This window comes from Nelumbo nucifera, chromosome 1 (assembly GCF_055504915.1).
Source record: "Nelumbo nucifera cultivar China Antique chromosome 1, China Antique-T2T, whole genome shotgun sequence".
Taxonomy (NCBI): domain Eukaryota; kingdom Viridiplantae; phylum Streptophyta; class Magnoliopsida; order Proteales; family Nelumbonaceae; genus Nelumbo; species Nelumbo nucifera.
The window spans coordinates 64,092,027-64,199,817 of NC_142649.1; the positions used below are offsets into that span (position 1 = coordinate 64,092,027).

At 38.0% G+C, this 107,791-nt stretch overlaps 4 protein-coding genes and 1 non-coding gene across 7 annotated transcripts; 3 read left to right on the forward strand and 2 right to left on the reverse strand.

Moving 5' to 3' along the window:
* Positions 1–12,896: 12,896 nt before the first annotated feature.
* Positions 12,897–19,601, forward strand: TRM10 (tRNA (guanine(9)-N1)-methyltransferase-like protein). Its single transcript, XM_010254480.3, has 3 exons — positions 12,897–13,406; positions 18,026–18,385; positions 19,097–19,601. Exons 1-3 carry the CDS (start codon positions 12,984–12,986, stop codon positions 19,304–19,306), a joined length of 993 nt encoding a protein of 330 aa, XP_010252782.1. The 5' UTR covers positions 12,897–12,983; the 3' UTR covers positions 19,307–19,601.
* An 8,118-nt stretch (positions 19,602–27,719) lies between these two features.
* On the reverse strand, positions 27,720–30,940 carry LOC104594259 (Concanavalin A-like lectin protein kinase family protein). The gene is made up of 2 exons (XM_010254479.3): positions 28,609–30,940; positions 27,720–28,202 (listed from the first exon to the last, which is right to left on the reverse strand). The coding sequence occupies exon 1, from the start codon at positions 30,635–30,637 to the stop codon at positions 28,610–28,612; it is 2,028 nt and encodes a 675-aa protein (XP_010252781.1). The 5' UTR covers positions 30,638–30,940; the 3' UTR covers positions 27,720–28,202; position 28,609.
* Positions 30,941–34,916: 3,976 nt separating this feature from the next.
* On the forward strand, positions 34,917–34,988 carry TRNAT-CGU (transfer RNA threonine (anticodon CGU)). The gene has a single exon. It is a non-coding gene; the product is annotated as a tRNA-Thr (tRNA).
* A 30-nt stretch (positions 34,989–35,018) lies between these two features.
* On the forward strand, positions 35,019–78,390 carry NMNAT (nicotinate/nicotinamide mononucleotide adenyltransferase). 3 transcript variants are annotated; one of them, XR_734704.3, is made up of 11 exons: positions 35,022–35,316; positions 35,420–35,501; positions 40,441–40,514; positions 40,864–40,949; positions 52,401–52,484; positions 74,091–74,175; positions 76,731–76,810; positions 77,096–77,197; positions 77,603–77,661; positions 77,740–77,953; positions 78,097–78,390. XR_734704.3 is itself a non-coding variant. In XM_010254476.3 (10 exons), the coding sequence occupies exons 2-10, from the start codon at positions 35,425–35,427 to the stop codon at positions 77,840–77,842; spliced, it is 750 nt and encodes a 249-aa protein (XP_010252778.1). In that variant the 5' UTR covers positions 35,022–35,316; positions 35,420–35,424; the 3' UTR covers positions 77,843–78,390. The 3 variants fall into 3 exon arrangements, 2 of the variants coding, with proteins under 2 accessions (XP_010252780.1, XP_010252778.1); XM_010254476.3 differs by having other exon boundaries at positions 77,740–78,390; XM_010254478.3 differs by lacking the exon at positions 52,401–52,484 and having other exon boundaries at positions 35,019–35,316; positions 77,740–78,390.
* Positions 78,391–86,951: 8,561 nt separating this feature from the next.
* Positions 86,952–90,287, reverse strand: LOC104594257 (nuclear transcription factor Y subunit B-6-like). The gene is made up of 2 exons (XM_019197186.2): positions 90,133–90,287; positions 86,952–87,942 (listed from the first exon to the last, which is right to left on the reverse strand). Exons 1-2 carry the CDS (start codon positions 90,185–90,187, stop codon positions 87,353–87,355), a joined length of 645 nt encoding a protein of 214 aa, XP_019052731.2. The 5' UTR covers positions 90,188–90,287; the 3' UTR covers positions 86,952–87,352.
* Between the last annotated feature and the right edge of the window lie 17,504 nt (positions 90,288–107,791).

Here is a 107,791-nt window from a genome sequence, read left to right on the forward strand (position 1 = left end):
AGTGAGTTTATTATTTGAAATGTTAAGTTTATATGAAACTGAAGTAATAGGAAATAATTCTATAAGTTCTATAACTGCATCTTCTATTCTGAATTTGAGCGTAGTAGTAGAAGAGAAAAACTTTTTTATTTAATAAGTAGAAGGCAAAACTTTCCTACCTTAACAACAAGTTCATTTACTGAACTTAATTTTTATTTACAAGTAAATTTTTCTAGTTTAGGTGAGAGAACAAATCATTTTGATATTTTAGCCTGGTGGAGTGAACATTCAAAAAATTTTCCAATTCTCACCACTATGGCACGTGATCTACTAACCCCTCTAGTGTCTACAGTTCCATTAGAGCCTTGTTTTAGTGCAGGTACTAGGGTGTCGGACGACAAGAAAAGTATGAATGGTGAAAGTATAGAGATGTGCATTTGCTTTAAAGATTGGTTGGATGCTGAAAACAAATTACAAGACAAAGGGCATGACACTATACTCGATATTTCACCTGAAGCAGATGATGAAAGTCATGAACAATAATTGTATAGCATTTTTTAATTATTATAAATTCTGTTTTAATTTTATTTAATTATTTGGCTATTTTGTTAACAATGGAACTTTGTATTTTCAATTTATAACTATATTATATTTTTATATTTTATTAATTTATTCCATTTTCCAATTTTCATATTTCATTCATCCAAGTATCTAACCATTGTATTCTTTGTAATTTGTATCATTCAAATTTAAATGAAATAAAATTCCAATTTGTTATTCCATTCTTATTTGGTTAAGTATTGTATTTTTCATTTATTTGTTAGATTTCTTATTTCTTATTTTTTTCAAATAGTTCCCAAAGCCCAAAGGAAAGTTAAATATTTTGCTTTTACACTTTTACTTAACAAAGAAAAAAATCAAAATTTTCAAAAAAACAAAAGAAAAACAAAAAAAAGGTAAAAAAACAGTCTTACCCTTTTTGGTCTACGCCCAAGGCCTAGCTCAACACGGCCCAGGCCCAAGGCACAACACGGGCCCGCACAAGCTTGGGTCGTGGGTCGTGTCAGGCCGACCCCCTAAGTTATCCCTGTGGAGGGCGGAACGATCCGTTTTACACCTCTATAGGGGGCATTTGTTGTCCAATAAAAATTTTGTAAGTCAATAACACCTATTCACATATAGATAGGGTAACACTTGTTTGATGTAAAAGCCTTGTACGAGGCTACTATTTTGACCTATTTTTGCTTAACACTAAATCAATTCATTTTAGGTTTTTATTTGAATTAAGAGATCAAATTAGGTTTTATTTATAAACAATAACTTACTTTATTTGATATGCACTATTATATGAAATATATAAACCGAGTCTCTTATTTACTTTAAAAAATTAAATTAGGCTTAATTTATAATTAGCAATCTATTTCATATAGAAGAATGGAATATACGCTATTGGAAATCTTTATAATGAGACTTTTATTTGAATTAGGAAATTGAATAAAAAAATACAAGTCCTACTAGGCCTATCAATGATACATGAAAATATGAGGCCCGGTCTTGCGTCCAATTCAATTATCTTGGAATTAAATTATGCATTTACATAATCGGGTCAGATTTGAATGTTACAATCTACATTCGATTAATAATCGGACTAGATTCGAATTTGACCCATCGGATCTGATTAAAAGTCGGATATGATTATATTATAATATTTATTGAATTTAATACATAATTTTTATATAATTATATCTAAAATAATAAAAGATATCATATTTATTATGTTATATATATATAATAAATTTAGTATGTTATAATTACATTAGTTTATTATATATAAAAGTTGGGAAGCAATTAATTTTTTTTGTTGATATTTTAACAAATTAAAGAAAAAGCGGATTAAATCTGAATCCAATATGAGTCTATTAGGATTTGAATTTGAATCCAAGGTCTTCAAATCTGATTGGATTTTGAATCAAATTCGGATGCAAAATTTCAGTAGTTGGATTGGATTCAGATTTTGTTGAATTTGATTCGATTATAGCCGTGTGCATAAAGTTAACACCTTTTTTTTCCCTAATAGTTGAGTTAACTATTCTCACTTTTGTTTAGTATTGGGTAGATACATGTTTAAGGGGCCATATGGGAGTGAAAAGGCAGGTTGTCACTGTTGGCATTTGATAACGCTTTTAAGAGGTTTGGTGTCCGATAACGCTTTTCAGACACCAATTCGTTTGATGTTGCATCTAAAGAGTGGTTTAAAATTTGTTTTCAAATCTAAAATTTTAGGTTCACGGCATGTCTCTTAATGCATTTTAAAGCTAGCACAAAGTTGGAAATACCCTTTCAAAATTTTGAAATGATGCGATTTGCCCATGTTTAACCCCAAACCTAAAAGCCTAACTCATTTGCGTTTTCTCTCTCGAACGAATGAGAAAGAAGATTGCTGCTTGCGGGTCTGAAGATTGCTCCAGGTTTCATGGCCGCAATTCTTTATTTTCTCTCCATATGCTTCTTTGGGCCTGTTCGTTTGTTCTGAAGTTTGGCATTTGAAAGTGTAATAATTACATTAAGAGCTATATTGGTATTGGTGAATTTTTCTTTCCTCTGAACTCTAAATGCAGAGAATGTTGTTCTAAGTTCTGAACTCTGAATTCTGAAAAGTATCAAATATCTATTTTGACCCATATATGAGAGTTTTTTTATATCTTTTTGGAGGTATCATTGAACAACAAAAAGTTGTATAATTGCACTTTAAGAGATAAGAGATAAGAAGAAACAAACAACCAATTTTCTCTTAAAGTTAAAATATTCCTTTTAAGAAATAAGAGTTAAGAGGAAACGAGCAGGCCCTTCATTGTCACACATCTTATTTCTCACGTTGCTTCTTACTGTATATGTAGCCACTTCAAGATTGCAGATGGTTGCATGATAGCCGATACATATTAATGGAGGGGAAAATGGCCATGTTTCTTTTGTGTTTGAGTCATAATGAAAAGTTATCTATTCTGAAGAGATGATTCAATCACTTTACACAAACAGCGCAAAGATACTTCCATAAAGTGTTAGCTGCTATTATGGAATTTGCATGAGAGATGATCCGCCCAACTACATTTGACTCAAACACAAACATCCCAAGGCACCACAAACGACTCCAACAAGTATTCAAGGTAAATAACTAATAATGTCACATAGGGTTCATAATTTTGATTAGGATAGGGGTTGCGCTCAGAACGAGTTTTATTTATTTGTTTTCATTTATTTTTGAAGGGTGTTATTGGTGTTTTAGATGGAACACTTGTTCGTGTTGTGGTGCCACTAGAGAAACAACTAGCATATCGAGGAAGAGGAGGGAAAGAATGTTTCCAAAATGTGCTAGTTGTTTGTGATTTTAACATGTTGTTTAAATATTGTTTATGCTAGTTGGGAAGGAACATATCATGACGTCTAGGCTTTACATGGGGTTGCACACAACCATAACAACAACTTTCCATTTCCACTTGCTAGTAGAATGGTGTTCTAGCGGTGTTCATTATTTTTTGGTAAATTCATTTTTTTTATAGATAAACTTGATTGACACATACAAGTACCCCCTATGCGATGCTACACACACTAATACAAGACACTTGATAGCACCCTATCGAAATGTACGATAATGGCAGTAGACTTTCAACATGTACATGCTAGGATTAAAGAAGAACGATTCAACAAGCACATGCAAAGCTAAGAAATGTAATTGAGAGATCGTTTGGTATCCTGAAAGCTCAGTTTCCAATTCTTAAATGGATGGCACCATTCAATCTCCATGTCTAACAGCACATAGTTATTTCATGCTTCTCTATTCACAACTATCTAAGAAGGGAATCAACAAAAAATGACAACAATGGAGAGACACCTCATGGGCAAGTTGATGCATAGTTTATGGCCACGTTGTGAAAGGAAATTGCACAAGACTTATTAGATAGGAATATGCATTGAACTATTTGTTTTTTATTAGTTGTGTACTTGAACCATTACTATAACTTCTTGTTTGTTTGTAGTGTACTGTTATGGTTATATACATGAACACACTTTTTTTAGGTAGGGAAAAATGGTTTAGGTATTTTCTAATCATGTATGCATGCATGGCTGGCTATATGAAACTCTGCAAGGTTGGGACAGATGAAAATCGGGAAGAGTTTTCTTACGTTGCCCACTACAGGAAAATCATACACTCTTTTTATTGGGTTGATGAATTGATTGCCGACCTAGTGGTTGAGCTAAGGGGGTTCAATCAACCCACTTCATGGCCTATAGAAACCCCGAATTGCAACCACTCGATGAGGAGATGGCACTTGAATGCCAGATGCATCTCTTATATGCAATGTTATTCAGTTTGTCATTATTGTCATTTTATTTATTATTGTTGTGAAAATTGCATAGGGTACTTATGAGACAGTTAGGATAATTATATGTACGACATACAAACATATAGAACATAACAATCACTTTAATATGTACTTATGGACAACCATATTATATTGCTTAGCTATGTAAGTACTTTACTTCGGGAATAATAGAATCTTCTGAAACTTATTTGTATTTTCAACATTATTTTTTTAATAATTTATTTTCATTTTTTTTTAATTTTTCAAGTGAAATTAATTGAAAGTATACATATTTTTTATTTTAATCAATTATTTGAATTGAATAAATTACTTTTTATGATTTTTTTATTATTTATTTATTATTTAAATTTTTATTAATATTGATTATTTTAATACTTTTTAACTATTTTAACTTAATTATTAATTTTTAATCACTGGCATTATTAATTATTAATTAGTAATTAATAATAAGTGTTATTTATATTTTTATTACTTGTTAATTGGTTTGTTTAAGTTTTTTTAATTATTAATTATTAATTATTAATTTCACTAAATTTTATTAATTATTTTAATTTTTATTGTTGTTAATTATTTCAATATTTTAATTAGTTATTAACTATTTTTATTAGTTTTTATTTGTGTTATTTATGAATTAGTAATTATTATTTTTAATTATTAAAATTTTATTTATATTAATTATTAAATATTATTTTGAATTTGATATTTATTTTATATGAAATAGTACAAATTAAACTCAAAATTACCAAATAGTCTATTATAGGGATAAAATAGTAAAATCGGGGAATTTCATATGTTAATGGTTTGATCCAACACAAACAACCTTATCTATGTAGAAAAACGCTAAAAAGTAGAAAAACATCTATGCCCTTTTTTCATATTTCAGACACTTTTAATATCTTTTTTAACTTTTCAGACTTTATATTTCAGATTTATCAAACACCACCTATGCATATCCGATTCAAATTGTAATAAAACATTGATGGTATAATGTAAATAATATATTGTATTTTTTTCATAATACAATAATGTACTATAATATAATAATATAGAATTATATAAGTAATATATATATATATTATTATATTTCATAATTAATGGATTGGATAAGGTTATGACAAATCAGATCGGTGTATATTTGAAACCAATCCATTAACTAAATAGATCGACTTTTCCAATTTGATACAATTTATTAGGATATGGGAGGTATCCAAATCTGACTCCTGCCAAATTGAATTTAGATTCAAATCGGGCTTGATCCAACTTATTTGCAACACCACATGTTGGGACTGGATTGCTTGAGATCTCAATTAACCCCAACACAACGAAAGTTAGGTAAATTAGGTACTTTTCAACCCAAACACTATGGGCATATTCATTTTTCGATAAAAGAAAATTGATCAATCTACTCATGTTTGTGTATTGACAGTGATGAATCAAATGATAAAATAATTTTTCCATGGATTTAAAAAACTTTTCCACGTGCAAAAAAGTTGTCAAAATATTACCAAACAAATTTGTTCATTTTAATAATGAAATTTATGGTAAAAATGATAATTGTTTAATTTATGTGGATAAAATTTATCATTAGGACAATTTGTTTTGGGTTGATCACCAACCTACTTGACTGGGGGATGTTCTTTTTTTTTTTTACGCGATCTCTTTCGATGGATAATATATACTATATTATCTACAAAAAAAAATTATGATAATTATGTGATAAAAATGAACATCTATATATATACATAATAAAATTGGACGATGCACGTATCTCTTTTAAGAGAAGCTATTTATCTATTTTCTCCATTTTTTGCAATTTTCCTATTTTCTTTTGTCTTAAAAATATAAAAAGTAATCATTGTCTATTTTGATTGGATTAATAAAGATGTATACTATTAGAGAGAAAGAAAGAGACCTTTGGTTTTCCAAGGTCTCTTATTTTAATGCATGTTATTATTACATTTAAGAGAGGGTGTATGTGTGTGAGAGAGAGAGAGAGAATAGTAATACAACATAATAAAATAAAGGGTAAATTACAACCCCCCCCCGGTACTATGGGGTGATGAGAACTATTGTCCTCTATTTTTCAAAGTTCAAACTTTTGGGCCACGAGAACTACTTGCTTTTTAGTGATCATATTCCATTGTAATAATTTGGACAATTACTACCCATAAAATGACTGACCTGGATCTCTCAAATCCTATAAATTCATATTCTTCCATTCACATTTTCACACTTATAGACTCAAAGATCAGCTAGAACTTGTATCAAGTGTGAAGAATGTACTCCATTCCATCATCTACCCATTCACCTTAAGTTGATCTTTCCACATGTAATTCTGTTCTGCAGGTTTTCTATTTGCATTTCCATGATCATCAACAACAAAATTACAACAAACCAATGGCATGAAGTAATTGATGGCCCAGAAGATTTACTGTAGAACCGGTCCAAGGTTTGTCCATGAATCATGACCATCAACAACAAAGCTACAATGACGAATACTCAAATCACGACGAATACTCACCGGGAAAATAGCTTCTTCCACTTGTGATGGTGGTGGTAACCACAGTCCTGCTTCAACGACATCTTCGCTCGCCGATTTTTGTCTCAGATTGCAGCAAAATTGCCTTGAGTCAATCGGAGTCTGTGAGCTAGTTATAGAAATTCATATCTCGCGCTGATAGATTTATAGAGGGAATGAAAGAAAGGGAAAATAATAGTTAAATAGGTTTTAAGAGAAAAAAACAAAAAAAAAAGAAAATAAAAAAAGTTTAGTGGGGTATTTTGGTAATTTAACGCATTTCGTCATCTAACTTAACGATCAAGGGGGGTCTTTGTCTCATGGTCATAGTACAGGGGGGTCTTTGTTGGAAAACAAAGTACATGGGAGGTCTTTGTCACAGACTCCATAGTACAGGAAGGTCTTTGTAATTTACTATTAATAAATCAAATAATATAGATAAGTTGAGGTTAAACAATCAAACATAAAACAACAAAAATAAATAACATTATTTCAAAAAATTATTAATTTAAAAATCTAAGTAAACTTCCACTTAAAATCGTTTCAATTCCACTTAAAAAACACTAATAAAAATAAAAAAAATTAAATACAAAAATTATTAGTTGATAGTTTTAATAATATTATTATTTAAACATGGGTTTGATATACTGCAAACAGAACATGTGTTCTAAGTTGCATTTTATTTTGTTTATTATTTTTATTTTATTGGATTACTTTATATTAATGCATTTTAATTAATAATATTGTTAAAATTAATCATTTTATGAGTTAAAATTAACCCTAATGGCTGTATAGTTATCCCATTATTATCAAAGAAAATAACTATTGATGTGATGTTGTACTGTTCACTTAAAAGAGTTACAACACCTAAGGGGGTGTCAGGCAATGATTAATAACCAAAAAAAATATGGGATAATTGAATCCAAAGTCTAATTGAGCATCGAACTTTTGGAGTCCAATGAGGATCCTATTGGATAGAGCCCAAGCTAAGCAATTCCTAATAAGCTCAACTTAGAAGTTATATGCATATATGGTAAATGTTATTATATAATATTTAGATAAAAAAATTATATTAATATATAGCAATGGTATGTATATTTTTATCCTAAACTAGGATTAAATAAAAATTTTAAATTGTAAAAAAAAAACCATAGTTTTATAATTAACACAGGCAAGCCTATAGGCCCAAGCAAATCTTATTACACTTAAGTTGTTGGGCTGGGCTAAGCCAAGTGACGCTAAATTTTTAATTTTTTGGTTTATTAGGCTACACAATGGGTTATCCCATCCCTCATAGATCATTTGTCTTCTATATTATCTAAATAGTTTAAAAAATAAAAAATAAGGCATGCATGGGTTGCACTCGGTTTAGTTTAGCCCAATTACGAATGTTAATTATAATGCGTGCAAATTGTGTGGGTTAGGTCAGGATGGGAATCAATGCATGCTTAATCCAAAGTCTTAAACCTTGACTTTGAGATTAGATTAATTTAAATATGATTATAGCCTAAATTTTCATATTTACTAAAATTTAAGTGATATTTGCAAAAAATCGAAACATTAATCATTAATAAGGTAAAATAAATAAAATAGAACACTGAGAAATAATATGGATAAAATAATTATTTTATTAATAAATTAACAATAAATTATTATTTTTGTTAGAAAAATATCAATATAATTAATCAAAATACTAGATTACTAAATTAGTAAAACCTTTTTTATAACAAATTATGAAAATAAAGATTTAATTATTTTAAACAACATTGCATTCTTTCCTTACTTATATGTTTTGGTTATTTTACTTCCCTTGATAAATCTTGTGCATTGCATGGGTCCATACTAGTACAATAAAATAAACTAAATATTAATAAGTCAAATAATATAAATTGGTTGAGGTTAAACAATCAAACATAAAACAATAAAAATAAAAATACTATTTTAAAAAATAGTAATTTAAAAATCTACTAAACTTCCACTTAAATGTAACAATGTTAACAAAAATTAGTAAAAATTAAAAACATCAGTTCTACATAAAAATCAAACTTAATAAACACTAATAAAATAAGAAATTTAAATACAAAAAAATATTAATTGATAGTTTTAATAATATTATGATTTTAAGATGGGTTTGATATATTGCAAATAGAACCCATGTTCTAGTGTTGTATTTTGTTTTGTTTGTTCTTTTTATTTTATTAGATAACTTTATATTAATGCATTTTAATTAATTTGTGTAATATTGTTAAAATTTATAATTTGTATGAGTCTAGACCTTTATTGTGCATAGCTCCCATGATATAAAAATAAAAAAAATTAATGAAAATTTAAAATGTAAAACCTGTTTTATCATTTGTGTTGACCCATTTTCGAAAATAGTTCAATTCGACTAGAAACCCATAATGTGTGCTCAAAATGGAATATGTTCCAAACATATATGCCATGGTTCCTTACTTCGACAGGGTGCAAATATCTAAATTTCACCCTTTTAGATACTTTTTTAGACCTATTGCCGATACTAAGTAGTAGTCACAAATTTGTATCCATTTTTCATGATATTATGCATGGATCAGATATATCATGGCCAATTCCTCAGAAAAAATGGTATCTTCCACAATGGAATCTAATAAGTGAGATTTCGAGTAAGTGTTTACATAATCTTCTTCTGTCTGAAGATTATGCTGAGGAATTGGATAGAGAAAAATACGGAATTCACAATTTTAGATTCTGTAGAGAAAGAAAGGCAAAAGAAAAAAGAAAGAAAGAGAAAAAAGAGGAGAACAAATGGATAAGAATAGCAGAAGCCTGCAATACTTTTATGTTTACGTAAGCAATAAGAGGTTTTATGTTAATAACCCAATTAACTCTTAGAAAATATATTGTATTGTTTTCATTGATAATAGCTAAAAATCTCAGTCGTATGTTATTATTTCAATTCCCCGAGTGGAATGAGGATTTGAAGGAATTGAATAGAGAAATACATATTAAATGCACCTATAATGGTATTCAATTATCATAAAAAGAATTTCCAAATAACTGGTTAACAGACGGTATTCAGATAAAGATCCTATTTCTTTCCGTTTGAAACCTTGGCATAGATCTAAACTGCGATCCCATCATAAAAATACATTAACAATAAAAAATAAAGGAAAAAAATAAAATTTTTGTTTTTAAACAGTTTTTGGAATGGAAGCGAAACTCCTTTTTGGTTCTCCCCGCAAACGACTGTCTTTTTTTGAACCCATTTGGAAAGAACTCAACAAAAAAATTTGAAACGTGAAGAATAAAAGTTTTTTAGTTCTAAGATTTTTAAAAGAAGAAAAAAATGGTTTCTAAAGGTCTCAAAAGAACAAAAATAATGGATTATTAATTGGGTCATTTTACTTTTGTGAGATCCAATACGTGAATAAAAAAAACAATGTTTTACAAAACACTTCTTTTACTTTTAGAAACTATCACAGGCATCAATTGATTCAGCAATTGGATCATTGGAGTTATCGAGTCATTAGTCTAGGGTTTATCGGCTAATGAGGCATGGGGGTCGTATTGGAATTGAGACCCGAAGGAAACTTGGGCATTTATTACTTGGACCATATTCGCGATTTATTTACATATACACGACATATAATAATAATAATAATAATAATAATAATAATAATAATAATAATAATTTGAAACCTAATAGCTATAATTAATAAAAAATACTAAAGTTAATAAAAATATTAAAATTTAGCAACTTTTTATCTAGCAACTATCAAACGTTAAAAAATTAATAAAAATGAGTAATACATAAATAAAAAGCTAAAATACAATTCAATTCTATTTAAATATAATTAATATTAATAGGATAATTAAAATTAAGCATAGAAAGTAGAAAATTATGAAAAATTAATTAAAACAATGTCATTAGGTTCCTTCTACTTAGGAATGACAATTTATAACTTAGTCCAACCTTGTGCTCAAGCAAATATTTTCTTCTAAGTCAGGTCTAGCTAAGATCTACACTATGCCTACACATATTGTAGGTAATAGGGCTGTAAAATTAATAAAAAATTACTAAATTTAATAAAAAACATTATTTTTTTTTGCAGCTTCTATCTAGAAACTATTATAAACTAGGAAATTAATAAGAATTAGTATTTATAAGATAACTAAAAATAATAAACTGTTTTCCATCGACGCCCCTTCCCACTGATGTGTGATGGAGAACGAATAGGAACATTGGTTCGAGCTTGCACATGGTCACGACCCAGATGAAGCATCTTGAACAGGGGATGCAACAACTATGTTTCTGCAATAGGATGTACAAGGGAGTGGGGACTTGAAGAAAGTTGGTGCTAAAAGCCCACTGGCAATAGAGGAGGAGAAAGAGGGCATTGGGCATAGCCGTGCTCACCGATAATATGTGGAGGAGGACGAGGATGAGAGAGAGAGAGAGAGAGAGAGAGAGAGAGAGAGAAAGAGAGCAGAGAGCAGATTAGTTTTATTTTTTATAATATTATTAACATTTTATAAATATTATTTTATATTAACATTAATATTAAAATTATTTTACAATGTTAATATTTGAAGGCAAATATTAATATTTTGAAGACAAATTAAAATAATAAATGTTACTTTATAATATTATTAATGAATACTATTTTGATAATTTCAATATTTTTATTAATATTGTAAATCTCTATAGAAAAATATATTGTAAATCTTATTTATTATTTATTATTTTTATAATTTTATAATTTTATAATTTTATAATATTATCAAATTTTAATAATTTCTATCATTGTTATTTAATAATTTAAGTGACATTTGAGGGGTAAATTTGTAAAATGCACATTTTGTTCAGATGTTAGATCATTCAGATTGTCGAATAACTCTGTCACATTCAGATATCTGCAAAAGTAGAAAAACAAATTTTATTTGGAATGCCTTCAGAGCTTTCTCAAAGATTTTTTTTGCTCTTTAGATTTCAGACTTCAGATTTACCGGGCGCTACCTATGTGTTAAATTGGATGGGGTTAAATCCACATCGAATCGAATTATTAATCAAATGGTTAATCGAATTTGAAATCTAATTGGGTGTGGAATTCTTTGAGTTCAATGATGGTAGGGCTCAAGCTAAGCAACTCCTAATAAGCTCAACTTGGAAGTTATATGCATATATGGTAAATATTATTATATAATATTTAGATAACAAATTTTATATTAATATATCTAGAAATGCTATATACTTTTTATACCAAACTAGGATTAAATACAAATTTTAATTTAAAAAAATACCATAGTTTTATAATTAACACAAGCAAGTTTGTAGGCCCAGACAAATATTATTACACTTAAGGTGTAGGCTAGGTTGCACTCAATTTGGTTTAGTCCAATTTGAATGTTACGATGCATGCAACTTGGTTGGATTGGGTTAGGATGAGGATCAATCAAAACTTAATCCAAATTCTTAAACCTTAAGTTTGAACTTAGATTAATTTAATTATGACTAAAAAAGTTAACTATAGGTTAATTTAATTGTGACTATAGCATAATTTTGTATATTTATTAATCTTTAAATGTTTTAAATATTTAAGTGGTATTTACAAAAAAATTGGAACATTTAATCATTAATAAAGTAAAATAAATAAAATAGAATACTAACAAATAATATGGAAAAATAATTATTTTATCAAGTAATTAGCAATAATTTATTATTTTGATTAAAAAATTAATATAATTAATCAAAATTACTAAATTACTAAAATATTTTTATAACAAATTGCTAAAATAAAGATTTAATTATTTTAACCAATATTGCATTCTTTTTTAATTATAGGTTTTGATTATTTCACTTTCCTTGATAAATCTCGTACATCACACGGATCCCCGCTAATGCTCTAACACAAACTCCAGCCCAACCCACATGTACCTACCAGAAAAAGCCAACCCACATTTCGGGTTGGAATCGGGCTAACCCGGCCCAAGTTCACCCGTGAGGCCGTGATAACCTGATAGGTTTCTCCGTTATCCCCCTTGACTCCCTCCATTCCTCAGTTTTGATAACATAGGCGAACACCTTTTCCCTTTCGCAGAATCCTGTTATTACACTGCATAAGCAAATGCTGGAACCAGTCGAAAATGAACAAAACACCCTTGACGGTCAATCGGACGACAACCCTCCTCAGTCTTCTGTTCCTCCACATCTGTCGAAAAATGCTCGGAAAAAGCTTTTGAAGCAGCAGAGGTTTGAAGCAAAGAAGGCAGAGAAGAAAGCCGCTATTAAAGAGCATAAGCAGAGGGAAGCGGAACGCAAGCGTCGGGAATGGGAGGAGAAGCTTGCGACCCTATCCGAAGAGGAGAAAACAAAGCTAATAGAGTCTCGAAGAGAGCTCAGAAAAGAGAGGATAGAGAAAGTATCGGGAGAGAGGGAGATGAAGATCGAGAGATTGAGGAGAGCCAAAGAAGAAGGTCAGAAGATTGTCGTTGATCTTGAGTTTTCCGATCTAATGGCGCCTAATGAAATTCACAGTCTTGTTCAACAGGTGTGGTTGTTTGCCCTAATTCTGCTATTTTTAGATTTAGTTCTCGATGGAATTATAGGATTGTATCAGAGTTTATGCTATTTCTACATCTTAGTACGGATGATTTATCCGCAGGATAAGAATTCAATTGAACTCGTGACTTCTTTAATGCTAAAGTTTATCACCCATTGTTGTTCGGTGTGTCACTGCATGCATATTATATATCACATTTCAAACGCATACTTCCCATAGTTTTTTATGTGGTTGTGTTTTTGCACGTATCACTGCAGTTCCCTTTGTTGCCTGTTACTGTCTCTCTACGAGGACATAACACTAACATGTGCATTTCCACGCATATGCGGATGTACATTTTTTTGTGCATCTGTGGTTGAAAATATGTTGATAGTGGAAGCATATACATGCAAAACTGTCTATGTGGGTGGTATGCCAATAGCACTACAAGTCGCAGGATAATGATATTGCGAAGGTTAGCTGTATCCACTATTGTATTTTTTTTTTTTATGTGATGTGGAAGATATGATCAATTAGGCCATCTTTTTCAGGCCAGTGAAGTCTCAAAAGCAATACATTACGTGTACTGGTCTGCTCTCACCCCTCATCCTCATCCAAAACCAATTTTTGATTGGTCATTGTTCCAAAACCATTTTTATACCCAAAATATGCATTCTAGATGCATGGGGATCCTTTGAATGTAGTAGTTTTGCTGGGGATATATGTATCTTTTTTTTGTTTGATAAATAACGAAAAATTTCAAGTTCAGACCTTAGAGCTATGGTTTCTAGATGTTTAAACTTTTCATCTAATCTATGGGGTTTGTGTTCTGTTTTCTGGAACGAGTCAGCCACTCTTCGTGTCCTCAAACTTATATTAAAAAAATCTATGAACCAACTCTCTTAGAGTTGGAACATTATTTGCAAGCCCAAGGAGGCTGGCTAGGGGCTGGGACATATATTTCATAGGAAAACAACTCTCTTAGGAAAGTGGTTGTGGAGGTTCTCTCTAAAATAAAGAAATCCTCTTGACTGTGATCATAACCAACAAGCATGGAGACACACCAATAGTTGGAACTACAATCTTAATCCAATAGATAGCTGATTAAAAAAAATCTTAATCCAGTAGATATTCCTTAAAAGAGTCTGGAGAGGCATTGCAAAATCTGTTTTTAGTCTTCCATTTCCTTTTATTATATGCGATTCAGATAATGGAAACTACATTAAATTGTTGATTTGTTTCTCAATGTGTGTTGGGGTAAACAGACCCCTTAGTGTTGCTTTTTTTTTTTGATGAATAACAGAAACTGAGCACCTCCCCTTGGTGTGAATAGGATACCAGCCACTGTCACCTACCTTTGCCTTATCTTAACTATGTATACATCTCCCCTCCCTGACACCTAAGATACTGCATCTGGTCCCCCAATTCAACTGCTCTCTTTCCCTCCAAATCCTTCTTTAATGCTGTAGTATCCAAACCCTCTAGCCAGACCTTCTTAGAAAAGAAGCTTCAGTTTTCTGGGTTCCCCCTATGGTATACATACATACATATATTATCTGCTTACCTGCTTCGGCAAGATACCTATAAGGTTTATCAAGAAAAATCAACCACAGATTTTTCAAAAAAAGAAAAAAAAATCCACCACCGATGCATATCTCCTCAGATCTGCAGAATGTGTTCTTTGTTCATGGTCAATGGTCATCAAAAGTTTTGCAACTTTTTTTTTTAGAACAGGTCAAGTAAAATATCATTAAAATAAGAAAACATGTACAACAAGAAGCTGTACACAGGGATTTACAGCACACTGCCGAAGCAGCCCTATACCTTCTAACCCTGATTTACAAAAAAGATTATCATAATAATTAAAATGAGAACTGAAATTTCTATCCCTAAACACCTTTTTTACAGAAAGCCAAGAAAAAATTTTGCCCACTATTTTCTGAAAAACTGAATCTGAAGAACTTTTTTTAAGCTTGCAGATTCTTGTGTTTCTCTCCTGCCAGATGCACCAAATAACTGCTGCAGGAGTCATTTTCCATGCCAGTCTTCTTTTCTTGGATAGCTCCCCTATATACCAGCCTTTCACAAAATCAGTTATCGATTCTGGACAGAAGCTTTTCACCTCAAAAAGATTCCAGGCTTCAGACTAAACCTCAAAAGAAAATCTACTATGTAGCAGCAAGTGACTCACAGACTCCTAGTGCTCATCACAGAGGACACAGTTAGTGGAGTTCAACTGCATACCTTTCCTCACCAAATTATCCCTGGTTAAGGTTTTATTCAAGTAGGAAGTCCACATGAAGGAGACCTTTGTGGACACATTTTTGCGCCAAACAATCTTGATTGGAATTTTCTGCTCCTCTGTCTGGATAAAAAATTGAAGGACTTAACTGAAAAAATTCCAGAATTGTCCCCAACCCATAATCTTCTATCATCTCTTCCAAGTCCACTTGAATGCTATACAGCCTCTGCAGCAATTCCACCATTGCCTCTACTTCCCAGTCATTCAAATGCCTTCTGAATTAAGGAACCCTAACCACTCTTCCATTTTGCACCTGCTTCTTTGTTTGATGCTACCTCATAAAGGAAATTGTAGATCTCCTTCAATGGTCTGTCTCCACACCACATGTTCTTCCCGGAATTTTAGTCTAAGTCCATCTCCGGTTTTGGACCTTGCCCCTTTTGAGAAAATATGATGCGCTTTCTCAACCCCTTTCCACACCGAGCACCCATAATTTTGATTTGAAGCACCCGGCTCCCACCTTGAGCTGCTAATGCCATACTTTTGCCACCACCACTCTTCTCCAAAGACCTCCCTGGTTATTACCAAACCTCCAAAACCATTTGCCCAAGAGGGCAATGTTGACATCTCTCACCCTTCACACAACTAAACCTCCTTGAAATTTGGATTTGCATACCTTAATCCGGTTGACCAGGTTGTACTTTTTTTTCTCATCCTTCCACCCTCTCCACAAAAAATCTCTCATCTATAACATTTGCCACACCAGCCGGAGTTGGATACAGAGACAATAAGTAAAGTGGTAAGGAGGAAAGAACACTTTTCTGCAGAGTTATTTTACCTCCATATGAGAGGTATTTTGCTTTCCAAGATGCCAACCTCTTTTCTATTCTCTCCACAATGGGCTCCCATATTGCCTTGTAATTACACCTTTCTCCTAGCGGCATCCCAAATACTTTTAGGAAGCTTCCCCATTTTGCAACCCCACTCCTCCACCCAATGCTCTAGCTCTGGTACTTCTCCCACAGCCACCAGCTCACTTTTATGAATGTTCACATGTAAACCTGATACTACCTCAAATCATCCAAGGACTACCAAAATGTAACCAATCTGCTCATGAGACGCATCACCAAAAATCAAAGTATCATCAGCAAACTGTAATAAAGGAACCTCCACGGCTCCACCCGTTCACCCCCACCGCAAAATCTTCAACAAAACCCCCGGAGACAGCCCTTCTCATCATTCAATTAAGGGCTTCTGTTACTTACACAAATGAACAAAAAAGGGGAGAGAGGGCCCCCCCCCTTGCCTTAATCCCCTTGAACTCTTATCTCCCACAATAAGTTCCATTCACCAAGATTGAAAAGGTTGGGGTGGAGGTACATACCTTCATCCAGTTTCTCCATCTACCTCAAATCATCCAAGGACTACCAAAATGTAACCAATCTGCTCATGAGACGCATCACCAAAAATCAAAGTATCATCAGCAAACTGTAATAAAGGAACCTCCACGGCTCCACCCGTTCACCCCCACCGCAAAATCTTCAACAAAACCCCCGGAGACAGCCCTTCTCATCATTCAATTAAGGGCTTCTGTTACTTACACAAATGAACAAAAAAGGGGAGAGAGGGCCCCCCCCTTGCCTTAATCCCCTTGAACTCTTATCTCCCACAATAAGTTCCATTCACCAAGATTGAAAAGGTTGGGGTGGAGGTACATACCTTCATCCAGTTTCTCCATTTTGAACCAAAATTCATTCTTTTTCAGTACATAGCAAAGGAACTGCTAGTTAACATGATCGTAAGCTTTCTCAAAGTCAACTTTGCACAATAAGGCAGCCTTTCCACTTCTTAGTCTAGAGTCAATTAGCTTGTCTGCAAAACCAAAACCCCATCCACTATAATTGTTCTTCCACAAAATCTCCTTGATTATCTGAAATTATGCTCTGCAACACTGACTCTGGTCTTTTCATGTTCTGAAACCATGCTTTGATCACAACACTGCTCATTTTCTCATGTCATGCTTGAGATAGGTTACTTTACCTGATATAGCTTTTCTATCTATGATTGGTGAACCTTATCACTTTGGATGTGTTTCATATGCTGGTTTGCATTGAATAGGCAGGGATTAATGTGTTTCTTATATTGCATTACCATGCCTTCTTTTTTTTCCCCCTTTAATGGATAGACATTGGTATCACTGGTATATGCCATCAGTAGGAATCTGTGGTCCCATATCCTATTTGTGGACTAGTTATCATGGATGTTATCAACTTTTCTTTTGTTGACTAAACTAGTAAATAAAATATCTATCATTAGTTAACCAATTGTTGTAAGCATCTACTCTAATTATTTTTAGACATAATTAATTGACTGAAGAAACTTGCAGATCATGTATTGTTATGCAGTGAATGGAAAATGTCCTTTGCCATGTCATCTCTGGCTGACTGGATGTAGAGGAGAAATGGAGACCCAACTACAAAGGCTCCCAGGATTCGATAAGTGGGTAATTGAGAAGGAGACTAGGTCATATATTGAAGCCCTGCAAGATCAGAAAGAAAATCTTATCTATCTCACTGCAGATGCAGAAACTGTGCTGGATGAACTTGATCCAAAGAAAATATACATTATTGGTGGTTTGGTGGATCGAAACAGATGGAAAGGCATTACCCTGAAAAAAGCACAGGAGCAGGGAATTCAGACTGCAAAACTTCCTATTGGGAGTTACTTGAAGATGTCAAGTTCCCAGGTACTGATCCAGTCAGTCCTTTCCCTCATAGAAGTTGACTATTTTAAAATCTCATATATATTTCTTTTTTTGGTTGTTGAGGACACTTTTATTGGATAGATCTACCTAAGGTTTCTTGTTAATTTATTGAATGATAGTTATTTAGAGTTTTAATGAACACAATAAAAGCTACATTGGCCTTTCTTTATATTCTTTCTTAATTTTAAAATATCCATGAAAAGGTTGTTAAGCTTTCTATTTGCTAACCTATGCTAAATAGAAAAACTTTTCCTGGTGGTCATCCATGTTCCTTTGCTAAGGCAACCTCATTGTAATTTTGGCAGAATGGCATACCCAATGTGGTCGTCCATCAGATAGTTGACCTTCCTGGATTGGTTGCTTTGTTTGACCTTCCATGTCAGCTGTATAATACACAACATCGGATTTCTTTTTAATTGCAAGCTATTGAATTTTAAAATTTCCATTACAAGCAAGTCCAGAAAGTTCTTTGGGGTGAGTAAATTTGCTTCCTAGGCTCAATCTCTTTGTACATGATTCCACTACCAAATCCATCCAAACAAATAGCCCACGAATTTTTATCTTGTTAAAACTTAAAAATTGTGTTATTTAACCGGGGTTCTATACTTGGCTGTTGCCAGACTAGGAATTTGTTTGCTGTTATCTCAATATAGTTTCATCAGTAATTTTTTCCCATTTATGTGGATGAAGCAGGTGCTTACTGTGAACCAAGTGGTTGAGATACTGCTCAAATTCTTGGAAACGAGAGATTGGAAGATGTCATTCTTTCAGGTAGTTCCCCAGAGGAAAAGATGTGAAGCTGAAGCAGAAGTTTGGGTAAAAGAAGACACTGGCAAAGATGGGTGCAGTGAGAGAAAAAAGAAGTGTATAGAACAATCCTCTCATGGAGAGGAAATTTGCTAACATGATCCTTTGCTTACGTTGTGCAATGAAACATATTTCCTAACTATCATTTGGTCCTCTCAACTTGGTGCAACATGTATACAGGAAGTTGATCCCCCCAAAAGTGAAAATGTAAGAGGAATACTTTCATTGGTGGGAGAAAGTAGAATTTGGTTAGAAGTAGGGTTATTTTCAGAGTAGTCAATACATTTTTGTTTAATGGGTTAACTGTGCGTGAACTTTAACAGGAAAAAGTTGTTTTTCATATCAATTCCCAGTAAGACTTCGTTCGAGTTGATAGTGATGGTTCGTTATAGGTGTTTGTGTGCTACATATTTGTATTTTACTATTATATATATATATTTTTTGAAATGGAAACGGTGCTGTGCGTCACTGCGTTGTTACGTAGTGGTACAAGTACAACCAACCTTCAGCATACATGGAAGGAACCTCGATCATGTTCTTTTGGGTATATTTGGACGCTTCAAGTCCAAATCCTGTTGAGACAAACCTCGATCTGGTTTGTCTTGGTCCGTATCAGGCAATCAGGACTCAGGAGAATTTCTCACATTTCAATTCCCATGTGTGGCTTTTAATGCTGCCGAAGTTTAATGAATTTTTTTGTGAAATTTCAGTTTCGTTCAGGTAAACATAAGAAAAAAATCAGATATTTCTAATAGTTTTAGCTAATTTTTCTAAGAGAAGAATTAGCTGAAACTTCGGTGTACGTTGGGAGGAAGTTTGGAAAACTAAAGGTGTAAATGGGGTCGTATCGCCCGTGGCCCGGCATGACGGTCTGTGAGCCGTGTCAGGCTTGGCACGACCAAGCGGGCCGTGTTGGGCCTGGGGTTTTAAGTCCACGGGTCAGAACGACACGGCATGATTGAGCGGGCCGTGCCGCCCGTGGCCTGCAGGCCGGTATGGTTCAGCCCAGCACAACCCGCGACATGGCCCATATATATATATATATATATTATAATTATATAATAATATATAGTATATAATATACTAACAAAATAAATATTTTTTAATTTTATTATATTAATTTATTTAATTATTGCATATATAAGCAATTTTATACACAAAATTTATATAAAATTAAAATTTTAAGTATTTTGTTAATTTTTTTAAAATAAATAGCTATGGCCCGATGCACGGCCCGACCTGGCCCAAGGCTCAGCCCACGGGCCAGTCCGGCCTGTGGCACGGCACGAGCCTGGGTCGTGTGGCATACTGGGCTGATTCCCAAAATTTTCATCGGGGAGGGAGGCACGGCCCGTGATGACCTGCGACGGCACGACTTGCACTTTGCATGGGCCTGCCCACGGGCCGTGCGATGCCGGCCCAACACGGCCCACTTTACACCTCTACGGAAAACTACACACACAAAGATATATGCATCAATGATGAAATAAAAGGTTCCGAGAGATTTAACTTGTAGCTAGGTTATGAATGAAATACTTCACTAGGAGTGGCTCTATTGTGAAGCAATTATTTGTTATACTAGTAGGGACCCGTGCCATGCATGGATTTTATTAAGTGAAAGTTTAATAAAAATACATGAGTAGACATTGAAGACGTGGAGGAGAGCTTGTCTTCAAAAGAAAATGAAAGAGAAGCAGTGACCAGCCATCCCACACCACAACAGGGGAAGCCGTAGAGGCCTCGGCTGTCGGAGACCGGTGAAAGGGAAGAGGAAGAAGACGAAGAGGTGGGGAATACAAACCGTCAGATCTGTAAGCAGATGGACGATAGAGATGGTGCCTTGGGAAATCCAAAAGAGGGGGAGATTCAAATTTTAAACTTTTCACATGAGAGGGGAGTTTTGGCGGTGGACCAATTGAAGATTTTAATGCATAGAGGAAATTCAAAGAGGTAAGGTAGCAAGGGACAGTCTTACAGCCACAGAGGAGAGGAGAAAGGTGTTGATGGAGAACCTCTGAGTTCACTCGGTCCCAATGGAGCAGATCCAAACCCGAAACCCACATCAAAACGGTCCAGTTTCTCAGCCGAAGCGGGTTAATGAAAACATTCAAGCTAGGAAAGCCCTAAGTGAGCCCAGACCACCTTGGCAAGAGCAAGTCAAGAGCAACCAGGTTCATCTCGGGCCCCAGTGGCTTAGCCAACCCCAGAGTAGGTCAGGCTTTCACTCTTCTCCACTTGAGCGAAGGTCCAACCCTCTCTCCTTCACTTTGGAGAACACAGATGAAGACTATGGGTTAGCCTCGACTCCTAACCAACCGTTGCGGCAAGACTCAGTGGATTCAAGGTCAACTCCAAATTAATTTTCTATTATTTAGGTGGAAGAGGAACCAATGGAGGTGAGGCTGATAGCAGTGGTCGAGTCATCAATCCAGAAGATGAACCAACCTGCTGTGCAAGAGAGGATGGCTAATCTGGGATTTAACCATAAGAAACTTTGCACGTGAATGGAAATACCTCACCCATCGTCAACAAAGGAAAATGTGTAGTTTTGGCGACACAGGAAGACAAGTTCTCTAAAACTTCTTCTTCTTCCTCTTGGGTTTCCTCAAAATTATTGGGGTTAAGGAAATTTCTGGGAGTTTCGTTAGAATGGCTGGAGGAAGAAACAACAAAATATATGGAGGGAGCTGAGCATAGAATTCTCATGGAAAGGGGAAAATTAGCAGCAAAAAAAGGGGGCACTACTTCAAAAAAGAACAGGGAACTGATGAGATTAAACTGGGGTTTGAACGATAGGGTGGGGAGCTACAAAAGGGGTGAGAGGAAGTAAGAAGTAGAAAGGGAGGTGGTTGGTTGGTTTTTCTATCTCTCAAGTAGTTAATGGATTTGAAAATAATGTCTTGGAATGTTAGAGGGTTGGGGTTGGGCAGAAGGAGGTTAGTCGTGTGTGAGGTTGTTAGAAAAGCCAAAATTTAGATTCTTATGCTTCAGGAGACTAAGCTGGAATCTATGGATGTAGGGATTGTCCGGAGCATTTGGGGGGAGGGTCAGGTGAGATGGAGAGCTAAGTCGATAAGGGGCAGTGCTGGGGGCTTGGTCATCCTTTGGGACTGTATGTAGAATGATTTCATACAGGGTGGGTTCTTTTTCCACCTCTTTTATAATGGAACTTGCTAATGGAAGCCTTTGTCAAGTGACTAATGTGTATGTTCCTACTGAAGCAAACCTTAGGCACTCTTTTTTTGAAGAATTAGAAGTGATGAGAGGCTGTATTTCTCACCCGTGGGTAATTGGAGGGGATTTCAATATCACTCTGCCAGTTGAAGAAAAAAATGTTAGAGGCAAGAGATCAAGGGGGATGAGTTTATTTGTTGATTTTGTAAACAAATTGGAGCTCATTGACCTACCTCTAGTGGGAGGAAGTTTTACTTGGACAAATAATCAGGATAATCCAACTCTTGTCAGGCTAGTAGATTTCTGGTTTCTGAAAATTGGGATGAGCTCTTCCCTGGTTTCAAGCAAGTGATACTTCCGAGACTTGTCTTAGACCACGCTCCAATCCAGCTGATCTGTGGTAGTAGGAATAGAATCAAAGCTCCTTTTAAGTTCGAGAATGCATGGTTTGAAGAGGTTGACTTCCTGCCGTTATTAAGATCATTTTGGTGTGAAGTGTAGGTGGATGGTCTAGTTCATTTGTTTTAGCGAAAAAGTTGGGGGCAGTAAAGGAAAAATTAAAAATATGGAAAACGGAAAATAATTTGAACTCAAAAATAGAAAAGAGAGCTTTTCTTAGCCTAATTGATGAAATTGGCAGAGTAGAGGAAACATGCCCAATTTCAGAAGAGTTAAATTGAAAAGAATTCAAGCAAAGGCAGTATTTGACAAATTGGCAGTCAAAGAGGAATTAAAGTGGAGACAGAGGGCCAAATTAGAATGGCTGAAAGCAGGGGATAGGAATAGTCACTATTTCCATAAGTTGGCAAATGAAAAAAGTAGAATTTCTACAATTAGCAAGCTTATTTGGGATGATAAGGTGGGTGAATCGGTTGCAAAAATCAAAGCAATTGCAACGTCTTTCTATAAAAACCTTTATAAGGAAAATTGGAAATGCAGACCTTTCCCCATAAACCTTCCTTTTAAAAGGTTGAGTGAAGATCAAAGATATTTCCTTGAAAAACCTTTCTCTGAGTAATGGATTTTGTGAAGCAAGATATTCTAAATGATTTTCATACCTTCCATTCAAGTGCTTCTCTACAAAGGAGTTTGAACAATGTATTTATCACTCTCATTTCCAAGATCGAAGGGGCCGTACATTTAAAAGATTTTAGGCCAATAAGCCTTTTGAACAACTTCTACAAGATTTTGGCCAAGGTCTTAGCTGAGAGGATGAAGGGGGTGTTAGATTGTGTGATCTCAAACAATCAAAATGCCTTTGTGTCGGGTAGGCAAATGAGTTGATAGACTCTAGGAAGAGAGAGGGGATTCTTGGTTTGGTGTATAAGTTGGATATAGAAAAAGCTTACGATCATGTTAACTGGAGATGCTTAGATAGAGTTTTGGGCAAAAATGGAGAAACTAGATGAAAGTTTGTGTGCCCTCTCCTAAATTTTCCATTCTGATAAATGGCCAATCAGCAGGTTTCTTTGTTCTAGAGGGCTCAGGCAGGGAGACCCCCTCTCTCAACTTCTTTTTATTTGTATTACTGAAATTCTAATTCTCTTTAGTTAGAAGGCAACTGACTCGGGCTTGTGGAAAGGGTTTGCAATCTCCCCAAAGGGGAAAAAGTTAATATCCTTCAGTTTGCAGATGATACCTTATGTTTCATTGATGCCACTCAGGAGCAATTGGAAAATCTTCTTGGGATTCTCAACTGGTTTGAAGTAGTGACAGGTTTGAAAGTAAACCTCAATAAAAGCCAAATCATCCCAGTGGGTTAGGTTCCTAACCTGGGAGGGTGTGCCAATATTATGGCTTGTCGGGTGGAACAGTTTCCTGTGAAATATCTAGGCCTTCCATTGGGGGCTAAATTCTCTTCTTCAGCCAATTTAGCCATTTGGGATCCAATAATTGAAAGATTGGAAAAGAAACTGTCTTCATGGAAGGCAAAATACCTTTCCTTTGAAGGTAGGGTGATTCTTCTAAAAAAGTACTCTCTCCAACCTTCCTACTTATTTTCTCTCCCTTTTCCCTATCCCATCAAAAGTGGCAAAAAGAATAGAGACTCTCCAATAGAATTTCTTGTGGAGGGGTTGGGAGGAAGAAAAGAAGATCCACCTTGTGAATTGGAATCAAATTTGTCTCCCTAGGGAGAAAGGGGACCTAGGCTTAAGAAGACTTAAGGTGACTAGTTTGGCTCTGCTTAGCAATGGATCTAGAGATTTGCCATTGAAAAGGGGAGCCTGGTGGAGAAGCCTAATAGCTTCTAAATTCGGGGTTGATTGGGGAAACTAGAGAACAAGAGATCATCCTCCTAATTGGGGCTGCTCTTTATGGAAAAGCATCATGAAGCTCTTCCCCTTGTTTGAGGGGGGAATCAATCTCAAAGTTGGTAAAGGGGATAGGGTTAGATTCTGAAAAGATCATTGGTGCTTGGATCATCCCTTGGTTGAAGAGTTTCCCCTTATCTATCAGTGTGCCTCCAATTAGAATGCTTCGGTGGCTAATTTATATAGTCTCTAGTAATGAGGTGACATGGGTTCCCCAATTTAGAATAGGCCTTTTTGATTGGGAAGTTCAAGAAGCTATGAGTTTGTTGGAAACTTTATAGGTTTAGAACCTTGACTATAATCAAGATGATCAATGGATTTGGACTTGGTTCAAAGAGGGTAATTTCTCCATAAAATCTATGGCCAGTAGACTCAGTAGTAGAGTGGTAGTGGGGGACTTTCCTTCTAAGTTGGTTTGGAATTCAGTTAGTCCATCAAAAGTAAATTTCCTTGTCTGGATGATGGCCTTAAATAAATGCCTGTCTAGAACTAATCTAGAAAGAAGAGGCTTGTAGATCCCAGATAAGTCTTGTGCCCTTTGTGATGCACATCTTGAGTCTATGGATCATATTTGCATTCACTACCCGTTTGCTGCCCAGGTGTGGTGCCACTTATTGAAGGCTGTGGGGATATGTTGGGTCATGCCAAAATCCGTTAAGGATATGCTCTGTAGCTGGAAGATCAGTAATATGAAGAAAAGAGGGAAGTTGGTCTATACTTCCATCCCAGCAGCAGTGCTCTGGGCTATTTGATCTGAGAGAAACAACAGAATTTTTATTCAAAGAGTGAGAGGGCCAGAGGAAATATGTCAAATGGCTGTTTGTAAACTGATATCCTGGATTTCAGTCACCCCAGAATTCAAACATGTAAATGCAGCTCAGTTACTGAGAAATCAGTCAATTTGGTGTTTGCTCAGGCTTGCCTTGTTGTTGGCAGGTTCCTGTTTTGTACTAAAGTTTTAATCTAATAAATTTACCTTACCTTTACAAAAAAGAAATTTAATATTTTTTATAATACAAAAATAACAATAATTAATTTTAGTTAAGGATGTTCATTAAACTGATTAAACTAACCAAATTGACCTGGGCATTGTGAAACAACTATTTTAGTTGTTATATATGGCTTGCAAGTGGTGTTTTTCTAATGGAAGATTGTTAAGTAGACTGTTCTCCACCTCAGAAATATGAAATTGCAGCCCCCTCCTAGTCTACTAGTAGCCCCCCTATAAACCACATCCTACCCCTGGATTTGGCATCGATCCACAGTCAGGATTCATCCCACCTGTAGGGTGGAGTTAAGATTTGTTGAGGCGGACTGAACAATAAAACCCCCATTTTTTTAATCGTGTTGATAGGGTAGGATAGGATATATTTTGAACTTAAGTTGGTGACTTGGTATGGAGTATGGAGCAGTTTGTATCTATCCCAATGCAACAATAGCTAATGGGAATGGGGATGGGGTGATCTGAAAACTGACTCCGTCAACGAAAGCCTCGTTAAATCTACCTGGGAGTTCTGAAGACCGTGGAGGAATCTCTTTGGTGTATGCTGGTGTGGAGTCAGTTTTTATGGGAGGCATAGTTGAAATAAATTAGACTACTTTTTGTAGCTATTTTTTGTATTAAGAGTTTGGCAGGAACCAAAAAGGCAAATATTCAAATAATTAGTTCCTTCTGGTGGTCATATGTCCTATCATAGATGACACAGTGCATGAAGGAATTCCTAAGGTCATTGGAGATTAGCTTGCCAACTGTTTGTCCTCAACCCCAAGTTCTTTGCATGTGAACTCCACCTGAGGTAGGTAAGGACCTTTATGCTCAACTTGACAGGGCCCTGAGGAGAGTGAAGGTTAAGGTGAGCTGGTTTGAGGCCTTCTTGGAGAAGTATTTATGTGCTTGAGACCTTCAGAAGCTAAACACGTATAAGCCCAAGGTTTGGACTATGGAACTTGGTAAGGCCTTAAGGGTAGTTGGGTATCCAAATTCTTCTTGCTGCCAAGGACTTGAGTCTTGCTAGACATTACATCATTCGGAGGATCTGCTGTGGAAGTTGCAAGATATTTCTCTACGTGCACATGTTTGGAAGAGAGATCAATGGGGCTGCAGGCATTTTAGCTTCTTAAGGAGACCCCATTGCTTTACTGATTATAGGGATTGGATTCTCTACCAATTAATAGAAAGCTAGTGGTTTTCATGATGATCCAACATCTAAAGAGATGGTGATGCTGTATGTATTAAATGCCTTGAAATGTTGGTGACATTTTTGCAAATTTGAAAATAGTATCTGCAATTATAGGGATTGAAAGATCTACAATGTCATAGGAAGATCATGATTTCCATGATGATGCAAAGAAATCCCGAACATTTAAAGGGTGGTGATGTGTACGGACTGAACTTCAGTAGACAATTCAACCATCAAATAATAGAGGGAGGAAATCCAAAATATTTGAAGTGGATGTTTATTGAAAGTATTAACGTGAGAACACCTGATGAAAAAGGCAGACACTGCAATGCCAATGGCTGCTAGATAATCTATCTTTCATTGTTTATAATTTTTAGTAGTTCTACACCATTTTAATCAACTAAGGTAATGTTTCAATCTATTTAATCGGTCTGCTTCAGTATTTGGGTTCTACAAACTTACTCTCTTTAGTTAGATTATCTGAAATTTTAAGCCTCCAAGCAAGCCAGCCTAATTTGAAATCTCTTCCCATATATGAAATAAAGGTGAAATTAGCCTCGAAAAAAAAGAAGAAATAACATCATAGGCATTACAACCGTGCTATTAACCATTGTGATGGAGCTTTACTGAATATGCCACAATAGGCACCAGTCATGAAATGCTGTCTCATTATAGTAGTAAGCAGACAATAATAGCACAGTTGCATTTGCAGTGCAATCAAGGTTAATTTTTCTAATGTTGATTGATGAAACACTATCACTAACCAGGAAATACATTGATTTCTCATCTGTTACACACACACACACAAAAAATAAAAAAAGAAAAAAGAAAGAAAGAAAGAAAGAAAGAAAGAAAGAAACATTGATTTCTCATCAAGTTATTCACCCTGCAAATGATACTAATTACATGTGGGATATCACTGTATTTCCATGTGTCATTGCTAAAGAAGCAACATACCAATCTACTCACTACAGAAAGAATCAGTTATCCAGAAAGAGAAAAAAAATCAGAGAAACAATCATTGCAAGTGCTTTGATTACCACACTTGTGTTGATATACATTTAAAGCTAAATGAAAGAACTAAACATAAGATAAAAGAAAAAGGAAAAAAGAACAGTGCACTCCTCATCTCTTTTGCTCAGTTTATTCAAAATTCCTTTGATGACGGCAGTAGGTTCAGTAGATTAAATTGGACACCAACAGATTACTCCCTTAGACATTCTGCCAAGTCAATTGGCTCTAAGAATTTTCCATCTTCTCAACTATAATACAAATACTTCTCTTCAATACAAAGTCACCATGGTCTGCAAATTCTTTTCTGTTTTCCTGTAAATTAAAAAACAAGTAACTAATCACTTTTCTGTGACAAATGTACAATATTTAATTTTTATCTATATTCTGGTGTGTTTACAGGAAATATGTTAAATCTGAACTTGTATTAATGGTTAACCTTTGCTAATTACTGGTCATGAATCAGGGAACCACCTAAATTGGAAACTGAGACTCAATAAACATGTCAAAATAATTGTTTGATCAACAAAGATTATGATAGTTCAACAAAATAGAAGACAGGGAGTTCTCTTGTAGCAAGGACACTGGCTTCGGACTTGGACCATAAATTTAATCGAACAGTAAAGAAATAAATAGATTTACTAGAATCCCCCCTTCAAAAAAAAGGATAAATAAATAAATAGAACACCCCCACATACACACAGAGGCAACTGGAACTTACCTCAGTTGGGTTTGATCTCATAGAAAGGGCTGGGTGCCTTAGAGTCTTCACAGTCAAAGACAATATCCTCGAGACTCAACGGCAAGCTGTTAGAGAATGTTAGACTAGGTTTTGTCTTTGGTACAATTGGAAGCTCTGCTTCATTGTTTAGGATCTGGAGGACCCTCCTCATTGAAGGTCTTTCAGTGCAATCTGGGTTTGCACAGCTCAGGCCCACAAGCAACAACTTTCTCATTTCCTCCTTCTCAAACTCCCCATTCAACCTACTGTCTGCCGCTTCAGTGAGTTTGCCCCTGGAGTACAAACTCCAAACCCAATCCACCAAATTAACCATCTTCTGGCTATTTGTTTCTTTCTCTATAGGCCTCCTTCCACAAGCCACTTCGAGAATAACCACACCATAGCTGAAAACATCGGTCTTTTCAGTTGCTTTCCCATATTGGAGATACTCAGGGGCGAGATACCCCATTGTTCCGGCAGTTAAGGTTGAAACAGGGCTCTTATCATGCTCCGTGAGCCTCGCCAAACCAAAATCCCCCAGCCTTGGATTAACATTCCTGTCCAACATTATATTACTGGCCTTTATGTCTCTGTGGATAACTTGCTGTTCACATTCTTGGTGTAGATAACAAAGAACAGAGGCTATCCCCAAAGCAATGTTGTACCTCTGAGGCCATTTTAGTGAGATCCCCTCAGTTTCTTGGTAGAGGACTTTATCAAGGCTTCCATTGGGCATAAATTCATACACGAGCAGTAACTCACCCTTCTCAGCACACCAACCTTGAAGTTGGACTAGATTTTTGTGTCTCAGACAAGCTATTATGGACAGTTCAGCAAGAAATTCAGTTTGGCCTTCGTGGGTATGTTTCGATCGTTTAACTGCACAAATGACGCCGGACTCAGGAAAAATGGCTTTGTAAACAGTCCCAAACGCTCCGTGACCTAGGATTCGGCTGGAATGAAACCCTTTTGTGGCAGATCTTAGCTCTTTATAACTAAATTCTCTTGGGCCTTTCAGAAGCTCTGATTTGAAGCTCTTATCTGTTCTAATTTCCTTCCATTTCTTAAGAGAAATCCAACCAAATACCAAAAGAACCACGCAGAAGAAGGCCGGCCCAGCAATTCCAAAGCCTAAACCAAGTTTCTTACGTCTTTTGCTGGTAGAATTAGAGGCGGGAATTAGTGGCGTTACAGTGACAGAGTTATCAGACACATTGTGTGGCTGATACCATGGTTTCACAGGTTGAAACCCAAACGTCTGAAAGGTCCAATCTTGAATCAGGTGGAGCTCGGTGCTCCCTTCAGTGGACGCAGAGAACCCCGCATATATAACTCCTTTGAGATAGTCCGAGAGGTCCGTATCAGCTGACAAAACTGGCTTCTCTGGCTTGGAATTTGAGTAACTCATCCAAACGTTCAATTTCTTCTGATCGTCTTTGTAATCAATCCACGTTGTTATCAGGTTGCCGCTCTTGAGATCTATGCCCAGCAACGTGGGGTCTGCCGTCTTGATTGAATTCAAAGTATCAATATCCAACCCAATGTGGTTATCATTAGGATCGTTGAAATGGGAGTCTAAACGGGTATCAAATTCAACCGCGACAAATCTGTTCTTGGTCAGTTGGGACGAATTAACAAGACCCAAAAACCCTCCTGAACTTCCGAGGGTCCGGTTATTTGGGGACAAAAAGAACGTCAACCCATCACCATATGAGCCTGAACTGACGTTGGTAATTGAGAAGGAGAACCTCGTCGAAAAAGAAGCTGTGATGTTCGTTACAGGATCGAAGAAAGAAACGGGGGAATTGCAGATGACGCTACCAGAGCTCGACGAGGGGACACCAATCTCCCGTGTAAGACCGAGGACACCGTTCCTGAGGTAAGAGTCGCCGAGGAGAGTGAGATTCCGGAGAGTGAAAGAACGGAAATCAAACTTCAAATTCTCCGCAGACGCCATCGCAACAATTGAAAACTCAAAGAAAACGAAGAGAGAGAATAAAACAAGAAACTTTCTTGGAAGAAAATTCATGGTGGGAGCTTAAGTTAGCACGAGATTGCTAAGAATAGATGAACAGGAAAAAGAAGAAATAAACAATATAGGTAAGGGGAGGGGCAGCAGAAGATGACAATATGCTCTCTTGGAGGTGATTCATGGCGCAGATAAGCGAGGTTCTTTTTCAAGGAATGTATTCATGTTGGTGGAGTTTGAGAAGTCAAGAAGAACAACTGAAAGAAGAAGAGGGAAAACGTTATCTTCAGAGTTTAGAGTATGAAATGGGGTTTAAACGGTTAGAAATGGGCGCGTGGTTTGGTTTGAAAATTAGGGTTTGTAAATTGTAACGGTCATAAGAATATTTTTTTTGGTGAGAAAGCGAGTACTGTGTAGGACTGGGGTATATTCTTGATTCATCAATGATGAGGAAGCCACAGAATTTAGAGTATCGCGACAATTATGCACAACTACGAAGCACGTGAACAACCTCCAATGTCTGATCCTTTGGGAGCAATCCCTATTGTTTTGACGCGCGCCACGTGGATGCTTATGGGTCTGTATTGGAATTGGACCCTACTTGTTCTTATGTCTGCCTAGTGTGACAAACCCACCTATGCTACAAACGGTATCCGACTATCCAAATTCGAATTCGATGCTATTAAGGGTTATCCGGATTCGATCCCTTGGATCAAATATGTATCTATCCCGATTGGATCCTATATATTTTGATTTAATTTCATTTAGGTATATGTAAAATTTATATATTTTTATGAAAACAAAATGGGGTACACAAGACGGGGTAGCACGTCCCCACAATTCACTGAGACAGATAAAATCTAAAGACCACGGGACTTACAAAGACTAAAGAAATAGATCCATACGTAGGGGTGAGCATTATTCGGTTAAAATCAAATTATCGAATTGAAAATTTCGGTTTTGATTACTTTTTATTCGGTTTTTTGTTTTTTATGTAATTTGGTTTTCAGTTTTGGCTTTTAGATTTAGAAATTTGGTTTCGGTTTTGATTACTTTTTATTCGGTTTTTTGGTTTTTATGTAATTCGGTTTTTAGATTTAGAAATTTGGTTAATTGAAAAAAATCAAATTAACTACGATTTATTATATAATATATAATATGTTATATATTTATATATTAATATATTATATATAATGTATTATAATGAAATTAAATTTCATAATATATATATATATTATAGGTTATAATATATAATATTATGTATATATTAATTAAATTCGGTTTTAACTGAAATAACAAAAATCGAACCAAAAATTTCAATTCGATTATTTCGGTTTTATTATAATTCAGTTTTCAATTCAATTTTCATTTTTTAATTTTGGTTTTAAAAAATTTAATTCATTCAATTCTGTTTTTAATTGAATAAACCAAATGCTCACCCCTATCCACAAGGGGATCAAAGAGCTCCATTTGCATTCCAATCAGCAGCTTGGTTGGCTTCCCTGAGAACATGCCTGTACCACAAGCCATTCTCAAACTAACCTTTCATCTCTACATTCCTTGATGATATTCTTTAATCAATAGCCGTAATAGAGCACAAACCATTTTTAGAGCATGAAACATCAAAATCGATCTTAATAGTTCCGGGGTTGGAGAGTACAAACCATATTTATATTATGTCTAGCACTGAAGTCGATTTGAATGTTAGTGTTTTTACTAAATTATCATAAGTTCAAGTTTTATATAAATAAATTTCAATTCATTTTGTTCATAAAATATATAACATTTTAATCATGTTTAATCTAATTTATTAAAATATTTAATATTCGATTATAATCTGAATTCAATTCGAATCTGTTAAATATTTGATGAACATGATCTGATTCGAATTCAAATACAAATTAATCAAGTTTGGATGTACCTATATCCGATTCGATCTGATCCGATCCGTTTGGAGCCATATAATAACCCACCCCCATCATCGGGCTGTGTTTGAATAAAAGATTCAGCTTTCTATGATGATGGGCCCGGGCTTTGGAAATTGAAGCAACATAAAGTGTGAACCAACGACACCACGTGATGACTGATGATAAGTTGATAACAGGGTTAAAATCCTCGAATATCAAAGCTCTGGTATAGAAAATAATTAATTTCAATCTCGAGTGGTGGTGATAGAATCTGGCTTAATTAATGTTTTAATAAATCTGATTTGCAGACAGAAATCGTTTCCATAAGCCTAATTAATGTGTGAATAATGAATATTATTACCAAAAATACAGAAATCAGATGGATATGAAATATGATATGAACTATTGCTTGAGAGATTTCCAAGCAGGATAAATGGATTGGTCTCATTCTACCAGAGAAATGGATTCGTCATCCACGTGAATCATCGAAAAACAAAACCTGAAAGAATTGTTTTAACCTGCTTTAAACTTTTCCCCTGATTTAGAGGAATTGTTTTAATATGAAAGAATAGAAAATTCGAAATGACATTGGTACAATCTCCATTTTGTGAACAGGGAATCTTAGTGAAAAGATAAATTAGCCCCTCTAGTCTTATAATCTTTTATAATGATAAAAGGGAAAATTATAGTATGAGCCAATTCAATATTTAAAATTAAGCTGTACGTTAATTTAGAAATCAATAAAAGTCTGACAATTAGTTCTACATTTCAAATTATGAAAACCTCTACCATGTCATCAGAAGCTTATGTGGTTGTTAACTTGTTGCTAATATGGGACTTTTAACCCATATTGGACATAACAAAAAGCCTATACCGAAATTGCCCTTAATACTGGGTTATTTGAAATAATAAAAAATAGGATTCTTAGTTTCTCTCCCACTCCTATATTTCGATCTCCCTCCCACTCTTTCACTCTCCTAGTCATCTCTCTCCATTCAACGATTGTATGATTTGAAAATAAACAAAAATAGTTTTCAACTTCTATGTTTATGTCCCCTTTCTCTCTCTCTCTCTCTCTCTCTCTCTCTCTGCATGTGTGTCAATCTATTGTTCTCCCTCGATCTCTCCCAGTTTATTTCTTCGTCAACTTCTCATTCTCTCTATCACTTGGTTGATTTTTCATTCTCTTAATCTCTACCATTCTTTCTTGGTCTTTCTCATTCTTTTTTTTTTCTTACACACTTATATGTATTAATGAGACTATATAACAACCAATCACTTGTACAATCAAGTTATAAACACCTATCAAATTGGTGTAAATTTTATAACCAAGAGTTTCCTGTGAATTTTTATCAAATTGGACTGAGTAAGTTAGAACCATATCAAATCTCTACCATTCTTTCTTATGTTCTTTAATACGGTCTGGTTAATATTGTATAAGTGTGTAAGAAAAATAATAAAAAAAAAGAACGAGAGAAAGAGCGGAGAGAGAAACTGAGAGAGAACAATAGAGATTGAGGGAGAAGGAGATATTGACTAAGAGAGAGAGAGAGAGAGAGAGAGAGGTGGAGAGATTAACCGAAAAACATAATGAGAGAGATTAAGGTTGTGTTTGGTTTGAAGGAAAAAGTAAGGAAAGGAAAGGAAACCTATACAAGGTTTGTAAAGGTTTTCCTACATTTCCCTTCCTTTCCCTACATTTTCCTTCGAACCAAACATAGCCTAAGGGAGAACGGTAGTTTGATAAAGAAAGAGAGAACAAGAGAATGTAAAATCATTTTTCATACAGTCATTGAGCAAAGAGCGACGTCTATGAGAATGAGAGAGTGGAAGGGAGATCTAGAGATAGGAGTGGGAGAGAAACTAAACCCCCCTTTTTTTTTTAATTTTCAAATAACCTAGCATTAAGGGCAATTTTAGTATAGGCTTTTTGTGTTGTATCCAACATAAATTAAGAGCCCCATGTTGGCAACAACCACATAAGCCTCTGATGATATGATGGGGGGGGGGGGGGGTTATAATTTGAAATGTATAACTGGTTGTTAGATTTTTGTTGGTTTTTGAACTAACTTGTAGCATCATTTTAAATGTTGCGCTAGTTCATACTATAACTAAAAAAATAGTAAATTGAGGCATTTTTTTCCAGAAAAGTATGGATAGGCCTAATGTAGATTTTTGATTCCCAATGCAAAGCTATAAACATTCAGAAGGTCCAAAAACCACACTCTATGCACTCATATCCGCCTGTAAATTGGTAACAATTTCGAGCACCTACCCCAAATGTACTTTGAGCCTGTAAATTCTAACCCTGGGGTTATCGGTCATTCTTCCTTGTACTTTTTTTTTTATTATAGAGTAGGAAAGTGGGCGGCGTGGGCAGCATAATTATAAAACTCTACATGTTAGTTAATATATCTAACGTTCAATTGAAAGCTTCCATAGCATAGTGGTAGTGCGTTCGCTTCGTAAGCGAAAGGTCGCGAGTTCGATCCTCGCTGGGAGCTTACCTCCGTTTTATATTTTCATCGGCATTCGGCAAGTGGCAACATTAACGAGTTCGATCCTCGCGAGTTCGCTTCTCTGTTCCGTCGTCTTTTTTTGGGTAAAAGTCTCTCATCTCTTTCCACTGAACTTAGTGGTCTTGAAATCAAATCCAAGTTGAGGTATGTGAAATGAGTTCCCATGAACATTAACGAGAACATCCCAGTGACCCACTACCAACAGGCCATCGTTTATTCACCAGCGATGAGGTAGCCGTATAATAGGAAACCCATCACCACCACTGCCGCCCATCTTTTGCCACCACCCACCCATATATAAGAAGAAAAGCAGGTCAGCGCTTTTAGTTCTCTTCTTCCTTTTTGTTAAGAAGTAACTATAATTATCTGCATCCTGCATCTTCTAAGAAATTTATATTCCCCCTTTCCTCTTCCAGGGATAATGGATATTCCATTACCATTGGATAAATTATCTTTGGGATCTTTGGATCAAGGTGTCTCACCAAATTCTGTAACCAAGTGAGTTTATTTTGTTTTTTTGGTTTGATTATTATCATTTCCTCTTCTCTGCTACTGCTAATTGATTAGTGACCAAAAATGTTATGTTAATTGATTGAAGCATTATTCTGTTATTGCCGCAAATACATGCTTTGACAATATGTTAAGTTTATGTGCCAATACCACATAAGATGTAATATAGTTCAGCACAATGCTATGATTTTGGTGAACTTCTGGCTTTCCTTTGTACATCGTTACGCTTAATGAAATACTTCTGATTACTCACTAAAAGAAAAAGGAATCACCATAACATTACTACGTTTTTTTAAAGCATTACTGGGAACACATGTTATAAACAATGACAACTCTTATATATCTTGGTATATTTGCCTCTCTAGGTACAGTCAATATACATGAATATGTGGACTGTGGAGTGATTTCCTCAGTTTAGATTGAGAAAAAAAGTACAAGTCATTAACCCACTATCTACACAAAACACATGGCAGGAGATCCTACTTTGGAATGTTAAAGGGATGGGAAAAGTTTTCAACCTCTTGCTCATTATTCCTATCCTTCAAATTTCCATCTAAATGAGGTACATCAATATTCAAGGTCAAGTTTCCAAAAGCTTACCATCTTTCTTCCTCATTTTTTGTCTAGTTGTTCGTTCATCTTCATGTGCTCATCCATATTGAATCTCGACCCTCTAACTCTCTCCATTAATAGTAAAAAACTGTCCAACTATTTTATTTTATTTTTTGACATACTATATACAATTCTACTTTTACTCACTGATGGAAGTTGAAGACAAGAGAGTGATGGATGTTTCAGTGAGCAATAAAAGGACAAAAATACCAATTAAAGTGACTACTTTAACAATGACTGCAAAAGGGTTTCGGTCCAATATGGACTGCTTTAGTAGTAGTAGAAAAAGAGAGATTTGGGTGTCTTAGTTGGCTGTTGACAAAAGGAAGAAAATCCAGTCAAAAGGATTAGTTTGAAAGCAACTACTCAAGGGTTTTTAGGGGATTAGTTTCATGGGCAAGATGGGTAAGTGCAGAGTAGTTTGACAAAGGAAAAGGAGGCCAGTGGTTTGATTAAATGGAGATGATATGTGATCTTACCAGCTGGAAGGGATCTACGATTATGGAAGGTTTGGTTGCAAGTGAAGCAAATTCTGGAGTTGAGACATGAAGAAGCACCTGTATTTATTTTTTAAATGGAAGCCTTTCCAAAAATATCAATGAAAAAAGATGGGGTCAACTCCACTTTTTTGTCCTTGATACCTAAAAGGGGAGATACAATTCAACCGAGAGATTTTAGACTCATCAGCCTAGTGACCAGTATTTATAAGATTTTGGATAAAATTTATCCTTAAGGCTGAAACTAGTTCTACCCAATCTAATTAGCCAGTTGCAAGGAGCATTCATTCAAAGAAGACAAATCATAGATCAAATTTTGGTAGCAAATGAATGTGTTGAGGACTTCAAGAGAAGGGGAGAGAAAGGTTTTGTGTGTAAATTGGATTTGAAAAAAGCTTATGATATGGTAGATTGTCCTTCTTGTCGGATTCTTTGAAAGGTTACGGGTATGGAGAGAGGTGGTGTGGTTGGATTGAAGGTTGCTTGCAAACCTGCTATTACTCGATTATAGTTAATGGAGTTGTTAGGGATTTCTTTCCAACCTCTAGAGGTTTGAGGCAGGGGAACCCCTCTCTCCCTTCCTCTTTACTTTGATAGTAGATTTGTTTAGTTAATAGGCTTATTTTGAGAGCTGATAGACTGGGCTTGATTAGAGGTTGGAGGGTAGGTAGAGGGGGTACAGTGGTAATACATTTGCAATTTGCAGATGACACGATCATCTTCTGTGAGACTGGAGATCCTTAGGTTGCCCTACCTCTAGGCTCTAGCTAGCCTTTGACTTACTTGAGAATGCCATTAGGAGATAATCCAAGGGAAGGTAGATTTTGGATTCTGATTGTAGAAAAGTGTACAAAGAAGTTGACAATCTGGAAGAGAAGCTATATCTCCCTTGGAGGTTGTATTACCTAAATAAAGGCTTCTTTAGAAAATCTTCTAGTCTACTTTCTCTCGGTCTTTAGAATGCCCCAAAGGGATGTTTTAAAGGTAGAGAAAATTATGAGGGATTTCTTGTGGGAGCTGGGAGACGAAAGGATCATGTGGTTAGGTGGGAACTAGTATGCAAAAGTAAGGAACAAAGGGGTTTGGGTTTAGGTAATTTAAGGAAGAATAACACAACTTTGCTGGGTAAATGGTTGTGGAGGTGGCCTCTGGAGAGGAAAAGACTCTGGCCCAAAGTCATAAGAAGTGTTCATGGTGTGGTAGGTAATAGTTGAGATGCTGGTGTGTCTTGGCGGGCTACGATCAACTCCCCTTGGAAGGCTATTCATAATATTCTTCTTCTTTTCTTGAACATGATCATGTATGATGCTTGTACTAGAGATAAGGTTTTGTTTTGGGCGAACGTTTGGGTTGGTAACTCTACCCTTAAGGACCTTTTTCCTTCTTTTTATTCCCTTTCGTGTTTTAGAAATGAGTCAATTCAGAGGTTCACATCCTTCTCTGTTTCGTTCAGTCTAAATTGGAATTTGGGCTTTAGGAGAGATCTTTTGAGCTTGACCAGGTTTCCTTGCTCCTTAAAACTATTGAACCTATTTGTTTTGACTCCTCCTTTCTTGATAGTCGCATTTGGTTGCCTAATTCCTTGGGTTCCTTGTCTTGTGCCTCTTTTTTCTTGTCTCTGTTCTCAAATCCTAATCCTCAGCCATTTCATAGCAAGGAGGTTTGGTCCAAGCCTATCCCTTCGAAAGTGGGAGCCCTTTGTTGGGAAGTGTCTCTTGGGAAAATAAACACTTTTGTCTTGCAAAAAATAAGACCTGGTCTTTGCATCTCCCTAAACTGATGTACCTTTTGCAAAGCAAATGAACAAAGTTGTTACCACTTACTCATCTCTTGCCCTTTGCTGTAGGCCTCTGGAAGAAGCTTGTTAATCTTTTTGGGTGCAGGTGGATAGAACCAATGCAGATCTGCAATCTCTTTGACCTGACAACCTTAAGGTGGCCAAAGAAAAGAGGTAGAGTTTTGTAGAGGTGTGTGAGAGCTGCTTTGGTGAGGACTGTTTGGGAGGAAAGGAATGCCAAAATCTTCAATGATAAGGAGAGTGATGAGACTAGTATATGGGAAAGCATCCTAAATAAGGCCATAAGTTGGGCAAAGTCACTGGACTTGTTTCAACCTTTTTCCTTTGATGATATATGGAGGAATTGGGAGCAAATTACTAGAAGTTCCATTGTTATAATTAAGCCTTTGGTGGAGTGGAAGCCTCCTGGAGAAGGTATTTTTAAATTAAATTTTGATGGCAGCAGCCTAGGTAACCCAAGGGCTGTCCGGAATTGGAGGAGTATTCAAAAATGCTGAGGTCCAGATCATAGTTTTATATTCTGCTCCTATTGGTGTGGGAGATTCAGTTAATGCAGAACTCCAAGCTGTTCTAAAAGGAGTAGAGATTGCTAAGGAGCTGGGATGGAACACTTAATCATTGAAGGCAACTCTAAATTGGTTATTGGGTGGTTAAAAGAGCTGGAGACTGTAGCCTGGTTCTATAGAGGGGCTTTGAGAAGGTTCAGATGGTTAACATCAAATATATCAGTCACAGCTCATTGGGAAAGAAGATCGGAAAATGGGTTGGCAGATTCTTTAGCTAAACAAGGGGTACATTGGAATCAGCTTTTTTGGGCTCGGTTCTAAGCTTTATGATATAGTTTAGAGTTTTACCAAAAAAAAGATGTAGTTTAGAAGCGGCACCTCACTCCTCTTTGTGGGGTTTTGTAATATGTATCCTTTATGTTCTTATTAATAAAATCATTATTATCTATCAAAAGAAAAAAGATGGGGTTATCCTGCAACACATACCACTTTGCTACATGGACCAATCAGATTGGGTGGGGAACCTATCTTGGTTGCTATGGGTGAACTAATCATTGATCTTTATTCTTTAATGAAACTTAAAGAAAGAATGTGGAGAATCCCCGATGAGATCAAACATCATTTATTCAGAAAAACATCAAGAGCTACAAGTTGCTTTGACTTATGTAGAGAAAAATACAAAGCCTCTTTGTATCCTGGGTCAGCATTCTTTTTGTAATTAGGGTGGCTGTTTTAATATGTATTTCTTTGGTAGTTTACATTTAATTTCTATAGAACTACTTGTAACTTATACTTCTATAATATGTATATAATCTCTTTCACCATGATTGGCTTTCTATGCTCGGAAATGAGTTATAACTTATAACTAATAATGTATATCTAGTATCCTTCTTATTGAGGGCCAATTGGGTTTAGTAATTCCTTGAAGGCTGAGATATTGGCAGTTCTGCAAGGGCTGAAACAAGTCATCCTTAACTAGATTAGGCATGAGGAGGAAATTCCCTGGAGATATAGAAGCCTGCTCAGAAAAGTGCAAGCTATGGGACACAACCTGAATGGGCTCATTCAGATGGGTTCCCAGAGCAGCAAATTCACAAGATGATGTAATAGCCAAGTTAGGGGTAAACAGGGAAAGATTGGTTTGGTGAACAGCAAGGTTGGAATTTTCTTTGTAATTATGGATGTGCTGTAATGTTTATGGAGGTTTTCTGATTGTCCTTTAACCTTTCCCTATTGTTCAGATTTTTAGACAATAGAATGATGAAATGAAATTTATTGCTGTTGCTTATAAAAAAATCCTGGTGCTTCAGGCTTCTCCTTTAATTTACCATTACACGTCTTAGTTATTCTGATTTCTGACTCTGACAAATTGAGTTTCTTTCAAACAGACCTTAATGGATAACATTTTTGATCCAACATATCTATTATGGGTCTTTGACATTGCAGCTTCCCTCCATGATTGAAATTTCTTTGTTCAAGTCATGCTAACTTGGTTTCTTTGTTCATATTACTAGGGATCGAATTTATGTTGTTCTTGTATCAACTGGAAGTTTCAACCCTCCTACTTATATGCACCTACGCATGTTTGGTGAACTCTTTTGTACCTTTTCCTATTCTTTAATTGGTGGCAGCATTGTGTTCCTGATTAATATTTTGAAACACCAACTACTTATCCTCTTTTCTGTAAATCATCCTTTCTTTGTGTTGAAATATGTTGTTTTCTTTTATTGGAATTGAGAAGTATTTGAATTTGAATAGGAGTGTGCTTTTATTTATTTATATGACAACAACTAACAATGTTGTCATTATTTGAATCTCTGAATGACTATATATCTAATCTGCTTTTTCATAGACAACTGTGTATGTATACATGGTTTAACATTTTGTTTGAACCTATTTCTAATGTCCTTTTTTTTCCAATTCTATTTCATGTTTAGAGTTGGCAAGAGATGCATTGAATTCAGAAGGTTATTGTGTTATTGGAGGTTACATGTCACCTGTCAATGATACATACAAGAAAAGGGTATGTACGTCTATGTAGACCTCGTTGCTACATGGCAATGTTTAAAGAGAATCAGATACATTAACATGTATATCATATTACACAGTTAACTTTTCTTTCTCCTAATGAGTAACATTATAGTGCCATCAAATTCATTTCATGTTCTAAGTTCTGCTGGACATGTTGATTTAAATTAAATGTTTTGTATTGGTAGCATGCAAGAATTTTATTAATTTGTTAAAAAGAATGATGCAGACTAAGAGTAGCTCCAATAGGTGATCAAATGAAGGAAAGTAGACTGATGGTTTGGGCATGTGCAGAGATCATCTACAGCACCGGTAAGAAGAAATGATCTATTACAAGTTGAAGGGGCTAGAAGAGCTGGGCAGGCCAAAAAGGACATGGATTGAAGTAGCCAGAAATGATTTAAGGGCCCGTGATTTTACAATGGATATGATATCTGGATAGAATGGTGGAATAGGATTCATATAGCCAACCCCATGCAGTTGAGTTGAGACAAGGCTTACATGATGATGTCAAAAAGAATGATGTACAGTGATGAATGTTCCAAGCACTCCTTCATGTATAGGAGGCAATCAAAGGTTATTCCTTGGTACCTTAGTTGATTAGGATGACAACAATGATCTGCCAACCTCTGATGATGTCTGTTTGCTGAAGTACAGCAGTAGAAGAAGAAGAAGGAGAAGAGGAGAGAAGAGAAGAAGCTTGTGAATGGGCGGCAATGTATTCTCAGCCAGCCCTAGAACCTATTATATATATTAAGTTATTAACAATAAGATATTATAGGAATAGACTAGAATGCCCCTGATTAGTGATGTGACACCTAGACATAATAAAATAAAACAGGTTTAGGCCCAATAACTAAAGGCCCATAACAAACTATAGAACTGGAACATAAAAGATAAATAAGCCCACCAACACTTAACCACTTGATCCAACACTCCCCCTCAAGCTAAGTATGGATGCCAGTCATGTTTAGCTTGCCAAGTAAGCCTAGGAACTTCACTGAAGACAATCCTTTTGTCAAAACATCAGCAATTTGCATATCAGAGTGTGTATAAGGAATGCAAAGTTCACCCGAGACAATTCTCTCTCTTACAAAGTGTAGGTCAATCTCAATATGCTTAGTCTTATCATGTTGTACTAGGTTATTTGCAACGTTGATGGCACCCTTGTTGTCACAATACAGCTTGGGAGGACCATCATCATCCCGAGCTCACCAAGGAGGGTCCTAAGCCACAATAGTTCTACAACACCATGTGCCATAGCCCGATGTTTAGCTTCTGCACTTGATCTTGCAACCACATTTTGCTTTTTACTTCTCCAAGTAACCAAATTCCCTCTAACAAATGTGCAATATCCGAAAGTAGACTTCCTATCTCCAATTAATCCATCCCAATGCATCAGTATATGCCTCAGTTTCAATTTTATTGTGCTTTTTGAACAAAATTCCTTTCCCTAGACATGTCTTCAAATACCTAAGGATCCTTTCAACTGCTTTCATATGAGGAATCTTGGGAGAGTGCATGAACTGGCTGACAACATGCACTGCATAAGCTATATCAGGTCGGGTAAGAGATAGATATATCAATTTTCCCACAAGCTATATCAGGTGGCTAGAAGCATTATGTTTAACTCTAATGTGCCTATACGATTATGGGGAGATGCCATTCATACAACTGTATATCTCATCAACCGAGTTCCTTCATGGGTTCTAGACATGAAAGTTCCATTCACCCTCTTATATCCTGATAAAGAGTTGTTCACTATTCCCCTTAAGACCTTTGGATGTACTTGCTTTGTTCAGACCCTTGGACCTCATCGTTCCAAATTTGATCCTAAAGCCTCAAAATGCATTTTCCTTAGTTATGCATAAACTCAAAAGGGATATTGCTGTTATGAACCTACTTCTGGGAGGAGGTTTGTCTCTATGGATGTCACTTTCTTTGAGGATGTACCTTATTTTCCTAGGGTTTCTTCTCAGGGGGAGAGTAGTGAGGTGGGGGTTCATTCATCAGAAATTCCATTATCTGTCCCAATCACTGAAGGGGAGTGTAGTGAGGAGGGTTGTTAGAGGTGTCAAGATTTGAGTGTTTATCACGGACAGTGGAGGCAGATTTATTTTGGTCATCAGCAGTCCAGGCCAGCTCCAGTTCCTTCTACGGGTCCAGATCTAGGTACTACAGTTCCTTTATCTTCCATTACAGATGAGATACCTTCCATTGTTGAGCCTTCACCTCCATTAGATGACCTTGATCTTCCCATTGCAATCCGTAAAGGGAAACATCGTTGTACGTCATCTATGACTTATTGTATTTCCCAGTTCTTGTCTTATGATCATTTGTCTCTCTCTTACAAGTCCTTTTTGGCATACATTGCTGCTATTCCCATTCCCATAACAGTGGAGGAAGCCTTGTCAGTCCCTGAGTGGAAGGATGCAATGAAGGTAGAAATGAAGGCACATGGTGTTTCAGAGCTCCTCTGGATCCATTGTCAGGGGAGATTGGAATTGAGGCCGAAGAATATGATGCTATGTTGTGACAATCAGGCAACAATTCACATTGCCCACAACCCAGTTAAGCATGATAGGACGAAGCATATAGAATTGGACAAACACTTTATAAGGGAAAATGTGACATTTGGAGAAGTTTGCTTGCCATATTTTGCATCTGACTTGCAGCTTGCTGATGTTCTTACAAAAGGAGTTGCAAGAAACAAGCTGGAACATGATCTACGCAAGTTGGGAATGTGTGACATTTATTCCCAACTTGAGGGGCAATGTTGAGTTTTGGGCTGATATAACATGTTTTTTATTTGCATAGCATAGTTAGAGAGTTATTGGGCCTTAGGCCCATTAGTTTATGCTTTAAGTTAAGAGTGTTTTTAAATTCTCACAAGTAGCCGACTTACTAAGGGCATACTTGTCTTTATACTCTCTTTTATTTATGAGTATAAATAAATAATTCTGAGCGGCCAAACCTAATTCTAAAGGGGCGACCAAACCTAATTCTGAGCTTCTACCATTCTCATCTATTTCTCATCTCTCTCTTTCTTAGCTGAAACCTTTTCTCCTCTTTCTTTTCTTCTTTCTTTTACAGTTTTTATATCAAAACAGGTTATCCAAACCTTTCTACTATTAGTAACTGTGAACTTTTATTAGATATCAGAAAATAATGAAATATGTTAAAGTATGCCAGACAATTCACATTTATAGGCTAGCATTATCTATGTACATTACATCCTTCAATAATTGCCCCCAAAATAGCTGATCCCCTCTAATCCCTTGTTTAGATAAGGCATCAGCTACATTGTTTGCTGATCTATTGGTTGAAGAAAAGCTAATATTTGATTCCTTTTGCCATGGTTTTTATCTCCCTTGTTATGCTCTGATTTTGCCATGATTTTTGTATAGAGCAAACCCCTACCACTTTAGAGCCCTCTTCCACCTTCAGTGATCTATAATATTGAGTGATCTTCCCAGCCACAAGGCTTGTAACAGGATAGCATCTTAGTCCTTGTAGATCCTCATGATCTATGGACCTGGAGTAGATGGCTAACATGGAATCCTTACAGTCTGAATCCCAGCTTAGGACTGCAAAAAATTGGACTTAATCTAATTTGAATTCAAATCTGACTCATTCAAGTTGGACTTGGATATCTGTCAAGTCATAATTGGATTGAATTGGATTTGAGTATTGAAGTTCTTTAGAATTTAGAAGAAAAAGAAGAAGAAGTTTAGGCCCGATAACTAAGGCCCAATAATTAAGAACTTAAAACATAAATAAGACTAACATAAACACTAAACCAATTGAACCAACACTCCTCCTCAAGCTAAGCATGGATGTCAGTCATGTTTAGCTTGCCAAGTAAGTCTAAGAATTTCGTTGAAGCTAGTCCTTTTGTTAGCACATCTGCAATCTTCAGAAGGAGTATAAGGAATGCAGAGTTCCCCTGAGACTATCCTTTCTCTAACGAAGTGTTGGTCAATCTCAATATGCTTCGTCCTATCATGTTGCACTGGGTTATTTGCAATGTTGATGGAAGCCTTGTTGTCACAGTACAGCCTGAGAGGACACTCGACCTTTATCCCGAGCTCACCAAGAAGGGTCCTAAGCCACAATAGTACAGCAACACCATGAGCCATAGCTCGATATTCAGCCTCTGCACTTGATCTAGCAACCACATTTTGCTTTTTACTTCGCCATGTAACTAAATTCCCTCCAACGAACGTGCAATACCCAGAAGTAGACTTCCTGTCTCCAACAGAACCAGCCCAATCTGCATCAGTATACGCTTCAATTTCAATTTTATTGTGTTTTTTGAACAGAATTCCTTTTCCTGGGCAAGTATTCAAATACCTAAGAATCCTTTCCGCTGCTCTCATATGAGGAATCTTTGGAGAGTGCATGAACTGGCTGACAACATGTACAACATAAGCAATATCTAGTTGAGTGAGAGACAAATATATCAATTTCCCTACCAGTTTTTGGTATCTCTCTTTATGAAGGTAGTCTCTCCTACTGATTCCTGTAGACCATGATTCTATTCTATTGGAGTAACTGCTAGTCTACTCCCCATCATACTTGTCTCCTCTAGAAGATCAAGGACGTACTTCTGTTGACATATATAGATGCCCTCTTGTGACCTAGCAACTTCAATTCCAAGGAAGTATCTCAGATGGCCCAAGTCTTTGATCTCAAACTTAGATGCTAAGAACTCCTTCAATCCTTTTATCTCTTCTAGATCATTCCCTATAATCACCATATCATCCACATAGACGATGAGTGTCGTAAGTCTGCTATCCTGTTTCCTTATGAACAAAGTATGATCTGCACCACTTTGAGTGTATCCCACTCTCTTCATGACCCCACAGAGCTTCTCAAACCAAGCTCGAGGAGACTGCTTAAGACCATATAATGCTTTCCTCAGTCTACACACTTTCCCATCAAAACCATAACTTGGTGGAGGATCCATGAATACCACCTTCATGTAGATCGCCATTTAGGAAAGTGTTCTTCACATCCAACTGATGTAGCTTCCATGAGAAGTTTGCAGCTAATGACAATAGAACCCGGATTGTGTTGAGCTTTGCGACTGGAGCAAAGGTCTCTTTGTAGTCAATCCCTTCCTTTTGAGTAAACCCCTTCGCCACTAGTCTGGCCTTGTATCTTTCAATGGACCCGTCCTCCCTATGCTTCACAGTGAACACCCACTTACATCCCACAGTGCTCTTCCCTTCTGGTAGATCCACTAATTCCCATGTCCTGGCTTTCATTTCTTCATTCATAGCCTCTCTCCATCTTGGATCAGACACTGCCTCTGAGTACCTAGTAGGGACATGCACGGAAGAGAGAGCAGACACAAAGGAATAATAACGAGGAGATAAACGTGAGTAAGAAACATATTCAACAATGGGGTGTCGGATAGTACAAGAACGGGTAGACTTACGAAGAGCAATAGGGAGATCCAAATCAGAAGTATGAGTGATAAGATTACCTGGAGTTGTTGAGACAGATTGATCCAAGTCCGATTGGTTGCTGCCATGAGTTAGAGGGTCTTTTTTTCTTCTGTTGTAGGTGTTTCTTATATCTTTTTGTTGCCTACTAGTGTCCTCAGTTACATCTACAAGCATCAAGACTGGTAACAGGTTCAATGGGAGCCTCACTAGATTCACCTGGGATGCTACAACTAGGAGGATCAGGAGGAGAAGATGGAAGGCCCGAGGCTGAAAGAGGCACAAAAAAAGAGGGAGAAGAAGAATCCTCTTCCATCCCACTAGTCTCCCCCTGAAGAGGATTCTGGGAAGAATGAAAATAGGATTGAGACTCAAAAAGTACCATATATTTTGTGACGTATTTCTTCTTGGTAACGGGATCATAACACTTGTAACCCTTCTGTGTAGGAGAGTACTCTAGAAAGATTCCTTTCATAGCCCTAGGATCCAACTTGGTCTTCTTTGGATCCTTTACATGAATAAAACATACACAACCAAAGACTCTAGGTGGAAGAGGAAAGTCTGGAAGATTAGGGCAAAGGACAGAGAAAGGAGTTTTCATACCCATCACCTTGGATGGCACCCGATTTATCAGATATGATGCGGTAAGAACTGCTTGAGACCAATAGTGCTTGGGAACCTTGTGCTGAAATAGTAAAGCTCGAGCGGTCTCCAATAAGTGTCTATTTTTGCGCTTAGCAACCCCATTCTGTTGAGGGGTACTAGCACAAGATGACTGGTGTAGCATGCCTGCATCCTCCATGAACATGTTCAAGGATCTTTCAAAATATTCAGCAACATTGTCTGAACGGAATTGCTAATCTTGTCAAATTGAGTTTCAATTATTTTACAAAATGCCATGGTTATCCGTGGCACTTCATCACGTCCTTTTAACAAGTAGATCCATGTGCATCGTGAATAGTGATCAATAAAACTGATAAAGTAACGAAAGCCATCTACAGAAACAAGAGGTGAAGGGCCCCAAACATCAGAATGGACCAAATCAAAAGGAGCTTGAATTTCATTACTAGAACTTGGATAAAGAGTTCTACATTGTTTTGACAACCGACACACTTCACAAACTAAACTTTGACTTGAAATACCCTTGACTAATTCAGGAAACAATCCTTGCAATCACGAAAAAGGTAAATGACCTAGCCTAGCATGCCACAAGTGTAACCTAGCTATTGACTCCTCATTATTCTAACTACTAGCAGCAGATGATTGTAAGGCCGAACTGATGTCTGCATCAAAATAGTAGAGACCTCCACACTCATGATCGCTCCCAGTCGTTATCTTTGTCAATCTGTCCTGAAAGACACAATGAGTAGGAAAGAAAGTTATGCTACAATTTAAATTCTTGGTAAACTTTGAAACAGATAAGAGATTGGAAGTAAGATTGGGAACATGTAGAACAGATTTAAGAGAGAGGTCCTTGCTTAGGTCAACCTCCCCCCCCTTCCCAGAGATGGTGGAGAGAGAACCATCAGCAACTCTCATCTTATCTTGGCCAGACATCAAATGATAAGAAGAAAATAAAGAGGACATGTGTGTCATGTGGTCAGTTGCACCGGAATCAATAATCCAAGAAGTAGACTCTATAGAACTAGTTGCACTATAAGCAGAGACAATACCTGATCTGGCAAGAGAGGTGGAAGCAAGGAAATTAGTCCTTAGACGGGTTAAGGCCCGACTAAGGACCTCTACCTCATCAGCAGTGAAATCCAAGGACCCGGATGTCTGGGAATTAGCAGTCTGTCCCATGGGAGGAGGTGTAACTGTAGATGTGTTCTTTGGGCTCTCACCATTGTGACTAGTAACGAGGTTCCCACTTGCTGTTTGATTCCTCTGAGGCTTCTTGTCTTTCCTTAACACAGCTGGTTCAGATGAGGATAAAGAACCCAACAAGTCTCTTTTACATGCCTTTCACCTCCACAATGAGTGCACTGAAGATGCCTCTTGTCCGAGTGCTTGCTCCCTTTTTTGTTTGAAGAAATCAAGGCTGAATGTTCAACATGCTGTATTTGAGTTTCAACTTGCATCTCTTTCCTCCTAACCTCTTCATTCCTTACTAGATAGTAGACATGGTGTAAATCTGGCATTTCATCCCTTCCCAAAATTTGAGACCTTCTGCTTGAAGGGATGAGAGATCCATCATATGGACGCCCAAATCTTGCGGAATAAAGGGGCGAATTTCAAAAAAATTTCTCCCTTCAACTAGGAATCGCATTCCCTATTTAGAAAATCATATTTTCAAGGATCAATCTTGAACCATAAACTGAACCAGATCTGAACCAAAAGGAGTAGGAGAGGATTATACCTGATACGGAGAAATAATATCTCCCAACGAAGGTGTTCACGCCCAAGGAAGGATCCAAAGACTACTCCCACTAAAGATGGCGCAGTGCAGGATGGAGCAGAATCAGCAGTGTTCTTCTCCAAGAACTCTGTCCTTCGCAAGAAACAACAGGATGGCACGTGAGCACAGCTTCCTGTCAATTCTTTCTCAAAGAACTGATGTCAAGATCGAATCTTGACTTCTTCCACAACTGGAGATTGAACTGGATGTCTGGCGGCTGCAGGAAGGAGGCGGCAAGAAAGATCTTTGCAGGGATTGCAAAAATCTTTCTTTTTGTTTTTTCAGCTCTGAAGAGGATCTGATTATGTCATTCTTCTAAAGGCTGCCGCCCCCTCCTTTTGTTAACCTAAAAGATCAGCTCCTAATCCAATTAGGAGCTGCTGATCCAAATCATATTTGGATCAGACCTCTCTTTAGGTGATAAGGATAAACCTTTATCTTATCTGCAGATTAGATCAGCCTTCTCCTAATCTCATTAGGAGGTTTCCAGATCTGAATCACATTTAGATCTGGACTCTCTGAGTTTATCTGCAAATTAGATCAACCTTCTCCTAATCTCATTAGGAGGTTTCTAGATCTGAATCACATTTAGATCTGGACTCTCTGAGTGGATAGGGTTAAGACCCTATCCTATCTGCTAATCCATCTCAGAATTCGCCCCATAATTAACTAATTAAATAGCCCAGTTCGAAATGGGCTTTAGGCCCATTAATCTTATGTGCTCACTTAACCTTCCTAATTGCTGCCCAGTTGGGCTTCCTTTTATGGCGTGGGACCCAAGCATTGATCTACACATCAGCCACATGGGTTCGGCCCAGCCTTTGTTACAAGGCCTAGCCGAATACACTGTTATGGACAGTGCACCCCTTGAAGCCCATCAAATGGGCTCTATGGGCCCAACACTTACCCTAAGTGGTCCCTGGGCCAAGCCACCTTGTAACACCCAGGGACTGTGGGCAGATGCAAGATTAGCCCATCAGGTATTACCTTCAATGGTCTTACACATAACCTCTCAGCCCATAATGATCATACACTGCCCGACAAGAGAGGACCTCTCCCTCGGCTGCAAGGAACAGTGTTGCACTCTCTACTTCTATGGATCTCGGGAATTAAAACCTTCTTGCAAACATTTTGGAAACCATAATATATATACTTTTATATCTCATATAAAATATACTTTGCAAAACAAATCTCAACGGTTGAAATCGGCTGCCGGCAGTCTTGGTTTCCATCAGTGAGAGTGCATCCCCGATCATTACCTTTGTCCAACAAAGGGGCTGATCCTGTCACTATGATCACCCACTCAGATGAATTCTCAGACTGTCCCAACATACCCAGGTTTTGACCCCCGCTAAAGATCTCACTGATTGGTACATCAAAGACAGCCCAATTCGACACCTAGTGCAGTGTCATAATCGAGTCTAGGGGTTGGGTGTAACTTTCCAGTTTTGCCCATCAATCTCCAAGGTCCAGGGCAATACTGGAAATCTGGTCCAGTTCAAAGATTCAATTAATCCTACACTGTATGTGCCTAGGGTCTCACCCTAGTAGCTGAGATAGGCCACCCCAACTGACTTGGTGGCACCACAGTGTCAGCCTTATCAGGATAGATCTCCCCAGACCGACTCACTGGCTGTGAACATTCTAAACTAACACGAGTCTCATTAAGTGTCCAGTTTAAGGGTATTACACAGAAACATACCAAGGGAACATGAATCAAATATGCACTTTTAATCATTTACAATAAACTCATAAAGTACATCAGTCTGATTGAAGCTAAGGGCATATAAAACTGTCTAGCACTGCTCTCATACATTGGGTTTAAGCCAGCCAAGAACTTAAAGGCTCTACCTTTTTCAATTTGTTTATCATGCCTCTCCTTGTCTCTTACATTCTCCCAACCAAGAATAAGATGATGATCAAGTTCTTCCCATAGTCCTTCTAGGATTGCAAAATAAGTTGCAACTGTCATATCTCCTTGTCTCAATGCAGCAATGTCTTGGTTTAGCCTATAGATTCTTGCATTGTTCTTTCTCTGTCCATAAGTTTTAGACACTTTCTCCCAAATCTTAGCAGCAATGGGAAAGTGTTGAACAGTCATGGCCACTCTTGGAGTCATTGAAGCAAGTAGCCAAGACATAACAATAGCATTTTCCTTACGCCATATTGCGTACTCCACACTACCCACTTCAGGTTCCTGCTTCTGTCCATCTAAATAACCTGTAAGTTCCCCGGAAATAATGAAGAGCATGGCTGAAACAGACCATTCCCTGAAGTTATATTCATCCAACAATACACTGGTGATCTGCAAGTTGTGCAGATTTGGGTTTTCCAGATTAGAAGACCTCCCACCAGTTCTATTATCCCTAGAAGACACTTCTCCTGATATTGAAGACATCTCCTTCCTCTTACAGTGATCACAATTGAAAACTCAGTACAAAGAACACGATTTCAGACTTACCAAAGCTGTTACAAGTCTGAGAACCCCTTGTAACAGGTCTGAAACCAAGAACAATCCACCCCTGTACTGTGCTGAACACTTCTGGACTGGGTTTTGACTTCTGCTGTCGTAGACTGTGACCACCCTTACGATCTGTACTAGGACTGTCTAACTCAGTCCTTCCACTTAGATCTGTTCCACACAGATCTCTCTTAGCAGCCGAATGGCTACTACCTGCTGCAGGGTTTCTAGTAGGGCATCAGCTTCTGGAACAAACTCCCCTTGGGCCCTACAACCAAGGGAAACCCTAGATACAGACCTTGCTGTGTTCTACGGTCAGCCCTAGGGTTTCTTCACAGTGGCCGAGATAGGAGAGAGAGAAAAAAAAAAGAAGGAATAGAGAAGTGGAGAAAAGAGGTGGCTGTAACCAGTCAGACCGATTAGTGCTCTGATACCATGTTTGCTGGAGAACAGCAGCCGAAGAAGAAGAAGAAGAAGAAGAAGAAGAAGAAGAAGAAGAATTGAGAATGGCGGCATTCACACTTCAGCCAGCCCTATAACCTTATATAGATGTTTACAAAGTAATGTTACAAGAATGGACTAGAATGCCCCTGATTAGTGATAGGACACCTAGACATAAAAAAAGAATAAAACAAGTTTAGGCCCGATAACTAAGGCCCAATAACTAAGAACTTAAAACATAAATAAGACTAATATAAACACTAAACCAATTGAACCAACAAAATCTATGTTTTACATATCCATTGGATATTGGACTGAATTTGGATCTTTCTGATTGGATATTCAATCGATCACGAATGTTGACTTTGTTGGGTCCAACAAGAATGGCCTCCCTTATCAAAACCAGATAAGGGTAATGTTCATAGTTTTCCTAGATTCTTGGAGAGTTTGTGTTGGGGGAGTTTGGGTATTGGTTTGTCCCATAAAACAGATGTATCTAGTTATGATGTAACACCTGCAATATAAGCTCCTTGTGTGTCTTTTTTGCTTACTTTAATAGTATAGATAGCACTTTGCCCCCAAAAGAAAAATTTAGGGGCTTAGAGCTAGGGTCTGTTAGATATTCATGATTTTTCCCTCTTCATGATGTTTTTGTGGCATAACAAAACAATAATATAAGTGGATGTCCTTTTCCAGGGCCTTATACCTGCTGAACACCGTATTCAGTTGTGTGATCTAGCTTGCAGAAGCTCTTCATTCATAATGGTGGATCCATGGGAGGTAAGCCTCCGTGTGTGCCATTTGTCTACAAACAAAGTTTTATGTCTTAAATTGTTCATTTTTTTTAATTATCCTAGCTTTTGTATATGGATCTCCATTCATTGACGGATATTATTATCTTGTGGTGGCAGTTAGTTATGGTACATAATTCATGCTAGGCTGCTAGGGCACAAGTTAGGTGAGGCCTAATCTGAAGTATACTGATCTAACCTGACCTTCATGTGGCCTTGGGCTGGAGAGTTTCTTTGGATTGATAATAAATACTTCATTAGTAATAAGAAAACACGTGAATAAAAGAAACTAGAAAGAATAAGAGTGGAAATGAACATATTTTTAGTTACTCAGGAGTAGCCCCAGTAGGTGATAAAATGAGGGAAAGTAGACTAAAATCGTTTGGTTACTGCAAAGAAGACCGTCTATAACACCAATGAGAAGAAGTGATATTTTTCTAGTTCTTTCTTGAAATGGTAAAGTATTGCTTTAATATCAAAAAAGGGATACAACTATTGGCAATGTACACCCATTTTGTGTTAAGGATTATAATGCACCCCTATCAAAAAGTCTATTATAATCTAACCCTCTAAGCTCCTTGTGCACTAGCATCCATGAACATATTATTCACTTAACCTTTCTCAATATTACTTGATTTGATGCACTTGAATTCTCAAAAATCTGAGCATTCCTCTCTCCCCAAAGACGCTAGAGCACAGCCATATGAATCAATCCCCATACAATTCTCTTGCTTTTGCTATTACCCTCAATCTGCCAGCTCAATAAAAGAATGGGGGAAAACATGTTAACCTAGCAGTTCGAACAAGGAGAGCAAGCACAACTTTAGGGGTGTCAATAGAATGAATCGACCCCCACCCCCCAAAGAATCCTATATATATTAATTATATGTACAATTACAATAGAACCCTTTTGAAAGAAAGAAATAAAAGAATATGTAGAGTACAACATGGACTATAATAGTACAATACATCAAAATTTTCCACACTCCCCCTCAAACTGATGTGAGGAAGCATCAGTTTGCTTACAAGAAAGAGATGTTTGTATCTTGCCATAGCCTTAGTAAAAGGCTCAACAATCTGCATATTTGAGGTTACATGTGGAAGAGAGATAGAACCAACAAGAAACATGTTTCTAATAAAGTTGCAATCCACCTCAATGTGTTTAGTTTTCTTATGGAAAACTGGATTAGAAGCAATCTTGATAGCACTAGTGTTATTTGCATAGAGAGGAATAGGTGTAGGAAGATGGACACCATGATCTGCAAAGAGGGATTGTAGCAAGACTATCTTGCTACAAACAGATGACATGGCTCTATACTCTGCTTCAGTAGATGACTTGGGATGAACACCACGATTTGCGGAAAGGGATTGTAGCAAGACTATCTTGCTACAAACAGATGACATGGCTCTATACTCTGCTTTAGTAGATGACTTGGAGGCTGTTTTTTGTTTCTTGCACTCCCAAGCGATGAGGGGATCACCCATAAAGACACACAACTCAATAGTAGAATGACGGGTGTTGAGGCAACCTTCCCGATCTGCATCAACATGGGCCCATAATTGAATAGGAGAGGAGGAAGATAAGAATAACCCCTGTGATAAAGTGCCATGAACAAAATGAATAATCCAATGAACAACAATCATATGAGTTTGATGAGGGGCAGAAACAAATTGACTAACAACCTGAACCGCATGAGAGATGCCATGATGAGTCATGGTAAGATAAATGAGAGACCCCACAAGTTGTTGATATAGAGTAGCATATGAAAACAATGAATCTTTTGACTTAGATAACTTAACATTTCAGCTCTAAAGGAGTATCAACTTGCTTGTCATCAGTAAGACCAACAAGTTTGACAAGATCAGGAGCACACTGTCTCCTTTAGCTAACCATGAAGGAAAGCATTCTTCACATCCAACTGGAATATAGACCAAGAATGCACAACATACAGAGCCAAGAAAATATGAATTGTAGTAATCTTGGCAACTAGGGCAAACGTCTCTTCATAGTCAATACCATATTTCTATGTGTACCCCTAAGCAACAAGTAGGGATGGCAACTGGGCGGGTTCGGGGAGGGTTTTGTAAATTATAGACCTTACCCGCCTCCCTAAACCTCCCAACCCATACCCACCCCAAAACCCGTAGAGGGTTGGATTTTGAGAATCCAAACCCTACCCGCACATGAAAATGCAAAACCCTCCTCGATCCTACCCTCCCCGTGTTCAAGGGTAGGGCAGGTTGGATTTAGATCCCGTATCTAATTTCCTATTATTTCTTGTTATATATAAGTAATAAATAAGTAAATTTACACAAATAAACAACAAAATTTCCAATTATTTGATTAAGACATGTAGAAAACACATGAACTATCAATTATCTTTCATGTAAAATTCAAAATATTATCAAATTCAACACTTGGTACATAAAGTTTATATGCTTTCCAACAATATGCGGGTCAGGGAGGGTCGGGTTTAGCCTAATACCGTACCCTACCTGTACCCGTATGGGTTGTAGAATACTAAAACCCGTACCCACCCCAAAACCCCGTCCTTCAAGCAAAAAAACCCACCCCATCGAGTAGGGTAGGGGTGGGTACCCACCGGGTAGGGTAGAAATTGCCATCCCTAGCAACAAGATGAGCTTTGTATCTATCTAGGAAACCACTAGAATTCAACTTGATAGTGTAAACCCATTGGCTCTCAATGATATAAGCATCCAAGGGTGTAGGCACAAGATCCCAAGTGTCATTCTCATGTAAAGCATGAATCTCTGCATCCATGGCTTCTTTCCAGTGTGGATTTCTATGGCTTGCTGGTTTGAGCAAGGAATATATGTGGAGGATAAAACAACAGACAATGAGCTATGGTTTTTAGGAAAACCATAGCGGTTAGGAAGCCTAGAGATACAAGTAAAACAATGAAAAGAAAAAAAAGGAACTAATGTGGGATCTAGAGGAGGGGTATCTGAAGAGGGAGAACCACTTATAAAGCAGTAGTAGGGTGATGGTCTGAATCGAGAAGAAGGGGGGTCGTAGGTGCAGGATCTAGAGCACGTAGCCATTTTCGAGTGAAGACGAGGAAATCCTTCATAGCAGTTGGAGGAAAAACATCCTATGAATTAAAGTTTTGTAAAATGGAAACAGATGGTGGATGCAATCTAGCAACTCCAGCAAAGGAGATATGATTAAGGAAAACACCATTATGAGAGACACAGATACGGCGAATAGATGGATCATAACAAAGAAATCCCTAGGCTTGTAGTTAGGAATTTATCCCACAAAGGCATACATAGTAATATGAGCAAATAACTTAGGGTGTTCATGAGGAAGGTGAACAAAACAGAAAAATCCAAATAAATGGAGACTAGACAAATCTAGAGAACAACCAAACATTTTCTGATAGGGAGATATATTACCAAGAACAAAAGAAGGAACATAGTTGATAAAAACATAGCCGTACTTGTTGCCTCTACCCAGAAAGAAGACAGAGGATGAGACTCCTATAGTAAGGTGATGTAGGAGCATGTGGGGCCTACATGTAACCCCACTAACAGCTGGTTATTGGGGCAGCCAAGATAGTTATTCATCTTGTTTTCTTATTTTCTCGAGTTATGTATCTTGTATGAACTTTATAGTTGGTTGTTAGTGTCATAGACATATTTTAAGTTGGTCATGTGATTGTCATATAAGTCACTTAAGTTGGGGTATTTTGGTCAAATTGTGTGTTATTTTTTGATAGATTTGGCCAAATTGTGTTAGGGCGTTGCTTTGCTGGGAGGTAGTTATATAAGTCATATATCATGTTTGTAGAAGGATCTTTTTGCTGTTTTCAAACCCCAAATGCATAAACTATCCATTGAAGTGGTGATTTCAGCCCTAAAGGTGGGTTCTTTATTCCAACTTCAAGTGTATTGTTTCACCTCAAGATTTATCACTTGCTGCCATTTTCTGCTGGTTTTATAACTTTTGTTACATCTCCTCATAACACTAAGTATGTGTCCGTTCTTTCACTCAGCCACTATTTTACTAGGACTATCTGGATAGCTTCGTTAAGCTTGTATTCCATGGCTCTCTATATATACTAGAAAATCTTCACCAATGTATTCTCTCATTGAATCTGAACGGAGAATACACATATGTGATAAATAGCCAAAATGTTGGAAAAACTTTTGAGTTGTACAAGAGAAAGTAAATCCATGTGTGCCTGGTGTAATCATCAATGGATAGTACAAAATACTTGTATCCCATCCGAGAAAATAATAGATGAAGTCCAAACGTCATTATGAATAATTTCAAATTGAGAGGTAGCATGTTTAGATGAGTGAGGAAATGGCAAATTACGACCCTTGTTCAAACAACAAGATACTAATGATGTATCAAAAGTCTATAAAGAAGGGATTTTATTTTTAACAAGATCAAAGTCAAACAAAAACTTTAATTTGTTAGAATGCGGATGACTTAAGCATTTATGCCAGAAATCCCAAACATTGTTTCTTTGACTGAAAACAAAATTAGAAGAACTAAAATAAGCTAATGATGTTGTCGTTTGAGACTTTTCGAACTCTAATTCAAATAGATGGCCCTGCCTATGCCCCTTATCTTTCACCTTTCTAGTATACCAGTCCTGAAGCAAAAAACCATCATGAGATAATGTGAGAATATGACCTTCATCAACAAGTTGACCAACTGAAATCAGGTTAGTGGTAAGGTTAAAAACAAAGAAGGTCTTGGTAAGAGGGAAGGAAGTAGTAGGGGAAAGCTTAAGGGACAAATTATTACTACCAATGATTTTCAGTTTTTCACCATTTGCAGTAGCGATGTGTTTATGATGGGTTTCAGTGGATTCTTGGCCTTCTTAGTTCTCTTCTTCCATCGGCTCTTCTTTCATCTGGAGGAATTGGTCCTCTCCTGTTGGCGAATCCCCTTGCTATTGTTGTTTCAAAAATAGTTATCCCATTCCTGCCTGTCTTGCGGCACATGTGGTACCAGCTCTTGTTCTTGATGTGGCTCTTTCGGAAGTTGCGGAAGATAGTATAGATGCTCCTATTCTTTCTGCGGCAGTTGTGGATGCGCTTTACTTAAGCTATTTGAAGGTTCAGAGTAGGCTCTTATCATATGATTGATAGCTCCAGAATGAATGATCAAAATAGGAGAAGAACAATAATTCGAGAACTCATCAAATAAGCCAATAGCAGAGAAAGAATGAGAAATAGCAAAAGATACCCGTTGCTGGATCCTTTCCTCATCTATTGGTGCAAAATATTCACCTTTAGCAGAAGAATCATATTTGGTAGAAGAGATATCAATGATCTGTTCCTCAGTTGCTTGATATGCGCGTGGTTGACAGTCTACAATAATGTGACCATGCTGTATGCAATAAGTGCAAACATTCTTCTTGTTGTAGTGGGAATGTGGGATGCAATGTGTTCAATCCCCTTGGACTCATAGCATTGTTTTTTAGAGAAGTTATTACTAGTTGATTTCCTATTCCTTTGTGCTATAAAAGCAATGTCAGCTACAGAATCTATTTATTTCCCATCAATATTTGCTACAGTTTAGAAGTCTCGTCTCCTCTCTCGTAGGGGGTGAGCATTATTTGGTTAAAACCAAAAAACCGAACCAAAAATTTTGGTTTTGGTTTCAGTTTTTAGAATTAGAAATTCGGTTAACCAAAAACCCAAATTAACCAAACTTTACTATATAACATGTAATGTATAATATATAATATATTTATATATTAAAATACAATATAATGAAATTTGATTTCATTATATATATATATATTATATGTTATAATATGTATATATAATATAATATAGTATATATTATTGAAATTCGGTTTTAATCGAAATAACTGAAAACTGAACCGGAAATTTTGGTTTCGGTTATATTGGTTTTTCTATAATTCAGTTTCGGTTTGGTTTTCATTTTTTTAATTTGGTTTTTAACCGAATAAACAGAATGCTCACCCTACTCTCTCAACAGTTCTCCCATCACTGAATCCAAATTAAGAACCTCTACTCAAAATATTAGATCTTATTATCTCATACTTAGGCCTAAGCTTCATAAGAAATTGGTTCACTTCTCTCTTTGGAGATACCTAACACACTCTGAAGAATCTGAAGGATCAATATGAACTAATTCATATTCAACCCACAAGTCAAGAAACTTGGCATATCCCCCTAACAATAAGCAAATATTTCAGAATCCATTTGGTACTATCTTGACATGTTGGGTTGATAGTAAACCTTCTTCAAATAAGCTTACATCTCATAAGTTATTTGCATTCTCCTCATAGATATGGCAATATGAGACATTATTGAACTGAGAATCCAAGGAACTAGTTTCCCATTATCAAGCTTCCATTGTGCAAAAGCCTTGGCCTTAGATTTATCTGGTTTGGTAACTGTCCCATTCAAATAAATCTCCAGGCCTTTTCCGTCAACAAGGAGATCAAAATGGAACTTCCACATGCTGTAGTTGGTTTCATCAAACTTCACCGGAATAATATCAGCCTTCTCAGCCATTTTGAAGAATAAATACAGTCCAGAAACAAGATAACGGCACTGAAATGGATGCTAAAACTGAGAGAAAATGAGTAACCAATCACCAAACTTGATCAAGAACCAGTCTAGGCATGAGGGAGGATACCTCACCACTGAAAGAAAAGGGATTTTCCAAAAGAAAGGCCTGAAGGGCTAGGTTTAAGAGTTGACAGTCTCAAAAAGGAAAGTTGCAGGGCTGTCAACTCAAAGAAAGGGTCCAAGCCTTTCTAAAAACTGATTGGAACTTGAAACCAATAAAGAGAATCTCAAAAGTAGGCCAAGGCGACACAAATTCTAGAGTATTAGGCCAAACCAATCAGCCAATTAGGAGAAAACAAAAGAACACCAACCTGTTAGGCATCTTTTCCAGGAAAAACAGCAGTTCTTTGGGCTGATCGAAACATCTAGAGAGCCCTCAAACCAGCAATCAATGGTAGAGGGAATAACTCTTGAACCACTCTTCTATATCAAGGATTCAAACTGGTTCCACTGCAGATCAACACACTTGTTCTGATACTTTGTTAACCTAGAAGTTTGAACAAGGAGAGCAAACACAAGTTCATGGGTATCAATAGAATGAATCAACCTCCACCCTCAAAGAGTCCTATATAATTATATATATTAATGATATGCACAATTACAATAAAGCACTTACAGGGTTGAGGCTGAAAGAAGGAAATAAAAGAATATGTATAGAGTACAACAGGGACTATAATAGTACAATACATCAAAATGCTCCACAAAACATCCAACTCATCCCAAGGTGTCAGGACAGTACCCCACAGCTTGGCTGTATACGGGCAGTGCAAAAAAAAAAAAAAAAGATGGATTGCAGTTTCCAACTTGTCTGAACAGAAAACATACCCCACTCGGTCCCCTACCCTACAGTTTTGCAAGTTGAAGGGTCTAGAAGAGGCCCATAAATTAACAATTAATATGGCATTGAACAGAGTGGAATGGTGGAACAGGATTCATGTAGATCACCCCATATAGTTGGGACAAGGCTTGATCAAGTTGATTAACTATTAAGAAAATGCACTAATATTAGAGCTCAACAAGTTTTTGATACATGTCCAAAACTTTTTTGTTTTGAAGAGTAAAGAAGTGTTGAGTGGGCTGATTTATGTTGGGCCGATTTATGTTTAGTTTGTTTTCTTTTAAATTAAGAAGTTGTTGGGCCTTGGGCCCATTAGTCTTTTATTTTTAAAAGAATTGTAAGTACTTAGTTGAGTTGCCGCCCTACTAGGGGCATCTTTGTAATATCCCATATTTAAGTTAATTATAAATAGAATGAGGGGCTGGCGGCTAGGGTTATGAATCACTATCCTAGTCGACCTTCTTCTCATTTTCTTCCCTTTCCTCTGTCTATTGCTGAAACCCCCAACTTTCTCCTCTTCCTTTCACAAGAAGCTTGGCTTAATCAGCACATAAGGCTTTCTACTTGGTATTAGAGCAGGTTGAAGGTTCTTGAAGAGATTCACTCCTACAACCCTAGATCGGCCAACTACATGGAGATTTAAGAGGCTGATCGAAGCTCTCAGGTAAGCCCAGTTTTTGGATTTTCTTGATGGATCTGTATGCCTTGTAACTGGTCTAGGGTTTCTCATCAGAATCAGGAAAAACTGGAGAAAGGGGAAGAGTCATGATTTTGTTGGACTCTTCATTTTTGACCTAGGTAGTGACGCCCTAATTTTTTAGGGTTCCTCTGGGTTTTTTGTAAGGGGCGATTCAAGTTCCATGTGGTTTGGAGGCTTCTAGAGAGGGCGGTTGCTTTTTCTCTCTCTTCTCCCATCCCACCGAAAAGGAATCTTTCATGGGAAGAAAGTCCAGGACACCAAAGGAGTGTCGTTGGTTCCAGAAGGTATTATGTTTGTTCTTGCTGCATTTTTTGGTTGTTTTCTATACCTCTTTTGAGACACATGGAGGGACACAGAGTTGAATATAAGCCCGGGAATGAAATGGGACTAGTGGGAGGAGGTGTTGGAGACCCCTTCGGAGTTGGGACCATTACTACAGTTAGGTTGGATGGTACAAACTATTTGGAATGGTCCCAATCTGCAAAGATGGCCATTGGGGCTCGTGGAAAATTGGGGTATATTACTGGTGAAGAGGTGAAACCCGAAACTGGCAACTCCCGGTGGGTGCAGGAAAATTATATGGTAATGACATGGTTGTGTAATTCTATGTTGCCACATATAAGTAAAAGTTTTTTATGGGCAAACACTGCTAAGGAGATATGGGATGGGGTTGCAGAAACCTATTCACAAAGGGAGAATGTTGCTAGGGCTTATCAACTGAGAAATCAAATTATTGCCACAAGGCAGGGAGATAGATCTATTGCAGCCTATTTTTCAGTCCTTAAGACCTTGTGGCAGGAGATCGACCATCTAGAGACCTTTGCTTGGGAAACCACCAAGGATGCAACTACCTATCAAAGACATTTAGAGAAGTATAGGGTGTTCGAATTCCTTGCTGGCCTTAACCCTGAGTATGACATTGCACGACAACATCTTCTTTCTAGGGACAGTGTCACTATCTCCCAAGCATATGCCTTTGTGTCAGGAGAGGAGTGCAGGAGGGATGTAATGATGAACAATCTCAGTTCTGATCAGTTTGCTATGGTAAGTGTTGTGAAATCTAAACAGAATGGCAATGAAAACAAAAAGGAAGACAAAAGGGACTTGGTCTGTGACTACTGTAAGAAGCCTAAGCATACAAGAGACACTTGTTGGAAGCTTCACCCACATCTTGTGCCGACCAGATTGAAGAATAAGAAAGGAAATGCGCACATAGCAGTTACCGATGATACTCCGGCCCCTCTACTACAGCTGCTTTGGAGTCCGTTGCAGCTGCTGCAGTAAGGGCCGAGATTGAGAGGTTTGGGTTACTTCTAAATCAGAGGGATACAACTAGTTCCAGTTCAGCCATAAATGGACAACAAGGTACAGGTAGCACAGGTGGAGCTCACTCTACCTCCTTTGCCCACACAGGTAGTTCACATGTCACTGCAAACTATGTTTCTGCTTCAGGTAAGGAGAGATCTCCTTTGATTATAGACTCTGAAGCCTCAAAGCATATGACCCATTGCTTCACTATTTTCTCCTCTTATCAGCTCTGTTCTGGTAGAGATAGGGTCTCCACAGCTGATGGATCCCATGTTCCTATTGCTGGGAAGGGATCTGTCAAGATTAATGATTCTATTTGCTTACCCTCTGTCCTCCATGTTCCTAGATTGAGCACTAATTTGTTATCTATTAGTAGTTTGACTAAGAATCTGAACTGCTCAGTAATTTTTTCTCCTGGACGCTGTGTTTTGCAGGATCTGGATTCAAAAAGGACGATTGGGAGTGGTCGTGAAGTGAATGGAATCTACCTCCTGGATGCTCTCCCTCTTCACCAAAGCCATCATGTTTGCAGAGATAGTGAGTCAAAATCTGTGGGTCAGATTATGCTTTGGCACAACCGCCTGGGTCATTTATCCTTTTCTTCTTTGAGTTGTTTGTTTCCAAAACTGTTTGAGTCTGTGAGTCTGTCAAGTTTTAAGTGTGAGGGTTGTGAACTTGGAAAGCATTGTAGACACTCTTTTAAACCTAGTAATAAAAGATGTTCTTCTCCCTTTGATGTTATTCATTCGGATGTGTGGGGCCCTTATCATGTTCCCTCTATGGGCGGCTATCGCTATTTTCTCCTGTTTGTGGATGATTTCTCTCAATATTCCTGGATTTACCTGATGAAATCACGCGATGAAGTACCATCCTTGGTGAGGCAATTCCACCAGATGGTACTAACACAGTTTGGGACAAGAATAAAGATGTTCAGGTCTGACAATGCTAGGGAATATTTTGAGAGACATCTTGCCTCATATTTGTTGGAGTATGGTGTTGTCCATCAGAGCAGTTGCTCCTATAGTCCACAGCAGAATGGTGTTGCAGAGAGGAAGAACAAACACATCGTTGAGACGACAAGAAGCATGATGATCACAACCACAGTTCCGGTTCGTTTTTGGGGTGATGCAGTTCTCACGGCAGTATATCTGATTGTTGTTTCTCCCTGGAAAGTGGATATCAGCCGATTAGGTGTGGTGAACCACCACTTGTATTGTTGTTTCTACTGAGAGAACTTCATGAAAGTTGTAAAACTGTAGGTCATTCAGACCTGGTTACACTGCAAGTGCAGTGTTCGTATATTGTTCTGTGGACTCCTACAAAGTGTAGGTCATACAAACTAGTACTACAGCTGCAGTGTTTGTGCTTGGTTCTCTGTGAAACCGAAAATCAGCAAGTGCCTAGTTGTGGACTGTAGCAGCTCTGTAAGGCAGTGTGCCTTTGGTTTTGTGTATTTCTAAACCTAGAATCATGAATAGTGAAGATTCAGCTACATCCGGAATCTCCACAATGCTGAATGGAATTAGTGGGAGCAGTGACCTATCCTTCCCTATGGCTGTTGTTCCTCTTGATGGGTTAAATTACCTAGAGTGGTCAAGAGGGATCAAGTTATACATAACTGCAAGGGGAAAAATAGGCTACATAAATGGAAGAATCAAAGAACCACTTTCTGGAAATGCAGAACATGATAGATGGGATCAGGGGAATAGTATGGTTATGTCATGGCTTTTGATCTCCATGCAACCGAAAATAAGGAAGAACTTCATGTGGGCTGAAACTGCAAATGAGATCTGGGAACAGGCAAAATCCACATATTCTGAACTTCGACACTATGCCAAGATTTATCAACTGTAAGCAACCTCATCTACTTGTCAATAGGGGGAGAGAAGTTTATCAGTTTATTACTCTGACTTGACCACTGTTTGGAAGGAGTTGGACCATTACCAGAATATTGATTGGAAGTGTGATGAAGATGCAAAATTGTATAAGAAACTTGTCTCCCAGCAAAGAGTGTTTGCTTTTTTACATGGTCTCAATCCTATCTATGAATCCATAAGAGTACAAATTCTAAGTTCTAAGGATCTTCCTTCAATTCAGGAGGTCTATGCTCTTGTCTAGTCTAAAGAGATCAGGAGAAACTTGATGAACAGCACCGGAGGGGATGCAATTGTGTTGGCGGCAAAGGGGGGTACCTCTACTAGTGGTGGACCCTCTTCCAAGAGAGGGGATCTCCAGAAGAAAGTAGAAGATAAAGAAAAATTGTTGTGCACTAATTGTCAGAAGCCCCGGCACACCAAAGATACTTGTTGGGATCTCCATGGGAAACCAAAGTGGGCTTAGGATCTACCTAAGAAGCAAGGCTCAGATGTAATTAGAAGGCCCGGGCAACAAGGTACCAAGAAACACCACATGGCCAACATAGTTACTCGGGAGAATCAGCCCTCCACTTCTACTGTGACTCAAACACCACATGGCCAACATAGCTACTCTAGATCTGACCCAAGGGAACATATTGTAAACTCCTGTGACCATTTTGAGCTTTATGGTAGAGCAATTCGCCAGGTGGATGCTCCTCCCACCACCTCTTTTGCATCCACATCAGGTAATCCTACCACAGCTTTCCATGTTGCTTCTCACAACCTTGACTCTCCATGGATCATTGATTCTGGAGCGTCAAAACACATGACTGGTATGTCCTCTTACTTTCAAACTTATCACCCTCTTTCTAGAAGAGATAAAGTGAGACTAGCTAATGGATCATACATTTCCCTAGCTGGTCAAGGAACTCTCTCTCTTCCCCTCGGCCTTACTCTTTTTGATGTTCTTCATGTTCCAAAATTCCCTATGAATTTGTTCTCAGTCAGTAGTGTTATAAATTCCTTAAACTGTTCTGTGACCTTTTTCTCTTCCTATTGTGTGATTCAGGATCTGGCCTCGGGGAGGACATTTGGTAGGGGATGTATGGTTGATGGACTCTACATGCTGGAGAATACGACTGGCCTTCATGTTACAGAGTCTATGAGTCAATTCAGAAAGAGTAAAATATATTTGTGGCATTGTCATCTGGGTCATTTGTCCTTTTAGTCATTGAAAGTTGTTTCTAATTTTCCCAGAACTGTGTAAGTCAGTGTCTGTTTCTAATTTTTCTTGTCAAACGTGTCAGTTAAGCAAGCATTGTAGAACTCAATTTCCTCAAAGAAATAGTAAATCTGAGTTTCCTTTTCACATTGTGCATTCTGATGTGTGGGGCCCTGTTACTTTACCTTCTGAGAGTGGTTACAAGTACTTCATTACCTTCATTGACGATTATTCTAGATACACTTGGGTATATCCAATGCGAACCCGTGAGGAAGTACCAAAAATTATCCAAGATTTTCAGCAGATGGTCTTCACCCAATTTCAGACCGAGATTCAAATATTTCAGTCAGACAATGCAAAAGAGTTTTTTCATAGTGACCTCATGGAGTTCTTTGCTTCACATGGCCCACTTCATCGGAGTTCTTGTGCCCACACACCACAACAAAATGGTGTGGCTGAACGGAAGAACCGACACCTCCTTGAAGTGGCACGGGGTCTACTACTCCACATGAATGTTCCCAAACGATTTTGGCTTGAGGCTATTCTTTGTTCTACATACCTCATTAACCGAATGCCCTCTCGTTGGTTAGAGTACAAAGCCCCACATCAGCTTCTCTTTCCTAAGGCCCCTCTTCTTTCTATCCCTCCTCGTGTTTTTGGTTGTCGGTGCTTTGTCCAAAACCTATCTCCCACCCGAGGGAAATTGGACTCTCGTGCTATCCCGTGCATATTTCTTGGCTACTCATTCTCTCAGAAAGGGTATCGTTGTTTTGATCCTGTTTCTCGGAGATTCTGTGTCTCCATGGATGTTACCTTCTTTGAAGATGAGCCCTTCTTTCCTGTTTCTCCTCAGGGGGAGTGTAGACATGAGGAGAAACTGGTTCAGCTCCTCCTCTTCCTAATCCTTCTCCTCCTTCCCCTTCTCCTTCTGATCCTCCACCTTTCCGTGTTTTTTCTCGTCGTCGTAAAGGCCAACCAGGTTCAAGAGATGTGGAGAATCCAGAAGCTGTACCTCGAGTGCCATCAAATTCCTCGGGGGAAGATCATACTCACTCAGGTAACTTGACTCCCAATGATGGTCCTGACCTCCCTGTTGCTAATGATCTTGACCTTCCTATTGCCCACAGGAAAGGTGTTAGGTCGTGCACCACTAAACACCCCATTTCCAACTTTGTTTCCTATGAGAACATCTCACCTTCATTTCGTGCCTTCCTTACCTCCATTGACAGTATCCCTATTCCCAAGAATGTGGCAGAAGCTCTCTCAGTACCAGAATGGACAAATGCCATGAAGGAAGAAATTGATGCTCTTCACAAGAATGGCACGTGAGAACTTGTTGATCTTCCTAAAGGAAAGGATCCAGTTGGATGTAAATGGGTGTTCACTGTTAAGCATGGTGCTGATGGAACCGTGGAGAGGTATAAAGCTCGTTTAGTGGCAAAGGGTTTTACTCAAGTATATGGAGTTGATTATGCAGAAACCTTTGCCCCTGTTGCCAAAATGAACTCTATTAGAGTACTTTTCTCTCTTGCTGCCAATCTGAATTGGGATCTACATCAGCTCGACATCAAGAATGCCTTCTTGAAGAGGAAGTTTATATGGTTCAACCCCCCGGTTTTCTGGCTCAAGGAAATGAACAGAAAGTGTGCAAGTTAAAGAAGTCTTTATATGGACTGAAGCAATCACCAAGAGATTGGTTCAGCAGATTTCATACTGCAGTTCAACAGAGGGGATACAAGCAACGTCAGTCAGATCACACACTGTTTGTAAAAAGGGGAGAAGGTAAAATGGCTGCCCTAATAGTATATGTGGATGACATAATTGTTACTGGTGACTGGAAGGATGAAATTCAAAGTTTGAAGGGCTTCCTTGCCACTCAGTTCGAAGTGAAAGATCTAGGACCTGCCAAATACTTCCTTGGAATTGAGGTTGCCCAATCAAAAAAAGGGTATCTTCATCTCCCAAAGTAAATATGTCCTAGACTTGCTTAAGGACACTGGAAAGATTGGGGTTAAGCCAGCTGACTCTCCCATTGACCCCAACCATAAGTTAAGTGACAACCAAGGTGAACCTCTTAAGGATGTGAAGCAATTTCAGAGGCTTGTAGGGAGATTGTTGTACCTCTCTATGACTCGTCCAGACATAGCATATGCTGTTGGTGTCCTCAGCCAGTTCATGCATGCACCTAGGTCCACTCATCTTGAAGCAGCGGAGAGAATACTGTGCTATCTTAAGAAGTTCCTGGGTGCTGGCTTATTTTTCCAGAAACATGGACATTTGAGAGTTGAAATTTACACAAATGCGGATTGGGCTGGATATCAAAGTGATAGAAGGTCTACTAGTGGTTACTGCACCTTTGTAGGAGGGAACCTTGTTACTTGGAGGAGTAAGAAGCAAACCATGGTAGCTAGATCCAGTGCTGAAACTGAGTACCGTGCAATGGCACACGGAGTAGCCCAAGGTATGTGGATAAAGAATCTATTGGGAGAGTTGGTTTTTCCAATGGACAAACCCATGACTCTACTCTGTGACAACAAGGCAGCTATAAGTATCGTTGCTAACCCGATACTACATGATAGAACAAAGCACATTGAAGTTGACAAGCACTTTATCAGGGAGAAAATCATAACAGGCGAAGTATGAACTCCATACATCAGCTCTGAAGACTAACTAGCGAACATCTTTACAAAAGGGCTAAACCATTCCAGACACCAAGATCTCTGTGACAAGTTGGGCATGATTGATATCTATGCCCCAACTTGAGGGGGAGTGTTGACTGATGTATTGTATGTATTGTACACAGGGGTATTTTTGTAATTTCTGTAGACTTCTTGTGTTGTACGGCCAGTATAGTATAAATACAAATGTTTCACTCGCATGAAGCAGTTCTTTTGAGGCTTTAAGTCTGCAGCCTCTTCTCTTCTCCTTCTTCTTCCTTCCTTTCTTCTTCTTCTTCTTTTGCTCAACAGAGCATAAATCCAATTTACTTTCAAGCATTGAGGCTTTGGATGAGAAGGAAGCCCAAAGAACAATGAATGAACATGAGAGGAAGTCAAGATGGAAAATGAAAAAGGAATTGGAATAAGTGCTCTATAGAGAGGAAATTTCTTGAAGGCAAAAGTCATGGCATAGGTGGACCAAGGAAGGTGATGGGAATACCAAATGTTTTCATGCATTGGCCAATGGGAGATGGAGAAAGAATTTTGTGACCAAATTAGAAATCGGTGGAGAAATTTTCTCCTCTCAAGAAGGGATAGCAAGGATTTTCGTGGATCACTTCAATTCAAGGATGAGAGGACCTCTAAACATTAGAGAGAGGCTGGAAGGCTTAGAGTGGCCAAGGCTAGACAACAGCATTTTGGGTTGGCTGGAAAGGAGCTTTGAAGAAAAAGAAATCAAACAAGTGGTGTTCTCTATGGATAATTAAAGGCACAAGGTCCAGATGGTTTCTCCATCGCCTTTTACCAAGATTGTTGGGGAATAATTAAGGAGGATTTGGTTGAGGTTTTCAAGGAGTTTGAAGAGAGACATGTGATTAGCCCTGGATTAAATGCCACTTTCTTAGCTCTCATTCCGAAAAAGATTGATGCTAGACACCCAAAAGACTACATGCCCATTAGTTTGGTGACGAGCATCTATAAAATCTTGGCAAAGGTGCTATCCTTAAGGATCAAAGTGGTCTTATCATCTATCACTAGTCAAGCTCAAGGAGCCTTCATACAAGGTAGGCAGATAATCAATTAAATCCTAATAGCAAATGAGTGTGTGGAGGATATGAGGAAATCGGGGGGGCCGAGGCTTTGCTTGCAAGTTGGACCTTGAGAAGGCATATGATATGATGGACTGGAGTTTCCTCTTGGAGATACTTAGGACTTGTGGGTTTGGGGAGAGATGGTGCTTATGGATGATTGGTTGCCTCACTTCGGTTCATTACTCTGTGCTAGTGACTGGAGTGGTAAAGGATTTCTTTCTAGCCTGCAGAGGGTTGAGACAGGATGGTCCTCTTTCCCCTTTTCTTTTTACTTTGGTGGCGGATGTGCTGATTTGATTGATATCAAAAGCCGATAGGGAAGGGGTAATATATGGTTGGAAGATTGGAAGGAACAATGTCTTTGTAACTCATCTCCAGTTTGCAAACGATATTATCATTTTGTGTGAGGGAAGAGAGCCAAAAAGAGTGAGAAATCTTAAGGATCTAATATTACGCTTTGAGAGAGTTTCCAATCTAAAGATCAATTTTGAAAAGAGTTGCGTAGTAGGGGTCAATCTGGTTGACAATGAAGTTGAGTCTATTGCAAACTCCTTGGACTGCTCTATTTCTTCTTGGCTCGTGACATATTTGGGTTTACCTTTGGGTGGGAATCCTAGGGAAAGCAAATTTTGGTACCTAGTTGTTGAGAAATATGAAAGAAAGTTGGCCGCTTGGAAAAAGAATTATATCACTATGGGAGGGAGGGTAACTTTGATTAAGACTACGCTTGCCAATTTACCGGTCTATTATCTCTCTGTGTTTAAGATCCCCCATAGGGAGGCTAGGAAATTAGAAAAAATGATGAGAGATTTTCTTTGGGAACCAGGGGAGAAGAAAATGGATCACTTAGTTAGTTGAGAGACAATTTGTCGGAGTAAAGAGGCAGGGGGTCTGGGATTAAGTAATTTGGTCCTAAAAAATGAAGCTTTTTATTGGGGAAGTGGCTATGGAGATGGCCTTTGGAAAGAGAAAGTTTGTGGCACAAGGTTGTGCTTAGTATTCATGGTTGTTCTATCTCTGGTTGGGATGCTGGGGTATCTCATCGGACTACCCAAACAACACCGTGGAAGGCACTTGCTCCCCAATTTCCTTCAATTTGTAAGGTATGACACTTGCTCCAAAAATTTGGTTCTTTTTTGGGAAGACACTTGGGTGGGTAATCAACCTCTAAAAGACCTATTTCCTTCTCTGTATTCTCTTTCCCTTTATAAAAAGGAGGTTATCTCTGTTTTTCTTCCCCCTCCAGTTTTACCTTTATCCTTGAACTGGGACTTTGGTTTTCATAGGGGCTTAAGGGAGGAGGAGCTTGCTTGTGTTATTGAACTTCTATCCATTGTAGAGAGTGTTTGTTTGGATCCCTCTTCTCCTGATAAAAGGGTGTAGACTCCTATCCCAAAAGGTTATTTCACTTGTGCATCCTTCTTCAAATCCCTTTGTTTGAGTACTTCATTTGAGCCTTTCCCAGTGAAAGAAGTGTGGACAAAGCCTGTGCCTCCCAAAATTGTTTTTTTTTGCTGGGAAGTGTACCTTGGTAAGATTAATACTTTGGAGAACTTACAAAAGAAAAAGCCTTTCATTTGCTTATCCCCAAACTAGTATCTATTGCGCAATTCTCATAGTGAGGACTGTTACCACTTATTGGTTTCTTGTTCCTTTACTGCAGCTCTTTGGGACTGGATGTTTGTTTTGTTTGGATGTAGGTGGAACAACCAGTAGAGGTAAAATCATTATTCTCACCAACTACCATTGCTTGCCCAACAAAAAGAGAGAGGAGCATGTGGAGATGTTTCAGAGCAGCCACCCTATGGACAATTTGGGAAGAAAGAAACACTAGAATTTTCCAAGATAAAGAGAGGTCCTTTACAGAAGTGAAGGAATGTATCTTAACCAGGGCTATCCATTGGCTGAAATCCTTGGCTTCTTTAAGCTCTTTTTCATTTGATGACATTTGGAGGAATTGGGCCATAGTTGCACATACTTCAGTTAGAAAAACCAGAGCCACTACAATTTGGGTAACTCTTCCAAAAGGATTTTTTAAACTGAATTTTGACGGAAGCAGTCAGGGTAACCCAAGACCATCTGGCATTGGAAGAGTATTGAGGAATGACAATGGCAACATCATGTCCTTATTCTCAGGCCTGATAGGGATAGGGGACTTTACAAGAGCTGAGATATTGGCTGCAATACAAGGAATTCAGATTGCTAATCAACTAGGAGTGGAGAACCTATTAATTGAAGGGGATTCTAAGGTGATTATGGGCTGGCGGTCAAATCCAGATTCAGTTGTTTGGAGTTATAGGGATCTCATAAAAAAAGGTTAAATGCTTAACAAGGCACATAACATGTAGTTATCAGTGGGTGGGTAGGGAGGCAAATGCCTTGGCTGATTATCTTGCTAAACAGGGGTCTACTAGGGACCAGTTATTTTGGGCAGCATTTGTAATTTTATTTCTGATCTCTTGTAATGTTTAGGGGAGGCTGCATCTCATGCCTCTCCAAGGGATTCTTGTAAAATCTTATTTCTCTTGATTAATGAAATCATTTTCAATTATAAAAAAAAGATTCTCCTGTTCCTCTCTTTCCTCTCAACGTAGGGCATTGAGCAAAGATCTCTCTTGGATTCCTTGGTTCCAAGAGATCAGTTTTAAAGGGACCAAAGAAGAATCCCCAAAATCCTATTTCGAGCATCAACAACCAAAACATAGATGCATCACATTTTACTTAGCAGCTTTACATAAATAACATCTTCCTACCTTCTTAACCCCCTACTTTGAATATGGTCCAGAGTGAGATTGCTGTCCAATGCTACAAGCCAAGCAAAATCTTCCACCCTAGGTGGGATGGGTTTTCTGCATACCCATTTCACTTCCGATTTCTCCACTTTATTCTTTGCAAGACCATTGTAACAAGATTTAACAGAGAAAATTCAATTCTTGTGATTCATTCCACAATCGTAAATCTCTTCTTTCAAGTTACAACTTGCAGCTTAGATAACAAACCCACACATTCCTCAACCTCCTAATTGAATATAGGTCTCGTAAACCACAAAACTTTTCCTTGGGTCATTTCAAAAATATCCGCAATAGACACATCCTTCCTACTTAAGTTGTATATCTGCGAGCACAAATCACAAAATTTGCCAATTCCCACCCAATCATCTTCCCAAAACTTAATAGTTAAGCTCTCCGTGTAGGGATCATATGGATTTGATATGGGTCATAAATCATGGGTTTTAGTTTGTGTATGGCTAAAAATGGATTTGGCTAATCTTTTTCAAAAGTTCCATACAGCTGTGTAGAAGACCAAAAGAAAAATGAAATATGTAGGGGAGCTAGGAAGAGAAGAACCAAGGGGCTGTGTTAGTTCAGGTGGTGGGTGTTTTAACAGAGTGATAATGGAAAACGAATGGATAGTTGAAAGGGAAACTTTTCTTTGCAAGCTTTTCTTTGCAAGTGTAGTATTCCCTTGCATGTCTGGTGCTTGGTGACATTCAAGGAGATGGGGGATGCTTTGGGTGTCTTTACTAAAGTGGATGAAGGTAATAACTACCGGATATCATTTCAGATTTTGATCCGGGGAGGTCTACAATGGCTATTTTCAGATTCCTGGATCTGGTCGTCCATGGTGAGGTTTATATGGTTTGTGTGGTGGTGAGGAGCCAATCACTGTGTATTTGTTATTTTATGTTATATACTTATATTATATATAATTATTATAATATGGCACTTATAATATATGTGTATATTATATATAATATTTTATACTTTACAATGTATCAAAAAATTTTTATATGCATATTATATGCCATTTAATATAAAATATTATATATGTAATATTTTATATATAAAAGACTTAGGCCTGACCCAACCCATAATCACCCCTACAAACATCCACTAAAATGAAAAAGTTTATTTAAGGATTAAAATGAATAAAATTTAAACAACAAAATTAATTTGGGCGTAGTGGCAGACTCATGGTCATTACAAGCTAGTGACCAAGGTTCAAACCTTCTTATAGCCTACTTTAGTTTTTACACCCAAAATTATGTGTATTAGGCATTAGAATGGTGTGACAAATTTGAAATTCAAATTCAAAACTTGCCTTAAAAGATTAGAGAGAGAGTAACTAAAGTAATTAATGAGAGAGAGGGAGAGTAATTAATTAGAAGGATTAGCAATAAAAGAAAGATTAATGAGAGAAAGGGAGTAATTAAAGTAATTAATGAGAGGGAGAGTAATTAATTAGAAATATTAGCAATAAAAGAACGGGGAATCATTAATTGGTAATGTATCAGCTGATACATTAGAGTATTGACTCATATCATGTCCGTATCGGCCCGATACAGATGAACAGAAAACAGAACGGCTGCTTTGTATACATTTCGTGTATTGGGCCTTTATCAGAATGACATGTATCAACTTGTATCAGCCGATACATTGCGAAATTTTGAACGTTGTTTGGATGGAGTCTTGTGCATGATCTGGGTGATAAGGAGTTTATTGACACTATAGCCAAGAGGACAAGTGTAAGGTCGAGGAAGGAGCTCGCTTTGATTTTCATTTAGGATGGGTTGGTTGTTGGCAGAGACTAGATGCTAGGAAAGGAGAGCATGTGGCAATAAGGTAGTGGCTACCAGTAATGTGGAGGCAATCAGGGTTGTTTGACATCTAGCTTTGAGGTTATTTAACCTATAAGATGGTTATCAAATAGATGTACTGGTTCCAGGTGTTCTGTTGGAAGAAAATTCAAAATTCAAAATTCAAAATGTGCCTTTGTGTGGTATTTAATCTGGAGTTCATTTTGGTTCTTTGATAGATGAGAATTTGATTCCTAATTGTAGGCTGTTTGAGGTGGGCACAGTATGGCAGGGTGTATGAACTATCCAAACAAAGGGTAAATAGGGATGACCTATTTTTGGGACTGCTGGGACTTGAAATGAAACTTGAAAAGTTTGGTATAGGTGCAAAAGTGAGCCTAAAAATGGGCATGCTTCTAATAAACCATTCTTTGTTTCTTTTATCTAATAAAAATTACAGTTTCCCATAAAAAAAGGGGGTGGGTGAGTGGGTATTCATATTAGATATTTGCAATATTTTATGGGTGGAACTTTGGCCTCTTTTTTTTTTTATTCTCTTTGGTGCAAGAAAAACACTCTGAATTTATGGTTCATCTTGAGTGGGAGTCACTTGTATAACATGCTGCATTCTACACTGTTCTGTTTATGTTGTGTATTTTTCCCTGCCAGGCAGATTGCTCATGGTACCAAAGACTTACCTCTCCATTTAATCATGTCATCAAATTTTGAAACTAACAGAAAGATTTTAACTCCTTTCAGGCAAAGCAAAGTAGCTACCAACGCACTCTGACTGTTTTGGCTAGAATCCAAAGTTGCTTGTGCAGGACTGGAGTGATTTCCAGAGGTAAAGTCGTATAAGTTTAACTTGCATAAATATGACATTATCCTTATTGTTATTCTATACATGGAGTATATTTGAAGCATTTTATGCAACTGTAGCCATTCCACTAGAGATAATTATCCTTATGAATCAGTTTTATCTTTCTGATGTGGGATGGCTACAGAGGAAACACATAGCATTAAGACATTGATTTTGAGCTTAGGTTATATTTCTTATAAAATCTCAAGAGTTTCCATTTAGGGGTTAGACAGGCATAGATGCCCAAATTTTACTTCCAGGAGATACCTCTAGAGCTAAAATATCATTTGTAGAGTTAAGTTGCCCTATATAGGGTTGTTAGGTCCATAGGGAAATTTGAAAAACAAATGAACTAAAAAGATTCCTTCTGCTTTTATGATGGTGAATGATGCTTTTAACCCTCGTAGGTCTACATTGATGGTTTATCCGTTTTTCTTGCATCTCTAACTTGGTATGGGATATTCTGTTGTTAGTATCATTATGCCTAGGGATAGTTGAAGGGATGATAGATCCATCCTATGGACGCCCAAAGATTGCGGAATAAGGGGCGAATTTCAAAAATTTTATCTCTCCCTTCAACTGGGAATCGTATTCCCTATTTAGAAAATCATATTTTCAAGGATCAATCTTGAACCATAAACTGAACCAGATCTGAACCAAAAGGAGTGGGAGAGGATAATACCTGATACGGAGAAATACTATCTCCCAATGGAGGTGTTCACGCTCAAGGAAGGATCCAAAATCAGCTCCCACTGAAGATGGCGCAGTGAAGGATGGAGCAGAATCAGCAATGTTCTTCAAAAGAACTTGACCCTTCGCAAGAATCAACTGGACGGCTTGTGAGTACAGCTCCAATCAATCTTTTCCCAAAAGATTGAAATCAAGATCCAATCTTGATTGCTCCCAAGAACTGGATATCGAACTGAAGGAATGGCAATGGCAGGAAGGTGGCGGCAGAAGAGAATTCGCAGTATGCAGGAAATCTCTTAATCTCTCTTTCTTAAGGAGAAGAATGCTATTGATGTTATTGTGTGCTTCAAGGCTGTCGCCCCCTTCCCCTTTTATAATCTTAAAGGGATCAACTCCTAATCAGATTAGGAGTTGCTAATCCAAATCATATTTGGGTTAGAAGTCCCTTAGTGATAAGGGATAATCCTTATCTTATCTGCAGATCAGATCAGCTGTCTCCTAATCTAATTAGGAGGTTTCCAGATCTAAATCTTATTTAGATCTTGGACTCTCTGAGTGGATAGGGTCTAAGTCCAATCCTTTTAGCTGACCCACTTCAGAATTCGCCCCCTTTAAATGACTGATCAAATCAGCCCAATTCGAAATGGGCTTAAGGCCCATTAAGGTTATGTACTCAAAAAACCTTCCAAATTGCTGCCCAGTTGGGCTTCCTTGTATGGTGTGGGACCCAAGCATTGATCTACACATTAGCCACATGGGTTCAGCTCAGCCTTTGTTACAAGGCCTGGCCAAATGCACTGCTGAAGACGGTGTACCCCCTGAAACCCATAAAATGAGCCCTATGGGCCCAACACTTACACTAAGTGGTCCCTGGGCCAAGCCACCTTGTAACACCCAGGGACTGTGGGCAGATGCAAGATTAGCCCATCAGGCATTATCCTCAATGGTCTTACACTTAACCTCTCAGCCCATAATGATCATACACTGCCCGACAAGAGAGGACCTCTCCCTCGACTGCAAGGAACAGTGTTGCACTCTCCACTTATATGGATCCCGGGAATTAAAACCTTCTTGCAAACATTTTAGAAACCATATATATATACTTTTATATCTTATATAAAATATATTTTGCAAAACAAATCTCAACGGTTGAAATCGGCTACCAGCAGTCTTGGTTTCCATCAGTGAGAGTGCATCCCCGATCATTACCTTTGTCCGACAAAGGGGCTGATCCTATCACTATGATCACTCACTCAGATGAATTCTCGGACTGTCCCAACATACCCAGGTTTTGACCCCCGCTAAGGATCTCACTGATTGGTACATCAAAGACAGCCTAATCCGACACCTAGTGCAGTATCATAATCGAGTCTAGGGGTCAGGTGTAACTTTCTAGTTTTGCCCATCAATCTCCAAGGTCCAGGGCAATATTGGAAATCTGGTCCAGTTCAAAGATTCAATTAATCCTACACTGTATGTGCCTAGGGTCTCACCCTGGCAGCTGAGACAAGCCACCCCAACCGACTTGGTGGCACTACAGTGTCAGCCTTGTCAGGATAGGTCTCCCCAGTCCGACCCACTGGTTGTGAACATTCTAAACTAACACGAGTCTCATTAAGTGTCCAGTTTAAGGGTATTACACAGAAACATACCAAGGGAACATGAATCAAATATGTATCTTTATTCATTTACAATAAACTCATAAAGTACATCATTCTGATTGAAGCTAAGGGCATACAAAACTGTCTAACAATGGTTACCAATTATCCTTCTTGTGTCTTCACGTATGCTTTATCTCAAATTTTTTTTTGGGTCTATTCTGCTGTGAAGTTCTTTTCTTTTTCTCACAGAATCCCTTAAAGTCATGCTGGTCTGTGGTTCTGACCTACTCGAATCTATTTGCATTCCTGGAGTTTGGATCAGTGAGCAGGTATATTTGCTGGCACAGCATGACCCATTCCTTCTACCACTAATTTTTAGAGAAAAGGAAAGAATGATCTTGGATTCTCTTATGGATGTTCCATGTTTTGTGTACTTTGGTGATTCATTGAGATCCTGGTTCCCCGCATGCAGGTTCTGTTTGTACACCTTTCAATGAAATTGCTGCATACTTTATTTTCTATTAAAAGTACCAAGTAGATTATGGCCTGTCTTATACTTTTCTTACTTGGGTTGGCTAAGAAACCATTGCAAGTGAAGTCAATTCATTTTTCAGGTCAGGACCATCTGCAGAGATTATGGTGTTGTATGCATACGAAGGGAAGGAAAGGACATTGAGAAGATCATCTCTGAGGATGAAATATTGAATGAAAACAAGGTAATAGAAACCTTTGGATGCACCCCATAAACAAATGAACTTTCCATAATTTTTAGGCTGCATGGTGAAGGTGGCAAATCAGCGCATGGATATACAGAGCAGTTTTGTTCATAGAATTTCATACTGCTCAAGAATATATGTCCTTGATCAGTCACTTTGATTGAACAATTGAATAAAACTTTTAATTGATTGGGTGAACTCAAATTATTTTGACTTAGGAATTTTTTCACTGTCAATTTAGTTCTGGAGCTTATCTTTGACCAATCTATTGGGTTTGTCTTGGATGAGAAATTAGACCATCAATGGGTGGGCTTTTTCTTTTCTTTTTATATTTTTGGGTAAAATATGGGTTGGCTTATGCCATAGGAAGGACGACTCTTAAGTTGGTCTCTTTTGCTCTTTCAGGCCAACATTAAAATTGTAGATGAGCATGTACCTAATCAAATCAGTTCAACAAGACTAAGGTACGCATTTTTATGGTATACTGGGAAGAATACATTCCAAATAGTGGGATATTTACCTTTTCTGTTTATTCATTTCAGGGAATGCATATCGAAAGGACTTTCAGTGAAATACCTTACTGCAGATGAAGTGATTGATTATATCAGGCAACAAAATCTGTACTCAAAGTCAAGCGAAGAATGATGGTTTAGGCCTATCAGAGCTGTTCTGTGGAATAGCTTCTCGAGCTTAATATGTATAGACAAAAACTCGTTTTTGCAATTGAGCACACTATCAAGGGTGTCATAAATGTTGGTAAGATCTCTTTGCAATCTAGTAAAATGTATATCTATATACATGTCTGCACATATTATGTGTATAAATACATGCATCAATGATTTAAGCGCCCATAGTTTAACAATGAGTATGGCATTAAACAGAATAGAATGGTGAAACAGGATTCATGTAGCCGGATGACCCCATAGAGGTGGGATAATGCTTGGATGATGATGATGCATACATCCATGAAAAAGTTCATTTATCTTCAGTGTGGCCAGTAGGTTGCTTTTGCAACTTCTTGCTGGGATGAATTAGATTTAAATGGTGCTGTTTGCATTTGAAATTGTGGATTGATGAACATGCATTAGGATGTTATTGTCTTAGCTGATATTTCTCTGCATTGAGATAATGGCAAAGAATTCTTATCGTGTTCTTGTAAGGAAAAATTAGAAACAGCTTTTATCCTCTTCTAATCTGCTTCCTGAATGCCAATAAAGGCTTTGGCTTATTACTAAAACACCCTTCTCCAACTTTATGCAAACGGCTGAATATGATACTGGAAAGACATTATCGGAAAAATTTGTGACCAATCAACTGGTATCATAAATGTGTTAACCAATCAGGTGGAACTTATCAAAATTCACGGGTGGATTTTGATTGATCAAAACTCTTGTATAATATCTTTTTGGCATTATATATTTTTCTCATGGTTTTCAAAACTGGACTGGACTGGAAAAACCGGGAACCGGTCACCTGACCGGTTCCGTTTTACCCCAGAACTGTTTTTTGGCCAAAAACTGTTTATTTGGTCAGCAAACCACTGACTTGGGCGGTCGAACTGTCCAACGATTTTGGCTGTTTTTATTTTTTTGTCAGAATAGACCGTCTATTTGGTTTGAACGGTTGGACCGTTCACCTAGGAACTAGATCCTGAACGGTTTGTTGTCCGGTTCAGTTTTAAAAACCTTGATTTTCTTATGCAAAGGGTTTGAAAGACATAATATCTGAAAAATATGTAACCAATAAACTGGTATCATAAACATGATAACCAATCATAGGGAATTCATTTACTAGATAATAATAACATCAACCCATCGTTCATAAGCCCACAAATTTACCAGTGGGTTCAACTCGAGGTAGGTCCCTTATGACTTATATATGAACCATGACTCCTTAACCTGACTTGCTCCGGGTTTTTGTAGAGAATCCACATCTCCTGAATTGGACGGCTAGTCTCACGAAACCTGAACAAATCCCTTCCCCTAAAGCAACAGGAGCAGTTGTCACCAGGGGTGCTCGTGAAAAACTGAAAAACCAAACTGCAGTTAATCGAATCAATCGGTTGGGTACTTCTGAAAAATTAAAGGATGGGTTTGGTTTTTGATTAATCTAAAAAAATTTGATAGTTAACTGGTGGTATCGATTTGGTTTTGGTTTAGAGATATGAAAAAACTGGTAGGACCGGTTCGATTTTTAAAAAATCCTCATGATTCAGTTAATCAACCCGTGAACACCCCTAGTTGTCACCCACACATGGAGCCAAGGAGCAATGACCATTACACTTTTAAGCTAATGGTGTTTTTTTGTAAGTTTTAGAGTATGTTTTGGAGAGCTCCTATGGTGATTGAACTGTGGTGACAGGGCCACTTTTCAGAAGTTACTTCTGATAACTTTACCCGAAAGCCCTTGGAACACTTGCGCCACATTTGGGAGTGCTTAAGTTAAAAATAAGTATTTCAAAATAAGTGTTTATTTGAATAATCAGTTATTTACATTTGACATCCAATTTTTCAAGTGCTTATTTTAAAAAGTAGGACAAATTTTTTAAATTATCGCTACTGTTTGCAAAATTGACTAACTATACCCTTGATGTTTACGTTTTATCTTAAAAATACTCTTACTATTTCTAAAAATTGACATCACCCTTTAATACTAACGGCAAATATCCAATTTGCCCTTTGAAGACCCCCCTGACGTGCGCCCAGATACGCCGATCTGGTCACCAAGTTTACAAAAGAGTGATGAGCAGTTCCGATGATAATTTTACGAATTCAAACAATAACTAATAGGAAAAAAAAAGGCTATTCAACATTTGATTCCTCTTTTATCCCCTGCCTGATTGCCTTGCTCTCTCTTTCCTTCAATTGCTCCCCCACTCCACCTCTCCCTCTCGTCTTGTCTGTATAGAAGCTTTCATCTTTTTTTTTGTGTGATTAACTCCCCCTCTTCCTCTCGTCTCGTCTGTTTCTATCCGCCTTATCAACCCATCTGTATGGCTGCTCCATGGTAAGATTTGAGAAATGGTAGAAGCCAATTTAGCGATCAGTAAGAATTATAAAACCAAAAAGTGCTTCATTTTAGATAGAAAGCCTCGGTGTCCTCCATTGTTGCTTAGGGGGTGGCCAGTCAGTGCTCTGGCAGACATGGGAGAGGGATAATAAGCTTCGGAACTTAGGATTAATGACAGTGATGGGTAATTGGACCTGGACAACAACGAAGAAGGAGATGGTAGTACCAGTACTCGTCGTCCTCCATTGTTGCTCAGGCGGTGACCAGTTGGTGCTCTCACGGGCTCACCTTACTGAGTTGTCTTCAATTTCATCGGTACTCTGGCGGGTTCACCTTACCTGGTTGTCTTCGATTTCAGTGGAAGAAGAAGAAGAACAAGAGGTGGGAATGAAATGTTGGAAAGCGGTGCTGCTGTTGCGCTACTGGTACAGGGAAGTCATTAAATGGCGCCCATAGGCAAGTCATGAAATGTTGGAAAGCTGTCCTCGAGTTGCTCTTAACAAAATCCGTGTCAAGCACACGATACACCACTGAGATGGCCCACAGTATCAACTCTCAGCTAAATGACCAAAGAAAGCAAGCGGCTTTAGCAGACTATGTAGAGCTGATGGACTGTCCATCGATCGTTTAACCGACTCTGTCCACGCTCTAGCTGAACAGACCGCCCGATTTCTTTTGAGTGGCTGCTCCGGCAAGTGCAGAGAGAACTTATATCCCACTGTATGGTTTGTGAATGACGAATATCTTGTCAGCATTTTCGTATTGGTGGCGATGGAGGTGATCTGAGTTCATGGTAGATCTAGTAAAAATGATTTGCTTTAATTGAAACAAGGGTTCAACTTTTGTCAAAGGAGGGTAGCGGCGGATGGAGTAGAGGAGGGCAGATCCGCAATTTAACTTTGAAATAAGGGTTCTTCCTTCTTTGTGCCATAAACGCTCATGACCCAGAGCCCGTTCTTGATCATCACACTGGGAGGTCATTGAGGCTTCTGTTGAACTGACTTCCGGGAGGTCATTGAACAATAAGAGTATTTTAGAAATTTTAAAATAATTACCATTCACGTGGTCATATGTAAATGAAATGTGATAGAAAATTAATGTAAGGAAGGTTTTAGACAATTGTAAGAACACTTAAGGGTACTTTGTGATAATAGCTAAACAGTAAGGGTGGAGTTAGTCAAATAGTTAAACAGTAGGGGTAGTTTAAGGAAATTGCCCTGTTTTATATTAGGCATTTGATAATATTTTGTTCTCTGATAAGCATTTAAATAAGCATTTGTGATTATTTTATACTTCATTTTACGGAAGTATTTTTATTAAATTAGTTTTATAAAAACACTTTTATGAAAGTACTTTTATAAAAGTACTTTTATGAAAGCATTTTTATAAAAAAGTACTTTTATGAAAACATTTTCATAAAAAAAACATTTTGATGAAAGCACTTTTATAAATTATAATATGAAAGTGCTTTTATGGAGCACTTATAAAAGTACTTTTACAAAACTATTTTTATAAAATTCAAATAAGGATAATTTTAAAAGAAAATTTTGAGTAAGTGATTATTATATAAACATTTAAAAAAGCTGGAAATTTAGATTTAAAAAATAAATCCTTGTTTTTAAAATAAACACTTGTTTTGAACTTATTTCCTTAATACCAATAAATGCTTAATGCCCTAAATAAACACTTATTTTAAATAAACATTTATTTTTAGTCTCCCAAACATGGCCTAGTTCGTAACTGTGGGAACCTTGATCCTGCATAAATGTTAATGAGCCGAACGCATAGTAAAGCTTACGCCATTTCAAATAGTGTTGGAATGCAGACCTAAAAGTTTGTCGGCCTTCCATTTCATGGGCGACTCTCTCGCGCTTGCGTGTTCAACCCTGACATGAACTTCGAAATAAGAGACAAGTGCACTTTCTCCTCATCTTCTTGGATGGTATATTGTGATTTTCCTATATGCTATTTCGGAGATTTATTAGTTCTAAAAAGGAAAAAGAAAATGCTTCATTGATGCATATCACCATTGACATTTGATCAAATGTTTGTTAGATGATAACTGACTGATTTGGATGCGTCAAAAATACACAATATTGAGACTAAAACTGAAGACTTCGTTATCAAAAGTATTCATAAATTATACGGTACTTGCATGAACCGTCTCAAGTATGGTTTAAAACTGATATTTTAGAGAATATTTCTGCGTATTAATTAAGCTTTATGGCATGTGGAGGGCCTCATATTCTTTTTTTTTTCATTATAAATTTGTATATTAAGACTGTTCATTTTTTGAAAAATTATTTATTCTAATAAATACATTTATCTAGATAAGTATTTCTAGGAAATACTTATTTGGGCAAATTCATTTATTAATGTTCTTTTAGTTCTCAGTAAATAAGATATTAACCATTTTAACCATAAAAATTCATTATTAAAAGGGACAATTTTGTCCCATCCAAGTATTAATAACTTTGCCCTCTTGGGAGATGGATATCACTTATCCGGGTAAGTGATACTTAGAAAAAATAAAATTTTCATGAATCCCACATAAATCTAAGAAAAACATAAGTATCTTGATCAATGGGAACCAAAACCCAATTGACCAACTTTCTGCCCTTTCAAAATCCAAAAAATCAAGGGAGCTAAATCATAGATATCCATTTTAAAAAGGTGTATAGAATCTAAATTTTAAAGAGAAAAAGGGAATAAAAGACATTACATGTGCTATTTATTTGAAGGGCAAAATTGTATGATAACATGAAAAAAAAAAAAACAATTATTATACTATACTAATAAATAATGTGGTATGTTGTTTGTGAATTTCATAAATGGTAAAATATATTAAAAAACAAATAATTATATTATTAAATTGGATGGAGAAAGTTGTCTTTAGAAATCAGGACCACTGACTCTGGTGACTACTGTCATAGTGTAGATGGGATCTAGTCCCAACCGTCATTACAGCTGTACATTGGGAGGGCAAGGGAAGGGAGATGTTCCCAATGCACGACTGCTGATTTTCTAAGGCTGTTGTGACTGATAGTTGGGACCTAAATGAGTGGTCAATCTAGATTGTACATCTCAAAGAAAACCTTCTTGATTCTTGATTGGCCATGTTTCCGTTCCTTCACGAATTGGGATCTGTTACTCACATAGTGTGCCTCACACTTAGACTTGTTCATGGGCTGGTGGCCCGACGGGCTGGTTCGGCCCAGCCCGGCTCCCGGACGGGCTTGAACAGGTTTTTTGGCCCGTGGGCTTAAGTTCGGGCCAAAAAACCCAGCCTGCATAAAATTCGAGCTGGGTTTAGGCTTTGCCAAAATAGCCCGACCCGAGCCCGACCCGAGCCCGGCCCGGCCCGACCTAATATTAAACTTAAAATGAGTTATGTGATTTATGTCCATTTGAATAAATTTTTTGATTTAATAATGTAAAATTGTGTTTTAAAATATAAAAGAAAGGGAAAAAATACCATATTGTAGGCACATTGTTCATTTAAATAGAAAAAAAAAGTACTATATGAATTTTTAATTCTAATTTGAATAGGAAAAATTGTTTTTTTTTTTCAATTAGGTCGGGCTTCGGGCTTTTTATCAGGGCCAGGCTCGGGCTCAAGTTGTAGGCCCGTTGGTCGGGCCGGGCTCGGGCCTAGTATATTTTTATTAGTGATAAGTGAAAGCCCGACCCGAGCCCGACCCAGCCCGGCCCATGAACATGTCTACTCACACTGATCTTACAACTTCATCCTATCATGTATGAAGAACATTTTCCCATGAATAATAAATATAAATATAAGAGATATTCTCGATATATGACCAAGACATACTGCGAGATCAGTGTGAGACGCATTCTGTGAGGAGCAGATCCGGACCCATCTCCCAGACTCCTATTGCAGTTTTCTTGTCCAAAATATATCTATGGAAAATGGTTATATGGAACATGTGGGAAGGTCTATTCTGATTGACATATTTATATATTTTGTGATTATATATATGTTATATATATAACATTTACACAAATCATATAATATAATATTATTATATTAGTTTAAAACAGTTAATTAATTTGCACTAAAAAACAATCAATTAATTTAAGTAATTGCGAAAAAAAAAATTCTTTGCTGAGAAAGTTCATTATAGTTATTGTATGTTTAAAAGATAATTCTTGCCTCTTTTTCTCATTTTTTTTCTATTTCCCTTTTCCTCCAACATTTGTTAATTATAACCCTTTTCAACCGTCCAATCCTGCTCAAATTTTGGGCTACATTTGACATAATACATAATTATTTGAACAAATATAAGCAGGCTATTATCATTTTATAGTGACTCTCAGCTTATTGTTCTAAAAACAATAAGAGAGGCTTAACTGCATGAATCAAACCTGGATAGTACATAGTTTTTTTAGCTGCAACCTGTAAGTCTTTTTTAAAAGTTATTTATAATCTATACCAACTTATGAAATATCTATTTATATGTTTATTAGGATGTTGTTTGGTCTGGTTGTCAATTATTGAAAAATGGCACCAGTGCCACATTGGTGTTTCTTCTTAAATGGTGTTTGGTTAAATTGTTTATTAAATAAATATATGTCTTGGTTTGTGTGAGCCGGCTGTTGGGAAGTTTTTTTTTTCAATATTTCCCCCAACATAAAGCATTTTTTCACTATTCGGCTTATGTGGTGCCTAATGGCATCTAACTGTCAAATAATATTAAAAATGTTTTTTAATTATTTTTTTTTCATTTTTCAAGATAAATAAAATATAAAATGTTTATTAAATAAATGATAACGAAACCAAACAACCCCAAAATGTTAGTTAAGACATATACATGTGCCATGTGCAAAGCACGTGAATATACTCAATAATCAATACGTAAAAATAGGTGCTTATTTAATAAGCACTTATTTTGGACTGGGAAGTAAGTGCTTATTTTGAGAAGCCCAAATTTTGGACTTTTTTTTAACTTATTTTTAAGTGTTTATTCAATAAAAATCGATGAGGGTGGATTTGGCCCTCCAATGATATTGTGACACATGCCACCTCGCAACAAATAGGTGACACTCGGAATCACTTTGGCAACAACTTGCCTTAGTCAACTTGATGGTGTCCCACCTGGCGGCCTGGCCTAGGCGTGACCTGATGGCCTGGCCCAAGCGCGAACTGGCGGCCTAGCATAGGCACAAACTGGCGGCCTAGCCCAGGCGCCGACCTAGCGGCCTGGCCCAGGTGCGAACTGGCGGCCTGGCATAGGCGCCAACTTGGCGACCTACAAGACGTGATCGCCAATAAATTCGGCATGCATATCCAAACACTCCCACGATCATTGGAAGTTGGCCCACGTGCCGAACGATTCGGAGGGTGGTCAACGTGCATGGCGGTTACCTTAGGGAATCTCAGACCACTTAGATGACTTCTTGGAAATATCGGATGTGGTGCGTGAAGCCCACGCCAAACAATGCCTATATAAAGGCACCAACCCCAATGACATGAGGGGGCAAGTAAGCATATTCTAGCTCTCATACTTTGTGATTTTTAGCTCGCAGTCTACTATGATTTTTAGCTCGCACTCCAGGTCCTCTGACATTGATTCCTTGCAGGTCTCTAAAGAACTACGAAGCTCAACAACCAATCCATTTCGCCACCAGGCAGCTCGGCCCTCTAGTCAGCTTGTTACCTAACCTACCTAGCTCGGCCCAGTCAGCTCGTCACATAACCTGCCTAGCTCGGCCCAGTCAGTTCGGCACCTAACCTGCCCAGCTCGGCCCAGCTAACTCGGTACCTAATCTGCCCCCAGCTTGGCATCCAGGTCCTCATCCAGCAAAAGTTCACTTTGGCTTCTGAGTCATCGGCCACTTGGAAGCAGACCAAATGACGAGGTACTTAACACCAAAAATTGATACTTAACCCAAAAAATTGATTCATAAAAAATTTTAGACTTATTTTCAGGTATTTATTCAATAAGTACTTATTTCCTTTCTGGCCTATATTAACCTGCCACATCATTTTGAAAATACCTATACTATTACTATCCATATTTAAATAAGTGTTTTTTCACTAAATGCTTAGAATAGAATAATCACTTTGTTTTTAAAAAATTATTTAATAAGCACTCTCAAACTCGGCCTAAATAATAATAACAGTATTTTATTGGCATAAATATACTTAGAGGCAAGGTTTTTAAAATCTAACCGGACAACACAAATCATTCAGGGGACAGCCCGTTCTGGCAAAAAAATAAAAATGATCAAAAACCGTTGAACCCGGTTCGTGACCAGTTTCCTTTTTCTAGTCCAACCGTCCAGTCCGGGTTTGAAAACCATGCTTACAGGTTACAAACGGGCAGCTTGTCCAAATATATTTTAATTAAAAATAAAAATGAAATGTCTTTTCACCTTGTAGATTTTTATCCTTTTTTATTTTTATTTATACACTACGTTCATGGCACCTGCCTATAGATATAGGGCAGAAATCTCGTTTATACTAGCTCCTGATGATATGTATGCAAAAAAATATCAAAAATTGTGTTTGAGAGATGAGGAGTGAGGACTCAACTCACAGGGATTGGCCCAGCACTTGATATAAATTGGCCTTTCGATTGGTATAAGCAAATTACGAAATTTGCCAGTAATTCGATGAACATATATACCGTATAACATATGTATCAGTATTCAGTACGGGGAATACCTTTCTCGGCCTTTTGGCTATGATCAAGTATATATATATTCAGTACGAGGCTATTCCCTATAATATTCAAACAAATGAAATGCATAAATAAACACACTTGATCATCATCACCTCCCTTTGGAAACACTAACTACATTTCCAGACTTTCTTTCCATACACTGAGAAGAGAAGATGTTAAAAAGCAAAACCAGAAACCATTAATCCTTCCCATCTCTTACTACAGTAGATAAGCAGAGGAAACCTAAATGCCCAAACAGAGAAAGAGAGAGAGAGAGAAACAGAGAAAAAGAGAAAGAAGCACGTACGTCGGCCTAGCTCCTTATCTTCATAGTTACGTTCTTTAATCAGACCATACTAACAACAGGAAATCCATCTCTCCTCGCCACGTCATTAGTGTATATACCACCAATCTATATATACGCTTATAAGTTGGTTGCTGGGACGAGAGTGCGGAGGTGCAGTCATTTGTATTGGGCGTAAGGATCAAAGCTAGCCATTGCAGCTTGGGATGAGCTAGCGCTGGATCCGACGTCCCTGAAGAATCCTCCGATGGGTGCTCCGAAGAGTCCCTGGTGGTGGCTCATGTGAAACGCAGGTGCAAAAGCCGCCACCCCAAGCGCACCCAGGTCCATAGTCCTCTTCACCAATGGCTCTCCTCGTATGGAGCCCCGCTCACCCTCAAGCTCGCGGTAGCGCTGGAGGTACACCGTTAGCGGTTCGATGTAGTCGTCGAACCCCAGCTTGCTCATGGCCCAGAGCACGTCCTCCGCAGTTATGGTCTTGCGCTGCTCGCGCTGGCACCGGTCGTTCGCTTCGCTGGTGATGAAGCTGATGTACTCGGACACACACTCCTGGATTGTCTCCTTGGCGTCATCGGAGATCTTCGCGTGGGTTGGGAGGACCTTGCGCATGATACGGATCACGTTGGCGATGGGCATGAATCGGTCCTGCTCGCGGACCGTACACGCGGTGTCTCGCTCTGAGGTTTCGTCTCCTCCGGTCGACTGTCCCTGTCCGTTGGAGGTGTTGCTGATGTTCGACAACATCATTCCTGTCATTAATTAATTGATACAGAATTCATTAAATGTAATAGAAGGCAAGCTCACAATCATGTTTTCTTCCCCATCAACAACTACAGCAACAACAACAAAAAGTACAGAAACAAAGCTTACCAAAGAAAGTACAGAAACAAGGAATAACGAAAAACGAACTAAGAGACATGAAGGACGTCTGGTGGTCAGCTCAGATGGCGAAGATCAATTACCTATGTGATGATAATTCATAGCTGACCATGGCCAGTCGATTTTTTCTTCTATGAAATGATAAAAGTACAGATGAACCAGGCGTTACATGAGAATCTGGAGCCCCGCATGCAGAGAAAGTTTCACAACTTTTTATTAAATGCTTTCAGAAGAAAGTCTGCTTCTTTCTTCTCTAACCCCTTTCCGGCTTCCGCAACAGAAAGCAATTGCCGTTTTAGTTAATCCACGTAAGTGGTAAGGCAAGGAAAAGGATGCGCATTAAGCACTGGGCGCATTATATCGAGCAGACAAATTTAATTTAATTAACTAGTTAACTAAAAGTAAAGTAAAAAAAAAAAAAAAAAAAAAACTAGAAGAGGTTTAATGGTTTATGGTTGCTTTGCTGAATAAACAATAAAAAATTAAAAGAAAACGACAAGTCAAAACGTCAAAAGGAAACAAAAACGAACCGTTGCAGCTGTTCTCAACTTTATACATTCATAAATCATAACACCACGCGAGCGATAAATCGAGATTCTAAAAACTCGGGAACCAGAGGCTAACGGAAACGGAACGGCGACACGGAAATGGGAACAGAAGAGAAAAGAAAAGAAAAGAAAACCCTAGGACATGTACTTGGTTGGAGTACAAGAGAAGATATTCATCTCTGACTCTTGTCTGTGTCACTGTCTGCGTAGTGTGTGTGTGTGTCTATCTTAATCTTTGAAGGTCTCAACAGACATGAATAGTGACGGGGGGCCCAGGGCAGCGTTCAAACGGTCCAGATATGAAGCCCAGAAATCCTACTGCTGCCTGCTTTTGGAAGGGAGCTAAGATAGGAAACGTCGAATGGTGAGGCATCCCTGCATGGTTGCCACGTGTTCCGCCTGGTGATTATAGTATGAAAAGCTAACCACAGTCTCTAATGTTTGCAACTCTGTCCCACAACTCAGATTATAAATGAATGTGTATGTGGGGAGGTTGGACTTTGGAGTTCACACATACAGCAGATACAGCCCTTTGCAAATTGCAAATTGCTAGCCCCGAAATTTATTTATTTACTTTTTTGATTTTTCGGTGGAAGAAAAATTGTTGCAAAGAAAATAAACACTATTACATTTACATACATTGGGTCATATAAATATGCAGCCTCTGCAGGCTGCAGGCTGCATGCTGCACGCTGCAGCTATCGAAGTAAGTCATCAGATCAAAATATTAAACCTATTAAGTAGATCGTCACCCAAAACAGATGTGGATCGGGAAAGAAAGAGCGATCGATGTTAAACAACGTCTGCGGATTAGTAGAATGACTCGGTACTGATCGAGTGGTGAGGAAATAGGGAGAGAGCTAGCTAAAGATGCAGAGACCCATGATCGAAAGAAGCTTTTTTTTTTTTTTTTGAGTACAAACGCATCACGCATGCATCTCTTTCGATCAGTAAAAAGGAAAATGAGGAGGAGGGAAGACGAATATTTTCGATGTTCATGGTAGAAATCCGTCGGTGAGAGAAAAGGTGGATATAAGCACGGATCGAAGAAAGAAAACCAGACTGAAAAGCAAAGAACATGCATGGAGAAAACCCTAGATTATCAAAGGTTTAAAAAGAGAGAAACCCCCTAAAAAGTGAAAACTCCATAGGACTAGAGAGACATGGAGGTTCAAGTATGAGCTTCTTGGGAGGCACAGAGATGGCTGAAATGGACGATACGTTTGCATGCAAGAGGAAAACTCATCAAACAGATAAGAAATGCAAAATCAGTGTGACTGACAAGTAAATCGGAGGCGAAGAAATGATATTTCCAGCCTACCTAAAATGGGTTACTGCATAAAATAAATCAATGGTGAGAAGCTATGATACAAAAGGAAGCTTAAAAATCCCATATATAAAGAGAAGACAGAAATTAAAAAAACAAAAGGTGAGAGAAAGAGACGTAAACGGATAGTTGATGATATATAGTTTCATTCCATCTTTATATTTCTTGTGTTTTTTATACTTTACCGGAGCTTGATTTTGGGTGCTGCCTCTGGTAGCCATGGAAACCTCCACGTTCCATCTCTTCTCTCTAAAACCTTCTGCCTCTAAATCTCTCTCTCTCTCTCTCTCTCTCTCCCTCTCCAATTTGGTGAGAAGCTAGTCGGGCAAGTGTCTCTATTTATATTGATCAAAAGCGTTATCCACGTGGCAAACAGACGTTGTTAACGAGGAATACAGAATCCCCAGTAGAGACGTCCTTCACGCCTTCATGGTTGGATAACACCGTGTGCTCTTACCGGCAGCCACAGGTATATCTGGGTCCCCATTGTTTAATTTCCAAAATGGACTAATTGATCATCTCTAGCTAGAGCTAGGTTATATATGGACGACTGATTTATGTTTTTTTCTTTCCTTGAATAACATTTATGTTTAATTAAATGAACACAACCTTGCTCCCAAAACACTTTGGTTTTTTAATTACAAGAATGGCCTCACAATTTAGGGTTCAATTAATTAAAGATGTAGTTATTGGGCAAATGTAGATACAGTTCAAATACATTTATATAAGCGAAATTGTCTAAAATTCACTATGATTTTTTATCATTTTTTAAATTCACCACAATTTTTCAAAACGTTGAAAATTCATCATGTTAGTAAGTTTTTATTTTTTAAAACTCACATTCTGTTAGTACACCGTTAATGTTTCTTAACAGAGGTATCCACATCAGCATAAATAACAATTTTTATGACCAAATCGCCCTTGAATGGTGAATTAGAGGAAAAAGGTCTTTTTCATTTTTCAATTTTCATTTTGTTTACATTTTTAGTGTTTTGTTATAATTTCTAATGTTTTTATAATTTCTGTTTTTTATATTTTTCTATTTTCTACCATCTATAAAATTTCCTGAATTTTTTGTTATTTATTTTCAATTTCTGTGTTTTTCTATAATTTTTGGTGTTTTTTCTACAATTTTTATTTTTTGATTTTGTTTTTCAATTTCTATAGTTTCTATAATTTGAAAATAATTTTTTATTTTGTGTGCAATTTCTATAATTTTTTATATTTTTTGTAATTTCTGTGTTTTTATATGTATTTTATATTTGAAAATATTTTTTGAAAATTTTCCTTTTTTCATGTCTAAATATTAAAATATATGTATATATTTTATATTTTTCTATGAAAGTTAAAATGGTAATATATTAACATCCATTAGTCTCTTTAACGTCAAGTTAGTGACATGGTGAGTTTTAGACATTTTGAAAAGTTGTGGTGAGTTTAAGAGAAGTGCTGAAAACTCATGGTGAGCTTTTTGACAATTTCCCTTTATATAATAAACTAAAGTAGTTCCCCTAATTACCAATGCAGTGAAACCCTAAAAAAATTTTGCATTTTTGCATTATATTAAGCTAAGTTTTAGAATCATTCTTCCACAAAATACAGTAGCAAATTAACAGCCTTGGTTGCAGTGAAAATTTATTTGATTAGTACAAATGTATGAGAATAGTGCAAAATGTAAATTCTTGTTTAATTTTGTTTTGAATTTTACTTTATTCTGCTTCATGTCTTAATTTGAAACAATAATAAGTCAAATTTAAGCAAGAATTTGAAACAAAAATAGGTCAAAATTTACACTCAAATCATTTGCACTACCATAGTTTTTCATTAGTACAAATTTATTTATATTGCAATCAAACACAGCCTAAGTTGCTATTCTTGGCCACCACTAAAATATATGTCGTCAAAAAGCCTGAAAAACCTTAGTTGTAATCTTAAATGACATTAATTACTCATTACTAGTTTAAAAAATTCAATTTGACTGTTCTCTATATAAATAAATAAAAGAATCCCTTTTATTTTGAAAAAAAACACTATTTCAATTTCTAGCTTGTATAAAATAAAAGTTAATTGATTTATCTTCTTAGACAAATTTATTGTAAATTATTTGAAAAAATATGATAATTAATAGAGAAAAAGGAGGAGAAGGCTGAGTCATTATGGAGAATATTATGGTGAATGGAGGACAATAAATGGATCATTTTCCAGATTTAAGTTTTTTATAAACTCCCATTTGGACCATAAGATCTGACTAATTATGATTGTATATTTGGCTGGATTCACCTAACTTGAATTTTGACACGCGGCTAAGCACCTTGCAGGGATTGGTTTGCATTGTTAGGTAGTAGGATTAATTTGGCTATCTTAATGCTCCATATGGTTTTTTTATAGAAAAAAAGTGGTTAAAGGGTAGAATTGAGAATGTCTTGATGCAGGTAAGGTAAAATCTCAATCAAAGGTCTGAAATTCCTTAGAAAAAAATGGGAAATATAAGACAAAGTGATGGTTTAAGGTTTTAACTCTGATACTTTTAAAGCTTATTTAGATTTTATTAGGGTAAGAGTTTTTTATGTCTGAAATTTGATTAAACTATCAATTTGGAGGTTTGTTGTTGTTGATCACGGCAATGATTTCTGTTCTTTTTCTATTTAAACACGAGTATGAAGGGTATTCTTGTCATTGTAATGGTTTTAAAATGTTAAAAGAATTAGAGAGAAATACTCAGGTGCATATTAGTTTTGAACTTTGGGCTGTGAAAAGCAAATTGGAGACCCGGACCTGGTAGGCACACTCAGTGAACACACTAGTAAACACATAATAATTTTGCTGACACCTATCCCGCAAATGTGTTTAAAATGGGCTGGAAGGTATTTAAGAAACAGCTGTCAATTTTCTGTGTATGTGCTTACTCAGTGTGTTCTTTGAGTGTGCCTATCATATTAGATCTGGAACTCAATCAGATTGAGAAAAAAAAAAAAAAAAGTTTTAGACATTTGATAAAAGTTGCACACAAAATCGTTGTACTATGAAGCCGAAACGTTTTCGAATCCCAAAACAGAAAGCCTGAAATTGGGGATTCATGCTTTTGAGCTTTAAAAGCACAAATCCTCAAATGCAACCTTATTTAAAAAGCAAAATGAGGTACCTTACATTTCTCCTCTTAAAAAGCAGGTTACTACTTAGGTGTGTGTGACTGACCTTGTATCCAGTTATTTCTAGACCTAAGAGAGAGACTATGCTTGAATGGTGGAACGGAATAAAGACTAGGGGAGGCCCAGATATCGATAAATTTATTCTTAAAGGATTGTTAAGGCCTAGTTTGCTTTTTAAAAAGTTATTTATTTGGGTAAGTGTTTCTGAAGAAATATTTACCTGGGTAAGTGTATTTATTCATGTTCTTTTATTTTTTAGGAAAATACGAAAATGACCATTTTAACCATAAAAAAGGAGCAATTTTGTCTTATTAAAGTATTGAAAACTTTTCTCCTAAGTGAAAAAAGTTACTTACTTATCTAGAAAATGGGTATCATTTATTCGGGTAAGTGATACCATGAAAAATAAATTTTTCATAAATCCCATATAAATATGAAAAAAGAACATGGGTAAATTGGTCAATGAGAACCAAAATCCCATTGACCAACTTCCCCCTCTCAAAATTCAAAAAAAGAACAGGCCCTAAGAATATTAACATGTTTATATGAAATATGATATGATAAAACAGAAATAATTATGTCTTTAATTAACAATTCTTATTGATTCATCTCCCTTGATGATAATTGAAAAAGGCTAAGACGGACTTTTTGGATTTTTTTTCTTAACTTTGTGAAAAACACTTTTCAGCTGAGGTCAACATGTTAAACAAATTCATTCAAGTCTACTGTAACAATCAATTTTGATGAATCAAGAGAATGGGTAGATGAAGGCAAGTCTGTTTATCATAAGCAAGGGTGTTGGTTCATGTTCAATTAACATGGTGGAAGCATGATGCGACTCTTGAAGCTCATATGGTTTCAATTACGTTTAGGCAAAATTGCATTATTGAAGAGGATTTCAGACCAGTTATTAACAGATTAAGAGGCATCAAGGGGCTGCCTTGGAATATTAAATCTATCTTGAAGAATGCTTCACTGTGTACCAACAAATTTCACATCTCCGCCCCATAACGTCCCACCCCACAATGTCCCACACTACATCCCCGCCATGTATTGAGAGCATCTCCCGATAATAACATCATCAGTTCTGATACATCATCGGGAGATATTCCCAATACATGGCGGGGAAGTTCTGTAGGGCATTGTGAGGCGGAGATGTGGTCTTCTACCAAGACTATTTAACACTATCCTATGCACATGTTTTAGAGAAACCAATTATGTTGCAGGTTGGTTGGCTAATTTGGATTTTTTTAATAAATTTTATCTTATTTTTCAAAAAAAAAAAGACCTTTCAAATGTATAACAAAATACATATTGAGAGGAACCATTGATTTGTTTGGTTCTTGATCATTTATTTGAAAAACAGTATCAGTTCATTGCAATATAGACATTGAGAGAAACATCATTATTTGGTAAGACGATTTATTAAATAAGCGTTTTCTTGATTTATGTGATAGTTAACCTTTGGGGGAAATATCATTTTTAATGTTTCTCCCAATACCTAACCATTTATTTTTTGTTAAGCTTATGTGGTGCCTAATGACATCTAATGGTGCCTATCTATTAAATAAAAAGAGTACAAAACGTTTGCTACCTACTTTCTCGTTTTTTAAAAGCAAAAAGTACAAAACATTTAAATAAGCGGACACAGTAACTATATAGATCTAAAAATTATGTGTATATGCTGAAATTTTGCACAAGTTTTGAAATGATCCTTATTTAATCATGAACCTGCTTTTTGCATTCTACATAAGAAAAGCAATATATAGTTACAGTTTAATTAAAAGGTGAAAATCTAAATTAGATAGGCTCCATTTAGTTGGATGTAAAATGAAATAAAATAAATGATTTTCTGAAATTTGGTTTTTAGTTGCATATGCAAAAAAGCCATAACAAATAAAAGCTATCTAACAAAGAGAGTAGAAGTGAACAAAAAAAACATTCCTTTTGATTTCTATAAGTCCATCCTCTTGTTTTTAAATTGAACCAAACATCAGAAATATTAGGAAAATTTTCATTTTTTTCCTATAAAGCTCAGTTTGAAAAGAGTGAAAATACAATTATATAAAATACAAAAATATTATATTTTATATGTATTTATATTGTACATATTTATATTCGCACTTTTTCCAATTGAGCCTAAACGAATATCATTTTCCAAAGAAAATCATGCATTTAAGTTTATTGAATAGTCAGTTTTCCACAGCATTAAAAATTGGGCATCGATTATTCGTTATGGACTGAGTAACCGTACGCAATTAATAGCGAGTTTTCTTTGGTACTCACATAATCACATTTAATAGCGACACAAAACACATATAATCAGTTTTCCACAGCATTAAAAATTGTTCTTTTAATAGCACGTAATTTCTGACTAATAATTAGCGAGATGTGCCACAGTTATAAAGAATCTGATGTGAGGAGGGGCGGTTTGGCCCTCCAATGATATAAGGACACGTGGCATCAATACAATTAGTAAAGTCTTAGCACCATGCAAGTAAGTCATGAAAGCGTTCTGGACACTTTGAATCAGCGTGATGACCTCGGCATAGGGTGATTATGGCATTTATGATAAGGGTTATAGTTTAGGCTCGGGTCTGGCCCAGCCCGAGGTTCCGGGCCTGAAACATAAGTTCTAGCCCATATCTATACGGGCCCGGGTTGGGCCAGGCCTAATTTCGGGCTAATGTCACTCTATATAAAACATTGCATATCTATATATTAAATGACATAACATGCCTATAAACTTATTTTATACATTATATAATATAAAATATTACAAATAATATAAATTATATATGTCATCTTATAATATTTATATATAAAATATATAATATTATGTAAAACAACATGTATATATATGTATACATTATACACAGAATGTGTAAGTTTAAATATATGCGGACCGGGTCGGGCTTGAAGTATTAAGTCCAAGCCCGGCCCTAAATTTTGCGGGCCTGATGTGGACCCAAGCCTATACACAAAACCCAGGCCCAAGCCCGGAATTTTTGGGTCAGGCTGAAATGATCACCCCTATCTCGGCACCGTCTTGGCAGTCGAACTAAGGACCAACTCGGCAAGTCGATAGGTCGGCATGTGAGGTGACCCATTTCTGTCGACCTGACTTGAGTTCGATTAAGCAGCCCATCTAACGTGCTAGGGGACCACATTAAGCGGGTTAGCGTTTCCGACTTTACTGGGATCATGACGTCACGCTGGAAGAGTCGTTTATCATCCCACCCACCGATGGCCAAAACTAGGTTCCAATAGAAGAACTAAGCTGATCCACAACAACAATTGGGACCGAGGCCACCAGCTCAACTGAGGGATCCCGGACGAGATGCCATAGATGCACACACCGTGCCACAGGAAGGAGCCACCTCGCTTCGAATGTGAATGAGGAGGAGAAGAAATGAGAAGAGAAGAAGGAGGTCAACCAGATCGACACCTTGTCGGTGTAGCTAGTGTCCCACACATCGCCATTGGCTGCCGAGATCCTCATGGCACCGCGTCCTAAAGACTTCAAGGCCCTGGAATCCTACGATGGAACAACTAGTCCTGTTGACCACCTCAACACCTTCCAAGCCCTGATGTAGCTACACGGGGCAAACGATGCAAGCGTTGCATGGCTTTTCCGACCACCTTCCGGGGCACAACCCAGATGTGGTGCTCTGGATTGGCTGTGGGCTTGATAAGAAGTTGGAACCAGTTCGCCAACCTATTCACCACGCACTTCATGATGAGTAAGAGGTGTCTGAAGTCGGTGACCTATCCACTAAATGTCATCCAACAACTAGATGAAAAGCTCTGAGACTACATCAAAAGATTCAACCTGGGGCGGTTACAAATTCCTAACCTCAACCCAGTTGTCCAACTCATCACAGCAGTCAACGGCGTCTGGCATCTGGACTTGCATTGGGAGGTTGAGTTGAACCCTTCAACCTCGATGGAGATGTTCCTTAACCAAGCAGCCAAGTTTACGAAGGTCGAAGAGGTGCCCAGATCCCGGTTAGAGCTAAGCGGCAAGTGGAAGAGGACAAAAGATGACTCAGGAAGCAGTAAGCAACACCGGAAAAAGCAAGTCACCAAGGTGTAGTAGGTCTCCCCGGAACTAACGCAGTAGGTCGCCGCGGAGAAGCATATCCCCACAAGAACCTACACTGCACTGAATGCAAAGAGGGAGGAGATATTGATGCAGATCAAAACGACCAAGTATGTCAGATGGCCACCCCGGCTGAGAGGAAACCCTGCTAACAGAAATCCAAATAAACTGCCACTTTTGTTGAGACATCTGCCGCGATATAAAGAACTATCGTAACCTCAAGGATGAGATTGAGGAGTTGATCAACTGAGGGTATCTGAAGAAGTTCATCAAAAGGGAAGATCGAAGCCGACCTATTGAACAACCTAGAGGTGTGCCACAACCAAGTAGGGATCAAGATAGAGACCAGCCTCCCCAAGATCCACCACTAGCAGAGCGTCCCATCCGTGGTGTCATCAACATGATCACGGGTGGGTCCATAGTAGCAGGATGCATCACCTTAGTGAGCAAAAACTCAGTTCGAGAGCTCAAGCACGAGGACGAGAACCCACCAAAGCAACCCCATGTCGAGGGGGTAATTTACTTCACTGAGGAGGATGACACTCATGGGGTCCAGTATTCACTTGATGACGCCGTTGTGGTCAAATTGATAATAAATGACTTCGATGTAAAGTGAATTATGGTAAACTCCAAAAGCTCGATCGACATCATCTTTCTAGAGGCGTTTGAGCGAATGGAGCTCAAAAGGAATGACTTGTAGCTGGCCAACATCCCCTTGGTTGGCTTTAGTAGAGAGGTGGTCCGGCCCCTAGGACGGGTGAGGGTGCTAGTAATGGCGGACTCAATGCCAAACTTGGTACTATTCGATCACGGTTTTCTAGTGGTCGCGATCCCCTTGCCCTATAATGCCATTTTGGGCCGACCTATCTTGTACGCCCTCTGAATAGTGGTGTCAACCTACCATTTAGTGATGGAATTTTTGACCTCTTATGGAGTAGGAGTGGTGCAAGGCAACCAGCTCGAGTCTTGCAAGTGCTACATGGCCGCGCTAAAGGGCAAAGGAAAGTAGATTGTCAACATTGACCTGGAGCCACCCCTAGAGAACGACGATGAAAGAGCTCGCTCCACAGAGGACATTGTCTTGGTGCCATTCTCAGATACCAACCTCGAGAAGATAGTGCATATTGGAGCTCACCTCATCGAACCATTGCGCTCTAACCTGGTAAGTTTTTAAATTGAAAATTTAGATGTTTTTGCTTGGTCATAACAAAAAAATGCCCAACGTAGACCCCTCTGTCATAACTCATAAATTAAACGTTGGCCCTCTAGTCAATCCAATCCGACAGAGGAAAAGGAACCTCGCCCAAGAGCGGTGGAGGATAGTAGATGAGGAGGTTGAGAAACTCCTTGTAGCATACTTCGTTAAAGAGGTCCAATATTCAAGTTGGATTGCCAACCCAGTGCTCGTGAGGAAAGCCAACGGCAAGTGGTGCATGTGCGCCAATTACACTGACTCAATAGAGCCTAGTCAAAAGACAACTTCCCACTCCCTAGAATTGACCGTTTGGTAGACGCAACCTTGGGGTTCGAGTTGCTGAGTTTCATGGATGCATATTTTGGCTACAATCAAATCCAGATGGATCTGGTCAATGAGGAGAAAACTACCTTTGTAACCGAGATGAGCTTATTATAAATAAAATGTTTGCTGATTTGATTGGAAATAAAATTGAAGCTTATGTTGATGATATGGTAGTAAAAACTCAGTTTTTGAATTCTTTGATTTCTGACCTAGACTATGTTTTTAATGTTTTAAGGAAATATAACATGAAAGTCAACCTGAACAAGTGCATCTTCGGGGTCAGGTTGGGCAAGTTCCTTGGGTACATAGTGAACTAACGTGGTATCGAAGCTAACGCAGACAAAATCCATGCCATCCTAGACATGCGACCTCTTAAAAGAGGTACAAAGACTAACCGATCGGGTAGCCGCCTTGAACCGATTTATGTCTAAGTTAGCTGGGCGGTGCCTTCAGTTCTTCAAAGCCATAAAGAAAAATTAAGACCTTGAGTGGATTGAAGAGTGCTAGCTCACATTTGATGATCTCAAAGACATGCGACCTCTTAAAAGAGGTACAAAGACTAACCGATCGGGTAGCCGCCTTGAACCGATTTATGTCTAAGTTAGCTGGGCGGTGCCTTCAGTTCTTCAAAGCCATAAAGAAAAATTAAGACCTTGAGTGGATTGAAGAGTGCTAGCTCACATTTGATGATCTCAAGAGGTACCTCAGTTCGCCACCTATGTTAACCGAGCTAGAACCCAGAGATGAGCTCAAACTCTACCTCTCTACGAGTGATGAGGTAGTCAGCTCAGTCCTTATTCAAGAGGTAGATAAGGTGTAGTGACCTGTTTATTATGTGAACAAAGTCCTACATGCCGAAGAGGCAAAGTATCTAAACATCGAGAGGTTGGCCTTATCACTAGTGCTAGCAGCCCATAAGTTGCGACCTTATTTTTAGGCCCACACCGTTGTGGTCTTAACCGATTAACCCCTTAGGGAAGTCCTCCAAAAGCCTCAGATCTTGGGTAGACTGACAAAATGAGCAATCGAGCTCAGCAAGTACGGTATCCGGTTTGAGCTGCGCCCAACGATTAAGGCGCAAGTCCTGGATGACTTCTTCACCATCTATACATTTAGCACACCGACCCCTGAAGTTTCCAAGCTCGTGACCACTTCGGAAGCATCAACCAGTGTGGCACCCATCCTTACTTAGGATGAGGAGTCTTTGATCCTCCATGTGGACGATTCGCCCAACCAACATGGAAGCGAGGCTAGACTAATCCTCTATGGACCTAGCAAGGTGAAGCTAGAATACTCCCTTTGGTTTGCATTTTGGGCTTCGAACAATGAAACTGAATATGAGGTGCCGACAACCAGGCTATTACTAGAAAAGGAGGTCGATGTGAAGCATCTTGTGGTGTCCAATGACTCACAATTAGTGGTTAACTAGGTGAATGTGGAGTATGAGGCTCAAGAGCCCACCATGTTAGCATACCTAGCCAAGGTCAGAGAGCTCCTACCCAATTTCCACTATTGATATATCCAGTAGGTATTGACATCCGAAAACACTGAAGCTAATGCGCTCTTGAAGCTGGCCGATACAATAGACACTATGAGGAGAACAATTTACATTGAAGATCTGCATGCCCTAATATAGAAAGGGTGGTATAAGAGGTCGCTCCTATTTTCGCTGCGAAGCCGAGCTGGATGGATTCGCTTGTTGACTACTTGCGCCATGGGACCCTACCAACAGAGTGTAACGTATCTCGGGGGGCAGAGCAGTAGTCAACTCGCTATGTAATCATAGGTGAGCAACTATACCGCAGGTCATTCACGCTCCCCTACCTGTGCTACTTTCGCCGAACTGAAGTGAACCAAGTGCTACACGAGATCTATGAAGGTTTCTGTGGGGACACTTGGGGGCCAAGGCGCTTTCTCAAAAAGTGTTGTGACAAGGCTATTATTGGCCCATGATGAAGGCGAACACACTAGAGTTGGTTCAGAAGTGCGATAAGCTCCAACGACACACTAACATACCACACTAGCCCGCTATCGACCTGAGGTACCTTATCGGCTCGTGACCATTCACACAGTGGGGGGTAGATATCCTTGGTCTCTTTCCACCTGTGGCCGAGCAGAGGAGGTTCTTGGTCGTCGTGGTTGATTATTTCACAAAGTGGGTGGAGGTCGAGCCATTGGTATCCATCACAACTCAGAACGTGTACAATTTCTTCTAGAAGAGCATCACCCGCAAATTTAGGCTCCCCAAGCTATTGATTTCAGACAACAAGAAGCAGTTCGAGGATATCAAATTCTAAAACTAATGTGCCAAGATAGGAATACAATAAGCCTTCACCTCAATGGCCCATCCCCAAGCAAATGGTCAGGTCAAAGTGACGAACAGGGTGATACTCCGCAGAATCAAAGCTCGACTCTCCCAAGCTAAGGGTTTATGGGTGGACGAGCTATCCAATGTCCTATGAGCCTATCGAACTACTATCAAGATGGGAATCGAGGAAACTTCTTTCAACCTAACATATGAGACTGAGTTTGTCATTCCAACTGAGATCAAGGTGCCGACCTTGTGGTCCGAGACATATGATGAGGCTAATGACGATGAGTGCGGACTAACCTCGACTTGGTAAAAGAAGTCCATGAATTGGCCTATATTAAGACCACAAAATACCAACAACGGGTAGCTCGGTACTATAACGCCTGAGTTAAGAGATGCCAGTTTTGAGTTGGTGACCTGGTACTCAAGAAGGTTATGATACCCGAGCTTGGCATAGGAAAACTAGGTCCAAACTGGGAAGGCCCCTATAGAGTTCTCAAAGTGATTGGTGAAGGTACGTACGAGCTCGAAACATTGGAATGGAGGCAGGTACCCCGTGCGTGGAACACTGATAACCTAAGGAAGTATTACTTGTGAAGAGTTCAGAATTTTTGAGCTGCATCCACTAAAGCTACAAAATTTCTCTAAGTGTGAAAATAAGACCACCTGCCTTGGCAAACTAGTTTAGTTGACCTATGAGCACTTCGGCTAAAATGTACACTAGGGGAAGACAAATTGCTTTTAGCTTTAAGGCCCCCTAGGCAGTTCATGCACCTCATCACCTCGACAACACCGGATGTTCTCGAGACTTAGCCTATTTTCTAGCAATTAAAAATACACGACAAGAAGGAAGGGCACAATATATATAAAAACTCGACTTCATTAAGAAAGGTTACATCTTAAAAAAAGAAGAAGAAGAAGAAAGAAAGAGAAGAAAAAGAAAAGCGATTAAAGAACGCGTAGGTTTTGAGAAGATAATCAGGAGCACACAGACTCCAAGAAATTGTAGGTTCCAGAAAAACACGAACAAGAATTCCCCAACTAGCCACTATCTTCCTCATTGTCGACATCATCTGCTCCCTCGTCTGCCCCATCGCCAACCTCTTGATCCTCCTCATCTGGAGTCAAAGGCTCTTGTTTGACTTGCACGACCAGCTCGTCTGGCATTGACCGGATGGGTAGGTTATCGAAGTCGAAGTTTGGGTGTAGGGACTTAAGGTAGCATCAACACAGCTTGAATCCCCTCTTCATCAAGGGAAGGGCGTTATCGATCTTTTCCTGGGCATACTCGGGCGATGTACGAAAATGTTCAACGGCTGCAACCTCGGCACGATGAATATCCTAAGTATATTTGGTGCACTGCTCCTCCAATTGACAATTCTTCATCTGCACTTTGTCAGTCAAGGCAGTGATGGTCCCTCTAGCCTCCTCCATCTTGCACTACATGCTAGTACTGAGGTCAATAAAGCATTGGTGGTCCTCCTCCACACTACGGTGGCCTGCCTCAACGCTCAGGCGAGCTCCCTCCAGTTGGGCTTTCAAAGCCTCTATGTTCGTTTGCATTTCACGCCTCTCCTGTCTGGACAAGGCGACCTGATTCAACAACACTTGACCCATCATATTGGCTTACAAGAAAGGAAAAAGTAGTCAATCATAGCCTAGAAGGAAAGAAAATCGAGACATCGAATAGAGATCATACCCGAGGGATGCACCGAATCATCCTAGTACTGTCGTTAGAAGGATCCAACCCATTATAGAATTGCATATCTTTCGGAAGAAGAATGCCCCTCCCCATTCATAGAGCAACCAGGGGATCAGTGAGATGGTCAATAATCGACATATTGATGTTGGGGACAAAGCGAGGTATGTTGGAATGGTAGGGGCCGACGATGCGCTCTTCTCGACCGACCTGAGGAGAGGAAGCGACCGGGTTTGTGACGGCCTATGTGGGCTCTATAGACATCGGATCGCCACCCCTTTCGAGGTTGAATACTTTGGGCATGCGCGCGGCAAGCCTCTCCTCAGCATTTGCTAATGTACCCTCCATCGATGAGCAAACTAAAGAGTTAGCCGCCCTCCTCTTCTTATCTGAAGGTCTCTTTGCCGCCGCTAGAAGAGAAGCAGTACTCACAAGCTTTGAAAAAGACAAAAGAAAAATTAGCCAAACTAGAAATCAACTTCCAAAATAAACACAAAGGACGACTCGACTGATCTACCTATGGAACTCAGGCCAGCCTGAACGAGGATAGGCTCAGCTAGGAATTGGTCTACTAGTAATCGTTGACGCACGAGGCGTTGAACTTCAAGATTCATCTCTTCATCGAACTCAACTTCAAAAATCCTTCTCGCACTATGTCACCAAACGGTATCCATGGGCCATCCAACCTCTCGAGAAAGGAAGAAATACCTACTCTTCCAGTCCCTAATTTTTGTAGGAAGCCCCCTCGAAGTTTATAACCGTGGTGAAAAGACAAGTAAAAGCAGTAGGGCACGTTGGGGACCTTCTTTGTACTACATAGCCCCGAGAAGATATCTATGTCTAGAGGAAAATCAAGATGGTGGCTAAGAGAAATCGTCCTCACAAGGGCCCAGATGGCATTGGGATGGAGTTGCCCCAAGGAAATACCATAAAGTGAAAGCACCTCGACATTGAATGGGTGCAGAGGAAATCCGAGGCCGGCAATCAATGCCTCCTCGAAGACACAAACCTCACCTTAGTCGTGGCTCCATGGGAATTGGTCCGGGTCGGGCTGGATGCAATTGAACCCGGTGTATGAAATGATGAAATTAAACCGACGATTTCTTCCTTACTTAGCTCGCTAGGACCGAATTGGGAACCCTCCGACTCCTGTTGAGACATCGAGGCCCCGACATGGGAACCTCTCAGATCTCGTGCTGAGGCCCCCTCCTCAACCTGAGCAGAATAAGACGACCCCCTTTGGATTCACTTGAAGACATGACTACAGAATGGAAAGTAACTCACTAGCTTTCAGGAAACAGAAATCAACTATAAGCAAATCTCACTAGCCAATCTGATAGGGATTCCTCGAGGATTTCTCCTCCAACTGATCACCCCTCTCCCTTGGCTAGAATCTCAAAACAGTACGAATGGGACCCTAGCGGGGACCCCCCTATTTATAGCCTTTGGCAAAGAAAATTGACGAATGAGGCATCCTGGCGTCGAATCGATGGTCGAGAAAGTTGCAATGCTCGCAGGTGAATTTGAATTTTGAATTTTGCGCGCTTAACTTGTGCACCAATATGGAATTTGAATTTTGAATTTTTCTGTGTGTTCGCTCGCCCTTGAGTCGAGTTAGGCAAATAGGTTGGGCGATTTGCGAACCGGCTGAACGAATCACCACAAATCGAAGAATGACTACAAGCTACTCCCTTCACCGAACCAACATCGACTCGGGAGTAAGGGGCAATTGATGAGGGGCAGTTTGGCCTTCCAATGATATGAGGACAAATGGCACCAATACAATCAGTACAAGTCTTAACACCATGCAAGCAAGCCATGAAAGTGCCCCAACACCTTGAACCAACCTGATGACCTCGGCAGCCGAACACTAAGGACTAGCTTGGCAAGTCGACAGGTCGGCATGTGAGGTGACCCGCTTTTGTTGACCCAACCTGAGTTTGGTTAAGTGGCCCACCTAACGTTCCAGGGGATCACAATGCCATGCTGGAAGAGCCATTTATCACTCCACCCATTTCGGGTGCTACTAGATAAGCACTATCCGCTTACGTGGAGTCCACCTACATGTGTGAAACCACCTTTGAACCAGGCGGGCCAGAGATCTCAAACACGCTCCATGGGTCACATGGTAGTTTGCCTATATAAAGGCGTCCCCTTCCTCAAAAAAGGTATGCGCGCGATTTAGCCTCAAATACTCTAGCTATCTTGCTTTCTAGATCTCTCCAAAATCTTTAATTCGCTGACTTAAGCATCAGAGTGCCCACCCTGGGTAAAGCAACCCATACACTCTAATACTGTTTCTTTATAGATTGACCCAACGAAATAGCCAACTCAGCATCTGAGTCAACCTCTAACAGGGAACTGCCAAATCGTGCATCATCATGATGTATGTACGCAAATCACTCTCAAGGTGCATAAAAATTAGCTTGGAAGATATCTTTGAACTTCTGTGACAACGTTGTTATTCATTACTAAGGGTTCCGTTTGGGGTCTGGAATTAGAAATTTTTTTTGGTGAATAACTGATATTCGTGAGAACACAGATAACCACAGACATGCGTAAGGCACAGGAAAACAAAACAACAACTACAGATAACACCTAACTATTAAAAGAAGAACAAGAATAAAAAGCTAAAATCCAAATTCAAAGTATATGAAAGATAAAGAGGACTAGATGAACTACATTTAAAACTTGAACAAAAACCGAAATTTGCCGCAGCATGAGCTGCACCATTTGCTTTCATCAGGCAGTATTGAAACCTGTAATTTCTTCTTCTTGCAATAAATATCAGAATGGTCCATTTTGATTTTAATCATTTAGTTGAGAGGAGATTTCAGTTCCTAGTGGAATGATTTCCTCCCTCCCTTTTCGTGGGAATGAGAATTTCATTTCAGCTCATTTCAATTTTCCTTTCAATTCCCGTCAAAACCAAATAGATTATAAAAATAAACCATTTCCATTTTAATTTCAAAGGATTTTGATTTCGATTCTAATTACAAATCAAACAAACCTTAAGTTAGGAGCTAGGGACTTAAGAGTCGATACCTGATTTGAAGACCCAAGAATCCAAGGCAATGGAAAACCAATTGCTGATTTTAGACCTTTTTTAAGTGAGATGGTCATAACTTTAGCTATGAAATTTATTGTGGGTGTTGTCGAGTTTGTTAATTAAAACCTGACTAAAATTTAGTTTAGTATTCTTAAATTTGTTTTGAGACCTGATTTTAACAACTTCCTAAAGACGAGCATCATTTTTAATTAAGCAAACTAGCAAAGTATACGACATTCATTATTAAGATTTTGAATGAAAAGAGCTTTCAGTGATACTATTCACATGTAATAAAATTATTATTTTTTATATAAAAGTTTAGTCATTTTCTCCCATTGGATCAGAAAAACAATAGAAAAGTGGATCAGCATATCTGGTTTTGCCACGTGGAAATGTTATTGGCGTTTTGTCTCGCCACATGTAAAGAGAATGTAACATGCATCTGCATTCTGCACCCAATTTCTGTACATAAAAACCAAAATGACTCTACAATGGTTTGTGTGGCTTTGTCCAAGGTCAAGAGTCTAGACTCTATAGTATACACTCTAGGGCTGTAACCGGATTTGGATATCGGATGCAGCCACATCCCTGCCCAATGATCCGGTGCAATCATCAAAACATAAAATCCAAATTGAATCGGGTCTAAGGTCGAATTAAGATCCTATCGGATTTTTACATTGATCCGAATCCATTTCATCGTTTTTAAAATTAAAAAGGATTTAAAATTATAATAAAAGCAATCAATCTATGATTTATGCATGTATTAGAAATTTATATATGAATATAAATACTAAATTTATAAAAAATAATACTAAATTATCTAACCCTGATCCAAATTCCGAAGTAATATTTATGACCAGCATCCGGGGGTAAATCCGGAAACCAAATAAAAATTATTGGTAATAATCTCATGCTAGCCAAACGCTACGTTGGTTAGTTGTATGGTTGTATCCCCTCCGAAGAGACACAATACTACAATATACACGCCTATATATACAATCGTTTCATACGTGGAGATTCACATTACTGAGTGCGTTAGTGTGGGCATCCCTGGATCTTTCAATTACGTGGAAATACAGATTAATAGAGGTATCCCTGGATTTTTCAGTTCAGTTATTAGTTTTCAAATTTCAAACATGAAGACATTTGACCAAAATGGAAAGAGATTAAGGCCCCGTTTGGTTTAAGGGAATAAGTGTTTAGAATTGGAATCGGACTGGTTGGGCGGAATCAGAATCCCATTCTCGTTCTTGTTGAAATAGCATTTCTCCCATTAGAGAGAATGGTCATTCCCTTCCCCTCCTTTAGGAATGAAATGTCATTCTTATTGATTCCAATTTTTATTTTTATTCCTGTCAGAAACAAATAGACTATAGGAATATATCATTTTAATTTCGATTCTGATTCCAACTGTAAATCAAACGGACCTTAAGTTGAAATTAATTAACCGTATTTATTGGTCAATCTCTCAGGTCTCAGGTGAAGAAGATGGTTCACTACAAATGGAGTGTTGGTTCGATTGTGGCGATGGTGATTGTGGCTGCATTTCTTCTTTTACTGCCATTAGCGATGTCTCCGGGCATGCCACAGCCTCCACCACTAACTGTGTTCTCTGTCTTCCCGGTGCTGATGGCGGCATTGTTGATTTATCTCTCTCAAGCCTCTAAATGAGGTTCTCAGTATTTCAATAAACAAGCGTATGTAGCTTGTGCCAAGAGAAAACAAAGTTTCATTTTATTAAGTAAAGTTTATTGAACAAATCTATATATGTATTGATGACTGTTCTTGGTGTTACAAGCAAGTTGATATGGGTTGTTTTGCGGTGAGGCCGGCTCATCACTTATATATATATATATAAATAATAAAAGGTTTAATAATTAAATTAAGCACGTGCTTATTAAAAACAAGAGAAACAAAAGGATTGAAAGAAACCCAATATTTTTGATGGTGTTTTGAAGTATTTTTTGGACCAAAAAGTCTGAAACCATTTAAAATTGTTGATACAAGTGTTCATG

What these genes read in the sequence shown, in the direction of transcription:
- LOC104594259 (XM_010254479.3), bottom strand. Translation starts at nt 30,637, where the DNA reads ATGAATTTTCTTCCAAGAAAGTTTCTTGTTTTATTCTCTCTCTTCGTT.
- NMNAT (XM_010254476.3), top strand. Translation starts at nt 35,425, where the DNA reads ATGGATATTCCATTACCATTGGATAAATTATCTTTGGGATCTTTGGAT. An exon ending in TATGCACCTACGCATGTTTG is followed by an intron (nt 40,515 to 40,863) that starts GTGAACTCTTTT and finishes TTTCATGTTTAG; the next exon opens with AGTTGGCAAGAGATGCATTG. An exon ending in AAATATTGAATGAAAACAAG is followed by an intron (nt 77,198 to 77,602) that starts GTAATAGAAACC and finishes TTGCTCTTTCAG; the next exon opens with GCCAACATTAAAATTGTAGA.
- LOC104594257 (XM_019197186.2), bottom strand. Translation starts at nt 90,187, where the DNA reads ATGGAACGTGGAGGTTTCCATGGCTACCAGAGGCAGCACCCAAAATCA. An exon ending in GCACCCAAAATCAAGCTCCG is followed by an intron (nt 87,943 to 90,132) that starts GTAAAGTATAAA and finishes AATTAATGACAG; the next exon opens with GAATGATGTTGTCGAACATC.
- TRM10 (XM_010254480.3), top strand. Translation starts at nt 12,984, where the DNA reads ATGCTGGAACCAGTCGAAAATGAACAAAACACCCTTGACGGTCAATCG. An exon ending in TTCACAGTCTTGTTCAACAG is followed by an intron (nt 13,407 to 18,025) that starts GTGTGGTTGTTT and finishes AGAAACTTGCAG; the next exon opens with ATCATGTATTGTTATGCAGT. An exon ending in TGAAGATGTCAAGTTCCCAG is followed by an intron (nt 18,386 to 19,096) that starts GTACTGATCCAG and finishes TGGATGAAGCAG; the next exon opens with GTGCTTACTGTGAACCAAGT.